This window comes from Aethalodelphis obliquidens, unplaced genomic scaffold (assembly GCF_003676395.1).
Source record: "Aethalodelphis obliquidens isolate GAN/ISIS:26980383/991018 unplaced genomic scaffold, ASM367639v1 scaffold6, whole genome shotgun sequence".
NCBI classification, from domain to species: Eukaryota; Metazoa; Chordata; class Mammalia; order Artiodactyla; family Delphinidae; genus Aethalodelphis; species Aethalodelphis obliquidens.
The window spans coordinates 72,739,838-72,869,065 of record NW_020837950.1 but is presented as its reverse complement, the minus strand read 5'-3'; the positions used below and the strand labels follow the sequence as shown (position 1 = coordinate 72,869,065).

General features: G+C 58.9%; 3 protein-coding genes across 29 annotated transcripts in view; 1 reads left to right on the top strand and 2 right to left on the bottom strand.

The window, feature by feature from the left end:
* Nucleotides 1-20,594, bottom strand: part of HTRA3 (HtrA serine peptidase 3) — a 29,930-nt gene extending 9,336 nt beyond the window's left edge. For both annotated transcript variants that reach the window (XM_027103807.1, XM_027103808.1), the window contains exons 1-6: nt 20,001-20,594; nt 9,277-9,376; nt 6,229-6,451; nt 3,023-3,217; nt 2,278-2,310; nt 426-540 (exon numbers count right to left, since the gene is read on the bottom strand). In XM_027103807.1, the coding sequence (XP_026959608.1) occupies nt 426-540; nt 2,278-2,310; nt 3,023-3,217; nt 6,229-6,451; nt 9,277-9,376; nt 20,001-20,385 (1,051 nt within the window). In that variant the 5' untranslated portion in view covers nt 20,386-20,594. The remainder of the gene's footprint in view (nt 1-425; nt 541-2,277; nt 2,311-3,022; nt 3,218-6,228; nt 6,452-9,276; nt 9,377-20,000) is intronic.
* A 34,034-nt stretch (nt 20,595-54,628) lies between these two features.
* On the bottom strand, nt 54,629-90,856 carry SH3TC1 (SH3 domain and tetratricopeptide repeats 1). Of its 2 annotated transcripts, XM_027103805.1 has the most exons (18): nt 90,723-90,856; nt 84,960-85,144; nt 81,341-81,412; nt 78,916-79,043; nt 77,534-77,639; nt 76,635-76,781; nt 75,844-76,024; nt 74,967-75,043; nt 73,979-74,174; nt 70,648-70,781; nt 68,954-68,992; nt 65,660-67,324; nt 62,920-63,100; nt 61,660-61,810; nt 60,326-60,448; nt 59,495-59,645; nt 58,429-58,625; nt 54,629-54,987 (listed from the first exon to the last, which is right to left on the bottom strand). In XM_027103805.1, the coding sequence occupies exons 2-18, from the start codon at nt 85,096-85,098 to the stop codon at nt 54,730-54,732; spliced, it is 3,945 nt and encodes a 1,314-aa protein (XP_026959606.1). In that variant the 5' UTR covers nt 85,099-85,144; nt 90,723-90,856; the 3' UTR covers nt 54,629-54,729. The 2 variants fall into 2 exon arrangements, with proteins under 2 accessions (XP_026959606.1, XP_026959607.1); XM_027103806.1 differs by lacking the exon at nt 84,960-85,144.
* Nucleotides 90,857-121,929: 31,073 nt separating this feature from the next.
* ABLIM2 (actin binding LIM protein family member 2) overlaps nt 121,930-129,228 on the top strand; it is a 150,719-nt gene continuing 143,420 nt past the window's right edge. For all 25 annotated transcript variants that reach the window (XR_003432307.1, XR_003432306.1, XM_027103800.1 and 22 more), the window contains exon 1: nt 121,930-122,052. Coding sequence is in view for 23 of the 25 variants with exons in the window: in XM_027103800.1 (XP_026959601.1) it covers nt 122,043-122,052 (10 nt within the window). In the remaining 2 variants the exon portion in view is untranslated. The remainder of the gene's footprint in view (nt 122,053-129,228) is intronic.

Here is a 129,228-nt window from a genome sequence, read left to right as displayed (position 1 = left end):
GGTGGGTGAAGGGATGGGTGTGTTGGTGGGTGAAGGGATGGGTGTGTTGGTGGGTGAAGGGATGGGTGGGTGGGTGGGCAGTTGTGTGGGTGGGTGGGTGAGTTGATGGAAGGAAGGAAGCACTGGGTTCTGACAACTACAGAGCAGCCCAGACAAGCGAAGCCCAGGGGCCAGACCCCTGGAGGGGGGAGGTGAGGTTGATGCTCCCCAGCCAGAGGGGCCAGTCTGGAGGGGTAGGGGTGAACGCGGCCATGAAGTGGAAGTCCTGAAAGAGGCTGAGGTATCCCGGGGCGGGGGTCTCGGGACATCAGGAGGGGGTCAGGAGTGAGCGTGGGCACACAGCACCACAGGATCTCCTGGCCCGGCGGGAGGCTGTGGGCTCAGCCCTGGGACAGCCTCCCTGCCTCCACGTGGGAGCTGCGTACCTTTGCCGTGCTTGTCCTGGAACTCCGTGAGGAAGCGCGTGATGCGGTCTGAGGGGATGGCGAAGGAGATGCCGGCCGCAACCTTGAGCGTGTTGATGCCAATGACCTCGCCGTCCTGGGCAGGTGATCAGAGAGGGTGGTCACTCGGGGAGCCCAGGCGACCTCTGCCCTCAGCGGCAGAGCAGCGTGTCCGCGGCTCGGCTCCCAGAGGGGATCCTGGCCATCAGCACCCTCCCTGAGAAGCTCCGAAAAGGTGCTCTGGGGTTCACACCTGGGTCAGGGACCCCCACCTCTCCTGCCATTTGCCTCCAGAGCTGACCCCGCCCCCATCGCTGGAGAGTGTCGGCCGGGGAGGCTTGCAGTCTGCCCCTGAGAAGCAGAGCCCACTGACCGAGGACGCCCCCAGGCAGCATTCCAAGGGGCTGAGGCCAAGAGGGACGTGGTGAGGACTGTGGGACCCCCCAACCCCGCCTTCTAGAAGCAGGGGGGGCAAGGGGGCCCAGGGCCGCCCCAGCATCCCCCCTCCTTTCTGTCCCTTTGGAGCTGGGCGCCCACCCTGCCCTGCCCTGCCCGTCACGAGGCTGGCGTAGCTTGGCCAGATCTGCAGCCTGAGGCCTCTCTCCTGGACCTAGCCCCTCCCTCAGCCCGGCAGGCACCCCTGCCCTGGCTCTCCTGTTCACCTCGGGGGTGACGTCTGCACATGACACCCAGGCCACGGCCTGGCCTGGTCACCAGGGGTCCCCTCTGGGGCCTGCCGCAGAGCTTTGGACAAAGGCATACTTCGCCTGCCTGGTCCCCCAAGTGCCCATCCCCACCTGTTCCCTAGGAGCCGTGAGGTGGGAGGACCAGGCCAGGAGAGGATCCAGGGACGGAGAGTCTCTCATGGGCCCTGTATGCCCATCCCCCTCCGCCTGGACCACAGGGCGTGGCCTCCTGAACTCTGGCCTAAGGTCCTCCCACATGAGCTTTCCTGAACACCAGCGCTATGGCCTCAGCACTGCTGGAAGAGCCTAGGGCTTGTCAGGGCGCGGGGAGACGCACCCTCCGCGTCAGGACGTGGCGCACCAGCCTCCTTGCACTGTTTCCCACCTGTTGGTCCAGCAGCGACACCTGCCTGTACGCCTCCACCCCGTGCCCGTGCTCTGCCCTCGCCCTGGAATATCTTTCTCCTGCACGTCCCCATCCACCCAAACCCTCCATCTCCACAGCCCAGACGAGATGCTCCCGCCTCCAGGAAGCCCTCCCGGATCCCATGTCAGCTGCCAGGTCCCCCGGCCCGGTGTCCCTCTGGAGCCCTCCCTACTCCTCACACCGTGCTTGGGTGTGTCCCTGCCTGACCCCGTCCTTGGATGGGTCCCCTCCCGAGTACTGCCTGAATGGCAAGGCTAAGGCGTTCCCCTGGGATCTGGCACTGGGGGAACAGGCATCTGTGTCTTAGAGAGGGCTGGACCTCAGCTGGTCTGGTCTATCCTTACACGGCCCAGACGCAGGGACCAAACCCAGGGAGCCTGGGTGCCGAGGTGCGTGGCACGCCCATCTCGTCTCCTGTCAACACAACAACAGGGGGACCCAGAGGGGGTGACTCGTCCCCAACCTGTGTCCCCTGCCCCAGGTCCACCACAGGCACACAGCCCCGGCCTGGGCTGCTGTTCTTGGGGTGTCCCTCACTCCTCTGACAGCACCAGCTCCCCTGGGGGTACGGGGCAGCACATGCTCGGGGTCACATCCTCCTCCTGGGCCTCCAGGCTGTTGGCCGTGTTCTGGGTCCCACGCCTGCCTCGAGGCTGTGCCCCACCCGCCATGTGAGCAGAGCCCCCGAGAACCCGAGGCCCCTGCTCTAGGGGACACTTACCAGGTTCACCAGCGGTCCCCCGGAGTTCCCGTACTGCAGGGGGAAGCAATTCGACATGAGCTGTGCCCTGAGCCCCCCGACCCCGAGGGCTCCTGAAGCTTTTTCTTCCAACTACCGTTCCAACCAGCACAGAAACATGTAATCGAATGTCATCCCCGGACAACGTCGAAAGGCCTCATCACTGTCTCCCATTTCATAGATAAGAAAACTGAGGCCCACACAGGCCAAGTGCACGGCCGTCTGATCATCAGGGTCTGACCTGCCCAGGGCTGTCTGCACAGACCTCATGGGCTCCCTGCAGCCTCACATCCACAGGGGGAGCAGCAGCTGGCGGACGCAGGATGGGGCACCATTTCTCACCCCGCCAGCCTCGAGGAGTCTCTCAAAGACTAACGCTTCCAGAAGAGGGTCTGAACCACGGCAAAGCCAGAGAGGCAGGCGCCGGGCGTCAAAGTGCTTTGTGAATGCAAAAGCTGCCATCCAACATGATAGTAATAATAACAATAATAGTAATAATCAATGTTGGCCGGGCTGTGTATTTGGGCAAAGGTATTCCAGGGGCCTTGGCTACGCCTCTATATCCCTGAAGGGCTGTCCCGGGCCAGGGCAGCAGCCTCTAACTCCCAGGGCCAGCCTGGCACCCATGGGTAGAAGTCACAGGGAGTCAGAGCTCCAGAGCCCGTGGGTGCGTCCGGGGATGGAGAGGGCTCTGGGACAGGGCCCCGTGGCTATGGTGGACGCTCACGTTGATGATGGCATCCGTCTGGATGTAGTCCATGTCTGAGTCCCGGAGGCCCAGCTCCCGGCCGTCCCGCTGGGCCGTGCTGACGATGCCCGTGGTCACGGTGTTCTGCAGGGCGAAGGGGCTACCAATGGCCACCACAAACTCGCCGGGCCGCAGGTCTGCCGAGTGGCCCAGCAACAGCGCCGGGAGCTTTTTCTGGGGGGAGGGGGGAAGGACACGGGGAGGGGGGGCTCAGCTGTCGGCCTTTGGTGGGACCAGAGCCAGATCATGTCCAGGCCCCCGGCAGGGTGGTCCCTGGAGCAGCTGGACAGAGCCATCAGTCAGGGCTGCAGACCAAGGAAAGTCTGGCTGCCCCGTGGTGGCCACGAGACCCAGGGCTGGCGTTCACAGAGCAGGGGCTCAGCCCCCCAGTAACCACAGGTCTCCCTAGGGCGGGCCTCAGGGGTCTGTCATAGGGAGACTGCACAGAGGGTCGAGTGGGGTACGGCCTCCAGGGTCACTGAGCCCAGTGGTTCAATGGTCCCAGATCCCTCTGAAAATCCGACAAAAGCCATGGACAGCAGCGCCTGGAAAATGCACACACTGACGTGTGGAATGGGGTCTGCGCGAGCCCTGGAGCCCAGTGGGGACCCGCGAAACTGGTTTTGGAATCTGATGCAGCTCAACCTGACCTCCCAATACAGACACACAGGGAAGCTGAGGCCAGACAGATAAAGCAACTTAACCACGCTCTGCAGCCCCGTCCCGCCTCTGCACGCCGAGGACACCTGCATTCTCCTCTCCTGTTTTCTCCTGGAGCCAGCGGGGCCTCTCTGTCTGTCTGTCTGTCTGACTCTGCAGCTGGACTGGGAGCTCTGAGAGGGGCCGTGCCTTATTTGTCTCCATGTTCTGGAAGCTGCAGGGGACAAGCTCAGAGGAGGAGATGCCCGTGAGCTTGGAGGGTTTCCTGGTTTTGATGCTGCACCCCTCATGTCAGACGTCACCCCGGGGGGAGGGGCGGCACGTGGGACCCCTCAGCACCACTTCTGCAGCTTCCTGTGGGTCTGTCCTTATTTCCAGATAAAAGTCTTCTCTACAAGGTGCTGGAGTTTCCCCACCAATGGTGCGTCAGTGACAAAGGCAACTGCAGGAAGCAAACTTCCAGGTAAACTAAATAACATGAAATCCATGTGCTGATTGTGCAGGGGAGTAAAGCTTCTAAACTACACAATGGAAAAAGGAAGAGAAGCCCCGGAGACGGCCGCGCTCAGATCCCAGGGCCCTCGGCTAACTCTGGAAGTCGGGGGGCAGGCTCCCGCACCGTGGACCCTCGGCACTGTGGGTTCCATCTGGCCTCTGCTCCCTGCTCCCATGTCAGGAGTCTCCCCTTTTTATGCAGTGCCACCACGTCAAGTAAGAATTTTCCCCTGTTTTTCATAGCAGCTCTTGACAAAGGTGGAAAGGTAAACGCCTGTAAACGGAGCGAGGGGACCTCCGGGCGGGTTAAGGTGACCCCAAGTGGCTGTGCCCACGTGGGAGACGTGGGGTCTCAACACGCCACCTTCTGTGCTGCTGGACGGCGAAGCCTCAGTGAGTGGCACGAAGGGTCCCAGGTGGAGGAACGGGGCGCTGCAGTCGGGGTGAGGACCCAGAGGGACAACGCGGGTCGGCAGCTTTCCCCAGAGCTTGGTGTGATGCCACGTGCAGGGCTCGGAGGCTAAGAGGCAGACCTGCCATCATGAGAACCGCTGCAGGCGCTGGGCATCTCTGGGCAGCGGGGCACCTGGGTCTTACTGACTCTGCTGGCATCTTTGGCCCCAGGTGGCCGCTGGGGTGCGCCCCTGCCCCCCCTGGGATTGCAGTGCCTGGAAGGGGAGAGACCCAGAGACAGCCAGACCTAGGGTCTCATCCAGCTCTACCTCTCCCCACAGGGGTCCTTGGGCAGGGGTCGCAAACTGTGGCCCTTGGGCGAATCCAGCCCAATCCAGCAGCCTCTTCTGTAAATAATCTTTTCTTGGACCACAGCCCAGCCAGCTGGCCTGTGGCTATTTTCCCAGTCCAGTGCAGAGCAGTTGCTACAGAGACCACAGGGCCCGTGAAGACTAGATCATTTACTACCTGGTGCTTCACAGAAGTGTGCCAGCCTCTGTCCTTGAGCACATCCCTCCTCCCCCAGCCCCAGTTTTCTCATCTTTGAAATGGACATGGTGTTCCCAGACTCAATAACTACTGGGAAAGGGCTCAAAAGTGGGCAAGGGTCTCCGTTAGGATAGCGGCGTGGAGCCGCTAAACCTCCTCTCCCGTGATCGGGTAAGAGGACACCTCCGTGCAAAAGACCGATCATCTCAAGTGCTGGCAGCTTTATTCAGAGAGAGCAGAAACCAGGTTCAGACTCAGGCAAGCTGGACTCGCCAGCCCAGACGGGCCGCCCCTCAGGGGCCTCACGGCGTAGGTAGGGCACAGGTCACCGTCGGTGAGCCCGCAGTGGCCCACAGAGTCGTGACCACAGCGCTGGACGACAAGAAACTCGCTGGAGGGAGTCTAGGACTTAGCTGAGTGGGCCCCTTGGTTAGACTGACCTCGGGCAATCACCTGACTCCCCAGGCCTCAGTTTCCCCTCTGAAATAGCCGGACACTGGCTCCCCTCCCGCCAAGGGCTATGGTGGGGATGGGGGGCTGTACACAGGCTGGCCTCCCAGAAATGGCCAGTGGGAGTCACGGAGGAGCACTGTGGCCCCGGGGTGGGTCTGCCTGCTCAGCTGGGGTGCCGATGTGCAAGTGGGGGGATGGAGGGGGACAAGTATCCCAAGTGCTCCCCACTGGCCTCTGTCACCCCCACGGGGACAGTGGCATCCCCAGGAATGGGCCCGGGAGGGACAACGGAAGTGTCCTGGGCCTCGGAGACCCTCCGTGTGGGAGTGGCTACGGGCGGCACAGAGCCAGCTCTGCCCTGCACGGGTGGCTCAGGGGAAGCGCAGGGCGATGTCCGGACGCCCGGGTTCTAGTCTGACTAGACCCAAGACTGGGGACACATCGCCGGTCCCCGGGGGTCTCAGTTCCTCCGAGCGTCCGACGGGAGGGCTGGGCCAGCGCGTCTCAGAGCCCTGGGGTCCAGGAAGGGCTCCCCTCCCCCGCCGCCCAGGAAGGGCCCCCCTCCCCCGCCGTCCAGGAAGGGCCCCCCTCCCCCGCCGCCCAGGAAGGGCCCCCCTCCCCCGCCGCCCACTCACCTTGGGGTGGATCTTGATGGTGGCGATGTCTGACTTCTTGTCGATGTCTTTGATGGTGGCCTCGTAGGTGTCACCGTTCTGCAGCTGCACCTTGAGCTGCTGCCGGCCCGAGACGGTGTTGGTGCTGGACACCACGTGGGCGTTGGTGACGATCAAACCAGCCTCTGACATGATGAAGCCTGAGCCGCTGGACAGGGGCACGTTGCGGCCGAACAGAGGGTGTCTGCAGGGAGGCGAGCGGCGGGCGCTCAGGACTGGGGCGGGGGTCGGCCGCAGCAGCGGGCATTCAGGACTGGGGCGGGGGTCGGCCGCAGCGGTGGGCCGGGGTCGAATCCCAGCTGTGCCACCTCCTGGCTGTGGCCTCGGCCAGGTCATAAAGTCTAGACCCGTTTCACGGCCACAAAGAGGGGCCCACGATCTGCGACTCGCCATCCGCGAGGATGAGTCGGGAGGCCCGTGAACGTCAGACCCGTGACGACACACCAGGCGCTTCCTGCCCTGGAGCCAGACAGACCATGATTCTAACCTCAAGTCCAGCCCCCACGCACATCTGCCTGACTGTGGGCAGGAGGCCGGCCCCTCTGAGCCTCAGTCTCCCCATCTAGGCAATGGGCTAACAACACCGGCTCCACTGAGCCGGGGGCCTGCAGGCAGTTGGTCAACAAGCAGGGCTGCTCCTGGCATAGGGAAGATGCAGGATGTGACCGGGCCTCCGTGGACTGTCACACAGCAGGTCCCCAGGGAATGTCAGTGTCCCAGATCTCTGGCTGCGCAGAGAGAGGGTCTAAACACTGAGGGGAGCGTGCTCCCACCTCCCTCGGGTGCCTCCCCACTGCTGCCTACCCTGAAGCCCCAGCTGGCGCGAGGAGCAGAGCTGGCGAGGCTCCGTTCCGTGAATTCCACGCCACGTGCCTACAGGGGGAGCCCTGGACGTGGCAGGGCAGGGACACCCGCCTTAGCATCTGCCTCCGTGAGATGGGATGGAACAGGTGATGCAGCTGGCATGGGGCCCGCGTCAGCATCCTCTGGTGGGGGACAGCACCCCGCCGCGGCTGGGGCCCTCAGAGTAGCAACCTCAGCTCCCAGGATGCCCGACACAGCCCGGGACGCCCCCCGGGAGGGGGGTCGGTCGCCTCTGGGACCCCAGTGCGGGGACTGCATGGAGCAGATCATCGGGGCCTGAGGCTGCTTGGCAGAGACAACGGGAGGGAAGGAGCAGGGATGGCAGGACGTCTCCGGGGAGTGGGTCTCTAGGAGGTGCAGAAACACCACCTCAGCATCAGCAGGACCAGGGACAGCTAATGTCACCAAGAGCTCCCTCTGAGCCAGGGACCAAGTCATTTCGCGCTCACAGCCGCCCTACAAGGTAGGCAGGTGGGGAAACAGGACCAGTGACATGAACCAGCTGCCCGGGGCAGGCAGGGAAAGGGCACAGCAGGGGTCTGAACCAGGCAGCCTGGTCCCTTGGCCCCTCTGCAGGGTGACCGGAGCATCTGTCCACTCACGCCAGCAACCAGCTTCTGCCCCCGCCTCGTTCCATGTGGGCCCCTGAGTGGCAGCCGCACCTGAGCCCCGCGGGGCTGCCATGTGTAGGATTTGTCGAGTGTCTGCAGAAGGGCCCCAGGCAGCCCAGGGCCTCCTCTCCGGCTCCAGGGTCACAGCCAGAGGTGCATCATTTTCTGGTGTCTGGGATCTCGGCCGCCTTGGCCTCACCATGTGGACATCAGCCTCCAAGGCTGACATGGAAATGGCATCACCGCCTGCCCTGCTGGTTTGGGGGTCTGATGCCTGGGGCTTTCTGGAAAGACGCTGCCCCCTCCAAGCCACCTGCAAGGCCAGGGACGTGCCACTCACATGTCCAGTTGTCATTTCCTTAATGACACGACTCAGGGTCTGGGGCCCGTGGAAAGGACAGTGAGGGGTCAGCGTATCGCAGGGGGATGGGCTCAGCTCTGAGGTCCAAGAGACTTGGGGCAGCTCTGCAGCGCTGAGCCTGGGGCAGTTCCCCGGGCCTCTGTTTCCACATCCAGAAAATGCGAACGCGGGAGCCCGCCTTACGGATTCATGGGAAGGTGCATAGGCTGTCAGCGCTAAGGGACAGGCTGCCTGGTCTCTGCCTCTCCTTTAGGAGGTGGGCACACGGCAGGGCTGTTTGGAGCAGCATAGGAACTGTAGGAAAGGCAGCCCGCGCGGCGATGGGCACACAGCAGGCGTCTGACGACATTGCTGAGCTCACACCATTAGTCTCCCCCGCCCCACCCTGCATGGAGCATTCAGCGGTGAGCACGGTCCCTGCCCTCCAGAGATGGGGGGCAGTCCTGCCCAGTGACGAGGGCTCCCACTACCCAAGCTCCACAGCCGGCGAGCAGGGGGCCCTGTGCTGGGGCCAGGAGTCAGGGCACGAGCAATTCTGCCCACTCCTGGGAACCCCCAGGGCCACCTGGTCCTCTGTGCCTCAGGTGGGCATAATGACACTGGCCGGCCTCCACCACTTGGGGAGAGTGCTGTGAAGACGAGCAAGGCCCTGGGGTCGTGGTCGAGGCCTCAGTGACCGTCCCCTCGGGCAGCGTGGCACACGCTGCCTCCGACCCCAACAGGATGGAGTGGGGTTCTGACCCTGTGTGTCTCATCTGGGCTGCTACTGGCCAAAAGGTTAGGAAACCCGATGGAAGAAACACTTTAAATTTGACAAAAGTCACGCTCTTCGTGTCTTCTCTTTGGGGGGTATAAGTCAATTTGGGACTAGACCCCAGGATTCCACAGGAGCCAGCGGTTTGCAGTACCCCTGTGACACCTGAGCAACCCCCGACCTCCCACCTGCTCGTTCCGCAGCCCGGTCACCTGAGAGGTGCTCTCTGTCTCCTCAGGTGAGGGGGTCAGGGAGGGGGCATCCCCCGCAAGGGCACCAGCAGCTCGGCAGTCTGAGCGAGGCCCGCCGGACCCCACGCCCGCTCTGGTTTCTGCTGCCCCCCAATGCTAGAACTGAGTCTACATTGGGCCCAGCAGATGTGGGGGAGACCTTGGAGGGGCGAGAGGGACTCCACGTACCTCAGGAAGAGTTCTATGTGGACCACGGCCGGCGCGATCTTCTCCACCACGTCAGCAATGAAGTTGAATTTGTACCGCGCGCTGGTCAGCTGGTGGAGACCTGCACTGGCAGGAAGAACCAGGTGCTTTAGTGAGGCCCAGATATCTGGGAAGCGGGACTCACTTGCCCCACGGATGGTTAATGCTGAGCTACCTCATCTCACATCGCCAGGCCGGCCAGGAGGCTCAGAGAGGTCAGAACACTTGCCCCGGGCCACACAGCACTGACGTGACACTCAGGCTGGATCTGGGCTAGTCCCCCTGGGCCGTTGCCCTTTCTCTCAGATACAGCAACGTCCTGGCGTGAGGAAATCGACCCTTCCCTTTGCCAGCTCTGGCCTGTCCCTCCAGGCCTTGGGCTACTGCAGTGGCTGGACAAGGTTACAGCAGAAGCCCCTGGGTGGTCCCTTCTGAGCTGCACGCTCCTGGCCATGGCGTGGCCCCCATCTGGGCCAGGTCAGCTGCCGCTGTCTGAGTCGCCAGGGCCCCGACCCTGATCTGTGTCTAACTTAGCCAGGCCCCAGGCTGGTTACCAGGCAGCTCACGACCTTCCCTGGAACATTCGCCGGCTCAGATTTCTGCTGCCGTCAGCAGTGGAGCTGCTGCTCGCCAGGACCACAGGCCCGAGACGTGTGGGTGGCACAAGGCCCACACCCCTCTGGTCACCCTGTTCGGGCACGTGCTGGGGTCTCCCAGGTACCCGCCAGAGACTGGCGCTGTCTGGAACCCACGCTGCCCAGCCCTGCTTGTAAGGGCTCCCAGGGCCTGAAATGAGTACTGGGCTGAGCACCACTGAGCTCCAGCTGTGTGGCTTTGGGCAAATCGCTTACCCTCTCTGGGCCTCGACACCTCACCTGAACTGTGAGACCAAAGGTGCCTCTCCGCCCCCATCCCCCAGGGAGCTGTGGGAACAGGCTGTGACTTGCCAACTGTAACGCTCCCTGCCTCGGCAGGGGTGGGAGGGGCTGGGGGGAGCCCACCACCCACCCTGCTCCCTGACGTTGGCGAACAAAGAGGGCTCGGCCCGTAAGGTCCAGCTTCGCAGCTGGTGTCTCTTGATGGTCTCTGGGAAGTGACTGAGCATCAGGATCTAGAGAAAATCTGGTTTTCCTGGTTCTCCAAAGGGACGGGAGGGAGCAGGCTGGGTGCAGCACAGGCGCAGGGTGCAAGGCCACAGTAGGTGCCGCATAAACATCGTGGACAAATGCGGTCCCCATCCGCAGCCCGACTCATCTCCCCAGCTGTCCAGGGGGGCAGCCCTGGCAGGGGTCATCAGCTCCATCCTAAAGGTGGGGAAACCTGAGGCTCAGCTCGAGAACCAGGCTCCTGACAGGGGCTGCAGGGCTCCCTTCCTTAGGGCCCTCCCCTCCCCACTGTGGACCCCCAAGGCCCTGACTGTGAATTAAGCCTGAGCTGGGACTCGGGGCCCAGAGGAGAGCTTGCCTTGGGCTCCTCAGTCCGGGGAGGCGAGCAGGGCCCACCCCACGGATCCTGTGATGTCTGCCTCTCAACCAGCCTGTGGGCACCGGTCACGGCGGGCCCAGCCCCCTGCGGTCAGCCTGAATCAAAGGCCGCCTATCCAGGGTGGCTGGAGACTGGCTGGGAGACGTGGCCCACTGCCGGCCACCTCGTGGCTCCCTGATGATCAAACTGCGGCCGCCAGGGACCACCGTGCCCAGAGCCCTCCTCCCAGAGGCAAAGCCCAGTGGAGGGATGGTGTCTAAGATTCAGAGGTTGTGTTTGTGGGCAAGGCCCATGCCGGGCCATGGCTCTGCCTCTCCCAGCACACGTGGGTGTCAGGCACGTTTATTTCCACGTGGATAGCCAACAGTCCCTGAAACTCTGGAGGAGAAGCTACCTGTCAGCTAGCCCGTGGGGCCCGAGCCTAGCTCTGCCGGCCCAATCCCAAGGGCACTGGGAACCTGCATTCATGCTCTATCTTAAAGGCACAGGGAAGGAAGCCAGCCACCAACCTTGTTGCCCCTTCCATCCCCGGCAGGGCCCTGGTGACTTCCAGGTTCTGCTCTCTGACAAGAAGCTCCCCTGCTAGGCAATCCCCACATCACCAAGGTCCCGGAGGACCCCAGGCAGTGGGGAGGACTCGGCACCAGGCCTGGATCTACTCTGGCCAAGGCTCGTGCCCACCATGCCGTGCTGGAACGGGCAAGCCCAGGTGGGTGAGGCCAGGTGTCGCCCCTCCCTGCTCTGTAAGCCGTGGGGGCCACTTACCCCCAGTCTCTGCTCCATCACCCACCATTCCCACGTGGACCACTCCCCAGTTTTCCCTACCACGATGCTCTGGCCTGTCCTGGATGCAGCTCAAATCTCACCTCCTCCAGGCAGCCCCCCTGGCAGTCTTCTTCCCGCCCTCCTTGGGGCTCCCAGCATAATGCCTCACCTACCACACTCAATCTCATAGGGATGCTGAGTGCCTTCCGTGTGTGCGCTCAGTGCTGGGGACAGGACAGTGACCAGCCAGGCACAGCACTGCGTCACCAGTGACGGGACAAGGGGAGGCCCAGGGTGAGATGGGGGAGTCCAGTGGCACCCCTAATCCAGGCCTGGAAGAGCACACCAGGAGGGGAACAGAGATGCAAAGACACAGCCTCACGCACGAGGGCAGCTACGGGTGGGTTCGGCTGACTCCAAGCTGGGCCCAGTGTGAATAAGACAGAGGAGGGGTGAACACATCAGATCAGAAGAGGCTGCGTTGCCACGCGACTCCATCCCAGATCTCAGGGACTCCAAAGCTCTAGGCGCGTCTGTCCAGCCCCTGGCTGACCCAGCGCAGGTCCCGCAGGCTGAGCGCCCCGAGCTGCCCAAGCGGCCGAGGAGCCGACCTGGCCCCCCGCAGATCTGGACGGCACGGCGGCCTCCCACCAGATGCTTTTCTTTCCAATGTGGCCTCTCCAGAGATCACTTAAAATAGGTGACCCTCAATTTCATGATTTAAAAACGAAAACCCTCTGGAAAGTATTCACAGGCCAAAGGCTGGCGGGAAACACATCAGAATATTTCACGGTGGGTATTCGGGGCCAGAGGTCAAGTCACGAGTGGTTTTGTTTTCTTTTGTGGATTCTCCAAATGTCCTCCCGTGAGCAAGTTAGCTATAGAAAGAAACAGAAGAGAGAGAGGAAGGCCTGGACGGGCTGTGAGCTGGGCTGGGGTGTGAGACAGCGAGAGGCCGGACTGTGTTTCCCAGCATCCCCGGCAGGGCCCTGGTGACTGGCGGGCTGTGGAAGCTCCGAGGGGAAGCCGGGCTGGGCTCACCTCCCACCCAGGCACCAGCTCCTCCGGGACACACACATGTCCGGATTCCCCGATAGCCCAGCTGTAAGCAGCATACGTGAGCCCCCGAGGCAGCCCTTGAGAGGGGGCACGGAAGGGAGGGCCTGACCCTAACCCAGGGACGAGGATGACCCCATCTGGCCCAGCACACAGTAGGTCTGCAAACACCACCACAGAGAACACTGTTTAGCCTGTTAACCAGGTTTTGCGGGGAGCAGCCTCACAAGAGCAGCGTCAGCGTGTCCCAGGAAACAGGCCAGAGACAAAGATGGTTTAGGGTGGAGACAGGCCTGGAGCTAGAGCCCCAGGTCCCATGGACTTCAGAGCGCGCGCCCGCCCTGACCCCCACGGCCTGGGGCTCCCCTGCGGAGCTCCTGGGTCAGCCGGCGGGTGACACAGGCCCTGCCAGGCCCTGTCTCTTTAAGCTGGCGAGGTGGGTGGTGGGGAGGAGGTGGGAGGCGGGCAGGGCCTGCTCCCTGGTCCTCTTCCCCACACACAGATGAATCATCCCATGAATCAGTGGGAAGGGAAGACGTGGTTCCCACTGCCTCTTTCCACATGAAAACCTTGGGCCCCACGGCTGGGAGGCAGACGCTGTTTATTTGGGGGTTTTGACAACCCCCATCCCCGCCCTCACACTGTCCTGGAGCCAAAGTTCTGAAGTCAACAGTCAGTCTTGACCAGACTCAGCTGTTAGCATTTCTTTTGTTTGTTTTCAAAAATGAGCTGTAATCCACAGGCTTTGGAAGTTCTAGTCAGGAAGGACTCGACACAGAGCAAAGCAAACAAGGCCAGGTGTCCAGCGGTGGCGCCCTCCCGCAAGAGGAAGGGGCACAGCCAGGGCGGAAAGGGACGGGGAGAAGGGGTGGCAGGGAGCCAGGCGGGGCCCGGGGCTCCACCTCCCACATCTCTGCGTGTCAGGGCTTCCGGCACAGCGGCAGACTCTTAAAGAGGACCCATGATGTGTCAGCTCTGGACAGTCACAACTGCCATGGCACGGATGGGGAAATCGAGGCCTAGGGTGGGACAGTGACTGGCCCAGACACCCCACAGGGCCACTGATCCTGCTGCACGGGTTGTGTACTGCACAACTCCAGGACCATTCTTAACAAACATCACAGCGTGACTACCTCCCTTGGAATTGTGCAGTGCGCAACCTGCACAACCGTGTGCATCACCCGTCCAGCACACGACGGGCAGAGCCAGGACCGAGACCCAGTTCTTTCCTCTAACTCTGAGGTCACTGCCCCTTCTTCTATTGCCTCCTGCAATCAGAAGACACCGCCCCCCCCCATCACCCAGTAGTTAGGTAAGAGCTGGGAAAGGAGGGGCCATCCGCAGGTGCCCACAAGGTCCCAGGCTGCGCCCATCTGTCCATAACACTGACTACAGCCTGTAGGCCAGATGGCAACCTCTCAGCAGGGCTGTGTCCAGGTCCCATTTACATCTGCAGCCTTGCTACTGCCACACGCCCCCGACCCGGTACCCTCGGCTCTGGTTCCCCAAGCATGTGTGCTCTGAGTGTCCCCCCAAACCTTTGTAATCAGTCCCTCCCTCAGCACCGCCAGGCCCAGGCCAACTCACCTCCCCTGGGGAGCCTGACCTGACTCAGTGGGCTCAGTGACCGAGCTCACTCGTCTGGGGCCCAAGGCACCTGGTGACCCCTCCCAGACCTGTCCTTCAAGACTGTCCCCATGGGCTGGGCGCCCCTGACCCACAGTGGTGAGCGGAGAGCAGCAGGGGAGCAGGGGAATTACCAGGGGCTCCCCCACAGCCTCTCGCCCTCACCCCAGGCCCCACCCATCACCCACAAGGGGCAGGCTTCAAAGCCCCAAGAGCCGTCTTCCGGGTCTGATTAGTTCCCAGGACGGCTCCCTGCCTGTGTTTTTCTTTTTCTTGAAAACATGCCTGTCCCCGAGTGAACTGTCTCCCCCCAGCCAAAGACAGCGGTTACAGCTCCCCGGGGGCGATGCTGCTGTCCGCGACCCCCAGGCTCCCGTCTCTGGAACCCAGGGCTGAGGGCTGCAGCCGGAACTCCCTCTCCGTGAGCCACGCCAGCCGGGGTTCTGGGCACTTATGATAGCGGGGAGTTCTCACAGCAGTTCTGCAGGGCAGGAATCTTCACCCATTTTACAGGTGAGGAAAAAGGCTCCGAGAGGTCAGGAGACCCGCCAAGGCCTGCAGCCAGGTCCCAGACCCCCGACCCCCGGCACGGCTCTCTCCCCGTGCTGGTCCTCAGCCAGGGGGACTGGCTGTCCCACCCCCAGAAGAGCCCAGCCCTGGCCGGTCCTCAGCTTAGGGGCCAGCCTGGCTTTTCTGGCTGTGAATCCCACTGGGGCTGCAGCCAACCCTGTGGAGGAGAGGGCTCGGCTATCAGCTCGTTTGGGCTTTGTCAAAGGCGCCCCACAGGCCAGGCAGGACTCCGGGATGCCCACAGGGCCGCCCAAGCCACGGAAGCCAAGGTGGGGTCAGCCCCTGGTTCTCCTCTTACAGGAAGCCCTCCCTGCCCTGACTGGTCCGTCAGCTGACTCCTCTGGGTTCAGGCTCCTCAGCTGTGACATGGGTACTGAACGAGGCCAGTGGAACCCCCGTGGGCAGGGCCTGGCACGTGGCAGCCGCTCCACAAACACTGCCCTCCAGATCCTTCCCGTCCTCCACTGCCCCACCTTCCTCTCACAAACTCCGCTTATGTCAGATACGTCCATTTGTCAACATCTAGGTTTATTCCCACTAACGCCTAATAATTAACGCTTACATCGTGCAAAGCACTTGAAATTCATTATCTCGTTGATTGTCAATGACCCAGTGAGGAGGATCTGTTGTCCCCATTTCACAGATGAAGAAACTGAGGAGCGGATAACTTAGACTTGCGGCGTCTCTCCACGGGAAGTGGTAGAGCTGGGACTCACCCCTGAGCAGCCGGGAACGGAACTGGGTCCCAGTTGTGGCTCTGTCCATTATTTGCTAGAGGGGCTAGAGAATACAGTTGGGCAGGCTGTGCACTGCTACCCTCTGCACCAGACCGGGCGTTCAGTTTGGGATGCGCACACACCCACACGTCCCGGCCACATCTTTGCTACACTGAGGACAAGGGGTCTGTGATTCTATTCTCTTTCCAACATGTTTATTCAACACCCTTATCAAAACCAAGCAGGGAGGCCACTTCCTCAGGTGCTGGAGGCCTGCCCGGGGTACAGGACACCAGATGCACAGGCAGGAGGACCCGGGTTCAGCACAGCTGTCCCTCCCCACCTGGTGACCTTGGGTAGCCCGCTATACCTTGATGAGTCTTTTCTTCTAAAGGGCCGTGACAAAAACACCCAGACACGATGCGTGTTTAGCCCAGAGCACAAGGTCTCGCCCTTGACCCTGGTAAAAGCTGGTGGCTTCTCACCCTCAGAGCAGGCCCAGGAGGAGGCCGCTTGCAGACCCTCTGGCAGGACACACCGGCTCACTTGGTCAGCCGCTGGCTACTCCGTCATCCAGTCTGCATGAACCCCAGGCTTCCAAGGAGGCCAAGTGAATCTCTGCTTGGCCTCATTCCCCCAGAGCTCCCGGCAGCTGAGAGGTACGTACGTGTGAGGCCAGGTGGACGCAGCCAGTGGGTTGAGTCTGCCACACCCTTGCTCCAGCTCACCCAGCACAGTGCTCGCAGTGTGACCAAGTCAGGGCAGTTCATCCCCAGAGCGGCTGGGCGTCTCTGCTGGGTCCCCTCGGACGTGGACTTGAAGGCAAGGACGGACCTGGATTTGGGCTGGGTGGGGGTGGAGCTCCACAGGCCCCACAGGTCATGGCGGGGCCCCCAAAGCCTGGACGGGTGATGAGCCTGCTACCCTGTCCCAAACCTAGGCCACCCCTTCTCAACGACACAAACGGAGCAATACTGCCGCCAACACACCGACAGGGCCACCCACCAGCCAGGCTCTTGTCACGGAACCCCGTGCCCCACTAGACACCCTCCATGCCAGAGTCCCCCGCCAGAACCTGACCACAGCTCTCCGAACCCGCTGCTCCAGGAGAGGCCCCGCCACCCACCCTGACCCCCTACCCCCCTCAGTCATGAGATACTAATGCTTCTGGAGCCTGTCCCCCTAGCTCAGGCCTCATCAGTTCTTCCTCCTCAGGGCACCAGACTCGCACTATCTGGGCCCCTGTACCCACTCTGTAAACCTGTTACCCATAAGCCTTCAGGGGTCCCTCACCTCCTAAAGATGGGTCACCCTCACAGCTCCTCCATCTGGCACCAGCTTACGCTCAGCATTTCCTGCTGTCCTCCTCAGCACAGGCTCTCTTTGCATCAACCTCTCCATGGCTGTTTAGATGTCACCTCCTCCAGGAAGCCTTCCCTGATCTATGTCTTTCCCCATCCCGGAGATGGGTTCTCCCTCCCCTGAGTTCCACACATTGTCATCTGTCCCTCACAACACAGATGATCAGGGATTTCACAAGGACTCAGCTGGTGGTGGTGATGGTGGGCAGTCTGCAGAGGCCAGGACGTACTGAGCCTGCAGGCTGCATCAGAAGTCCTGCTTGGTCCCAGAGCCAGTGGTCCCAGAGTCACAGCAGGGCTTTGGGCTGGGGAGACGTGCGTCTCATACCCGCTCCCTCGGGCCACCGTGTGGAGGTGCATGGGAAGGGGAGAGGCCTGGGAAGACAGACTGGACGGGGTGCTGTGGGATCCCAGTGCACCTCCAGACCAGCTCAGTGAGCGTGGAGGGCGAGGGTGCTTCCCAGGCCAAGCCCTGGAGGGAAAAGCACAGCTGCACAGCACCCCGGGCCTTAAGCTTCTCTTGGCTGGACGCCTCGCTCTTCACGAGTCCCCAGGAGCTACCAGATGCTGCAGTTCAGCCCTGCTGTCTGGGCAGGGGGAGTGAGAGGAGTGGGGATGCCTGATGAGTCCTGAATGCAGAATTCTGAGACCCACAAGGCCCCAGGAAGCTGCTAAGAGGATTAAAAATCGAAAGCCAACAAAGCGCTTAAGTAAATAGAGCTGAGAGCCTCTGTTGGCACCTGCACTGGGGCTGAACGATGAAAGCTGATGATTAAATGCCACGTTGTGAACCGCCCAGGGCTTGAGATTCTGATTTAACTGCACGCTTGAAGGCCTATTTGTCTGCAGCTGTAGGCAGAGAGGCTGTGAAAAGGGACACCTCTGCTCTCCGCAGACCCTCTGCACACAGTTCTCTGGGTTTTACTCTTCCATTGATAGATATTCACCCACACCGTGTGGTATCTGTGCCTAGCACAGACATGGGAGTACACAAGAGCTCCACGGATAGGTAGTGAACCCATCATCACTGGAGGTATGCAAGGAGGGACGCCCACCACGTGGGCCAGCCTTTCATTCCACAGCACCTACTGAGCCCAGGTGCTGGACAGACGTCTGTCTGTGGCCACTGAGCTACTGTCCTCTTCTCACCCTCCTGTTTCCCCCACTGTCAGTTTCTCCAGGACACAGATGGGGTCTGCCTCATTACAGGGGCCTTGTTACCAGCCCACGGCCAGCGGGACACACAGAGAAGGTGCTTCACAGACGTGGACTCCCTCAGTCAAGAATAAAGGTTTCAAAATGCCTAGAGCACCTCCAACCTCCCTGCTGATCCCCGGCACCCTGGAGCCTGATTCTAACAGCACCCACTACTTGGGAGAGCTGGCACTGGGAAGGGGACCACAGACACCACCGAGCTGCAGTGGGCAGGCGCCAGGCCCACCCTGAGCCCTCTGCCTCCCAGACCCACCAGGCGGCTGGTTCCGAGCCCCACGTCAGAAGGTGCGATGGGTGCTCAAGAAATGATAACGCCCATCTCCATGGCATCGAGTGGCACCATGCTCCCGGTCTCCTGGGCACGATCCAAACACAAGACTGACCTCATCACCCTCACTTCTCTTAAAACCTTTCCATGGCTCTCCCGTGTAATCATGGCTAAGCCCACATAACGCTTCCCAACCTGGGCTCCCCGGAACCCCGGTGTGCCAGGAGGTCACGCGTGTTCTGCCAGGAAAGAGCTCTGTTGAAGTTCTCTTGGGAAACCCTGGGTTTTATCGTTTGGTGGGTTTTTTTTTCCTTGCTGTAGGTTTTCTCAGAAGCTCTGATGGACTCAGGCGGAGTGCGAACCCCCACTGCAGGGCCGGCGTTTACTTTCCCAGACTTCTGGGGCCGCAGGACACTTATTTTCAGAATCCCAGACATGACTCGGGAAGCCTGGCCTACAGGATGAAGCCGAAAACACGACGTTTATGGGCCACTTGTGGTCCTGTCCCAGCCAAGCCGCCCAGCCCTGGGTGTCTCTCACAAGCCTACACGTGCACGCGCGCACACACGCCTCCCCTGCACAACATCTGCTCTGGGCTACGTGGCTCACCATAGGCACATGGCCCCACGTGGTGGTTCACGCTGTCTTCCCTTCCCCGAAAGCCTAACCCTCCCACTACCTGGAAGGCGTGTCCCCATCCTTGGGGATTCAGCTTAGAGGCCCCTCACCCCTGAAGGTTTCCCGGCACTCCAGGCAGCCGTGCTCCCCACGGCAGAGCCTGTTCTGGCGGTCAGCATCTCCTGGTGGGCAGCTGCGGGCTGGGGGCACACACCGCGGCCTGACAACTCCAGCGCCGTGAACTCCGGGCCCAGCGCAGGCTGCTGCACTCAGAGCACCTGCGGAACCGACGCCGGAGCCTGCGTTCCTAAGAGGTGCCCCAAACAAATAAGGGCACAGTAGGGTTTGCCAGCATTTTCTTCCACAGGGTCAATCTGTGTGGCAAGAAGCAACCCAGAGCCAAGTCCAGGTTAGGGGAGGCTGTTCTAAGGTGTGACGGGACTGAGAAATTTCCTACCCCGACGGCAGGTCCCCACGGAGCTCCAAGCAGTCCAGAGGCTCCACAAGCCCGCTCCCCATTCCTAAACAGCCCTCAGGTGACATGCGTTTTAAGCGCAGGGCAAGACAAGAAAGGAAACACCCCCTGTCACTCAATTGGTGTCTCTCGAATATCAAGACTGGATATTTAAGGCCAGGAAGGATCGCTTTGCATCCGACACCCAGGCAGGCAGGGACATGGGGACCAGGGGAAATGAGACACAACATGGGTAAGTTGTGATGAGGCCAGAGGCTGGAGAGATGTAGAGCTAGACCAGGCCCCTCGGGGTGGTTAGGAGAGCACCAGGTTTCACTGTTGACTACTTCTGTGACCTTGGGGACAGCACTTTACCTCTCCCAGCCTCAGTTTCCCCACCTGGAAGACCAGAAGGCTGGTTGGATGATTTCTCAAAGAAACCATCACTTGTGCCCGGGGAGTGTGGACAATGAGGCTCCGCCCCGGCTCTGAGCCTGTTTCCCCAGGAGACCGCTTCGTTCCACCCCCCACCCCCGCAGTGCCAGCGGAGCAGCCCGACCGAGAGCGCTTACCCGATGGGCAGGCGCCTTTCTGCAGCTGGCGCACGGGCGTCCCGGAGAGCTGCAGCGCGCGGCGGCTGGCCGCCTGCAGCGCGCACACGTTGGCGTAGGTGTGCCCGTCCGTGCCGCACACGGCGTGCGCCCAGCGACACCGACACACGCCGCGCACACACTCCAGGCTCTCCCCGCACGGAGAGTCTACGGCGCGGCCGCACGGCTCGCCCTCGACGGCGGCGCACACCAGGCAGCAGTTGCAGAGGTCGGGCACGTAGCCGCCGGGACAGCGGGGACTCGGGCACCGCGACACGTCGCAGCGCGCGGGGCACGACGTGGCCAGGGGCTCCCGGGCCAGCGCCAGCGCGACCAGAGCGGCCAGGACCAGCGCCCGCGCCTGCATGGCGGACGGGCCCGCGGCGGGCGGCAGCGCGGGGGACCGGCCAGGGGCGCACCGAGGCCGCTGCTCCGGGCGCCGACGGAGGGAACGCGGGCGGGAGCGCGGCCACACGCGCCGGCGGCTCAGGCGGGCGGGCGACGGGACCGCAGAGACATGCCCGGGGCGCGGAGAACGCGGGGCACTGGGGAGGCGCCCGCTCCCTCTGGGCAGACGGTGGCGGGTAGCCGGCCCCGCCGCGTTTAAAGGCGCCGGCCTCCCGCCCGCCCTCGCTGGAAGGGGGCGGCCCGGCCCCTCCGCCAGCTCCGCCCCGGCCCAACCGCCCCCGCCCGGCCTTCCGGGCCTGGACCCACCCGAGGCCGAAAGCGGGGCCTGCCTGGTCTGGGAAACCGGTGTGATGGATATTCTGCGACCCCGCCCCCCGGCTAGGGCCCTTGGGGAGGAGAAGCCACCAGTGTGCGGGCCTCCGGCACCCCTGGGGATCCCTGAGCTAGCCGAGTTCAAGGCTGAGTTCCAGTGACCTCAGCTACTCCCCCTCCCCCTCCCCGACCTGGACCGTCCCGGCCCCTTCCCCCCCCCCCCCCCCCCCCCCCCCCCCCCCCGGGCCTCCTCAGCCAGGAAGCCCTCAGGACAGGGCCCGACCAATCCACGTTGGCGGGAGGGATGGAGGTTACGGCTCCCCACCTCCACTGGGGACAGACCTTCCGGAAGTGCCGCCCCCACCGCCTGTCCTCAGGCTTTAGGGCTTGGAGGATGTGCTCCCCCAGGCTCTGGACAGGGCCTGTCTGGGGGCAGCCCCGCCCTCGGTGCTCTGTGGCCCTGGCAGTTGTCTTACAGCTCCGTGCCTCAGTTTCCTCTTCAGGAAAGGGGAAGGAATAGCACTTGCTGCCTCATAGGACGTAGGGAGAGTCCCACGCAGTGGATGGTGGAGGAATGTCCGCAAGCACTTTGTGGGTGGCGTGCAGTCGGCCCATGGGAGCGGGAGGCTGCTCCACCCTCCTGATTATTCCGCACATGGTCTCTGAAAAGCCACTTCAGACCCAGGCCCTGCCCGAGGGCCCAGAGCCGGGTGACCATGATGTCATCAGCGTGACGAGGGCTGTGGGGATCCGAGGAGAGGGCAGAACCCTCCTTTGGAGGTGAGCTTCAAGAGGGTGTAGGGTCTGGGACTGCCCTGGTGGTCCAGTGGTTAAGACTCCGCGTTCCCAATGCAGGGGGCCCGGGTTCGATCCCTGGTCAGGGAACCAGATCCCGTATGCCGCAACTAAAGGTCCTGCATGCCGCAACTAAAGATCCTGCATGCCGTAACTAAGACCCGGCGCAGCCAAATAAATAAATAAGAGGGTGCAGGGTCTGGATGCGGTCATGGGCCTGGGGGCTGGTGGAGTCCAGCCAGGAGCTCTGCCCTACCTGGGCCAAGGGTCCACAAGCAAAGGCAAGTCAGAGTGGCGACCCATTCGGCAGAGAAAGTCCTCGGGTGCAGACCCTGGAATTGGGGGTCTGTACCCTCTCTGACAGGCCCTTCAGCCGCCTGGTGAAGTCTGGAGAGCCCTACTCGGAATGATGTCTTTTAAATGCATAAAACAAGCTGCACGGCATTACTAGGGGAAGCAATGCTCTGATTAATCCAGGTAGTTAAACATATAGATCCACGGTGTGTACGTGGCTTCTCTGTGAAGCGCTTGAATAAGATCTGGCCCCAGTGGGACACCCGGCCAGATTTCAGAGCACAAGGGGGTCTAGAGGTGCCTGCAGCCGCTGCAGCATGGGGGGAATACCTGTGTTCCTCTCGGTGACAGGGTCACAGGGGCCCTGTGGCTTGGGCCTGCTTCACCATGGAAGGATATGCTGGGCTTCAGGGGAGGGGATGGTGAAAATAAAGATTTTTGTTTTCATCCGAGTTTTCAGACCCCCAGGTTAGGAATCTCTGGCTCAGAGGAGGGAGAGGGGTGGGGGGGAGGGACTGTGTCTGTTCCCTGAGGGCCTTGGCGTCCTTGAAGGACTGGGCACTGCTGAGAGGTTAGACGGGATGTGGCCCATCTGACAGGTACGCTGGAGGAAGTGGCTCAGGCTGGGGTACAGAAGGGGAGCTGGGGGCCCTGAGAGGCAGTGGCCGTGAGCGTAGGGTTGAAGGTCAGCTGGAGAACAGGCCGCAGGAGGCTGGGTCTTCCCTTTCTAAAAGGCCCTTTGACAAAGGGCAATGGGATATGCACTTCTGCCTCGAAAAACTGGAAATGCATTTTGCTTTGAAGATGTGGAGAATTTCAGGCCTTTCTTGGAATAACCCAGAATACCAGGGGTGGGGGACCACAGGGCTGGTCTGGGCCTCCCCCAACCCTGGCCAGGGCTCCTGGTTTGTCTCTCCTCTAAGGAGGGTGCAGGTCTGAGGGGCAGAGGGAGTGGCCCACGGGCCCAGGACATCCTGGGGGACCCAGAGTAGGCTCCTTGGGGGGCCTCGGCATGCCAGACACCCAACCCTGCCGGGATGCTGCAGTGCACAGAAAAGCAGAGACCTGGGTAGGACCGGGAGCTCATTTCTTCTAAAGCTTTTGTCTACAGGTGGGGAATCTGAGTCTCAGAGAGGTCCTAGGCTGGCCACAGCTGCAGACCAGAGCTCTCACAGCCCTCTACAGTTTACACGGGACAACGCCTGCTGTCCTTGGGCCCTGAGGCTGTTCGGGTGCTCTGCTCACATGATTTGATGCCATATTCACGGCTGCCCTGGGAGGTGGGTATCGCGATCCTTGAAGGAAGCTCTGGGATGCACGGCTCACAGTGTGTGGCAGCCTGGGACTCAGTCCATGCGCTTCCCTCAAGACCACACTGCCCCCAACGGTCACCTGATTTGACCTTTACAACCATCTTGCAAAGGGGATATTTATTCCCCTTGTACAGATGGGGAAACTGAGGCCCAAAGTGAAAGGGCCCATCCGTGGCTTCCCTTCTCCCCTCTGAAACTGGGGTGCAGTCCCTGGGTTTGCCTTTGTTTTTGCCTGAAATAGGCAGGCCCTTCTCACAGAGGCTGCAGTGAGCATGGCTGGCCCCGGGCCCAGAGTGCTCTGTCGGTGAAAAGGGAATCTGTTTCCAGATGTTCCTGCAGCTGCCGGGGAGACGGAGGGAGCAGCGCCCCCTGCTGCTCCGACTCCATCCTGCCTCTGGGTGCGAACCAGGGCACCTTCAGTGGCTTCCCCGCCTGCTGCGGGAGCCCCTCCCGCTGGATCTGAGTCTCCCTCTCCACCCCACCGTGGGTGAACGTCCTCGGAGGCCTGGGATGCTCCCAGGTGCTGCTTCAAGGAAGGTGGAGGCTCTTCCTATTACTCCCCCTTACCCCCCACCGTTGGTACTTAAGGCCTTTTACAAACAAGAACAAGATAAAAAGGAAGGAAGAGAAATCAATTAAAGCAAAAAAGAGTGAGAGAAAAATAATGGGAAGCCAGAGGTGGAGCTAATATCCAAATTCGTGTCACGAGATGCTAGTTCTTAGCGCATGCCCGTAAATTTGGCCCCCAGCTTCCTGGTAGCCAAGGCAAAGATGGAAACGTGATGTCCGTGTTGACGGAAGAAGCCATTCTCCAAAGCAGCCTGACTTCTCACTACTAAGGGGAGAGAGGTGTCCCCAGGGAGCCTCAGGAAGGATTCTGCAGGAGGGCCTGACACCTGCCACAGCTGGTTCCGTGAGGCTCCCCAGAAAATAGCTCTCAATGGGAATGAGGGGCAAGCCAGACTAGGGATCCTGCTAGCAGCTGCACTCCTTAGCAGGTGGGATTCAGGCTGGCCCAGGGGGAGCAGGGGAGCTCTGCAGTAAGTGCCCAAGCTTGGTGGAACGTCCTAGAACCTCATTCAGGACCTGGAGCAGGTGATACCGAACTTGATGAGAACAGGCGTCACTCACTCGTGAGAACGCCTTCCCCATGTAACACACTATACCGCAGGGAAAGAGCTCCACGAACCTTTCAGTGCACGGGTTGGGTCAGCCCATGTGACTCCTGGCACACAACACAGCAGGGCGAGAAGGTTCCAGAAAAGGGGAGCGGCCCATGAGGACTGAAGGCCATCAGACCCATGTCTGATGACACAGACATCAGACCCATGCCGCAGACACTCTGCCCTGGGACCCTCTAAGAAAACATAGCCCAGGGGACCGAGGCATTCTCCCCATAGCCTGGCGCCCAAGGGCCCAGGCGGGGAGACCGGTGGGGTTGCCTGGCGCATCCCTGAGCACCGGCAGAGCAGCGAGCGGTGGGCGGAGGGCAGTCGTGCTCCCTGCAGACTCTGCCTCACGGTCACCATCTGGGTCGTGCCTGACTCCGCTCCAGATATCAGCCCCTCGCAGAGAGGGGCAGTGTCTCATCTCCCCAGCGCTGGCCAGGCTGGGCGTTGGCCAAGGTTACTTACACTAATTGGAATGGAATTGAGTCTGTCCAGGCGGGAGCCCTGGGGGACCTCCAGCCCAGGCCTCCATCTCTGCACAGAGTTGGACAGCCGGCCGGACCTGGGTCCTCGGGTCGAGCTCTCCAAGCTCTGGGAAGCCTCTGCCCTTTGACCTGAGCTTTGTCTAAGGCTTCACGTTGGATGAGGTCATGACTTAAGTCACTTTGGGGACTTCGCATCCCGACCGCACCTCGGCCTGCAGTAAGACTCGTCAGCCGACGTTAGTGGGTGACTCAGAGGGTGGGCCCCCTGCACAGGGTTAGGGTGGGGAGGGGGACGGGGTGGGTGGGGAGGGGGACGGGGTGGGTGGGACCCACTCTGTCTTCAGCCCCCAGCCCCTTGGCCCTTGCCACACTTGGAGGAGGTGAGTCTCTCTGAGAGAGAGACTTCCCTCCTCACCCCTGTGTCCCCCCTGGCCCCCGGCCTCCAGGGACAGAGGGGGAGGGGCAGGCACCAGCTAGCACTCAGGACTGCTCTGGGGACCCTGGGGAATAGGTGCTACTATAATCCCCATTTTGCAGGTGGGGCAGCCAAGGCACAGACAGGTGGGGTAAGGTGGCCAAAGGCACGGAGCCTGCCCGACACGGCGCAAGATATGGACCCAGGGTGTATGGCTCCAGAGCGCATGCCCACGGCCAGTCCACTGCGTGGTCTCGGGGCAACCACACCATGACAGCACGCACGGAGGATGCTGGGACAGAGGGAAGCCTGGGGGCTGGACGGGGTCCACTCTGGGGCCCAGGGGAAAGGAGGGCCTTCCCTGAGTGGACTCTGAATGCTGGGGAGGGGCTTGCTGGACAGAGCAGGAAAACAGGGAACCCCAGGAGAGGGTGCAGGGTTGCAAAGGGGGCCAGCAGGGTTAGGGAAGGCAGGCCTTCTCTCTAGGGCAGTGGGGACCCCTGGAGGAGGAGAAGTAGCAGCACAACGTGGTCAGCTGTTCTGAGATAACTTGCTCTGGCTACATGAGGGCCTGGATTGGCCAGAACGGGGTGTGCAAAAAGTAAGCGACCTGGCGGGGAATTCTGCAGAGATCCAGGTGCAAGGTGATGCCTCGGCCCCAAGTTGTTGAAAGCCCCACTCCAACTGGCTTCAGCAAAAGAGGGCTTATCGGTGCACCTTCCTGGTAGGGGCAAGATGATCTAACGTCAGGTGTGGCCTGATCCCAGTCCCAGGTGGCAGGAAGGTAAGTCTCAGAGACTGAGCTGAAGGAAGCTGCACAGTGACCGAGACCAGCAGGTCTGGGTGTTCCCTTCACAGAGGTGGACACTCTGCTTGCACACCTCTAGTGACGGGGAGCTCACTACCCATCAAGGCAATCCTTCCCGTTGTTAGACTGTTCTTCCTTCAATTGAGCTAAATGCTGCTCCTGTAATTCCCATCTCTGGACTTTGCTGGACTCCGGGAGACTGTGGAGAGAACATCAGTTCCCTTATCTACAAAAGAAAGCTGCAGGGACTTCCCTGGTGGTCCAGGGGTAAAGTGTCCGCCTTCCAATGCAGGGGTTGTGGGTTTGATCCCTGGTGGGGGAACTGAGGTCCCACACGCCATGGGGTAACTAAGCCCATTCACCACAACTACTGAGCTCACGCGCTTCACTGAAGATCCTGTGTGCTGCGACTAAGACCCGACGCAGTCAAAAAACAAAAATAAGAGCAAAGAAAATGTAAAATAATAAAGAAAAAAAAGAAGGTGGCAAACATCAAAGGCTGGTCATCACGTTGCTTCTCTATTAGTTCCCTTGTGACCGTGGGCCTCAGTTTTCTATCTATCTAGAGAATGACAAGAAGGAAACTTCCTCCTGGGGTTCCTAAGGACCAACAGAGGCAGTACGTAGGGATGTAAGATGGCCCCCAAGGTTCCTGCCCCCGGTGTACACACCCTTCCTATGCCCCTTGAGTGTGGGTGGGCCTGACCTAATCAGGTAAGCCCTTAAAAGGGCCTGGGCCCTTCCTGAAGGCAGAGGCTCGAAGTGTAGAGAGATTGGAAGTGTGAGGGACCCATGGAGGGGGCCACAAGGCAAGGACCTGGGGGGACCTCTAGGAGCTGAGTGGTCCCCAACCGACAGCCCACAAGACAGTGGGGACCTCAGTCCTACAACCGCAAGGAAATGAATTCTGCCAACAGCCTGAAGGGCCTGAAGATGTCTTCCCCGCTGGGCCTCTAGTCAGGGGTTGCAGGCAGCCAACACTGTGTGAGACCCTGAGCGAGGACCAAACAAGTCGTGCCGGAGTCTTGCCCCACAGATACCATGAGACAATACATGTGCGTTGTTTCCAGCCACTAGGTTTGTGGTGATTCGTTTTGTGGCCACAGAAAATGAATACAGGAGGCGAAGGCTGAGTAAGTGTGTCGTTAACTCTGAGGGGACAGAGGGGTGGAGGGGTGGAGGCGTGGAGGACAGCAGCCTGGAGGAGGGGAGGCAGCCCTTGGGGCCAAGCCCCAGCCCCGGAGACAGCCCTCCTGGGCCCCGCCTACTGGCCCAGCTCTGCCCTGTCTCGGGGAGTTTCTTTAAGTACTACAAGGGGGGCGCTAGTTACACCCACCCCTTGGGAGCAGAAAACTAAGCTAGGAGAGGTTGAGTGGCTTTCCCAAGACCCCGAAGCCATTAGGCAATGGACCCAGGGTTAGAAAATAGTCGGGTCTGAACCCAAAGTTCATGCTCTTACCCCAGCACCACACTTCTGTTCCATGCCCATTTTATAGAAGGGAAAACTGAGGCCCAAGAAGGGGAGGTGGGTTGCAGAGATGCCGGGCTAATTGTTAACAAAAGGTCACATGATTGAGCCTCAAAGCATCTGTGTCTGGTCCTCACCACATCCTCCCACTGACATGCCCATTTCACAGATGAAAAGAGCGGGGCACAGAGGTTCAATAACTTGCCCAAGGTCACACAGTGAGCAAGGGAGCTACAGAATCGGGATTGGAACCCAGGCAACGTGCGTCTCCTACAAAAGCTGGTTTGGAACCAGCAGGGCTGCGTGAGGGCCAGGCAAGGAAATCTGAGAGGAAGGCGTGGGTAGACGTCATAAAGGGGTCCAGGCTGATTGAAATGATGAAATCAGAGCTGTCCGGCCAGCAGGCCTTGGTCCTTTTCCCTTCTTTCAAGACAACAATTCTCCGGTTTGACTGTCTGCAGCCCAAGCCCTTCTTGGAAATCACCCTGCCCCACCTCAACACTGACAGGAGTTGGATGTGAACCTCCCCCTGGACCAGAGCGGCCCACCCCACTCCTGGGAGGGTACATCCTGTCCGTCCTGTCCAGCACGGCGGCCCTCACTGGACAGCCGGCTCACCCCCCAGCCAACGGAGCAGCTGTCCTGGAGGCTGCTGGGCCTCTGTCCACCCTCTGAGGAGCCGCCAGCCTTTCTTTCAGCCCCGGAGGCCCTTCTCCATCCTCGCCGGAGCTGGGGGGCAAGTTGATGCCCAGAAACAGTCACTCTGGCCATCCAGGGTGTCACGATGGGCAGGCTTGTTGGGAGTAATGGGCAGGGATCTGGCGCCCCTCTCCCCTCTCCCCTGGGCCACACTGCTCTCCGGGACCCCTGAGCTGTGTCCACACGGTCCCAGTGGGCTGCTAGACTGAAGGTGAGCCAGAGAGGAAGCACTTCAGAACTGAGGGTGAGGGGACCGCCTGCTGGCCCTCTGGGGCTCCTCTCCAAGCTTTCATGCTGCTAATGGGACACAGGTGCTCCCGAGGCCCCCGCCCCATCAATGGTCCTAACGTGAAACCCGTTCCCACCATGCTCTGTGCCCAGGTGTGGTTTAACCCCTGGGCCAGGGGGTGCCTGTGCAGAAACTCTTACCATCCCCATGTTTCAGGCCTAGGGAGGTGAAGCGACTCACCCAGGGCTGCACAGCTGGGCCCTGGTTTGTGGGTGGCCAGCTGGAGACTGAGGTCACCCAGTCACAAAGATGAGCTGCTCCGGGCCAGAGGGAGTCCCACAAGAGTCTAGAGTCCCCACCGAGTGTCCTCCTCATGGGCTTGCACCCCCTCAGGGATGGGAGCCCCTCCCACACACCCTCCAGGGCAGCCCACCCCCCTTTGTTCCCTGACCTGGCAGAACCTCACACCCATGTGTCTCCTGCCAGGCCGGGGTCCCCGCGGCTACCTCAACCTCTCAGCCTGGACCCAGGGCAGACCTCCCGGCACCCACCCTGTGGCAGTATGAGCCCTGGAGGCAGATCCTGGTGCTTTCTGAGAACCACTTCCCATTTTCCCAATCAGCTTGGAGCCTGGTTTCCTGTCCTCCTTATGAAACTCAGGTGGGTCTGAACCCAGGGCCGTTCAAGGGTGAGCCCTGATCGGCTGAGCTCGTCAGTATATCCCATCCCCCTTCCATGGTGCTTGTTTCAGGGGTGGGTCCTTCACCCAACGAGAGCCTATCCATGTAAGGTACCGTCGGCTGACACTGTCAGGAAGAAACATTTCCTTCTGCACAGACACCTTCCCTCAGCGTGGGAACCAGGAAAAGTGCGACTGGCAGCCACCTGATGACCCTGAGGGGACAGTCTGCCTTGAAATGGAGCTAACTGAGGAGTGGAACTGAGGAAAGGAGAGAAGGCAAGCTGGTCTTGAGCCTGGATCATGCCATGCCTGAAGCTGTTTTTTCTAAGCCATCAGTCGATTGCGTGAGTAAATCCTCTGTAATGTTGAGGTCAGCTTCATCTGAGTTTCCTACGGTTCCCCACAGCTTAGATTGTCGTACAGGGGCTGTGCCCAGCCAGACCTTGACAATAAACATAGATTCAAGAGGGGAGCTCAGCCAACTGGTGGGGGTCGTGCACCTGTCACTTACAGAGTGCCTGCCACTGCTGGGCACTGTCTCGTTTATGCCCCCATGACAAGGTTCCCTTTGTGCAGGTGAGGACCTGAGGCCAAGAGATCGCCGAGTCTCACCCAAGGCTAGGATTTGAACTTGGGTCTGTCTGACTCCAGAGCCCATGCCCTCCTCTGCCCCTAGGCAGTCCCCAGGCACTGCATGTGTGCTGGAGCCCAGAGCCTGGCCACACTGGACATCCAGAACCAGGGAGGCCGTGGGACTCCCCACCCTGTGGACCCCACCACGCACAGCCAGCCCGGCAAGTCCACTGGCACTCTCTGGACCGCGCATGTCAGGGGAGCAGCGCCAGCTGGCTCTGAGTGTCCCTGCAGGAGGCATGGGCATGGCCTACGCCTGGCACTTTGGGAGACAGCGCATGGTATAGCCGTGAGCCAGCTCCAGGATGCAGGGGGCTCCAAGCTCAAGTTCTAGGCTCTGCCACGTCCTGCTGTGTGACTGTGTCAGTGCTCTTTCATCTCTCTGACCCTCAGTTTCCTCCTCCTTAGAATGGGCACACTGAGCTTCCCTAGTGGTGCAGTGGTTAAGAATCCGCCTGCCAATGCAGGGGACACGGGTTCAATCCCTGGTCCGGGAAGATCCCACATGCCATGGAGCAACGAAGCCCGTGCGCCACAATTACTGAGCCTGTGTGCCACGACTACTGAACCCACGCACCACAACTACTGAAGCCCACGTGCCTAGAGCCCGTGCTCCACGATAAGACAAGCCATCACAATGAGAAGCCCGCACACCGCAACGAAGAGTAGCCCCCGCTCGCCGCAACTAGAGAAAGCCCACGTGCAGCAACGAAGACCCAACGCAGCCAAAAATAAACAAAAATAAAAATAAGTAGATTTATTTAAAAAAAAAAAGGGCACACTTGGCTCTCACCCTCCTGTGCACTACATCGCTCTCAGTGGCCACCAGGTAACCAGCTGAACAGGCGGCAAAGAACCAGGGCCCCTGTCCCCACCTCTCAGCCTGGGTACCACCTCCGCTAAGTACCTCAGGACTAAACATACCCCACAACTCCCAGCCCTGTGGATGATGGTTTCCAGCCTAAACACACGCCCCTCACCCACCCATCATCTCTTTGACTCTCATCCACTCCCCTGGCCCGTGCCCACCCTTCCCCTCTCTCCCAAACCCCGGACGTCTGTCCCCATCCCCACCGAGTGACTGTGTGACAGCACATCCAGTGACCTGTTCCCAGGACTCCTCACCGCAGGGAATTCCTCCCCCAGCCCTCCTTGGTCCTGGCTCTTATATCGCCAGAAACTGCTCCACCTCCGAAATCTCAGTTTCTAACAATGGTTTTATTTTATTTATCTATTTATTCTGGCTGTGCCGTGTGGCTTGTGGGATCTTAGTTCCCCGACCAGGGACTGAACCTGGGCCACGGCAGTGAAAGCACTGAGTCCTAACCACTGGACTGCCATAGAATTCCCCCCCTTGGTTTTAAAACAAATATAACAACTTCATCGGGATATAATTCACATGCCGTACGATTCACCCTTTTATAGAGTACGATTCAGTGGTTTTCCAATATATTCACAAGTGTGTACAACCATCCCTACAATTAATTTTAGGACACTTCCATCACCCTAAAAAGAAACCCTGTACCCGTCGGCTGTCACTCTCCATTTCCCCTTCGCCCAGGCCCTGGTAACTGCTCATCTATTTTCTGTCTCTAGGGATTTGCCTGTTCTGGACATTTCATATAAATGGAATCATACAACACGTGGTCCTGCTGTGACTGTCTTCTTTCACTGACCATCACGTTTTCAAGGTTCAACCATGTTTCGGTACTTGATTCCTTTTCACGACTGAGTAATGTTCCATTGTGTGGATATACCACATACTTCATTTCCATTTGTAATCCATTGTTATCCATTAATGGATGTTTGGGTGGTTTCCGTTATGGAAAACACTGTGAACATTCATATGTAAATTTGTGTGGCCTTAAGTTTACAGTTCTCCTGGGTACATACCTAGGAGCGGAATTGCTGTGTCATATGGTAATTCTATGTTTAACTATTTGAGAAACTGTTTTCCAAAATGACTGCACCATTTCACGTTCCCATCGGCAGTGAGGCTCTGATTCCTCTACATCCTTGCCAATACCTTTTATTTTCTGTCTTTTAAAAAATTAACATAGTTATCGTACGAGGTATGAGGTGGTATCCCCTTGCAGTTTGGATTTGCATCTCCCTAATGGTGAGCATCTCTTCGTGTGCTTATTGGCCATTTGAATATTTTCTTTGGAGAAAGGTCTATTCAGATTATTTGCCCATCTTTAAACTGGGTTACATGCCTTTCTATTATTGAGTTATAAGAGTTCTTTATACATTCTGGATAAAATCCCTTTATGAAATATATAACTTGCAAATATTTTCTCCCATTCTGTGAGTGGTCTTTTCACTGGTATCCTTCGAAGCACAAGAATTTAATTTTAACGTGGAGTCCAATTTGTCTATTTTCTCTTTTGTTGCTTGTGCTTTTGGTGACATATCTAAGAAGCCTCTGTAACCCAAGGTCACGAAGGTTTATTCCTGCATTTCCTTCTAAGAGTTTTATAGCTTTGGCTCTTCCATTTAGGGCTATGATCCATCTTGAGTTAATTTCCGTATGTGGTGTGAGGTAGGGACCCAACTTCATTCATGTGCATGTGGGATGCCGTGGTCCCAGCACCATTTGATTAAAAGACTATACTCTCCCCACTGAGCGGTCTTGACACCCTCTCCCCTCCCCCACTCTGATATGTAGCACTTTGTCCATCACCTGTCCTGCTCACGTGCCCCTCTGCAACGGTTCTGAGTCCCAGACCCCCTGGAGACGACAAGGCCTGACCTTTCCCGTTTTCTGGAGTCAGTTACCGTCCTGGGGATTTTCCTCTCCCTTCCTTGGGCGGCTCTGATCTTAGTGTCCATTCCTCAAGAAGTCCTCGCGAAGCCTGTTCTCTCCTCTTCGCTCTCTGTCTCTGTCTCTCTTTGTCTCTCTACCTCTGTCTCTCTCTATCTCTCTGTCTCTGTCTCTCGCACAGGTTTTCTCCTGGAATATTTGAGGGCGAGTGGCAGACATGAAATCGCTTTACCTTCAGTTTCTCGGCACACGTGTCCTAAACACGGGGGCACCCCCTGCGTATCCACAACACAGTGAGCAAAGGCTCAGGTCTGCTTCTGGGGAACCCGACCAAAGGCGGGCTGAGGTGAGAGGGCAGGCCGTCTGAGTGTCCAGCCTGAGGTGAGGCTGGGAACCCAGCCCAGAAAGGGGCAGAGTTGACGTCTGAACCCAGGAAGAACCCACAGCATTTGGGCAGCGCCCTGGGGACGCTGGCTCATTAGCGACGCTGCCGTCGAGGCTTGCAGCTTACGGGCGTGGGACAGAGGTGCTGACCCCGGCACTGGGACCCAGGCAGCCTCTTCGCCCTCCCCGTGGCAGGCTCATGTCACTGTCTGCAGCGTGTCTCCCCACCGGCTGGGCAGACAGGCAGGGACACCGCCCTGCCCCACCGCACACACCTGCCTTCCCACCTGGCGATGCTCTGCCTATGAGTCGCCAGGTGGTTGTTGGCTGTAAGTGTGTCCGGTGAGGGAGTCGAGGTGCAGAGAGACGGAGGTGCCGCTTATAGCACGGGGGCGCCCGCTCCTTCCCAGGATCCAGACTCTGGGCAGAGTGCCCATGGCCAGGGCTGTGCTGCCTGGGACTGGACACAGTTCCTGCCTCCCAGGTCCAGCCAGAGGGCACTGATGGTGGCGCGGACGTTCCCACCAGGCAGCACTCAGCATAGCCGGAATGTCCCACCGCCTGGAGGAGCCTGAAGGAGGCTCTCTGTGGCCAGAGTGTGGGCAGGGATGGAGATGTGGGCTCTGGCCGAAGATTCCAATCAGGGCTCCTGGGGGGCAGGGGCTGGAGGGTGAGCTGAGGTGTGTCCTTGAAGGGTGGCGTTGGCCGCTGTGTGGCCAGGAGGGGCGAGGCAGGGCTGAGCGGGGATCGTGCCCATCCAGGCTGCATCCCAGTGGTGTCCAGCACTGAGCTCGGCACCTCTGTGGCACTTTGAGCTGCAGACACGATGCCCCTTCACCCTTAGCACCCTGTGTGGATACGGTCCGTGCAAAGCCTGCCAGGCTGTTCCCATCCTGCGCGCGGCCGGGGGCCCCTATAATTTCCCTGAAGGCTGGGCCGGGAGCTTCCCTGTCCCCTGTGAGGCCCCAGCGCTAGGCCCCAGCGCTAGGCCAGCTCCCGTCACCCCCCAGCCCTCCCTGACTTTGTGCAGACACAGCACTTGGGCTCCTACTCTGGCCCAGCTGTCCTGGGTGACCTCACCTCCGAGGCATGCCCCCTGCCCGCACCCCTTCCCCCTCCCCTGCTCCGGGCCTGGCGCCCCAGTGCGTGGACTGGGCTCCAGGGCCTCCACGGGGTGTAGCTCAGGCCCCTCCTCTCCCTCTCCTGGGGCCCTGCAGCCCCCAGTTCTCTGCCTCCCAGCTTGGCCAGGCTCCCTGCAGTGACACATCCGTCTGCAGATGGATGCATTGCTTAATGCTACGGACTGTACACCTAGAAATGATCTAAAAGGTGAGTTTTATGTTATAGCTATTTTACCAAGCCTCGTTTACTGGCAATAAAGGGCCTCACGCTGTGATGGAGTCAGCCCCCGCCATCCCACGTCTGTCACCTCTGCGCCACCTGGGGAGATTCCTGCTGGCAGTACTCACCCCCAGGCCGCTGCCCACACTGCTTTCCCTCCGAGCGGAGCGCCCGCTTCATCTGGGAGTGCCCTCTGTGTTCTGAACCCACGCAGTGTGCCTTTGGGGGACGGGGACACCTGGACAGACGGATGGACAGGGACGGATTCTTGTACAGGCGAAATGCTGCTCGCAGCAGGCTCCTAGGAATGTATCCCGAGGAGATGGACAGTTAAGGCTTTGCACAAACTCTGAGCTGTGATACGTCCCACGGCGCTATTTATGACACGGAAAACCAGGTGTGACTTAACGCCACGTGGCAGGGGGTCTGAGGGATGGTGTGTCATGGGGCACGGCACTGCCATGCAGGCTTCCACTCAGAGCAAGTGGAAAGTGTCACTTTACCTCCTAGGGTGACAAAAGGGGTCACACCCCAGAGGGGCCCTATGGTGCCATTTTGGTTAAACTTAGACAGGATGTATGCCTACACATCTTTCTAGCAAAATCTGGAAGGAAGTTCTCTGACACGTGCACCACGGTGGAGGGACCCTGGTGATTTTTTTTTTTTAAATTGGGGTATAGCTGTTTTACCATGCTGTGTTAGTTTCTACTGTACAGCGAAGAGAAGTGAGTTCCCTGTGCTCTACAGCGGGTTCTCATTAGTTACATACTTTATACACATTAGTTAGTGTATCCATGTCAATCCGAATCCCCCAATTCACCCCCCGATACCCCACAGCCCCGCTTTCCCCCCTTGGCGTCCATACGTTTGTTCTCTACATCTGTGTCTCTATTTCTGCCCTGCAAACCGGTTCATCTGTACCATTTTTCTAGATTCCACATATATGCGTGAACATACGATATTTATTTTTCTCTTTCTGACTTACTGCCTTTCTCTCCATTGACGCGTATGGAGGGTATAACTTTTAATAGTTGTTTCATAGAGATGCGTGTGCGCGCGCACGTGTGCACATGCATATGTGTGTGCAATGTGTGTGCGTGCACGTGTGTGTATGTGTTGATGCGGTGTGTGTATTGCTTTGGGTATGCAGGGGCCCACCTATGTGTGCTCACGCATGCATATGCGTGTACGTGTGTGTGCGTGTGCAGGGTGTGTGTGCTGGGTGTGGTGTGTGTGGGCATGCTCTGCCTGGGTGTGTGTCGGCGTCTGCACTCTAGCCACTGTCCCGCCCAGCAGACAGTCCTGGTCCCCGAGGTGCATTCCCAGGGCCAGGAAGAGAGTTCTTCCCAGACTTCCTGTCCTGGGACTCATTCCGGAGGGGGGAGGCCCATGGCCTCCAGCGGGGTCTGGGCAGGGGCCAGGGTGCTGAGAGCGCAGCACTGGTCAGTTTCCCGGGGACAGAAACTTGCTTTTCCCTTTGCTACCACAGACCAGAAGAGCAGAGATTGGCAGGGTCTCAGAAAGCACCCACCCGGAGTGTACAAGTGGGGAAACCGAGGCCCAGGGAGGGCACGAACTACGCCCAAATCAGAGCGCACGTGAGCGGCACAGTGGGGACGTGGACTCGCGGCTCAGAGCCCTGCAGCTCCTGCCCCTTCAGCCACCCCTCCAAGGGGTCCCTCCCCCGCAGGCTGGCCGCTGGCTGCGCAGGAACAAAATAGACATGAGCCCTGCCCTCGAGGAGGTAGGTCCAGGAACATTTATTGAGCACCGCCGCGTACACCGCCGGGACAGGCCAAGGGACAAGTTTCCAGTCTGCATTTGGCCAGACTCTGCATTGGAAATTGTCCTTGAGACCACGTGCCCTGTGCAAGTCGCAGCTCTGCCACTCCCCAGCTCTCAGCTGTGAGCAACGACCCAACTGTCTGAGATGCTGTGTCCTCACCTGTAAAGCGGGGGTGACCATGCTGACCTGCCCCAGTGGGGTCAAGCGTGACCTCCCCAAAGTGCTGCCCGGACAGCGCTCAGTAAACACGCTCACGGCCTCCCATCTGCTGCTCCCCGACAGCCTGCATCACCCCCGCCATGTCCCCATCCTCTCGGGCCACGGGCCCCCCACTCTGTGCCTGCACACCGGGGAAATGCCTGTGTGATGATGTCACCTGGGCACACCGACACAACCACTCACTCAGGCAGTGTCCAGCCCTCTGCCATGGGCGGGGAGGGCCGGGGGTGGTGGGGGACGGGCATGTCTGCGCACCCGGGAGGGTCTGGCCCTCTGTTATCCATCCTTCTCAACTGTCTCTCTGTTTCTGTCTCTCTCTCAAGTTGGGAAAAGTAACTGTTATTATTGTGCAACTCATTTCTTATAGTATTGTGATTCCTACTGGTGCTTCTAATAATAGAATATCCTCGTGGATCATTTAGAAAGTAGGAAAGAATAGGCAGACCGGTTTTTTAAGTGTTTTAAAAAATTTATTTATTGATATATGTACATATGTATGTTTGGCTGCGTTGAGTCTTCATTGCTGCGTGCAGGCTTTCTCTACTTGCGGCGAGAGGGGGCTACTCTTGGTTGAGGTGCACGGGCTTCTCATTGCAGTGGTTTCTCTTGTTGCCGAGCAGGGGCTCTAGGCGCAAGGGCTTCAGTAGTTGTGGCTCGTGGGCTCTAGAGTGCAGGCTCAGCAGTTGTGGTACACGGGCTTAGTAGCTGTGACACATGCGCTTAGTTGCTCCAAGGCACGTGGGATCCCGCCAGACCCGGGATGGAACCCGTGTCCCCTGCATGGACAGGCAGATTCTTAACCGCTGTGCCACCAGGGCAGACAGTTTTTAAGGCTACCCCATCACAGTAGGTTGGATGGTGGCCCTGAAAATGGTATAGCCAAGTCTTAACCCCCAGACCAGTAGGAATAAATTGAGTTTGGGATTGACATACACACACTACTATATATAAAGTAGATAACCAGCGAGGGCCTACTGTAGAGCACAGGGAGCTCTGCTCTATATTCTGTGATAACCTAAATGGGAGAAGCATTTGAAAAAGAGTGGATACGCGTGTATGTGTAACTGAATCGCTTTGCTGTACACCTGAAACTAACACAACATTGGTAATCAACTCTACTCCAATATAAAATAAAAATTAAAAAGAAAAAAAACAACAGACCCTGTGACTGTGAGCTTCCTTATTCGGAGATAGGCTCAGGACTTCCCTGGTGGTCCAGTGGTTAAGACTCTGCACTTCCAATGCAGGGGGCGCAGGTTTGACCCCTGGTCGGGGAACTAAGATCCCGCATGCCATTTGATACGGCCAAAATATAAGTCAAAAAAAAAAGGAAAAAAAAGGAAATAGTGTCTTCACAGATGTAATTGAGCTAAGGGTCTTGAGATGAGCTCACCCTGGGTTATCTGGGAGGGCCCAAAATCCAGTGACGAGTGTCTTTGTAAGAAACACACACACAGAGAAGGAGGAAGAGATGTCCACACAGAGGGAGGCAGAGATTGGAGTGATGGGGCCACAAGCCAGGAACACCTGGAACCCACAGAAGATGGAGGGAGCGGACTCCTTCCGAGAGCCTCTGGATGGAGCCCGGCCCTGTAGACTCCTTTATTTGGACTTCTGGCCTCTGGGGCAGTAAGAGAATCAATTTCTATCTTTTTAAGTCACCACATTTATGGTACTTTGTTATGAAAGGTCCGGGAAATGAATACTGACTCCAACCCCAGCAGTCAGGGTGGACCCTGGCTGACAGGTGGGGTGTTGTCCTCTGGCCTTGAGTCTTGGGGTGTGTATGTGTGTGTGAGTTTGTTATGTAGTTTAGATCTTACTGACAGACTTTGTAGTATCTTCATTTTAAAAAACAGGGTTTCATGAAAAATTTCTCAGTTTATCCAGTAATTTTCACAGAACGTACTTTTTTCTGATGACCAAATGTATATTACAAAAGACGTGTGTATTTCATAAAATTTGGAAGATACAGAAACATACACATAAGGAGTAAACATTATACTTGACGATGGCAACCAGAGATAGCAATCGTGTTTTTCTCCGAGGCGTGCACCTCGCTCAAAATCTTGTCGGGACGTGTAAAGTGGTGCGGCCACTCTGGAAAATAATCCGACAGTTTCTTAAAAAAAAAAAAGAAACCTAAACTAAACCTATACGTAGGACTCAGCTGTCGCATTCCTGGGTGTTCATCCCAGAGAAACGAAGACTCGCGTTCACACAAAACCTGCACCTAATCCTTCAGAGAGGCTTTCTGGGTAGTGGCCCAAAGCGATGACTTACATGAATGGTTAAGTCAACCGTGTGTGTCCGTCCATCCCATCCGCACCGTGGACGCCACTCCCAACGCAAAGGAGGAACCCACTGATAAACACAACAACTTGGGCGGCGGCCTCCAGGACATCATGTGGAGGGGAAAAGTCAGTGTCACACTTCACATACTGTGTGATCCATTTATGTAAACTTGGAAGGACAAAATCACAGAGACGAAGAACAGATTCGTGGATGCAGGGGTTTAGGGACGGTGGGGAGGGTGTGACGTAGGGAGATGGCCGTGGGGGAGGATTAGCTCTGTGTCTCGCCTGCAGGGTGGTTGCGTGAATCTATATATGTGATAAAGTGGCACAGACACACACATACGCACACCTTCTAACGTCAATTTCTGTGCCGTTGTTACATAAGATGCAATCAGCTGGTTGAAGGGTACATGGGACCTCTCTGTACTATCTCTGCAACTTCTTGCAAATCAATAATTATTTCAAAATAAAATGTTACAAAAATCCTCCTGGGAAAACAGACACCAGTCTCGGCATTTCAAACAGGTGATGAATAACAGGCACTGGGGCTTCCCTGGTGGCGCAGTGGTTGAGAGTCCGCCTGCCGATGCAGGGGACACAAGTTCGTGCCCCGGTCCGGGAAGATCCCATGTGCCGCGGAGCGGCTGGGCCTGTGAGCCATGGCCGCTGAGCCTGCGCGTCCGGAGCCTGTGCTCCGCAACGGGAGAGGCCACAACAGTGAGAGGCCCGCGTACCACACACACACAAAAAAACAAAAACAGGCACTGGTCACGGGACAGCAATGGAGGCACAGAAAAGCTGCAACAGTGCACGAAGGCACCTCCACCCCTGGGGGCAGAGGAAGGAGGGGGGTTCCCAAGCTCTGGGGTCCCCTGGCCGCAGCTGGGGGAGATCTGGGGATCCCTGTCCCTCCCCCACTCTCCCGGGAGCTGAGCCCAGCTGGAAGCCAGCTGGCAGCCCTGAAGGGCTCTTCTCCCCCAGACACAGGGTGGATACAGGGAAGACGAAGGGGCGCTGGGGAAGCCGGGTCAGTGAAGAGCGGGGTGTGCGTAGTGGACGCTCCCATCATGGCTGTGTGTCACGTTTATCGACTCACGTCACAGAGCAACCACGTCCCCCTTCGTTAAACCTTCTCAAAAGCATGCTTTAGGTGGCCACGTGTCACCTAGCCGGGTGGGTGCTGTCACCTGTTCAGTCAACCCCGCCTCCTTGCACGGTGCGCTGCCACTGATGACGCCAGGGTGAATGTCCCGGGCGTGAATGTTTGCGGGCATCGTGATGGTGTCTTTAGGGGGAAGTCCTGTAGGAGTAGTCACGGGGTCACGGATATAAACTCCTTTAAGACTTGGCACTGAGGGCCAACTTGCTTTCTAGAAAGGTTCTACTGGTTCATCCCTCCTCCAGCAGGAGGGCCCGTCTTGGTGCACCTTTGCCATCCTGGAGTCTTATCTCTGAAAGAATATTTGCTGCGCGCGGTACCCCTGCAGCCCAGCTCCTGCTGCCTGAGGAGTGTCCTCGGAAGGTGACCGGGAGGGTGTCCAGCACGGAAGGCCGGAGAGCCGCCTGTGCTCGGGGACGACGCCTGGGGTCTGGCCGACAGCTGCTCACCTCCAAACCCTCCCACCTGGCGGCTGCTTCCTGGGCCCTCCCTGCAGCCCTGCCCTCGGCCACACCCTGCAGCTGCTGGTCCCAGGGCCCGGCCCTGGCCCTGGCGTGGCTCTTCCTGGAATTGCCCTGGACGCCCCTCTACGTGCTGCTGCCTCCCGCGCACTCACCCATCCACACATGGCATCCTGGGGACGCGCAGACAACACTGAGAGCTGGAGACGTTGGCTGTCGCACAGAGTCAGGCCCCTGAATGCTTCCCCTTTGTGGAACCCTCCCCAGTCTCCAGGCGGGGTGTCCAGCCCCTTCTCTGCATGCACTTCCTGCTTTCTGTCTGCCTCATCTGATGGCAAGAGGAAGGAGCATCTGCCTCTACCCCCAGCGTGTGCTGCATCGTTCCTCCCAGCGGCCCCAAGGGGACCCCAGACCCAGCACCCACCCGGCAGGGGCTCCGTGAACCCCTCACCTCACTGATGGGACCCAGGTCTCTCAGGTACACTGTGTGGAGTCCGCCCGCTTCCTGTCGCTCTGAAACATGTTCACCCCTTCTCCCATCACCATGTTATAGATGAGAACCCGGGGCCCAAGAGGGGAGTGGCTGGTCCCCTGGCCCACAGCTGGCAGGCGTCTCTCCAACCTGAGGTTAGGCCAGAGCGCCCTCCCCAGGTCCCGCCAGCTGCAGGAGGTTGTGATTCTGTGCAGGGGACACCGGGCTGGATATCCCTGGACTGAAAGAGCCCCCACGGGAGTAGGGGATGCTGGGCTTTGAGTCAGAGGCTGTCGGAGCTTGGGGGCGCCCACGAGAGGCAGTCGACAAACACCCCCCCAAGTTCCAATCACCACTCGCTGAACTTGGAGTTCAGACTTCTGGTCTCCCACACCCCGGGGCGGGGGGCCGTTGTTTCTCTTCCCGTGTGGCTGGTGTTCAAACCGAGGCTCAGAAGAGGGAGGGGCCCGTGTGTGACAAGGAGGAACGTGTGGGTTGCAGGGAAGTGAGACGCGATTTTACGTCTTCTCACTGAAGTGCAGCATCGCGCAGCGGCCAAGGGCACAGGGCCTAGGTGAACAGCTGCACGGATTTCCACAGACAACACTCCCGTACCACCCCACCAGGTCAAGCAGCAGGTGGCGACCAGCCCTAGTTGTCCGCTACTGAAGCCAGGGCGGGGCTTACCAGCCCCGAGAGTCCAGGTAGACTGGACACAGCTCTCGCCCTCACTGTTTGCCGAGACAAACTCTCACGAACTGGGGGCTTAGAACTCGTTTGCTTTTGCAGTTCTGGAGGCCAGGAGTCTGAATCGAGGTCCTGGCAGGGTCGCTCCCTCCTCAGCCTCCAGGGGAGGATCCTTCCTGCCTCTTCCAGTTCCTGGGCTGTGGCCATGTACCCCAGCCTCCACATCTGTCACCACCTCTTCTCTCTCTTGTAAGGACTGGTCTTTGGATGTAGGGCCCATCTGCATCATGATCTCATCTCCAGGTCCTTAACTAATTACACCTGCAAAAACCCGCGCTGCAAACACGGTCACGTTCTGAGGTTCCGTGTGGACCTGAGTTTGGGGGATGCTATTCAACCCACTACTTGTCCTCAGGGCCTTCCCAGCCTCCTTGAGATTATAGCTACATTTGAAGCCTGACCAATAGGGAAATAATACTTGGCATGATTTTTTTACCCTGAATCGCGGTGCCATTTTATTGCCCCAGCTGTAGGCCAAGGGCCCTCATGCAACAGTTAAATAAATAAACCGTTACGGGGACAAGGAAAGCGTTGAAACTGACACAGGTGATGAGGGCAGATCTGTGACATTCACAGCCCCTACTGGACACCATCCAGGCTCCAGCTCCAGCCCACTTCCCACCCCCATGTGCTGACCACCCCAGGGTTACCAGGACACGCCACCCAGGGTGCAGGTTAGGGGGAGCTGGGAACCACAGGCTGGGTCTGGGTTCTGTCCTTCCCAACCCACGTCGCCTCCTTGGGCCTCAGCTTCCAGAAGGCGCTGGGGTCATACGGTCCCTGCAGGTGCTTCATCCTGAAAAAGCCACGGCTCCAACCATCCAGCCAGGACACGTGCATTTGTCGTGCAGGACACAGGACACGTGTAGTTCAGAACAGAAACTCCCACACGTGCATTTGTCAAACACGCAATTCACAGAAGTAGCCTGGCAAAGTCTCTGCAGCAGGAGATCCAACAACGATCTGCCTGGCCCGTCCTTCGGTGGAAAATATATACGACAATAACTCATGGTGAAAAACATGGCCTGGGAAAGAGGCGCTTAAGGGATTTCTGAGAAGAGAAAAGAACATTCTGTTCTGTGCAGAAATTCTCCGAGTCTCCCTCCACGTGGGTTCAAAGCCCTTTCTCAGCCACGCAAGGCAAACCTGCTGCCGTGTCCAGGGAGGCTGAGAGGCTCCCTCAAACCCCAACCCCTGGGGACACTTCTGTCCGCTTCCTGACCATCTTCACGGGAGGCTTACTCCTCCCGGACCCGCCTCCAGTCAGGAGGTCTCAGGCCCGTGCCTTCCTGTGCTAAGCCTCCTGGGAACCAGCCCAGTGCTGGGAGTGGCACAGACGGCGGATGGACCCACCCCAGGCCCCATGGTGAGCAGGACCCCAGTGGGCAAGCCGGCGGTGACAGTCTAGTGTGAAGACTGCTGCACAGTGAGGTGTAGAGAACAAAGTGGTGTCCTGGCGAGGAAGCCCTGCAGCTGGGAAAGGCTTTACGGAAGGGGCCATTCATAGTGGGTCCTGAAGGGCGAGTAGGAGCCCACTGGGTAGAGGAGGGAGCACGCATGTGCGAAGGAGGTGTGATGGGTGGATTATGGCCCAGGGCATGTGGGTCATCTTCTCCCAGAAAAAGATAAGAACAGGGCCATTTATTGAGAGTTTGTACTTTCCAAACACACCCTCACATGATCCTTGCAGTAACCCCTGAAATCGACATCATTACCCCCATTTTACAGATGCGGAAACCAAGACTCCAAGGGGGTTAAGCTGATCACAGGTGTAGGTAGCTCTGAGCTCTGGGCTATGCCTTGGACAGGTCCCACATGGTCCCTCATAGGCCCGGTGCGATTGTCGGGAGTGCCAGTGCCCCTGACAGCTCCGTTCTGAGGTCTGTCTGTCCACGTGGGCAGGCATTTCTGGGGGTTGCCGCTTCCTGAATTAGAGACAAGGTCAGTGCCCTCAAGCAAGGCGATGGAGCCGGGCAGACCTGGGTGGGAACACCGTTCGGCTGCACTCTCTCCCTCCCCCGATTCCTCTCCTTCCTCCTTCCCCCCCCCCCACTGTCTCTCTCTCTCTCTCTCTCTCTCTCTCTCTCTCTCACACACACACACACACACACACACACACACACAAACACATCTCTCAAAGGAAAAGAAACCCAGATCTCAGGATCCAGACCCCAGCCCCAGCACACAGCAGCCCTCAAGGGCACAAGGGACTCACACACAGCAGCCGGAGGGCTTCCACTTTCCTGGAGGAACGTGCCAGCCCCCGCCTGTGTTCCTGCAGAGCCAGTGGTGCCCAAACAGGATCTGCGTTCCCAGGCTCCAGGCCACCCCCTTTCCCTCCCTCTGGGGCACTCAGGCTGCCTGTCCCAGGCTGCTGGTGTGGAGGGGACCACCGCCCCTGCCCACTTCTCTCTGGCGCTTGGCAGGGGGCTGCACACAGACAAGGGTCTGTTGAAAACTGCGCCCGCATCCCCATCTCCCTCACCTGGCTCTGTAAGTCCACCTACAGGGTTTGAGTTGCCTTAGGTGGCTGTGGGCAGCAGGATGGCGCTCTCTAAAATGCTCACTCCCTAACCTTGGGCTCTGGGACCTTACATGGCACATGTGGTTACATTGAGGACCCTGAGATGGGGCGTTCTCTCGGCTTATCTGGGTGACCCTGCACGCACTCACAAGTGTCCTTATGGGAGGGAGGTAGACCGATGGTGATGTGAAGATGGAGCAGGGTCACATGAGGATGCTGCCCTTGAAGGGGCTGTGGCGTGACGCGGCCGCAGACAAGGAAGGCCGGCAAGCAGCGGTGCTGGAAAAGGCGAGGAGCCATCCTGCCCTGCAGCCTTTGGAGGGGGGCCCTGCGGACCCTGGATTTCAAACTTCTGGCCCCCAGAACTGAGAGCATACAATTCTGTTGTTCTAACCCAGCCAGTTTGTGGGCATTGGTTACAGCTGCCACAGGAAACGAATAGGTTCTTATACCTGAATAAACGAGTGAAAAGTTAAAAGGAAGGACTGGCTGCCAGCCCAGATCCCTGTGTGCACCTGGTGTGTTTCCCTTGAGCCCCTGCCCCGCCACCTGCATTTTTCCAGAAGGGCCCACCCTGCACTGGAAGCCTGCAGAGGAGAAGGGCTTACTTTGAACCAACACTTGGAGCACTCCCAAGTCACCTACGGGCCCTGGCAAAGCTGGCAGGTGTGGGTACGGGGAGGGCAGACCCCACCACGTGAGAGTCATGGCCCTGAGCGCTGAAAAGATCAAGGTTCTCTCTCAGGCTGCTCTCAGAGTCATCAGGGAGCTTTAACCAATTTTTTTTTTTTTTTTGGGCTGCACAGCATGTGACATGCGGGATCTTAGTTCCCCAACCAGGGATTGAACCTGGGCCCCCTGCAATGGAAGCGCAGAGTCTGAACCAGGATCGCCAGGGAAGTCCCAGCTTTAACCAATTCTGTTGCCAGGTCCCCACCTTGAACCAATGAACGAGAAACTCAGGGCAGTGACCATGCTCGCTCCATTCCCGTGACCGTGTTACTCTCGGCTTTAAACGTGGCAGCCTTAGGATCTGAACCTGGCCACCTGGAGAGGCATTGCCCCCTCCCCTCAGTTCTCGGGAGCTATTAGACGACTCTGCCGTCAGGGAGGACCCCAGCTGCCGAGGAGACCCACACCCCAGTCCTGGATGTCACACTGCTGGCGGCCACGGTCCTGCCCAGGTCACCTGACATGAGCCCCCCACTCCATTCACACCCCTCAGGGGGCCTCTTAGCTCTTCCTGGTCCCCGAACTGGGTTCCGGGTCCCTCTGACTGGCTGTCACCCCAGACACGGCCGCTGCACCGTGGGGAGCCACATTGGACCACCTTCCTCTCGCCCCCCTGCTCCAGTTCGCCTAAGAGAGTTTGATGGGTTTCAGTTTCCAGAGGGCAGGGCGTGGGGCGTTCATCGGAACCGTCACCCTCTTCTGGTTCACAGCACCTCCGCCGCACCGTCTGTCTTCAGTGGACCCTTGACCGATTTTTTTAAAAAAGACTTTATTTTTAAGGGCAGTTTTAGGTTCACGGAAAAATTGAGGGGAAGGCACAGAGAGTTCCCATATATCTCCTCCCCACAGAATGTTCAGCCTCTCCACCGTCAGCATCCCCGCCAGGGTGGTCCCTTTGTCACAGTCACTGAGCTACAGTGACACATCGTCATCGCCCAAAGGCCACAGTTTACGTCGGAGTTCACTCTTGGTGCTGTGCTCTCTATAGGTTTGGACAAATGTACAATGACATGTGTCCATCCTTACAGAATCACACAGAGTGGTTTCATTGCCCTAAAAACTTCCTATGCACCACCTCTTCATCCCTCCACCCACCACCCTGGACTTTTTCCTGTTTCTACAGTTTTTGCCTTTTCCAGATGTCCTATAGTTGGAATCACACAGTCCATAGCCTTTTCAGATGGGCTTCTGTCACTTAGACATATGCATTTAAGGTCCCCCCCACCACCACCATGTTTTTTAGTGGCTTTTTAGCCCTGGATGGTAGCTAGTTATCTATCCATCACCTACTGAAGGACATCTTGGTGGCTTCCAAGTGTTGCCAATTACGAATAAAGCTACTATAAACACGTGTCTGCAGGTTTTTGTGGGGATATAAGATTTCAGCTCCTTTGAGTAAATACTATTTGATTGCTGGAGCAAATAGTAAGAGTACGTTTCGTTTTTTTTTTTGCGGTACGCGGGCCTCTCACTGTCGTGGCCTCTCCCGTTGCGGAACACAGGCTCCAGATGCGCAGGCTCAGTGGCCATGGCTCACGGGCGCAGCCGCTCCGCAGCACGTGGGATCTTCCCGGACCGGGGCACGAACCCGCGTCCCCTGCATCGGCAGGCGGACTCCCAACCACTGCGCCACCAGGGAAGCCCTGTTCCGTTTTATTTTTTAAAACTGGGCTTGTGAATAGTCCAATCAAGTCTAACATTTACTTCTTTTTTTTTACATTTTAGTTATTATGAATTGTCACATGCATACATAAAAGTGTATACATTGTAAGCAAGGCAGTTTGATGAATTTTCACAAACACATTCGTATAAGCAGCCTTATCAAAACCCCTGACAATACCAGCACCCCAGAAGTTTCCTTGAGCCCCTTTCAGTCACTAAGGATAATCGCTATGAACCGATTATGCCTGTTTTTAAGAGTATGTTTAGTTTTGGAAGGGACTGCCGCGCTGCCTTCCGACGTGGCTGCACCGTCCTGCGTTCCCACCAGCGGCGAGCGAGAGCTCCTGCTGCTCCGCGCTCTCGCCAGCGTTTGCTGTTGTCAGTGTTCTGGCTTTCGGTCGCTCTGATCGGTCTGTGGGGCCCTAATCCAAAGTTAGTAGGGAACTGCTTTCTGTGGTACCTTTTCCCATCTGTTAATCTAGGCTCATAATTGTAAAACTGTTTTCATCCCTTTAGCCTTTGCTCCGAACCGTCCGAGCCAAGCCCTTCTGGGATTAAAAACAAAGCCCGCTCCATGTCAAGTGCTTCCGAGTCAAGATGGGGCAGAGAGAGGGGGCGAGAGGGGTGCCGTCGGGGCAGGGACAGGCTCTGGACTGCAGGACATAACCCCGGAGACTGGCCGGGACGGGAGGATCTGCGCCACCTGAACCAGCATTTCAAGATAACAAACGTCGTATCAGTGGTGTCAGACCGTGTGCAGCGTGTGTAATCTGTTCTTCTCGTTTAATCAGTATTTATGAGATTCATCTAATAATGGCCCTAATTCCTTCACTTTCACTGCTGGATGGCATCTCACTGCACAGATCAGGATGCACTCAATTCTCCCATTGGATGTTGATGAAGTCTTCAGTTTTTCATTGTATCTGTCAACTTTTGCTGACAGATGCAAGGCAACAAGCCATCTCAACACTTAGTGGGTCTATACAATGACACTTTTATGTAGCTCAGGCGTCCCTGGGCCACCGAGCAGCTCTGACTGGGCCGGCCTGGCTGGTGGCCGCTGAGCTCTCTCATGCCCCGGTGGCCAGCGGGCGGCTGCGTGATCGCATGATCTGGGACGGCCCTGCTCACGGGGATAGCGATCGATGAGGGTACCTGGGTCCTCCTCCTTGTGGCCTTTTGCTCTGCAGGAGGCTCAGCTCTCTCGCGTGAACGAGTCATTGCAGCCAAGCCCCCGTGCACAGTGTTTTTCGAGCCCCTGCTCGCATCCCACGTGCTAATGCCCACTGGCCGAAGCCACTCCCCTGACCAATCAGGATTCAGTGTGCGGGAAGGAGACTCCACCTCCTGAGGGGAGGGAAGAACTGTGTCCGTTACCTTCTGCCACGTTCACCATCACGAAGCCGCTTCTGTGCAATCCTACGTGTCCCTGGGGCCCGTGTGCGGTTTGCTGTATATGAAGGTGCCGTACTGCTCTTGGAAATGGCTGTGCCTGTCCTAATCTCAGCAGCAGCGTATAGACACTACCCTGTCCGCGAGCTCACCAGTGCTTCCGGTGCTCTGGGATGAGCGGGCATCTCACTGGCTGGAGCTCACGGACAGGACTGCTGGTTGAGGCTTTGCAAACGCTATTGGCCAATTTGCTTTCTGCTTCCATAATTTGTCTGCTTCTATGTTTGTCCCTTTATGCAAAATGACTGTGTGTGTGTGTGTGTGTGTGTGTGTGTGTGGGGTTATATATGATGTTTTGAGATTATGTATCTTTGTATACAGTTATATGTGTACAGTTATATTATTTATTATATACACGTGCGTATACATATGTGTGCATTACACATAGCACATGCGCGCACACACACACACACACACACACACACACAGATTGTTACCACTGCTCTGGATACATGCATTGCAAACATCTTCTCCAAGCTTGTGGCTTTTTTTTTTTTTCCTGAGATGTCTTTTCACGCACAGTGGTTCACAACTTTAATGGTAAACAGACATCAATGTTTTCCTCTTGTGCTCTTTGTGTCTTGCTGGAGACATTCTTCCTTAGCCTGCCTCATGGAAATATTCTTTTTTTTTTTTTTAAAAAAGTTCACATCATTTCTTCTTTCCATATTTTGGTTTTTAATCTGACAGGAATGGGTATTTGAGGAGGCTGTGAGGTAGGGATAGCATTTCATAGGTGGGCAACTCAGTGTCCTTAGGTGGTAACTCAAATATCTAACTTCTCCCTGAAGATCTGCACACTTTATACCGTGTCCACATGCTGGGTAGTTCAATTCTAGGCTTTTGGTTTTTTCCATAGTTATTTCTTTATCCCCGTCCCAATACTACCCTGTATCCATGAAGTAACTTTGTAATAAACCGTTGGATCTTATAGGGCAAGGATTCTGAACTGTATGATTTTCCAAATGGCATTTCCTAACTCATGTCTGTAAGAACGAAATTGACTTTCGTTCCCTCTTCTCCCAGGAAACTTGGCTTCGTAATAATCCTAAAAGCTGTCTGAGGCTCGCCTGGGGTTTTCTGTGTAAACAATTTCCGTTGGTGAATAATGGCCGTTTGTTTCTTCTTTAACAACCTTTAAGCCTATTTCTTTCTCCTTGGTTTGCTACGTTTTCTGGGACCTTCAAAGCGATATGGACTAGAAGTGGTGGCGGAGGCCACCTGGCCTCATCCTTGAACTTACGGGGAACACGTCTTAGGCTCCAGTAAATATGGTAGAAAACCGTTCTCAGGTCGAGGGGGTCTGCTTCTTATTTGCTGAGACGATTTATCGCGGGTCGGGTGAAAGAACACGCAGTGCGTTTCCTGCACCCGCTGCGGTGGCTCTGGGGGTCTTCCTTCGCTCTGTCGGCTGGGGACTGGGGTGAGACATCAGGGCCTGTGAAAGGCCATGAGGTGAGCAGCTGAGCTCACGGAGGCCCTGGCCTCCTTCCGGCCAGGACCCATCCGCACACAGAGGGCTGTCCCCAGGGGCCTCCCCATCTCGGCCACCCCGTCCCGGGCGGGGCCCTCTGGCCGTGTCCAGGAAAGCAGACGTCCAGGCCCGCCCATCCCCCCACTCGGCTCCCGGATCCAGGCCATGTCGGGAACAGGCGTGTCTGCTCGTGCTGGACAGCAAAGCCTGCGGTGTGCAGCCGTGACCACGCTCTGCGGGGTCCTGCCTGCTGGCCTCAAGGAGGCTGCCCGGCCGCCTGGGTAGCAGCCGGCTCACGGCGGGATGCGCGATGCAGGCAGGGGCTGCCCCATGGGGTGGAGGGGAGAAGGGGGCCTGATCCTGGGCCTGTCCCAGTCCTGGTGAGGGGACCTGCCACTCCCGCTGCCCTCCCCGAGGGGCGAGCCTGCCAGAGGAGCCTGAGATACCAGTGTTGCAAGAGCTGTTTCTCCCTCCCTCTGACTTCTCTGGAATCCCAGCCCCGCCCTCCCCTAGCCTCACGGCCTCCCCAGATTGAGAGGTCCCTGGAGAGGTCTCCTCACCCTGTGGATGGGGCACCCGGAGCCGTCAGAGACGTGGAGCCCACCCTGTCTGTGTGCTCCCGGAGGGACGGCCCCCGTTTCCTGGAGACGCCCCTACCCTGCATTCCCCTTCCTGGGACACAGGGCAAACCCAGCCCGAAGCCACAGGGATTGTGAAATTTTGGTTCTGGCCGGCGGAGACGGCTGGCCTGTTGAGCACAGTCCTGGGCAAGCAAGGGTCATGCTTGCACCACAAGCGCCTGCGCCTGGGGGAGAGGGATGCCCCTCAGAGCCCCTCATGCCCGTGGACCCAGGCCCACCCCAGAAGATTGCTCTCTGCTCCATGACGGAGGCCCTGAAGCCCAGGCTGCCCCGGGGGCTGCAGCTGTGCTGGAGGGTGGCTGAGAGCCTGGGGTCCTGATACCCGGGCCCCCCCGCCCCCACCTTTACTCCTGGTGCAGAAGCTGAACTTCAAGGCCTCACACATGGACGTGTAGAGGCTGGAGAGCATGGGCAGGTGGGTTGTGGGAGGGTGAGGATGGAGGTCTGCGGGGAGGCCAGAACATGGGTCCTTCAAGGTGGGGCTCCAGGCTGCAGGGACACCTGGGGCGTGGCCTTGGTATGCGTTATCTGTGCCTCATAATAAATAATTATAAACGTAGTGGCTAAAAGCACATCCGTTTACTATCTCACACTTTCTGTGGTCAGGAGTTGGCAGAGATCTCTGCGCAGGGTCTCAGCAGACTGTACTCAAGGTGTCAGCTGGGCTGTGACCCCATCTGAGAATCAGGGGCCCCTTCAAAGCCACGTGGTTGTTGGCAAAATTCGGTCCCCTGTGGTCGCAGGGCAGAGGTCCCCATACCCTTGAGGGCTACCAGCCGGGGACCACTCAGCTCCTTGCCATGTGGCCCCCTCTATAGGAATTTCACTCTATGGCTGTTTGCTTCTTCAAGCCTGTAGGAGAATTTCTGCAGCTTCAAATCTCTCCCCGCAGGGAAGGCTGGACCCTCTTCTAAAGGGCTCACCTGATGAGGTCAGGCTCACCCAGGGTAATTCCTGTTTGAGTGACTCAGAGTCAGCTGATTAGAGACCTTAGTTACATCTGCAACGTCTTCACCTTTGCACATACATTACCTAATTATGAGAGTGAAATCCCATCACATTCCCGGTTTCACTCAGATTATACTGGCCCTTTTAGAATTCTGCCTTGGGACTTCCCTGGCGGTCCAGTGGTTAAGACTCTGCGCTCCCAATGCAGGGGGCACGGGTTCCACCCCTGGTCAGGGAACTAAGATCCCACGTGCCGTGCGGCACAGCCCAAAAAAAAAAAAAAAATAGATGGAATTCTGCCTTCCCTCTGGGTGAAAACACATCATCATCTTCATTCACATCAACGCTGGTGACCTTAAACCTGGGAGAAAATGCTAGGTGTTTATGCTGTTGTTAATCTCGTTAACAGTCTGACGAGGAACGTACCCCCTTTACAGATGAGAAAAACGAGGCTCAAAGCACATTGGCATATGAAGGGCACATGAAGGGTGCCTTCTGCTGGGTGCTTCAGGTCACACCAGGTTGGAGGGAGGTAAAGCCTGGACTTGACCTTGCACAAACAGACCCCCACCTGGCTGCCGACAGGTCCCACCACCTACACAGCCTGTGACTGACAGCCCCTCCCCAGCCAGGCGCTGGGCACCCAAGGAAGCACAAGCTGACTGCTCTCAACTCCCCCAAAATGCGGTGGGATCACGGATGGTGCGGACCCTAGTCCGAGGGGCAGCTTCCATCCCCTGAAGACTCTCAGACTCGTTCAGGAGGAAGAGCTTCCGTGGCCTGCCTGAAGCCTCTGCTGATGGAGAGCTCCCTTCTCCCTGAGGTAAGCTTCCCCTTCTCTTGAGAACTCAGCCGGAGAATTCAGCTTCATGCCGAGACACACCCACCTCCTTGCAGCTCCCACCCGCCCGTTATTCGGAGGTGATGGGTTGCTGGGGCCCCACCACGATGATGAAGATGACAGATACGCACATACTTGAGATGTCACTCTCCCCCTCTGAGCTTCAGTTTCCTCATGCAAAGCTAGGGGCCAACCTAAACTTGGTTCTCCAAAGGTGGAGACAGCGTGCTGGCAGGGAGCTTCAGGGCCTCGTAGTCAGGAAGGGTGCTGTGTGACCCTGGGCAGGTTGCTTTCCTTCTCTGTTTGGGAAAGTGAGTGGGAGAGTCTTCAGGGACCCCCCACAAGGAGCGCGATTTTTATCCCCAGCCCCGGGGACTTCTCCAGGAGGGGCCCCTTCTCCCTGCTTCCATGGCTCCGCCCTGTGCCTGGCCCACGGTCGTTACTGAGCCTGTGCAAGTAAGTGCGCAGTGAACCTGAGTGAGAAGGTGACTGGATGGACCCAGTGGAGACACTGTTTCTAAAACTGGGGCAGCAGGGCTTCTGGGCTGTGTGCCTACTGTGCGCCAGACGCATGCCCATCTCACGCCTACTCTGCTGAAAGAGGAGATTGGGGCCTTGCTGCCCGGGGCCCCGGCCACCAAAGGAACAGAGAAGGACCGGAGCCCAGTCGGACTGGAGCCCAGCTGGCCTGGGGCCACGCCAGCCGCGCGCTGGCCTCCAGCCGCCTGCTTCTCGCCTTGGCCACAAGCGGGGGGCCGGCCACCCTGTTCCGCGTGCCTACTGTGTGCGGGCACAGTTTCTCTTCATGCTCAGAACCTTGAGGTAGGGTTTGCTTTTGGTCACAGATGCAGAGGAGACTGAGGGTCTGAGAGGCCGAGCGACTCGATCAGAGTGACTCAAGCTTTGGTCCGGGGCTCTGCAGCCTGCGGTTGCTGGAGCCCTTCCCGTAGCAATAAGCACCGTTAATAGGAAACAGGCCACTACTGGCCTGGCCCTGGCCCTGCGCTGAGCCCTCTGCCTCTCGAATGCTCACTCCAACCCAGATGCAGGGAGTATCACCAAACCGGGGCTCAGAGAAGTAAACTTTCTCACCCCAGAGCCCACAGCTTCTAAGTGGGGAGCTGGGATTTGAACCCAGATGCTGGACAACCGAGCCTCGCCTGGACCTCCAGGTCTGCTGCCCGAGGGCAAGGGGTCCCAGGAGGCCAGAGCCCCCAGGGGGGGCCTGGGGTGGGGGACCGGGACCCCGGGCGGGAGGGGCAGGGGCACGACAGCTTGTGGAAGGTCAGGGAAGGCACGGGTTCCGAGGCACGTGGTGGGCCAGGAGTGAGCCGGCCACCGTTCCCAGCCCATGCGGCGAGGCTGCGGGCCCATGACCTCAGAGAGCTGCGTCCTGGGGTTACTGTGATGGGGCTTCCGGCTGCATCCAGCGCAGGTCACCCCGCCTCTGTGTTTCCAATTACAGCTGGCCCCCTCCTACCTTCCACACCCGCCCAGCCCACAGAGAAGGCAGCCTGGGGTCAAGGTTAGATGGAAGGTTTGTTGGCAGTTCTGCTGGGACCAGCTCCTTCCCCCAGGAGGTGCCAGTTCTGGAAGCTCTCTGCTGCCCCCTGGTGGGGGAGGCCGGGGAGGGGCCTGCAGCGTGGCAGGGCCGCTCTGGGGCTCCCCGACCCACCCCAGGACCAGAGGAAGGATGGAGCCCCCCTGCCCTCCTTCCCCGGGCCTTCCAGGCGCTGCATCCCGGGCGCAAAACCAAACCAGGGCTCTCCTGCCTCGGGAGCCCCTCTCCAGGCTCCGTTTTTTTCTGTTAATGGGGAGGATGGGAAGTACAATGGCTGCTTCAGGGTCCAGCAGATTTCTTTGGGGACACGGAAATGTTTTGAGCTGGACAGAGTGGTGGCTGCACAGCATTGCGAAGCCCTAAGTGCCACTGAACTGCTCACTTTAATGGTTAATTTTATGTTACGTGTATTTCATCTCATGAAAAAGAGAAGCTTCCGGACGTCCCTGGTAGTCCAGTGGTTAGGAATCCAAGCTTCCACCGCAGGGGCATGAGTTCAATCCCTGGTCGGGGAACGAAGACCCCATAGGCCACACAGCCAAAAAAAAAGAGAGAGAGAGAAGCTTGGAATAGTGCTGTGGGGTGGGTGAGAGCCACGGGGGATGCCCACGGCCTCTGAACTTGGCACCCCGTCTGGAAGTCGGGGAGCTGAGTTCAACCCTGCCTAGACTCCTGGTGCTTGGCGGGTTGCTGGGAGGGAAGGGGAGAGAGAGGGCGGGGAGGGCTGGGGTAGACGGCCCAGGTAAGCCTTTAAATACACTCCGCAGTGGACGCCACGTCGGGCTGGAGGCCCTGACACCACGTGTCCTGAGGGCCGACTGGGGGCTGGAGGTGGGAGTGGCCAGGCTGGGCAGCAGGACAGCCAGGTGGGGGGCACTTGGACCCCCTTCTCCTGTCTCCATCACTTTCAGGACACAGAACTGGGGTAGAGAGGTACGGAACCATGTACCCGCCCTTGGGTCCTAATGGGACACATCGCATGGGGCAGGGTGGCAGAGTGGTGCAGTGGTTACTATGCTGGGCTCTGGAGCTCTGCCCCTACCTACCTGCTGTGTGACTTCAGGCAACAGACCTAACTTCTCTGTGCCTCTGTTTCTTCAACTATAAACAGATATAACAGTCCCGACTTCACAGGGTGGTTTGAGGATTAAAGGCAGACAGAGCACAGTGCTGGACATTCAGTGAGGGTCCAGGGAAGGGAGAAGAGGCCCAGGGAATCCCACCACCTGAAACTGGGGTTTGAGGGAAGGACTTGCCCAAGGCCACACCGTGAGTGACAGGCTGGGGGGACCTGGCCTGGGTCGGCTAGACTCACAGTCCTGCCCGCTCATACCCGAGGACGGGATGCAGCAGCAGGGTGGCCCCCGGGGACAGGGCCCAGTCCCCAGACACTCCCGAGGAGGCAGCCCAGGGAGGGGAGCCTGAGGACTCCAGGTTTCGGCAAAAAACATTTATTGCTATTTGACCCCTGCCCTCGTGCCCGCATTTCCCAGGAAGCGAGCCCCCTGAGACACTGGGACAGACGGAGGCCACGGCTCAGGACGGGGGCCCGGGGACCAGCCAGGCCGCCCGCCCGCAGCACCGCCCAGGGGCCAGGTGTCCCCGGCGGATGTTAAGCTCGGTGGCAAAGGTCCGAGCCTTCTGGTAGAAGAACAGGGACTTCTCCCGGTCCACGAGGAAGTTGTGGTAGATGGCGGCCAGGCGCGTGTAGATCTTCATCTGTGCCTTCTTGTTGCCCAGGTCCACGGCCGCTGCCAGTGCCAGCTGGTAGTACCCGGCCGCGTCGAGCGGGTCCTGCAGGGGAGACGGCATGTAATCAATAGGACAGCTCCGCACCGGGTGCTTTGGGGGAGCTGTCTCCCCCAAGGCTGTGCCCTGCCTGCCTCTCCAACCCCAGGGCTGGGCCCACGACAGAGCTCCAGGGGCACAGGACGCTTCATCGCCCCAGACGGGCCGCAGCTTCAGTGCCTCTGGGCTGCCCGTGCACGCTTCCCCCAAGGAGGCGCCCACCTGCTCCCGGGGCTGCCTGAGAGCAACTGGAGGTCTGCAGGGGCCTGGACTGGTGTCTCGGTGGCCCTGGTCCCTCCTGTGCTCTAGACCCACTGGTCCTCCCCCTTCCTGGAGCCAGGGTCTCGAACCTCGTAGCACCCAGCGTCCCCTCGTCCTGGAAGCCTCTTCCCTGCTCACCCCTGGGACCTGGGGGGACATCTGTGGCTTCCCCTTGAGCTGAGCTGGGGTCTGACCGGCTGCTCTGAGAGCCCCCAGCAGGGCTACCCCGGCCCAGGGTGGCCACGGCTTGACTCCCTCCAGCCCACGTCCACACTGATGCCAGCACGAACGGCCTTCCCCAGGCCAGGCCCAGCGCAAAGCCGCTCATGGGTGTCATCTCAGAATCCCCTGCAGCTCCAAGGGGGCGTGCCTCCCCCCAGGTCATGGGATCCCGTTTCAGACACATCTTTGCCTCAAACCCAGCGTTCCCAGGCTGGGATGTTCCCCACCCCGCCAACTCCTGTCTCCCACCCCAGCATCCCCAGGTCCTCCACCCGAGGTCACCCAAGGGACTGCTCTAAACCCAAACCCAGCCCGGCCACCCCCTGCTCACAACACCTGCCCAGGACAGAGGACAAAGTCCAAAGTCACCAGCCCTGGCCCCTCACTACCCCCCCGCCCCCCGCCGAGCAAGGACCCAGAAGACAATTAAAGCAGGTGTGTGTAGCAGTTCAGCGACACTGTCCCAGCCCCGGCCCCGGCCAGGCACAGGACCCTGTGTGGATGGCAGGGACGGGGAGGCCAACACGGCTGATTCTGGAACTACAGGACCACAAGGGTCGACCAGCATTGAAACAGAGGGAAGCTGTGGGAGCCTGGGAAGCACCTGACTCAGCCTGGGGTGGGATGGGAGGGCTTCCTGGAGGAGGAGGCATCTCAAATAATGGAAGGAATTGGCCAGAGTGGGCGGTTGGGGGTGGTGGTGTGCATTCCTGTGCATGTGTGCACATGTGTGTGTAGAGGCTAGCGGGTGGCAGACCCAGAATTCACACCCAAATCTTTCCTATCCAAGCCTCGCTCTTTCAGCTACGACCCACCACACACAGGCTAAAGATGGTCCTGCCTCTGTCCAGGTCCTCTTTCTCCTTCCCATCCCTGCCCCAAGCAGGTGAGCCCCTTGGTCACACACAGGGCACGAGGGGGCCGCTTTCCCTCCTGGGCACGTGGAGAAGGATGGGAGGTGAGGGAATTCTAAGGCCTCAGCGTGGTAAGGCAGGTGTGGCCTTGGCAGGGCGATCACGGTGAGGCTGTGGATGGTAGCACAGCCTGGGAAGCCCATTTGGAGGGAAGCGAAGGCGTTCTCTGCCCCTTGACCCCAGCTGCCCAGCCAAGGGAACCTGGCCTCAGCTGCAGCCCTGCCCTTTCCTTCCTGCCCGGAGTGACCGTGGAGGGATTAGCCCCCGTCCCCAGGGCTCCCTCCCAGCGTCAGGGGCCAGCGAGCGTTCCGCCTGGGCTTAGATCAGATACCTGGGGTCTGGAACTGACCCTGGCCTGGCTCACCCCCCCTTCCCCATCTTGGGTAAATCTGTTCACCTCCCCAGCCTCAGTTTCCCCTTCTTGTTTTGAGCTGAGGAACCTCACACGGCTCCCTGCTGAGGTACAGAAGTGATCATGCAGAACCTGGGGTGGTACGTGCTCGATGTGGCCCTATCCTCAGACCGTCCAGGGCCACAGGGCTCGGGGCGAACGGAGAGGTTGGCTCAGGAGAAGCTGGCCCCAGTCGCTCCACCACCAGGCCCCCCGCCCAGGAGGGGGGCCCTGATGTGGAGAGAACGAGCAGGGTCGCAGGGCCCCAGGGTGCCAGGGTGTGAGTCTCGGAGGCCCATGCCCGCAGGGCCACAGGGCTGCAGAGTCCCAGGCGCTGAAGGCGAAGTGCGCTATTCCTCATTCTACCGTAATTAGCTACCCACTCCTGGCCTCAGTCTCCGCCCTGTCCTGTGGACTCACCAGCTCCTCCTACAGCAAAGCATTTGAAGAGCCAACCACACAAATCCCGGACAGCACGGAGCCCGGACAGCATGGAGCCTGGACAGCATGGAGTCTGAACAGCAAGGAGCCTGGACAGCACGGAGCCCGGACAGCATGGAGCCCGGACAGCATGGAGCCCGGACAGCACGGAGCCCGGACAGAATATAGCCCGGACAGCATGGAGCCCGGACAGCATGGAGCCTGGAGAGCACGGAGCCCGGACAGCACGGAGCCTGGACCCCGGTGGGGCTCAGCCGCAGGGGTCATCACTGCCCTTGGGATCCCCCAGCACTGCCTGGCTCTGACAGAGCAGAGGCTGCAGTGACCACTTCTGACCACCATGTGTCACCAGTGCACAGGCTGGTCTGCCTATAGGCAGGGGACTGGGGGTTGCCTGCAGGGAGTGGGGAATCTTCCAGGGCCACGCCAGCTCCTAGATGCCATTAGTTGGGGAGGGGAAAGGGAAGTGCTCAGCCCCTGGGCTGGGGCACCCTCACCCCTCAACCAACACAGAGCAGGGACACTGTGCAGGTGCTGTGCTAGACGCAGAGTGGGGGTGATGGGGGGTGTCTGCCCGTACGGGGAGTGGCGGGGAACAGTAGAGGAGACATTTCCAGGCCCTCGTCTGCATCCACGGCGGGGCTCAGAGACAAATGGAAAAGCGGTCCCCTTCTCCTCCCAGTCCTGTGGCACCCCACCTCGAGCCCCAGGTTCCCTCTCTGTGAAGTGAGGTGATAACAGTGCCCCTACCCCCATCCAGGTGATGTGAGGATTCCAGGAAGGAAGCGCTCTGCACAGACTGGCGAGCTTCCTGGAGGAGACGCCAGGGCTTGGGTTGCACCTTGCAACGTGGGTCTCTGGGAATAAGGGCGACCCTTCCCCTGCCCCAGAAATGTCTTTATCTCCCTCCCCCATTATTCTGTGGCTAATTCCTGCTTGACTCCCGAGACTCAGCTTTGCTCAGCTCCTCCAGGAGCCCCCCGCCGCCACTACGCACCATTTTGTCCTTTACCCAATGGCTGCATCATCTGTTCACACGTCAGCCTCCTGCCTGACCCTGAGCTCTAGAAGGCAGGGCCTGACCCGCAGGGGGACTCGGAGAGTGTCCGCTGGCCTTGCCTCTCCTCACAGGAAGCCCACTGGGACCCAGGCCTCCCCGGTGTGCGTGCACGATGGCCGCCTCACCCCAGCGTCCCAGCCCTGCCTGCAACCGCCCACCTTGAGGTCGTAGAAGATGATGTCACCGAGCACCAGATACACCTTCACGTAGTACAGGGTCTCCTCGTCAAATTCCAGTGGCGAGGTGCAGAGCGAGAGTGCCTTGAGGTAGAAGTGCTCGGCCAGCTCCCCGTGGCCCAGCTGCTGGTGCAGGGCAGCCAGCCGATGGTAGGCCACCCGCTCGTTCAGCCGGTCCCCTGGGGACGCAGGGAGGGGTCACGGGTGAGGACATGGCTGCTCAGGGTGGCGGGGCACAGGTCAGCCAGGAGCACCCGGCCGTCACCGTCTCCGAGCTCCAGCCGGCCCCTTCCTGGCCCCAGACTCACTTTCCCATCTGTGAAGGGGACCTGATAAGGCCCGCTCCCCTTCTTCCTCGGGGATGCGGCAGAGTCATGGGTCACGCTGCCCTGGCTCTGGGCCTGCACGGACCCTCCTGGACGGGGGGCTTTGGTGACTGTTTTGACTGGAGAACCCAAAGTCCTGCGGTCTGTGCACCTGCAGGTGCCAGGGCTCTGGTCAACCTGCAAACACGACCTTTGGCCTCCCGCTGTACAGTCAGCGGCCCCTACCCCGCCCTCGGGGAGTCACCACACGAGGCTGTCTCCAAGATCTCCCCCTTCCAGGGCTCCCTGCTGAGCACCTACTGTGTGCCCAGCCCTCCTGGGCTCCCTGTCTCGGGGAAGACATTAGGCACCGAGGGATGCGGGCACTGAGGGACCGGCCTCTGGAAAGGGGACCGGGATTTGGCCAGCCAGCAGGGGCTGCTGGCGGCGAGTGGGGAAGGGACAGCGGGAGGGGACAGCAGGCAGAAAGGCACGGGGTGGGCCCGCCTGGCGCCTTGGCCAGCCTTGTGGTCAGCAAGGTGGGGGGCGGCGGGGGAGCCGCAGAGCTGGCGTTGCTCGTCCAGCCTGCGGCGCTTCCTGAGACCCCGGGCGGGCGGGCGGGGCGGGTGCGCTGCTGCCCGTCTCAGCAGCCTGGCCCGCAGGAGAGGCGCCTGCAGCCCGGGAGACGCGCAGCCGCGCTCAGACCTCAGAGGTGGAGGCCCTGGGCCCGGGGTGCGGCTTACCGAGGGTGACGCTGAGGGCCAGGGCCGTGTGGGCGAACTCCAGGCCCTCCTGCGGCGCCTCCGTCTCGGCCAGCAGCGCTGCCAGCTTGTTGCAGAGACGCAGCTCGGCCTCCTGGCTCCCCGTGTTCACGGCCAGCGGCAGCGCCCGGTCCTGCGAGCACAGGCGGGCGGGTCAGGCCTCCGCCCGCAGCAGCCAGCCAGGCCCGGTACCCTCCTCAGAGCCCCCACTAACCCACTGGAGCTTTACACAGCTCTGCCCCCCCAGGAAAGGCCAGCTCAGAGTGGTGTGACACCCCCAGCGTCACTGGGCCACGAGTAAGCTGGGTGTGAGCCTAGCCCATCGAGCTACACCACACACACTCAGACCAGCCCTGACCCTCCTGGGTGGTGGGCGCCTGACCAGGAAGGTCCAACACCCCTCTAGGCTCTAAATACGCCGCGTTTATCTGTCCCCTGGGGCTGAGCCACACGCACGAGCTGGGCAGACGGACGGGGAGAAGCTGCCCTCCCTGGCAGGCACGTGCAGACCTGGCCCTGCTCCGGGTCCTCCCCCTGATGTGCTGTGTGTCCTTAGGCACACCCCTGTGCCTCTCTGAGACTGTTTCTTCATCTGTAAAACGGGGACAGTCCTCGCCTCCCAGGGGTGTTTGGATCACGGAGATGCATGTCCTGCGATGGTCCTTCTTTGCTCTGTCCCTCCCAGGCTGGGGCTGGGGGCCAAGGTCATCCCTGACCAAACCACCGGGAAACTAAACATGTGCGTGGGGGACGCCGCCTCCAGGAGGGATGCCCCCTGAGGCCCACCCGCCTGGACCCACAGCCGCCGCTCACCCGGTAGAAGGACACGGCTTTCTCCCGCTCCCAGGTCCCATTGAAGAAGATGTCTCCAGCCGCCTCAAAGAGCTGCAGCCCCAGCTTGGGGTCCCCTGTGTACAGGGCCGCGTTCTGTGCCACCTGTGGGGATGCAGAAACTCTCATGGGTCCCCCAGTGACCCGGCAGGGGGAAGCTCACAGCCACCTGCCGGCCGCCCGGGACCCTCTATCACACCGACACGGAGCGAGGGTTCTTTCCTCTCATACACCTCAGTCCCTGTGCATGCGGGGCCCTTGTCCCCTGCTGGCATGAGGACAAATCATCTAAGCTCTGTGTCCCAGGAGGAGGCCTTTCCAGCTGAGGCCCCAGGAGCCGGCACGTGTGGGCTGGGGAGGCGCTCGGGACGGAGCTCAGAGCCAGCCTCTGAATCCTGCCGGCCGTGCCCAGACCACAGCACCCTCTGCGCGGCTTCACCTGGGGCTCCCAAATCCTGGCTCCTTGGGGCCCCCTATCTTCCCTCCCGAGCACTTAGAGACACCCGACCGCATGTCCACTTGTCTCTCCCTCCAGAGGACTGAGGCTGTCGCTCCTCTGCCGCGTCCAGGGCTTCGCACGTGCCTGGCGCGTAGTAGGTGCTCAGAAAAAAACGCCAAGTGACGGAGGGGACCAGCCCTGGTCCACAGTCCAGCCACACCCAGCAGCTCGCAGCCCAGACCTTGCTGCACTCCCGGGCACCGCTGGGCCTTTGCACCTATGAGTCCTGGTGCAGGAATACCCCATATGCCTACCACCGCCCTACAATTCAAACAGCCTCCGTGACCCCAGGCTGACCGAGCGCACCCCCCGCTCCTTTCTGTGCCGCAGCCCTGGCCCCAGGCAGCATTCCCTGTAGAGGAGGCTGTACCCTCCACCGGCCGCCAGCTACTGATCTGGTTCGTCAACCCCGGCCTGGCCCAGGGGAGGGACACAGCAGGTGCCCCAAAAGGAAAAAAACCCACAAGGCTCTTGGGTCTCTCAGTTTGTCACAAATCACGTCATGTTTGAGAAACTGTCAAAAAACGGAGCTTCTGTGATAAATGTGTTTTTTAAGGAGAAACGCCGCGCGCTGCTGAAGCGAGTTCTGCGTGTCAGCGGGGCGGGCGCGACATCTGCACACTTATCGAGCGCTTGCTGTGTACCAACACAGTCGGGGGCGCTGTCCCCAGAGCCCCTGTCCCCAGAGCTCAGCTGGCTATGGAAGGTGCTGGAGGTCTGGGGCGGCGGGAGATGGCGCGCGCACCTGGCACGCGGTGGCTTAGGGGTGAGTGGGCGGGTGCGTGAGTGACCGCGCACACGCCCGGAGCCCTCGCACCTGGATGTAGACATCCACCAGCTCGTTCTGCTGGAGGATGTAGTAGATCTTCCCCGCCTGCAGCCAGGCGTGCGCCTCCTTGTCCTTCTTCTGCAGGTCGATGAATATCCCCAGACTGCGCTTGGTGTAGTCCAGCGCGGATTTGTAGGCCCTGGAATTAGAGGTGGGCGGTCAGAACAGGCCTCCCGGGCCAGCCGCCCATGTGGATTGGACGGGGCTCTCCCCGGGGCCGTCTGGTGACCATGGACCTGAAATGTCAGGAGCAGGAAAAGAGCCTGCCCTTCCCAGGCTGTTGGGAGATCCGGGATGAACGTACAGCAACTCGTCCAGCAAAGATGAAGGAGGCCCTTGGGACGGAAGCAGGCACCACAAGGCAGGAGGAGCGTACTGTTCGTCTGCCTCGCTTCCCCAAACACAGGCCCGTGTCACTTCCAGATGCAGCAGGGATTGTGGCCACTGGGCAGAAATTTAGAGATCGTCCAGGCTACTGGCTATCACACCAAGGGAAGATCGGAACCACCCAGGGGGGCTGTTCAGACACAGATCGCCGGGCTCTGCTCCCAGAGCTGCTGACTCAGGAAGTCTGCAGTGGGGCCTGGGAATGTGCATTTCCAGCCAGCGCCCCGGCAAGGTGGAGGCTGCTGATCCGGGGTCCCCGCTTTGTGGAGCATCGACCTAGGTCGCTGGCCCATTGGCCCTGCTGTGAAACTGAGGCCCGAGGATGAGAGGCGGAGGCCAGGACGGGCACACCTGAGTCCCGGGGAACCTGGCTCCTTCCCCGCCCTCGGGGAGCCCCCACGCTGCCGGGGGTGTTGGGAGACTCTGCAGGCTGTATGGTCCAGCCATGTGTCACCCACCCCCGGTCAGGATGCTCTGGGTGGGCTTCTTCATATGTGGTTCTGAAATCCTGTCCCAGGGAAGCAGGTGGGACAGTCGGCTGTCTCCAGTGGATGAGAATCCTCTGGGCACACGTGGCTGCTGTCCTCACATCTGAGGGGACAGACGAGGACCAGACTACCTCGCCCAGAGCTGGGCCAGCGAGAAAAGACTCAGGGCAGAGCGGGGTCAGCTTCCAGAAGCCACCACGGCAGGAAGAAAGGTCCAGAAACACATGCTCTGCCTCCCTTGGGGATGAGACCAGTCCTGCTGGCCCAGAGCCCGTCTGACCCTAAGGGATGAAATGAACCTTGAGGAGGGGCTGTCCTAGGATGGTGGTCCAGCATCCTCACCACCCTTCCCGCCCCTAGGGCCAGCCCTCACCTCTCGGTGCCCAGGGACAGGTAGAGCTGGCTGATGGCCTCCAGGAGCTGCCCCTCCAGCACCTTGTCGGCCACCCTGCGGGCCAGCGAAAGCTGGAACTCGTGGTAGACGACACATTGGGCCTCACTGGGCATGACTGTGCTGTAGAAGTGGCACAGCCGCTGGACGGCGTGCAGCTGGCCTGGGTGGGAGACAAAAGGAAAAGGCCCCCATCATGCATCACAGCAACGTTTGCAGGGTCAAAGTCCCCTGCTGGGTGCCCGCCTCTGTGCGCTGGGGTCATTGCACATGCAGACAGGCTGAGTGTCCTGCTCAAGGTCACACAGCCGGCGAGCATCTCGAGACAGGGCCAGGCCAGGCACGTCACAGGGGCTTGAGGGACAGCACCGACCACTTTTATAACCCTCAGGCTGGGCCGTCCTGGCCGGGCTCTCCCACCGCGCCAGGGTGCTGTTTCTGCTTCACAGAGCTCCTCCCAGCCCAACAGGGGCTGCCCTCACACTGAGCGGACAAGGCAGGGATCACCGGCACTACCTGCGGCAGAGGGGAAAGCTGAGCTCAAAGCTGGGGCACACGGCATGCGGGGGAGAAGGGATTCAAATCCAGCTCCGCTATTCCAGAGCCGATGCTCCTTCGTGAAGCCAGGCTCCAAGCCCTCAGCCGTACTTGCCTCTCCTAAAACCAGAGGGTTGGGAACCATTGGGAGCTTCCACTCTTAAAAATAACCCGGGGATGAACAAGGCAAGAGAAGACTTGGACGACACGGCGAACCAACCAGACCTAACAGACCACAGAACATGCCCCCAGCAACAGCAGAACACGTGTTGTTCACGTGCCCACGAACATTCTCCAGGACGGACCAGAGGCTGGATCACAGAACTATTCTCTGTAAACGTAAAAGGATTGAAATCATGCGAAGCGTGTTCTCCAGGTGCAACGGAATGAAATCAGGAATCAGTAACAGAAGGAAGTTTGGGAAATTCACAGACCTGTACACATGGGCAGCATATTCCTCAATCACCAGTGGGTCAAGGAAGGAAACTAAAAGATATTGGAGATGAGTGAGCATAAAAGCACAACGTACCACAATTAAGGGGATGCGGAGAAAGCAGTGCTTAGAGGAACTTTATTACTGTAAATGCCTGTGTCAAACAAAGAATAAAAAATTCAAATCAAAACCCTAAACTCCCCCCTTAAGAAACTAGAAAAAGAAAAGTTAATTAGACCCAAAGCAAGCAAAAGGAAGGAAAAATAAAAGTTCAAGCGGAAATGATAAAATGATAGAGAATAGAAAGATAGAGAAAATCAATGAAACCCAGGGATGGTTCTTTGAAAAGATTAACAAAATTGACAAATCTTTAGCTGGACTGACCGAGAAAAAAAAGAAAGAAGATGAAAATCACTAAAACCAGGAGTGAAAAAGGGGACATTACTTCCGATCTCACGGAAATAAAGGGCATGCTATGAACAGCTGTATGCCAACAAATTAGGTAACCAGGATGGAACGGACAAATCCTAGGAAGACACAAACTACTGAAAGGGGCTAAAAAAGGAACCAGACCGCGCACGGAGTGACCCTGGGGTGTCACCCTAGCCCTTAGTCTCCTCACTGTTCAATACGGGGGAGGAGCAAACAACATGACCCTCTGGGTCCCCCAGCTCTGCATTCCCAAGTCTGAATCCCCAGGGCCCGGGTTTGGGGAGGTGGGTCAAAGGAGGTTTCTGATAGGCACACGGGGGGGCCGCGTTCCACTGCCGAGCACCACCAGGACCTGCCTGAGGGCACGGGGAGGGTCAGGGACCCAGCTCTTGGTTCCTTCTGGAGGTCCAGAGGGACCCCTTCCAGCCTCAGTGAGTGGTCTACATCCCTCAGTAGCTCCCCAGCGCTCTCAGGAAAAACACCAAACCACAGCCTGGGCTCCTGGGCCCCTGCCTAGCTTCCCACCTGAGGTTCTCACCACGCCCCCACCTGACCCTCTCACCCCAAACTCTGCACCTCCCTGCGCGGCCCAGCTCACTCACCCCAGGGCCTTTGCACTGGCTGCTCCTTCTGCCAGACCCCCCTCCCGTGCTTGGCTAAAGCCTCCTCCTCCCTCAAGTCCCAGATGGATCAGACCTTCCCGACCTACGAGCTGAGGCCTGGGCCCCATGTTTAAGCTGAGCTCCTGCTTTTGTCCTCTTGTGACCCAGGCATCTGTTTCCCACGCTTGGCCGCCAGCCCCCAGTGAGGACCGCTCGGGTCCCTTTGCAGGTAGAGCCCCGCACAGAGCCTGGAGTATTCACACAAGTCGCTGTTGGATGAAGCAACTGTCCTGCACCCTCTGTGCAGGGGAGACGCCAGGGCTGCTGGGAGACGCCAGCACCAGCTAAAGCACCCAGCATTCAAGGCCCAGGTGGCTCCTCCGCACGGCTGCCCCCCCCACCCCGGCCTGGGCTACGTCCAGGGTCACCACCGCCCATTTGCCGGAGATGGCCAGGATTCCCGGCCTCGGGACTTTCAATGTACAAAGCAGGACGGTCCCAGGCAAACCGGGACGAGGCGTTTGCCCTGGTGACATCTAACCCGGCGTGGGACACCCTCAAGGCGTCTGCAAACGTCTGCTGGTTTCCAGCACTCGGCACTGTCAGTGCAAAAACAACCGCTCGCCTCTGAATCGCAAACCCCAGGTGTGTTCTGAACAGAGGTGGAAAGGAAACGTGTTTTCTTTCTTTCCAGGAAGCCAGTGTGGCCCACACTTACTCTCCAAATGGTCCGTCTCCACGGCGATCAGAAAGGCCCACTCGTAGTAGCACTTGCCCTGCCGGGTGAGGGCCCTGCGGGTGCACAGGTGACCCAGCCGCAGGAGCACCTGGGTGAAGTCTGGGCCGCACTCTCCGCTGGGCAGCCGCGAGAAGAGCTTCACGGCCTCCAGGAAGTAGTGCTGGGCCAGCCTGCTGGCGCCGGTCTGCAGGCACAGGGTCCCGAAGTTGGCCAGGACCACCGCCTTGTTCCGCTGGCGACCCAGGCGCCTGGCGACCCGCAGGGCGCGGTAGTAGCCCTCGGCCGCCTGCTGGGTCCTGCCCATCCTCTTCAGGGCGATAGCTGCCATGTTGGCGATCACGCCCTCCTGGTCCAGGGCGGCCACCGCTGCCTCCAGGACGGACTCCAAGATGTCCAGGGCTGCCGGGATCTGCCTGTGAAGCACGTGCAACCAGGCGAGGGCCACCAGGCGGTCCACGACTGTGCGGCCGCCAATCTGGGCGTCCGTCTCCGCGGCCCGCGTCATGAAGGCGATGGCCCTGCCCTGTCGCCCGTGCTGGCTGTGCAGCCGGGCCAGGCTGGCGTAGATGGGGCCGCGCAGCGCCCGCCCCGCGCCCGAGGCCGGGGAGGCCAGGGCCTGCAGGAGGTAGGGGGCGAGCTGGGCGGGGAGGCGGGGGAGCTGGGGGCTGCCCCGCAGGACCAGGGCCGCGCTCCGGAGCGCGCTGTCCAGCGAGCCCCGCGCCCGCCGTGAGGCCACCTTGACGCAGCTCAGTGCCAGGTGCGGGAGGCACTTGCGGCTGTAGACGTCCGCCAGCAGCAGGTAGCAGTCGACGGGCCACGAGGCGCCCGGAGCCCCCGAGGCCCCGTACAGCTGCAGCAGCCTCTCCAGGAAGGGCAGGGCCTCCTCGGGCCGCTTGCCGCGGGCGTGGTGCTCGGCCAGCAGGAAGCAGGCCCGGGCCTCGGCCTGCGGGCTGCGGGCACCGATAGCCCTCCGCAGGCCCAGCTGCAGGAGCCCCGACTCGGCCTCGGAGCCGCCGACGTGGCCGGGCGTCCCCAGGAGCAGGGCCAAGGCCTTGGGCACCACCTGCACGCACTTCTCCCTGTTCTTCTGCCGCAGGTGGACGGCGGCCAGGCTTGTGTACACGGCCGCCACCAGGACGAGGTCCCCGAAGCGGCCCCCCAGCGCCCCCAGGGCTTCCTCGAAGTACACGCGGGCCTGGGACAGCTTCAGCCGCCGGACGCACAGCCGCCCCAGCAGGAAGCAGAGCCTGGCCAGGGCCATGGGCAGCCCGGCCTTCTTGGCCACCCCCCGGGCCTCAGCCAGAAGCCGGGCCAGCTCCTCATCGTCGGTGAAGCCACCAAACACGCCGCTCAGCCCGGGCGGGGAGAGGTCGTACAGGCCCTGGAAGCTGGCCTCAAAGCCGGGCTTGTCCAGGAACTGCAGCAGGCAGCCCAGGGCCTCCGGGTCAGCCCGGGCATCCCCGGCGTCCAGGCGGAAGGAGGGTTCCTTGGTGTCCGGCGAGCTCGTGCCACCGGATGCCCCGTGGACGCCCGGGGACGTTGGCTCCTTGGGGCAGCCCTGGCAGGACTTGCATCGTTCTAGGACATTCTTCACCTTCTGCAGGGTCTCACGTGGCTCTGGGTGCAGGCAAGGCGGGGGCATCTCTGCAAGTGACCAGAATGCCCACGTGGGTTAGAGTGTGACCTGAGTCCAGGCTGGGCCAGGGCGCGTCCCTCCCCGAGCCGCAGGGTCCCTGTCACCTCTCCCACGGGGCTGCCCTGAGCGTCTGAGATTTCTGCGGATTGTGGAGCGCAGAGCTGGGCGCAGTGCGGGGCTGCAGTAGGAGCGACTGCTGGGGGGACACAGAGCAGGTTGGCCAAGCTTTTATCGAGGAATGCTCCTTGCCTTTGCCCTTCCCTCTCAGCCAGCTGAGGAGCCCCCGTGAAACCAATCAGTAGCCAATCAGCCCTGCTGGCCAGCGTGAGCTCAAAAGCACCCACAGAACCGACAGTGGCCCGTGTGTCCATCTGCCCAGCTCTAGCGTGGGGGTCATTATGACGGGAAACACCGGGAATGGCTCCCAGAGCCCGGGGCTCCCCCTTCATCTTGGCTGGTTTGGGAATCTGAGGTTCACGGTCACTAAAGGGTTAAAGAGGAGGGCCAGAGAGCCTGGGGACAAGGGGGTGCCCACAGCTGCCCGCCAAGGGACTGTTGGCCTTGCATGGACTCAGCGCCCGGAGGCATGTCCAGCCTCGAGGAGCAAACACGCTACATTTCCTGTTGCAAAAACATGGGCTTTGAAGGGGAATTTGTTTGGAAGGAAAGAACCAGGATCTAAAGACTCTTCTGTTTCGAGTTCACTTGTAGAAAAATATGTTCAGAACTGTCTATTAGTCTGTAAAGCCTAAGAATTTAAAACATTAAGTACGGTTGAGCGGCAAACGTGCGACGTGACCGTGTACTCGATTAGCTAAGAAACGCCTGCATCCAGTGGCGGCAAGTGGGCTCCCCAGGGCATCTTCCCACGTTATCCCAGTTATCCTGTCCCTGACAGCTGAGATCCTCCCCGAAGAGAAGCCTGCAGAGGGTCTGGGGAGGAGGGAGGGCCCTGGCATCGCCCTGGGGCCCCGGGGGCTGGCTTCCGGGCCTCTTCAACCACATCCCACAGTGGTCCGTCCGTGTTTGTGCTTAGATGGTGCCCATCCCCAGGGAATCTCAGAGGGTCCTTGGCACCTGTGTCCCCAGGCTCTCCCTGCCTCCGACCCCCTACTGTGGGGAGGGGGAGTGTGGAGGGAGAAGGAAGGGGTCTCCCCGAACCAGCCCCCCACAGGAAAGAGCAGATCCTCAAGGGACTTTTCCAACGTAAGCCTCCTAATTCAGCAAGCTCCACACCCCCTTCACCCCTCCAAGCAGGGCGCGGGGCAAACTTCAGCTGCTCTAGGTTACCTGAAAGGAGCCCAGAACGAGGCATGAGCTCAGACAATGGCGGGGACGGTCCGTCTTTGCTGGGGACAGTGCAGGGGGACCCGGCATGGGCTTGGCCATGGAGAGGTCACCCTCCCTACACAGGCACAGTGCAGGGGGGCTGGCACGTTTGTTGGGGACCTGCTGCGGCAGTGGAGGGGAGCCTCGCCTCCACCTCACCCGACGTCCCCTCTCCAGCCCTCCCCCACGGAGGAGTAAGGTCCATGGCCAGCACCCATCCAAGCCCAGCTCTGCCCCCTCTGTCTGGCATCACCCCACGGCCCAGCCCCGTGACCGGAGGGACCCCAGGCCGTGTGGGAAGAACGTACCATGTTCTTCCTGTTGCTGCATCTCAGCTTCTTCTGTGTCTGAAAAGGGAGAGAAGGAAAGCATCACCGTCCGGCCAGCACCCTGTGTGTCCAGGGCCAAGTCGGGGCGGGGCGGGGGGGCGCACCAGAATCGTAACGTCCCTGACACCAGCTCCCTGAGGGGAAACGGACTGGGCCGGGGGTGGGGTGGGGCACTGGCCGAGGAGCCATATCTTCCAGGACGTGTCCCCGCCCTAGGCCTCCCCTGCAGGACTCCATCCTCCCTGAGAGGCCGCTGACTTCTGTAGCTCCCGCTCTGGGAACAGGGGACGCGCTCCCCACTGATCCCGTCAGCCCTCCCAGGGGCAGGGCGGCAGATCTGGGATTGAACCCCCTCCTCTCCCACTGCCAGCGCTCCCCTGCGCCTCAGTTCCCACCTCCTGAAAATGGGCTGGCACTAATTGCCCACGGCGTTGCCATAGAAACCAAAGGAGAAAAAGAGCTGTAAAGACACATGGGAAGTGTGACGTGCTGCCAACTACAGAGCACCCGGCAGAGAGGATCCCACAACACCCCGCAAACGAGGGTCCCAGTGCGGCCTCCGCAGAAAGAGAAGAAATCGTGTGCCAGGCTGGCTTAAGCCTGATATGCCAAGGTCAAATTTAAGTTTGCCTGTTTAGGAAGAAAAACCGACTTGTGGGATCTCGAAAGTTTAAATCTAATATTGGCAGGAAAAGCCTTATAACACGTGTCAGCAAGCAGGCAGAAAAGATGTGTGTGTGCATGTGCACATATGTGTGGGTGTGTGCACATAGGTACACGTATGTGTACATATGTGTGTGTGTTCACATGAGTGTGTGCATATGTATATGTACATGGTGGATATGTGGGTGTACGTGTATGGCCCTGAGTGTGTCTGTATGTATTCATCTGAGTGTGTGTGCATGTGTGTACATATATCTGTGTGGGTGTGTACACACGCGAGCATTTATCTCTATCCAGAGGGGTGAAGGGATGAGCTGTAACGTTACGTCCCCATGACCCGTGGGAGCTGGGGGTAAGATTGCTCCAGCACCGTCCCCTCTGCTGCATTTCCTTTCGCTGTGGCTGCTGACACGCTTCCTTCATCTACGATTTGCACTGCAGCCCGGGGCCCGCACGCTGGCCCTGCCCCAGTGCAGCAGGGGGCCTTAGGCGGGCACCTGGAGTTAGCGGAGGAAAGGCTTCGCTGAGGCCCATCCTCGGGCAGCTGGGAGGCTCGGGCCCGCTTTCCTGCATCTCCCGGCCCCTCACCCTGGCTCCTCTGTGTCTGGCCCGGCATGTCCCCACCTACCAGGAAGGCAGTGACAGCAACTGGCTGGTCACCTTTAAGAGCCCAGGGGCTGGCATTCATTACTGTGGCGTGACGGAGGAAGCAGAACATTCCCGAAGGGAAGCGGGGTGGGTGCCGCTGTGAACAGTGGGTTAAGCAGGTCCATCCAAAGCTCTGCTGCATGGACAGTCCAAACTCAGAGCCCGGTGCCGACCGAATAGGGCTGATGGGGTCTCAGCCACGGGACAGCTCTGCACCCTTCGTGGTCTTTCCAGAAGTCTGCCCCGAGAAAACTGTCCTAAATCATGGGCTGTAGGGTGTAACCAGCGGCGGGTCCTGAGAGGGGCCCGCAGTCATCCCGAGGGGGGTGGGAAGAGCGCCCCCCAACACCCCACACACCTACCCAAGCTGTATACAGTGCAGACGTCCGTGCTGGACGTCCTCCTGAGTAGCTGCCTGGCATCCTCCTCAGAAAAGCGTCCTTCGCTGCTGAAGAAAGACCTTTCCTCTTCATTGAGAAAAATCACATTTTCCAAGCTGGAAAAAATAAAGTGCATTTAGATCACACGTTGCCAAGATTTCACACAAAGACCCTTTTCCACTCCCTCACTTGACAGATGGTCCCTGCATACCTATCCTGTGCCCAGCGGTGAAGACACCAAGATAAAAACAAAATAGATCCTGCCCTTAAGGTTGCTTTGTCTGGCCAGAGGCAGACGCCCAGGAGTGGGAAATGCCATGACAGATGCAGCTGGTCACAGCATCCTGGGAAGGTGAGCTCCTGCGCAGCCTTCAAAGCCCCACCTTAAATGCCCCTTCCCCTGCAAGGCCGGCCGTGACAGCTGCAGGCAGACTCAATTCCTCCACACTGTAAGCTCCACACAGAGCCTCACACAACACGAGCTCAGGGCACGTGTGTGCTCCGAAAACTCAGGGAGAGGAAAACAGGAAGGAGACAGGGAGGGGGAGGCAACTTCTGCTTACAGGGCTAAATTACCAGCAAAATATGAAACTTTCACACGTACTTTGGAACTTAGAGGGAGCTCTTTTGAGAAGTTAAAGAAAACCTTAGGGTAGATTGCAGGACATTCGATAAAATAGGCCTGTATTCCTCAAAAGTGTCGGTGTCCTAAAGGACAAAGAGAACAGGGAACTGTCTCAGATCAAGGAAATGAGACTAAAGAGACAGACAGGTGCTCACATGGGGTCTGGAATTTTCTTTGGCTATAAAGGGAATTACCGGAAAATTTGGTAAAATCTAAGGTCTGCAGATAACAGGATTCTATCAACGTTAACTTCCTGATTTTGACAGTTGTGCTGTGGTCATGCAAATGATGTCCTGATTTCTGGAAACACATATCGCATTATTTAGGGGTAAAGGGACATTGTGTTTGCAACTGACTCCCAAAGAATTTAGAAAAAAAAAAAAGAGGAGAAAGTAAACGTCATAACATGTCCACATCTGGGCAACCTGGGTGAGGACATCCAGGAATTTTATGCCCTTTTTGTATCTTTTCCCTAAGTCTGAAATTATGCCAAAATAAAGTTAAAAAAAATGAATAGCTACCAGAATGCTCATTAAAGAGAAGATTAAAGACTCAGATCTGGAATAGGAAAGATGTTCCGTAAACATCTGTTGAGTGAATGAGGGAAGCTGTTAGGGCTTCTCCAGCTGTAACAGGACCAATGGCACTGGGCCCTGTCACCCTTCTGGGTTAAGGGAGGGCAAAACAGACTGGCTCATTCCCACAGCAATGGCAGCTCAGCCCGTCAGCAAGCTCAGGACAGGTTTAAGTCTCATGGAGCCCAGACATCTGTTGAGCCGTTGTGGTCTCCCCAGAGATGATGACCAAGGGTGCCCAAGGAGTGTTCCACAGAACAACAGCTGATAGTGTTGTCTGGGGCTTCCCTGGTGGCGCAGTGGTTGAGAGTCCGCCTGCCGATGCAGGGGACACGGGTTCGTGCCCTGGTCCGGGAAGATCCCACAGGCCGCGGAGCCTGCGCGTCCAGAGCCTGTGCTCCGCAACGGGAGAGGCCACAACAGTGAGAGGCCCGCGTACCGCAAAAAAAAAAAAAAAAAAAAAGTAGTGTTGTCTGGAGGTCAAGTGTGAAGAACGCATTTCAACAGGAGAAAGAAAAGTTTCAGACTCTGGGTGCCTTCCTTGTGCTGGGAATCCCCGTGGACCACCAGCCAGGGCGTGTGGGAAGCACACCGTCACTGATGAAGTTTGAGATGGAGCCCTGGGGGGAACACACTTTGGGAAACTTGGGTCTAGCTGCTGCTCTGGGCATCCGAGCCCAGCCCAGCTTCAAACAGTTTCTGATGAACAGGAGGCCATGGAGCAAACAGACACTTGAATTAGGAAACAGAGTGACTGGTGGGACATGTCATGAAGCCAGAGTGGCCTCTGAGACTTGGTTTGGGAGGCGTTGGTCTGTCCGAGGTGTCAGACAAGAATGAGACGGCGTGTACGTCAGGGCTAGCGGGGCGCCGAGGACGAGCATCTCACGATGCGTCCGAGGGGCAGACGCTGACCCAGTGAAGGGTCCTTTCTCTACACTGACTCCTGGGCCGAGGTCTTAACAACAAAAGGTCAAGAGCACAGCTGTGCCGGCTGACCACTCTCTCAAGACCCCCCTGCTGCTGCCCAGGGCCAGGCGGTGGGGACTTGGAGGTGACCAGACAGTCCTGGCTCAGAATCCCCTGGATGGGGGTGGGGAGGTCACACGGGGAGTAGAGCACAGCCAGGAAGGGTGCGCCCAGGGATGAGCCATTGGAGGTGAGACTGGGGGCCGTTGAGAGCCCCCAGGAAAACAGGATGGTCGGGGTGGAGGGGGCATCTCACGTAGAGGGAGGCGCATAACCCAGAATCGTTCCAGAAGGGGTGAGCCAACCCGCACGCTGGCCTCAGGGTTACGCAATGGTGAGTGGTGGCCTTGAAACTGGGGGTGACCAGGGCCTGGGTTGCAAGAGGCCTTGAAAGACAGGCCCAAAGCTTCGAAGGGCTTTATGAAGGGGAATGGCAGGTGTACTGGCTTGAATAACGTCCCCCCCAAACCCACGTTCCCCTGGACCCTCAGAAGGCAACTTTATTTGGAAATAATAGGGTCTTTTCAAGCGTGACCCAGCCAAGGCTCCTGGCATGAGGAGATGGTCCTGGTTATCCGGATGGTCCGTAACTCCAAGGACTGGTGCCCTTACAAGAGACAGACGGGAGGACACACAGGGAGGAAGCCCCGCGGACAGAGGCAGGGGTCGGGGTGACGCGGCCACAGGGACCGCCTGAAGCCGCAGGAGCTGGAAGAGGCGGGAAGTCCCCTCCCGTGGAGCCCCCAGAGGGAGCTCGGCCCTGGCCACGCCGTGATTTGGACGTCCGGCCTCCAGTCTGTTGTTTTAAGCCCCCAGTCTGTGGTGCTGTCCCCGCAGCCCCAGGACACCCGTGCACGTGGACACCTTTGTATTTCAGGGACCAACCCTGGCAGCACTTGGAGGAAGGGCAGGAGGGGTCCAGACAGGAAGCTGAAGCCATGCCCTGGGGACAGCGGGGTGGCCCTGGGCTAGGCCCAGCCCTGGGGACGGAGGTGGGAGTGACGACCAGGAAGAGGGGCTGGGGAGGGGCAGGAGGTGCCATCCAGGACACTGCAGGTCTGTCACCTGGGAAGCAGGTGGACGGGGTAGGCTTCCCACGGGGGCAGGGGTGGAGTCAGAAGGGGGCGAGGCCTCAGCCACTCACTCAGACGCTTGGCCCTGCGCTCTGATGAGGCTCGTCTGCACAAAGGCGACCTGGCCAGAGGCCGCGTGCCGGCCCAGGCACCAGGGCAGGCCGGGCACCTGGGCGCCCAGGATCTCGATATGGTCACCGCTTCGGAAGGTCATCTCTTCGGGCCCTGAGCCCTGGCAGTCCGCCACGGCCGAGGCCAGGCCCACAGCTGCAGGAAGGAGGCCACACAGTCAGTGCTGGGGGGGATAGGGACGGGCGGCCCTCGGCCACAGGGGTGGTGTCCCGGCCAGGGAACATGCCGTCCTGCTGAGGAGCTGATTCAGTACCTGGCCAGGGTGCGGGGCTGCCGCACACGAGGGGCTGGACATCCACGCGGTACCTGAAGCGGGGGCCTCTTTATCCCCACGCTGAGGATAAGAAACTGAGGCCTGGGGCTGTCGGCCTCCAAGGCCAGGGCCCACCCAGGGCAAATCCAGCTGTAAGTGTCCTCCCATGGGGCCTTATGTCCACTTAACAGGTCCACAGGCCACCCAGACACCAAGCAGCCTGGGGCAGAGCCAGTGCACTGGACCAGGGACCCAGGCCGTCTTTTCTAAACAAGACCCCTGCCTCTCGCTCCTCCATTTGCACATGTGGCGAATTCAGCCGGGGCCCTGCCCACCCCACCTCCACCGTCTGAGGGCCCTCCGAGGTGTCTGACCCAGTGCCAGAAAGAGAGCAGAAGTTGCAGAAGTGCTGGTCAAATAGGGTGTGGAAGTTACTCTCTAGAGGCGGGGTGCCCAGGGACCCCGGCCTGGCCTCCCCGCGTGCTGTGTGAGTTTGGACCAGCCAGTGGACCTCTCTGAGCCTCTGTTATTGCCTCAGGAACTGGAGGGGATTCTAGCTACCTCTTCTGCCTTGGGGAGGATTCAGGGTGGGCACAGAAGCTTCGGGAATTCTGGCGCCTGCCCTTCCTCACCCACCTCTTCCCCAGGGGAGGAGGGCCAGTGGAAATACTTACCCATCGGCTGGATGTCCGGCGTCACAGGTCCACCCATGGAGTCGTTGATGGGGTCCCAGGGGACCCTAAGAGCCCACCTGGAGTGGGATGAGAGAGGATTTTAGGTTTAGGGCAGATTGAAACTGTGTGTAGGCTGGACAGGTCAACGGCCCCCAGGGACCCGAGCGAAATCCACCACCTGCCCCCACTGCACGTGTGCGCGCACACACACACATACGCCCAGGTGTGCGGCCTTCAGCTCCAGCCATGCCCCACGGCCCCCAGCCCAGGTGTCTCCTGCCGTCCCTCACGCTGGCATCCTCGGGGACCTCCCTCCATCACCCCGGGAGAGAAACTCAGCCACAGACTGTCATTTCATAGACACTGAACATGAGGAGATGCAGTTTCTCTCTTTGCTTTGGCCGCCAGGAAGCTCAAGCCAAGTTTACGCCCCACGTTCAGCACACGAGCATGAACTTGCGTGTTACCTGTCCCTGCCTTCCCCAGGCCGTCCCTGCCTTGGTTCTTATCTGCACACATACCTGCGTGCTCCCTTGCTATGAGCACAGGCTATGTAGCTCCCGCAAAAGCTTTCCAAAACAAGCTAGAACCGGAAGCCAGAGCCCCATGTTGTACACTCCCAGGCCATCCCATCCCAGGACAGCGCTGCCGGGAGGTGTCGCTGTCCTGTTGTGCAGGTGGCAGCCCCGAGGCCCAGAGAGCCGAAGCCACACACTGAAAATAGCAGAAGGGGTCGTGGCCAGGCCTGCCTCGGGCTCACACCGGTCCCCGTCTACCCGCCTTGGCCTACGGTTGGACCCGGGCCTGGGGGAGTCTCCGGGAGGCCGGACAACATGCTGGACCCACAGGAAGCAGAGAAACAAAGGTCGGTACCTACTGATGGAATGGAATCAAGGGCTCCGCGGCTGTCCGCTCCTCTGAGGATGTGTTGTGGCTGGGGGCCAAAGAGTCCACTGGCAGGGCCGCCTCTGCCCGGGGAAACCCCGAAGCCTGCCCGAGGGGCTGGAGGCCGTTCATCACTTTCACATGGTGGTCAGGACACAGCACAAAGAAAGGCCCTTCAAAGCGGCAGAGGGTGGTCATTCAGGCAGCTGGACACAGGTGCAGCTGTAGTTTGCAGGCGGGACTACCTGTTCTCCACCAGGGATACCTGCAGGGGTTCCCCCACCCCAGTTTCTGCATTCACAGAAAGACAGTGGAGGCCCCAGGGGCCCAGACCTGGAGGCTGGACCTGGGCTGGAGTCCCCACTCCGCCGGGACTTGCCCGGGAGCCTGGCTCAGCCTCAGGCTCTCTGGGCCTCAGTTTCCCTGTCTGGGCTCTGAGGGGCTCGACATGTGATCCCAAGGGCCCTTCCTGCTTGGACCGCAGCGGCCTCCTCTTGTCCGCTCTGTGGCTGGGGAAGGGCAGGCAGCCAATGGCCAGTTTGCTGCGGCCTCGGGGCCCAACTGTGAGGCCACCAAGGTACTGGGAGCAATAGCTCGGTCAGGAACTCGGGCTTGGGGGGCGCTGGCCAAACTCCTTTTCTGTTATTTCTTGGGGGGCTTTTCCTTGCCCCAAGCGCCCTCAGTCTCCGGCACCTCCAGAGCCCTTAGGCTGCCCGTGGCCCCGGGGCATCCCCAGCCCGGCGAGGAGCTGCCCAAGGTCACCATCGCCTGCACAGCACTCACCTTCCTGGAAAAGGAGGCTCTCGTGCGTCAGCTTCAAGGCCTCGTCATCCACGTGGACTTGGATGGCCGTCTCCTGGTCCTCATCAGGCTCGAGCAGCCAGAAGGTCTGGTCCACAAGCAGGTTTTCCAGGCAGTGATGAGTGAAGCCTGGAGCAGACAGCCCTGGTTACCAGTGGGCTCCAGGCCGGCGGCAGGGAAGCCCTGATGGCTGGGTGTTGGCCGAGCCCTGCGCAGACCAAGCCCAGGGAGATGGACCACCCAGTCCTTGGGGACTCGTGGTACCGTCCACTACCTGGGCAGGCCACAGGTCAGACCATCTGGGCTGCGAGAGGAACAGCCGTGATGGTGGACAGCTCATCTGCCTCCCTGTGCCCTGGGAAGTTCGGGCAGGGTCTAGTTACTTCTTCTAGGACCCTCGGTCTCCTCTTCTATGAGATGGGACGGGAGATCAAGGAGATCACGTGCGCTGCAGGCGTGGGCACAGCCCTGCTCCAGGGGCACAAGAAACGGTCACTGTGAGTCTAATTCCTCACTTCCTCAGCCCTCAGGTTCCTGAGGGAGTGCGGGAGTGGGGCAGCAAGTTTCCCCAGGAGAGGCACTTAGACAGCCAAAGTCTCCCTTAGAACAGGGAATGTTTCAGAAAGAAAGCACTTGGGTTGAGGTTGAAACAGGGTTTCCTGGTCTGTGATCGGCCAGTGAGAGCTCAGCTGCCCTGGGGGCGAGTCGCCCTCAGACCCATGTGCATCTGCGACTCCGCCCATCACAACCTCACTGAGAACAGATGACGTCCGCAGAGGCCATCATGAACTAACTTAGTTTAAAGTCCCGACTGGTAACATAAAATGCTTGGTGTGTGACACGCGTCCCCATGATGGGGTCTGCGAGGGTCACCGCCTTACCGAGAGCGTGGTAGGTGGAAAACTTCCAGATTTCTTCAAAAGTCTTAAACGTCACCACAATCCGATCCTGGTCACTGTGGATGGACAGCAGCCTGGCCGATAGCTCCTTACGGGGAAGAAACAGAAATGAGAAACAGTCCCAGTGGCTTTGGGGCATCTGCCCATCAGGAGGACGGAGCCACGCAGTAGAAACGTTTTGCAGAAGTGACCCTGGTGGGACTTCCCTGGTGGGGGCCGGTGGGTAAGACTCCACGTTCCCAATGCAGGGGGCACGGGTTCGATCCCTGGTCAGGGAACTAGATCCCACATGCCGCAGCTAAGAGTGCATGCTGCAATGAAGATCTCGCTCGCCGCAACTAAGACCCGGCACAGATTAATTAGTTAATTTTTTTTTAAGTGACCCTGATATGGACAGCAAGCACAGAGCTGATCCCTTTACAACCAAGCTGCTCCTCTCCCGCTTCTCAAGCCAGCTGTGGCTCCCCAGGGCTGTACCAAGCCCCACTCCTTCCCTGAGCTCACAGCCTCCATGCCCTGGACCTGCACCCTCTGTGGCAGGTCCAGCATCCTCTCTCCTGACACCCATCCCATGAACACTCCTGGTGGTGCTGGGGCATTAGAAGTGACACCAGCTGACTCTGACCAAGGGGGAGAGGGTACTATTATCATCTCCATCTGGATTAAGAAATAAGGTCCCGGTTCCTTTCCGAGGTCTGACCCTGGGACAGCCGGGATTCAGCCCAGAGCCAGCGCGCACCCAGGACAGGCATCACAGGGGCAGCCCCCCTGCAGAGCACCGTGCTGGGTGCACCGTGCCTGCTGCTCGCAGGTCCTCACGGCAGCTCCGTGGTGTGATAAAGCTAAGCGTCTCCCATATGTGGCTGAGGAAGCTGCGTTCACAGAGGCTGAGGGACCTCGGCCAAGGTCAGGCCAGGCTGAGCGCAAGGCCAGGTTGTGGCCTCTCAGCTCTAAGCCATGGGGAGGTCGCCCAGCTCAGCCTCCTTCCCCCCAACCACCTGACAGACCGTCCATCACCAACAAACCAAGCAGAGAATTAAATCAACTCACAGCCGTCCTTTTTGCTCCCTATGAAGAGACTCAAACTCCTAGCAGGGTGGGGCGTCCATGGAGAAAGGGACTGGGGCATTCAGGAAGTGGTGGCCCACGTGTGCCTGGGGCTGTGTGACCCTCGTTCCCGGAGCCAGACAGCCAGGAGAGCAGACGGGGGAAAAGTCACCCCGGTGGTGGTACCATCAGGTAAGGTCTGGACACCATGGACAGACCTCCTCCTACGTCCACTGCCCTCTCCTCCTCGACCCCATTCACAAGCGTGGATCCCCTGCACCTCTGCCCGCCCAGGCCCCCCGAGGAGCCAGACTCACCCCGAGAGCACGGGCCACCTCCCAGCTGTCATTCTCCAGAAGACGGAGCCGGCCCCGCAGGACCTGCTGCAGGCTGGGGTCGGGCAATCCGCTTTTCCTCTGCACAGCCAGCAGCTGCAAAGTCAGGTCTGGAAGGGGAAGATGAAGGTGGGCAGTTTCCCTGGCCCAGGCCAGTTCTGTGGGGTGCTCTCCCCTCCCTGAGGGCCCTCGCCCACAATCACGGGGACCCGGATTCACAGCCCACGTGCACTGCCTGTGAGAACTCTGCACAAGTGCTTTTCTCCCCTGAGGCCCAGTTTCTTTGGTGGTAAATGAGTTACGTGCTACCCACATTTTACAGAGATGGGAGGAAGTGGACTGTGTCACAGCCCCAGGACAGGCCAGCACAGGGCAGGCATTCAGCAAATGGTCCCAAGTCACCGTGACCTCCAGCCCCGACTGCTTCCACGCCTGGGCTCCAATGGGACCTCCAAGCTCCAGCAGACACCCCACGGGCATCCTAGAACTCTTCATCGCCCCCCGCACCCAAAACTGGCTTGTTCTCCTTTCTTTACCATCTCCAGAAGGACCGCCTCCCCCACCCTGCTCAGACCAACGACACCTCCTTCCCTCACACACCACTGGCTGGTCCACAAGCAAAGCCCACTGACCCACCTGCAAGACCAGGCCGAATGCACCATGCTCACCCCTCACCGTGGCCCCGCCCCACAGGTCCTCCTGAGCAGTGTCTGAGCCCTGGCCCTCCCTCCAGATGGTTCTCTGGTCCACAGAGGGCCAGAGGGTCCCCTCCCAGCCAGCTCTGGCTTATGGAACGCCTTGGCTCTCAGCCCTCCGGGCATTGCTGTTCCCCAGAAATTTCTGCAGCAATGGACATGTTTGCTCTCTGCACTGTCCTGCACAGAGGCCACCAGCCACATAGGGCCCTGAGCTCTTGAAATGTGGACAGTGTAATTGAGGAACTGGATTTTTAATTTTATTTAAGTTCAATTTAAACATAAACAGCCACATGTAGCTACTGTATTAGACAGCACAGCCCCGGTGGTTTTGCCTCTCGGGAAGAATAAAATGCGGATCCTTTCCACCTTTCCACGCACAGCCTGGAGCAGCCTGCGCGTCACCCCGCCCCCGCAGAGCCCCACCTCTCCTCCCCCTCCCTTCCAGCCTGTGGCCGCCTCTCTGATGCCCTGAGACATGGAGGCATTCCCCCCCCTCAACCCACCCCAGGGCCTTTGCACTCACCCTGTCCTCCACCTGAAGCACCCTCTCCCAGACCAATTCCTGGCCTGGCTGGTGCCCTATGATTGGATCCCAGCTCAAATGTCCCCTGCCCACCCACACCCTGTCCCCCTGAGAGGCCTCCTGGCCGCAGGGATCCTCAGATCATGGGCTGTTCCAAAACTGGAGAGGGGAGATGAAGGGGAGAGGATGGGAAGGGGGAGGGGAGAAGAGAGAGGGAGAGAGGAAGAGGGCCAGGACGCGGAGAGGGGGAGGGAGATTCCTCACACCCTCTGAATAAGCCTTGCACCTGCCTTGGAATTTTCCAGCTAGGGGACCCTCGAGCAGACATCCCCATCCCCTCCTGGGGGGCAGGGCAGGAGCAAAGGAGCACATCTGGGATCTGGAATCAGGCCCCTCCCCCAGCAGGAAGCCAGCCCAGCATTTCCCAACCGGTTCTAACAATTGACCCCTCCTACTCCCGTAAGAGGGTGGGGTTGAATTGTCAATCTCATAATAATCTCCCTCGTTGCTCAACAGTCCTGGTCATCCCGAGTGACCACAGGCAGCGCTGCCCACCCGAAGGAAAAGCCGGAGGACGGGCGGCTGTCACGGCCAAGGTGGGCGGCCGACAACGCTGGGGTCTCCATGCCCCCCACAGCTGGGGCTCGGGAGTCGGGTCTCCGGCGTTAGGGGCTTCTTGCTGCCCCCCTCCGCCCATCAGCGCCCTGCGGAAGTCCCGCCGTTCCGTCCTCGGAGCCCCTCCCCGGAAGCAGTTCCCCGATGCCTCTCCTGAGGGCCCTTGCCATCCCCCTGCCCCCCCAGGGTGTCCCTCCTGGGGTTTCACTTCCCCTGCATGCAGCCTCCAGGGCGTGCCCCCCTCTTGTGTGGGCAGATGCAAACACAGAGTCGAGGGAAGCCCTTTGCACGTGCAGGCGAACCCTGTCCCCAAGTGAAAAATGCAGAGTCCTGGGTCCTACCCCAGACCCCGGCAGGATCCAGGCATCTGTGTTTAACAAGCTTCTCCTCCACATTCAGGGTGACCTTAAAGCAGGGCGTCCACATTAGGAAGCCTGGGTTAGACGCTCCTGAACCAGAAGCCCACGGGATGGGTGAGGCCGGAGGGAAGGGGGGACGCCCAGGGATCCCACATTCACGTCCCCAGCCCAGACTTAACACTGACGCGTGGCGTAGCGCCCAGGACGTCTACCTGTGGGGTAGGAGCCCATCTGGCCAGGAGAGGGCCCAGCAGCCGGTGGAGAAACGCCAGGGGTGGCAGCGTCTGTAACAGAGCAGGATCCTGTGATTAAGGTGAGAACAGGCAACTCTCAGCTACAGGCGCCAGCCCCCAGGTATTTCCAGAAGAAAGGTATGTCCACACCCTTATAAACCACCGTTCACACCCTTCCTCCAGGGTCATAAAGCCCAACAAGGTCGGAGGCTATGAGTCTCCTGCTGTGCCGTTACTAATTACCCTACCCTAGAGGCTTCTGGAAACAACAGTGTTATCTTGCTGTTCTGGGGTTTGAGACGGGTCTTGCTGGGACAAAACAAGATGCGGGCAGGGCTGGTTCCTTTCTTCTGGAGGCTCCAGGAGAGAATCTGTGTCCTTGCTTCTCCAGCTTCCAGAGGGGCCCGCATTCCTTGGCTCGAGGCCCCTCCTCCATCCCCAAAGCACAGCATCTCCAACCTGTCTGTGACTCTGACCCCAGGATAATCTTCCCGTCTCACGATCCTTAATCCCCTTTGCAAAGTCTCTTTGGCCGCGGAGGTAACGTGTGTGTGTGTGTGTGTGTGTGTGCGCGCACAGGTTCTGGGGACTAGAATGTGGACTTCTTTGGGGGCCTTTACTCTGTTGACCACAGAGGACAGGTGACAGCCCAGGGGGAACTCGGGGTCTGTGGCAGATGGGGCTGCATTCTGATTTTGACTGGCCTGTGAGGCCGGTCCTCTGCTGGTTGTCTCTGCCCCCAGCCCCCAGCCGGGAAGCCAGCTCCCAGTCTGCATCTTGGCCAGGCCCCTCCACGCACACACCCGTCTCTGCCCTGCTCGGTTCTCATCTGTACAATGGGATGAGCAATCAGGGCCTTCAGATCAAAGGGGATCTGATCTGGAAGCACCTGTGGTTCCGAGAGACGGTGCTGAACCTCACTGCAGCCTCTTCACCCCGGGGAAGTACCGCTCAGCCGTGGGCACGGTGCTGCCACGTTGGCCTTGGACCGTGCAAAACGATAGGCTCATTTCTGCTCTCTCCCCACCTACATTATACCAGCCCTAAGCCTGTGTGGTCAGAGCCCATTTCCAGCCCTTCCTTGCTCTGCATCCCCAGAGCGGGGGCTCAGAAATGCCTGTCAAATCCGAACAAGGGCACGGCACCCAGATCTCGGCTTTAAGCTCCGTCCTCCCCCTGAGAAGCCAGGGTTCCTTGAGGAACGGCTGATTCCAGGGCTACGACAGGGAGAGCAGAGATGAGATGTGAGCCTCTTTTTGTCCCAGAAAGTAGGATGTGCTCACAGGATGCTGGAGGTGCATCACAAGACCAAATCGGGGGCAATATGAACAACAAAATAAATAATGACAGCAACTGATAGAGTCCAGAGAATGAAATAAAGACCTCTGAGCCCACCCACGCTAAGATAAATCAATGAATACCTGGGGAGAGGGGACAGCTCTTCTTTTCAGTGGTAGGTCCATTAACAAATGTCAAAATAACGCAGCATTAGAAAGTCACCACTTAGCAACCATCGTAATGTCATGATTTCAGTCAAGAACCTTGCACGGATGATAAAACTAGTCCTTGATTAGGACCAGAGGAACCGGCTAGTCACAAAGTCCCCAAGTATCTTCCCACGGGCTCCTTACTCATGACAAAGGGAAGAAGGGTGACGTTGACAGTGACATGTACGCTGTCAAACATCTCCTTAATCAAGTGATGGACGTGAGCCGTGAACGTCACCAGGGACCAGACAAATGGACATCGAGGTCTCCTGGTCGGCCGCACGGAGAGGAACCGAAGACTTCTGCGGTATTTCTGCCCAGAGTGCCTGCCTGCAATCCTGAAAAAACAGCCACGCTTGAACTGAGCTGTACCCAAACGTTCTACAGAATATACCTGGCCCAGAAGCTTCAAAGTATCAACCTCCAGGTTAGAAAGCTCCACAGGCACGTGGCCACAGCACGCAGAGCCTGACCAGGGTTTTCTTTGGTGGAAAGGACGTTACGGGACAGATGGCAGGATGGGAGTGAGGTCCGTCTGCAGATTAGATAATGGTGTTGTTTAAACCAGGAGAGTTGGAAGTTTGAAAAAATTGCACAATGGTTCTGTACGAGCAGGTCCTGGTTTGAGGAAACACACACGCCAAAGCACTGGGGGATAAAGGGGCATCGTGTCTGCAGTTTACTCTTAAACTGTCCTGAAATATAAATAGATCTGTAAATGCAGAAAGAGAGAAGGCAAGCGTAGTAAAATGTCAACATTTGAGGAACCTGGGTGGGGTACATGGGAATTATTTATATTATCTCTTGTGACTTTTGTTGTCAATTTGCAAAAGAAGCTGAAACGGGAAGGGGCTCTGGGTGGATGGGGTGAGAGTCCACTGGCCACTTGGCTACTCGGGGCCAGAGAGCCCAGGAAGACAGGAGGGGCTCCCAGACCCCGCTGCCTGGGCTCACAGGTCCACCCCAATGCCAGCCAATGCCAGCTGCGCTGTGGGGCAGCTAGGGCAGGAAACACTTGGCAACACGGTCAGAATGCTTCTGGCTTGGCCGCGGCAGCGACGGCAGGAATCCCCGTGCTCCAGGACTCACGGCCCCTCCGGGGCTGGGCTGCCGTGCGGGAGGCTGGTCTGGCCCCCAGGCATCCGGCGGAACCCAGCTCCTCTGTGGCGTGCTGGCGAGCACTGGAAGGCGCCCGGCCCAGTGGGATCCCCAGGCCAGGCAGGTGTCTGACTACAGGAGTCAGCACCCACGAGGCCACCCCGACCTTTCCCATCTCCGCTAATCGCCAAGGTGTAAAAATTCCGCTAATCGCCAAGGTGTAAAAATACCTCTAATCGCCAAGCATGCGCGGCGTCAGGCTCTGGGCCAGGCACCGAGTATGAGGTTTTGTTTCCATCCTCCCAAAGCATCGATCCTTCGTCATTCCAATATGTGCTCAGCTGCTATGTGCTGAGCCCTGGAGGCAACTAAGCAGGTGACCAGGCTGAAGGTGACGATGTGACGAAGGGAAGCCCAGGGAGGGACAGGAGGACAGGCTGTCCTGGGCTCGGGGAGGGGCCTGGGCCCACCTCAGCCTTCCCCCCGCCCTTCCCTCCTCGCCTCCAGGACCCAAGAAGTTAGGGAGAGGGGTCCTGGAGATCTCCTAGGCCACCCCTCGGGTTTCCACGTCACGTGGCCCAGCCCTGCTCCTGGCACAGCCCCTCTCGCGCGCACATGGGCAGGTCGGGTGGGAGACGGCTCTGCCCTGGTCACACCCCTCATCCTCCGCTGTTCAGGAAGTAATCCTGCCCGGGGCCTGGCCCAGGCCCTGCTTCCTTCCCCTCCCTGGGCCTTGGTTTGCGCTCCTGGAAGAATGAGGGACGCCCCGTCCTGAGGAATCCCCGGGACTCACCTCCAAGGACAAAGCAGAACTGTGGGCACCCAAAGCTGCATTTCTAGAGGTTCCAACCCCTGCCCCTCCCGCCGCGCCCTGGAGAAGCACCAGGTGGGCCCCCATCTGTCGTAAATGCTCACTGGGCATCTCCTCCTTCAACACAAGCACTGACAGTGCAGGCGTCCAGCGGCATCCTGGGTGCAATGGACGGCAGGGTGGACGCACACGCCGCACTCACCGCTTCCCAAGGTAGCCTTGGCCTCCTCAGGCCCTGCTCGCCCCCAGACGGCTGACGCACTCGCTCCCGCTCTCTGGACCTCGCGGCCACCGCTGCCTCCCGGGGGCCCCACGGGCCCCCTCCCCGTCAGGCCCTCCATGACGCAGTGGACTCAGCGTCAAGGGCCCGGCATGCCGGGCTGGCCTCTGTGGAGAGAAGAGAGTGCAGGGGTCAGCAGTGGGGACCTCTCTAAGAAGACAGGCGGCCGGCACCAGCACAGATCTGCCGCCAGAGTTGGGGGAAGAGGAGAGAACGCCTCCTCTTTGCCTGGTGGACCCTTGAGCATCCTTCCAGAGCTCTGCTCACCGGCCACTTCCCCTCCAGACAGCACAGTCTGGGCGGGTAGGGGCCATTCTCACTCATCAACAGACCCTGAGGAGGTAGCTCAGATCCTGGCACCTGGAGGCTGCTCAAAACCTTCCCACCGGGGCTCCCCTAGTGGCGCAGTGGTTAAGAAGTCGCCTGCCAATGCAGGGGACACGGGTTCGAACCCTGGTCCGGGAAGACCCCACATGCCGCGGAGCAACTAAGCCCGTGCGCCACAACTACTGAGCCTGCGCTCTAGAGCCCGCGAGCCACAGCTACTGAGCCTGTGCACTGCAACTACTGAAGCCCGTGTGCCACAACTACTGAAGCCCATGTGCCACAACTACTGAAGCCCGTGTGCCACAACTACTGAAGCCTGTGTGCCACAACTACTGAGCCCACATGCCACAACTAGTGTAAGCCTGTGCGCCTAGAGCCCGGGCTCCGCAACAAGAGAAGCCACAGCAACGAGAAGCCCACGCACCGCAACGAGCGCGACACGGAAGCAACAAAGGCTGTGTGGGAACAGGGAACAGAGCAGGTGTCCTCTTGGGACATTCCGGGACCGTGGTTTAGAGATAAGCCCACTGCACCTCCCACCCACCGAGGGCTGGGAGGGACAGACTCCCCCAAAGACAGCGCATCTCCTGAGAGAAGAGTACGCAGCTCCATTGCATACGGGGCTCAGCTGGGCTGTGACTCCAGCCTCGGATTCCCAGGGGGTCCTGCTGCTCCTTACAACTAAGTCCGCGTCCTGGGGGCCTCAGTGGGCCCCGTTTCTCTCACCGGAAGAGGACTTCACCCTGTCCAGTTTTGCAGGAAATGGGCCAGGTCCCATGCTGCCCGTGAGGGGAAGAAGCAGGTGGCAGAGGGAGGGAAAGGAGGAAGTGGCCGGGGAGGAACCAGAGACCGCTCCCCACTCCCGGGGTGCCCTTGGGCCTCCCCCCGAGAGCCGGTCAGTATGCACCACTCTTTCCTGGGGCCAGAGAGGAGTGAGGCCCTTTCCGACCCGACAGACGGTGCTGCCAGGGTCTGGGGTTTGGTCACCAATTAGAGGACACAGCAGGACACAGAGCCCCTTCCAGGCACAGGTGACAGGGAGGGCGGGTGTGCAGCCTGGGCTGGGGGCTGAGGCACAGAGGCAGAGCCCCTGCCCCCATCCACAAGGACGGGAGTCAACTACGCCCCCCTCAGTTTCCACCTCGGGGACAGAGGGGACAGGAATGGCCCCGCTCACTCACACAGAGGTGGGCAACAGCAAGGCCGGGAAGCAAGTGCAAGAGAAGGTCCTCTTGTCAGGTCTCTGTTCTCTGATGAAGAGCTGGGAGGGTTCAACCCCAAACCCCGACCAGGCCGGCAAGAATTCCCTCTGCACAGAGCGGGACGCACAGGGAGACAGGAGAGCGCACCTCTGAGCCCCTTTCCTGGGGACAAAACTGCAAACTGGAGAGCAGGTGTGGCCTCCTCCAGACCCACACCCCGTCCTGCAGTGGGTGCTGGGGAACAGGGGGCCCAGCAGAGACCAGAGGACGCTATGAGGAGCATGGGGCTCAGAACCCACTGGGCCTGCACAACCCCGAGAGCCCCTGGCCGGCCTCCCGGCTCCACCTGCTTCCTGCAGCAGAGAATGGGCAGCAGATGCGGGGGCGGATGGCGGCAGCTGTCGCGTCACCTCGGGGCTGGGGGCTGGGGGCTGGGGCAGAGGACACGGGGCACGCAGGGTTGCGGGGGGCACAGCACTGAGCGCCCCGTGAACGCACAGAGGAGCCACCAGAGCGTCTTAAACCCTGAGAAGGGCTGCGTTCTATCCCTTGGAAGTTTCGTTCCTGTATTTGTGCAGAAAGGACAGAGGAGAGAGTGGAGGTGGGACCGGCGAGGGGTGGAGCCTTGGGTTCACTTCCCTGCCTCGAATTTTCACCAGGGTCAGGGAAGCTGGACCTCCGTCAGACCCAGCAAGGAGTATTTTCTTCAGAACTACGGACCCAAGGCTGTCCCAGGGCGGTGGCGAGTCTCCACAGGCCCCCAGAGGGCCTCAGACGCAAGTATTTGTCAACACCTGCATGCGCCAGGTGCCTCAGCCAGGTGCACTGCAGCCGGCGGGGAAAGGACATCACCCCGTTCTACAGATGGAGAAACCGGGCTGGGCTCCGAGGCGGGGGGCAACTCAACCCCCTACACACACACACACACACACACACATATATATACTCTCACATTAACACTCTCTCACACACTCACATCCCCCCCCACACAGACACCCCTGTCCATGCCCACCCTGCTACCCTTCTAGGCAGCCCCTCGCCCCCAGGGAGGAGGGAGGAGGCCAGAGGGTGCTCCCTTGCCAGAGGAAGAAGCAGCGTGGACCGGCAGGTTCCAGGAACGCAGCACTGCTGCAGAATTCTCCAGCAACCTTTGTTAAATGTCCAATGTCATTTCAAGCCCTGGTGCCTTGCACTCCCTGTGCCCTGGTCCCCGGGGGCCATCCCCGCCCTTGTCACGCACGAAGACCTCCTGGCATCTTTCAGGGTGCCGCTCCATCTGCCTGGCCCTCCTCAGCCCCCAGCCAAGCCATCGTCTGTTTCCTTCCTCTCTTTACTCTGAAAACGGCGAGCCCCACACCTGTCATCGAGGGCACCGTGGCCTGGTCACAGGTGGGTGTCGGGACCGGGAAGCACGCAGCTACGCGGCTTGGAGGCCAGGCTGCTATCCCCGCTGTTCTGCTCTTCTGAAGCATCTCAGTAGGGCACTTGGACCCGTTGTCCTGCACAGGTCCTGTTTGTGGGGTCTCTATAACCCCCAGCCGGGGTCCTCGTCCCCCCCTCTCTACAGCCAGGCATCTTGCACAACCCACACCCAAGGCGTCTGACTCTTGTCCCCGCCTCCGCCCAGGAGTCAGGACCAGCCCATCAGCGCCTGTGTCCCTGCCCCACAGGCCTGCCCCCAGCAGCTCAGGGCTGGTTTCCTGAGAAAACAGAAGGCTTCGGGGCTCAGGGGACTTCCCACTCTTGATGAGGGGCCTGCCCATCAGGCAGGGCTGCCGGGGACAGTCGTAAGCGTGGGGTTCCTGGTCACAGCCCGCGTGAGGAAGTGGGCTCTGTCTCCCTGGGAGGGTCCCTCCCTGCTGGGTCCTAAAATAGCCTTGCTCAGCCCAACAGGCTGCCGGCTCCCGACTGCAGGAGGGGCCGCCCAGCCCGCAGCCTGGCGGGTGTCCAGAGCCCCCACGGGCGGCCCTGCGGAGACTCAGGGACTGTCCTTCCCTGTGGCCTCTGGCCCCTTTGCTCTGTTCACTGTTGGGCCACCCGATGCGTCAGCAACAGGCCCCAGGTCCCAGCCAGCACCCAAACCCAGGGGACGGGAGTTTGGCACCAGAACACCGCCCCATGCCTCAGTTTACCCACCAGAGAATGAGAATGAAAACACCACCTACAAGGAGGTCAATGGATTAAAGGCTGGTGCTCCTGGGTTACAGCTGCGTTTAATAAATGCGGGCTGGACAAAGGGAAGAGATGGTTTGGGGAGGTCTGGCCAGAGCTTTCTCTGGACCCGTACTGAGCAAATGCCTCGAGGGCCATGCAGACCTCGTCCACCTCACCAAGAAGCACCTCTTGAGGGTTGTCTGGTCACCCCCTGTACTGGGGTGACCAGTGCACCCCCAAAGTCGTGTCCACCGCTAACCTCAGAAGGTGACCTTATTTGCGGTACGCGGACCTCTCACTGTTGCGGCCTCTCCCATTGCGGAGCACAGGCTCTGTACGCGCGGGCTCAGTGGCCATGGCTCACGGGCCCAGCCGCTCCGCGGCAGGTGGGATCTTCCCGGACCGGGGCACAAACCCGTGTCCCCTGCATCGGCAGGCGGACTCTCAACCACTGCGCCACCAGGGAAGCCCAGGTGACCTTATTTGGAAACGGGGTCTTTGCAGGTGAGGTTAGGATGAGGTCACACAGGACCGAGGTGTCCCTGCATGCCTGGGGTCCTTATAAGAAGAGGAGGGACACAGGCACACCTGGGATGCTGTGTGACGATGGAGCCGGAGGCCAGGGCGATGCGCCCCACAAGCCCAGGGTCGCCTGCAGCGGCCAAGAGCTGAAGGACCCTCCCTCAGAGCCCACCCCCCCGGGAGGGGGGCACCCTCCCCACACCTGGGCTTCAGACTTCCAGCCTCCAGAACTGGCGGAGAATTAACTTCTGTGGTCAGAAGCCCCCAGTTTGTGGCCCTCTGTTACGGCAGCCCCAGGACAGTAGTCGCCCTGGGTGCCCCGCGCCTTGAATTTCTCTGCCGTAAAGTTGGCGTTTTGGGAGGAGGATTAAGTGACCTCAGGCCTCAGACGCCGGCTCAACACCGGATACAGGAAGCCTTGTCATGGTCGGGAGCCGCCGCCCCGCAGCGCTGAGTGTCCCCGCTTAGTCCTCATGACGGCCTGCGGGAGCAAGCGCTGCGCCCATTGCACAGAGGAGCCATGACGGCTCCGTGAGCAGCTGTGCTGACTCCGTCCGGCCGGGGCGGCTCTGGTGGGATCTAAACCCAGGAGGGTCTGAGTCCAGCCCTCCACACCCACTCTGAACCTGAGCGCACCCTCTACGGCTACGCCTCTATCCACAAGCTCAGCCACAGCAGGGCCCCCCGTACCCAGCCCCCCGCCCCGTGGGAGGCTACGCCCCAAGGGACCCGCAACACTAACTCCCGCCAGTGTGGCTTTGCCATCTGTCATCTCTAGGAAACTCCCACAGACAGGGCTTGGGGCTCCCGGCGGAGGGGGCCGGGGGTCACTGCAGGCCGGGGGAGGGTCTCAGTGATGTGCTGGGACCACACACCCAGGGCAGGACCTGGTGCTCTGAAGCCTTGGGTCTGGATTTCCCTAGAACCTTCCGGTTGGGGCCCCTGGTCAAGTCACTCGTCCCATTTGTTGATGGAGAAGAGGCCCAGGGGCGGTGACCTCAGAGTGGCCAGGTCACAGCTACAGCGCCACCCGGGCCGGGACACGTGGTGTCTACCAGAGGTGGCGTCAACCCAGGGTGGAGGCCCACTTGAGGCCCCCTAGACCCGGAACCCTGCTTGCTGGCGATGTTCCTGCGTCCTGGCCAGACCTTCGGGACGCGCTGGCTGGCTGCCTGCGTGAAGTGGGGGACAAGCGAGATCACGGGAGCGACTGTGCTTTGTCAAACCCGACATCATTACTGAGGCCATGGCTGCCGGCCAGCACGGGGTGCTCCCAGAGCTCTGCCCGGGAGTCCGCTAACCAGTGCCCACAGCCTTCGGGCCTTCCCAGACTCCACTCCTTCTCCCTCCCGATCCTAAAAGGTCAGAAAAGTCTCCAAGAAAGTGAAAGGCAAGACGGCTCAGATCCGACCGTGGCAAGACCCAGCTTTGTGGACGACGCCTGCTCGGCCGTCCTCGCCCGCCCGTCAGCGCCCCGTACCTGCGCCCCGCTCTGCAGGACCGCGGCACCAGGCGGCCGCTCCCAGCTCCTCACTGGCTCGCCCTGCAGGCCGTCTCCGCCGCCCGAAGCCCAGCTGACTGCACAGTGGCCGCCACCGGCCCCTCTTCCTGCCCTACTTCCTCCCTGCACCCGTGCCTCCGGAGAGAGGCAGGCCCCACGCTGCTGCACCGCCCCCAAGGGCTGGTTGATCATTAGCTCCGTCCTGGACCAGCTCCAGGCCCTGCCCCGCCTGCCCAGGGCCCGGCACCCAGCCTCAGATGTGGAGGCCACACCGCCTCAGCTGCCAGGATTGGGGAAGTCTGACAGCTGCCCCGCCAACCTCAGCTCTGCTCTCTCTTCCTCTTCCACTTACCGCACACACGTGCACACACACGTGTGCACACACAAGACATACATGCGCACACGTGTGTGCGTGCATGCGCATACGCGCAGCTCCTTCCTCTGCCCCGGTGCTGCCCCGGCCCGTTGGCCCAGTCAATGGGAACGCACACAGGGCACAGTTGGGCGTCTGCTGTCCTTCCCTCTTTGTCTTTCCGCTGGGCTCCAGGCCCGACCTGGGTTTGACAGCAGGGGATTTCAGCCCTGCCTGGGAAGCCAGAACTGGGTCTCCTGGGTCTCAGACAAGAAGCAGGAACTGAACACGGGTCGGCCCCTGGCCCTAGCCTCCCATGTGCTCTCAGGCCCTCACGGAGGCAGGGGTGTGGCTCTGGTTGCTGGCCCCAGCCCAGACCCAGGAATCAAGAACAGAGGGCCACCTTCTCCGTCCTGTGCTTGAGAAAGGCTGGACTTTCACTCATGGCCTGGCTTCATGACCAGGAACGTCTCTGAGTTCAGTGGTAATGTGCCCATTTTACAGACAGGGAAACTGAGGCCTGGGACATGATGTGGCATGCCCAAGGCCGGTGGTAACTAGAAGGTGAGCCCAGAACCAGGTCTGACCGACACCGAAGCCCCCGGGCTTGGCTTCTAACTGCAGCACTGCTGGGGCGATTGCTCTCTGTCACGGGGAGGGGGTTGCCATGTACGCTGGGATTTTAGCAGCATCCCTGGCCTCTACCAGCTGAAGCCGACCCCAGCTGTGACAACCATTCACATCTCTAGACACTTGTCTCCTGGGGGCAATGTCACCCAGAGTGAGAACCACTCAGGGCCGAGATATTTCTGGATGACCCCCTCCCCGCCCCGTCCGTCCTTCCTCAGATCAACTCCCAGCATTAATGCAGTCACCCCAATGTCACAAACTTCCTCCCCTCCCCAGTGGGCCAGAGCCCAGGCGTGAGGGGGCAGCTGGAGGCGTGTGGGCGCGTGGCCAGCTCACACCAGCGAAGCCCCCACTGAGGGCCAGCATGAGGCTCGAGCCCCTCTCGGAGCAGCTCTGGCCGCTGAGGTCCAGGGCAGGCAAGCCACTCCCTCCGGGGGCCCCAGAAAGGCCAGGCCCGGAGCTCGGGCTGCCCACACCCCCAGCCCAGCCGGGCCACACCCCACACGCCACCAACATGCTCGGGGACCACAAGGCAGGAGCCAGAGGTTCTAGGTGGCCATTTTCACAGTCCCCTAAGACCACAGGCCAAGTAATGGGGGAGGATTTCACGCCACCCCCTGGGTCCCAGGGGGTCAGGCAGCCGCTCCCACCAGCAGCTCTCCCTCTCCGCCCCAGGGAGGTGCGGCCTCCCCAAGCCTGGCCTCTGTCTGTGGATTGGGGCCCCCTAGTTCTCCAGCCGCCTCTCCAGAGCCCCACATTGTGCGGAACATGAGCTGCTCGCTTCTGCTCCCTTTGTTTTTCTGGAAACTGTGTTGAAAGAGGCCCCAGATGGGCTCCACAACCATAAAAGGGTCTGGACGCGTTTCCTCTCCTGGCCATTGTGCCCCGCTGCGGCCCGAGCCCCCGTATCCTGTTTGTCTCTGTAGCTGCATTCTTGGCCCAAGGCCGAGGGGGTTTCCAAGAGCCTCCCCCACTGTGCCCAGCATCCTTCAGCTCTGCATACCGTACCCCAACTTCACAGCGTGTACCCCAACTCTACAAGTGCACCCTAATAGCCTTCCAGAGGAAGAATGTGAGCCTTTCCAAATAAGGGGTCCCTCCTGGAAGTTGCACCACAGGGCAGCCCCGTACAGCCCTGTGTGCAAGAGGCTGGTTTCAACCCCAGCCCAGCCCAGGTTTCGGGTGCCCCTGAGAGAGCCTGTCACCCCCTGGGCCTCACTTCCTCCCTTTTAAATGGTCAACTTGGGCTTAGAGATCTCTAAGTGCCCTCCCAGGTCAGCAGCTCTGATCCCTGCAGGGTTGTAATAAATTCCAATTATCACTTGCCAAAAAGATGCTGGATGCATGGATTGTAGCCATTCCAGTGTATTACCACCATCCCACTGGACTGAGTAGCAAACGGGCTTAGGAGAGGCAGGACCTGCCCCGGATCAGGTCACACAGTCCCCAGGCTGACACCAGGGCTGTCCAGGGCCAAAGCGGACCCCTGACACTCTAAGGCATGAGACACACGGCCAGAGGAAGAGCTCTCAGGAACTTCCTGTGGGAAATCCTGTGGCCACCCGCCAGCAACCCAGCTGCAGCTTCTCTTTAACCATCCCTGTGGGTCCGAGGTTGCCCCCTCCCACCTTCAGCCCGCCTGGACCCTGCTCTGCCATTGTGGACGGAGGTTCCCAATGAGCTCCCAGGACGGCTCCCGCCTGATTCCTAGACCATAGACGCTGGCCCTGGGCTGCCATCCAGAGCTGGGGGACAGGGGCTGTGGGGTGCCCTGCCTTCCATCCTCTGCTTATGTTTTAACTCATGGAGCAAATAGCAACAACTGTGGTCCTACAAAGACAAAAAGCAATTTCTAATTTTATCATGTCATCTTAGAGCATTTTCAGTCCTCTGGGGCTGTATCAGCACAGTCTTGGGCCAGGAAAGGTGACCTAGCCCAACCCCCAGGCCCAGCTGTGATCCTCTGGACAGCCTCCCTGGCACGTGGTCCAGCCTCTTGGGGGGTCCCACACTCTGCCTTGTGACTGCTCTGCACTTTGGGGTTCAGAGCTACCCCTGCCACCACCCATCTTGGCTCCATCATCCCAGTTCTGACTTCAAGTCCCCACCCACAAGGGGGCTCCGACAAGTTGGGGTTACAGACTTGGAAACAGACTGGGATGATGTAGCACGATCTGTGCAGTGCCAAAGGAAGGGGAAGAAGAGGGAGGCGAAATCTAGGAAGGCTTCCTGGAGGTGGAAGCGCCTCAGCTGACTCTTGGAGGAAGAGGGACTAGGCAGAGAGAAGGTGTAAAGGTCTGCCTGGGGACAGGGCCAGCCAGAAGAGCACATGAGCCTGGCCTGCTCCAGGTACGCAGCTTGCTGAAGCATCCCACAGCCACTTCTGGCGGCTGCAGATTCTGGGGGCAGGTCACCCTCTCGCCCTGAGGGTTAAACTACAACAGGCCATAAACATAAATGGTGAATCCCAGGAATGCAGAGGCCCTGGGGAGGGGGTGGGTTAGGGCTGGGGGACAGGACGACTCCCTGCTGGGTCTCTGCAACAGCCCAGACAGTGAAAGCAAGATGTACAGGTGATTCTAGAACAGGGGCAGCAGATGCTTTCCACAAAGGGACAGAGAACAAATAGGTTTGGCTTTTCAGGTCATAATGTGGGATCCACCAGAACCCTGCAGTTACAGCCTGAAATCAGGCTTAGGTGATAGGAAATGACTGGGCCTGGTCCAGTGCCAAGAAAACCTTATTTGCAAAACAGGGGTGGGATTTGGCCCTGGGTATAGGCCCTGCTCTAGAGAATGGGGCGGGATGGGGAATTCATGGAAAAGCCCCTCAGGATCACCCTGCCACTGACGCAGGAAGGAGTCACCACAAAACATCCCTTGCCACCCCGGAATTGGGACGTGGAAAGGTTCACCATTAGGGAAACAGGGAAGAACGGAATCTGACTCCATGTTGGATCTGTTTCTTTTACTTTAATCTTTGCTTTTTGTTGCTTTTGTTACTATAATCGCTAAAAGGATGCTGCCTATAGCTGCAAGCGTAGGTAATGGCCTGCCTCGGGGAACCCTGCCCCTCTGCCTGAATGTTAAACGAAAGTGCCTTTGTTCACCTCACAGGAAGACATTCTGACCCTGCCCACCTGTGAATGGCTGCAGAAAAGAAATTAACACATCCCCTCCCGGAGGCTGGCCAGGCCAGGAGATATTTTGCAAGACAGGCAAAAAAAAAGCCTTTTTGCTTTACTTCCTCCCTGTCTCTGTTCTATAAAAAAAACTGGCATAAGACCCAGATAAGATGGTACTCTAGGGGACTTCCCTGGTACTCTAGGGGACTTCCCTGCTGGTGCAGTGGTTAAGAATCCACCTGCCAATGCAGGGGACGTGGGTTCAAGCCCTCCAGGAAGTTCCCACATGCCGCGGAGCAACTAATCCTGTGCGCCCCAATTACTGAGGCTGCGCTCTAGAGCCTGCAAGTCACATCTACTGAGCCCGTGCACCACAGCTACTGAAGCCCGCGTGCCTAGAGCCCGTGCTCCGCAACAAGAGAAGCCACCGCAATAAGAAGCCCGCGCACCTCAACAAAGAGCAGCCCCTGCTCGCCGCAACTAGAGAAAGCCCACGCGCAGCAACGAAGACCCAACGCAGCCAAAAATTAAATAAATTTATTTAAAAAGAAAGATGGTACTCTAGGACATTAGTCCGCCATCTTCTCAGACGCCCGGCTTTCCAAATGAAGACGCTATTCCTTGCCTCAACATCTCGTCCCGATTCATGGGCCTGTAGTGCAGCGAGCAGACCGAGCTTGGATTCGGTAACATTAGGAGAGCATCTCAGTAGAGAACGGTGGAGCCTGGAAGACCAGTAATGGCCAGAGCTGAAGACCGTCCTGTGCTTGATGCCGGCTCAGGACACGATACGGGAAGCTGCACCCTTCCTCCCGCCTCCCGCTGGTTAGGACTACAGCTGCTAAATTATCGACGGTTACCGAGAACCGGCACTTGAGGATGTTCCCCGTAAACACAGGCGATTGGCTGCGAGGTGGCAAAGTCCGTCCTTCAGGCTTCGGGGGAACTGAGACTCGGGCAGAGAAAGCCCCTCACCCAAGGTCACAGGAGGGGGTGAATCCAGTACTCCCACTGGTCCACGCCAGGCAACGCCCCGTCACCTTTCCTGGTCTCTGGCTCCACATCTGTCAGATGCAGATGGGACCCGACTAAAGCAATCTCGCAGAAAGACACTCCTGCCAAGGCCAGCGCATTCCTGAGCCCCACCCGGGTCTAAGGAGCAACCTGCCTGAGACGTCCTTCCTTTGCACAACCAGGTCTGAGGTCGGAGCCCCGGACGGAGAGAGAAGCTGCTCGTCTGGAACCAGGCACCCGGCTGCCGCTGGACCTGCCGCAAGGGCTAGAACCATGCGTGTGCTCAGCAGAGCTCGGTCCGTGTTTGTTGTTTCTGGCCTTAGCAGCTGAAACCAGGCCCAATCAAAGATGAGCAGAGCTCTAGGCCCCGTGATTTCAGGAACTGCTCTTTGCAAAACAAGGATATCGGGACTAAACAGCCTTTCCAGATGACTGATGGCCACCCGGGCCGGGTCGAAGGCCGGCAGGAAGCGGTCAGCAGTTCCTGTGGACCGGAGACGCCACCCGCAATGGCCGTGGCCCCAGCCCGTCCGGCTCTGTCCGGGCAGGCGTCACCCTCTGTCCAGGAATCGCTGACTCTGCTGCCCTGTCTCCCCTCCTCGGCCCACGAGCTGGCCAGGTGCCTGTGTGTATTTGTGCCTGGGAATCTTCCACATTCAGAAGAGGGGTGCTCCCTCGTCAACACCCCAAATAATGTGACAGGGCACTCGGAGCAAGTTGGTGAGAAAGGACAAAGGTTGTTTTCACAGCCTATAAGGGAGCAAGGTCCGGACTGGCATGTCCTCCTTGTCACATCCTTAGGGGGGCCCTGTGGTACCCACCAGTTCAAAGTAGCCCCCTCCTTTAAAAACTAAGGGACGGGGTGGAAACTCCCCTGGTGGTACAGTGGTTAAGATTCCACACTCCCAATGCAGAGGGCCCAGGTTCAATCCCTGGTTGGGGAACTAGATCCCACATGCCACAACTAAGAGTTCACATGCCACAACTAAGGAGCCAGTGAGCCGCAACTAAGGAGCCCTCGAGCTGCAACTAAGACCTGATGCAACCAACCAACCAACCAAATAAATAAATAAATAAAATAAATATATAAAAAAGAATTAAGGGATGGGGTTCTAAGCGGCCACACAGCTGGCAGTGGCCGTGTCTTAGAGGTTCCTCCCATCATAGGACAGGCTCGCCCCACTGCCCTGGACCATCCATCCCCTGAGTCATGCGTGACCAGGAGGCGGCTGCCTGGAGGAGATGGGAGTAGGGGGCTCCAGACTGGGATGCACGATGTGGCCTTCATGGCTGCCGTTTTCCCTGGGAGCCTGGGGAAGTCACCCAGCTTATAAATGAGACCCCAGGGACACCCCGATCCCGTGGGCCCTCACCCTCCAGGGTACCAGCATTCCCGAAGCGGGGTGTGGCATCCACTGGGATTCTGGGCGTTATCCCAGCCCAGGCACCAGGGGATGGATCTCGAACTTGGCTGTGCAAACATTAACCCAGGCCCCAGCACACACTTCCCAGAGACGTCCCAGACAAGACCCACCACTGCAGGTGGGACAGGGCAGGAGGGCTCGGGGGGAATTTCTGCAGGCCCCCCCGATGCCGCTCCCTGCTGTGCCAGGACTACACATGGGTGATGCTGGCTGGGGGCGTAGCCCCCGTTTCAGCCCCCGTGTCATTCATTTGGCGACTTCTCATCTCTGCTCCCTCTGGCGAAACCTCTAGAGCCTTCTCCCCCAGCCAGCTCTGTACCCCTCCTGAGCCTCTCCTCACCCACTCCCCAAAACTGCCCTTGCCCAGGCCGCCAGCACCTTCCGCGTTGCTAAATCCAATGGTTTCGCCCCGTCCTCATCTCGCTGGCCCCTCAGCGGCCACCCTCTGCCTACCTGCCACACTGCTCTGTCTACACTCGTTCTTAGGTGTGAGCGTGAAGGTCGGGGACTTCAGAGCCCTCTGCCCACACTGACAGCCCAGGTGCCACCTCACACCTGAGGGCGATGCCAGGCCTTCCTCTCGGTGGGACTGGACCACTGCCCCCATTGCCCACCACCCACCCCTCCATCCCCCGAATCTCAGAAAACAGCACCACCGGCCACTCAGCACCTGGTCCTTCACTTTCCACTGACCTGTCACACTCAGGCCACCCCGTTCCCCCGATGGTTGGGGTCCTTGGGCTCCCTGATCCCCTGTGCCCCCCACCACTTCCTCTGCATTTGCACATCCTTTTCCTGGTCACCTTCTCCTCCAGGCTGTGACCTCAACTCCTGTCTGTCTCCTTCCTGAATTGCCTCCTTCTGAGGCCTCGCTGACGTGGAAGCCACCCCTTCCCCAGCCCTGAGGGTCCTGGGCACATCTGTGCTGTAACTGGGGTTTCTTTCTAGGCTGCCGCTCGGCTAACACTTGAGGACCCTCAAGGGCACTGCCGGGGAAGTCTGCGAGCGTTTGTTGAATGACTAACAAACAGGCACCTGAACAGGAGCCCCTGTGCGAAGGACCTGCCTGCCCCAGACTCGCAGAAAGGGTAGCTCCCTGAGTTACCGCCTCAGATAGGGCAAAGCCGTACAGGACGCTCACCCGTCTCCTCCTGGCCGATTTGTAGTTCCCCCCTTTCTTCCTGGCTCTCCAGGGTGGCAGCTGGGTGGGATGGACTCAGGTCTCATCCACGGGCCACCGCAGGCTCCGAGCAGCAGCCCCGCTGCAGGTGGACATCCGCACCTGAGCCCTTCACACGCCCAGCCACCCAGCGGCAGGTTTCACAGGCCGTGGCGTGGGGGGCCTGGCTGGAGCACCCACCGATCTGGTGCCACGCCCTGTTTCCGCAACATCATCTCACGTCGTTATGGTACGTTTGTCACAACTGATGAAGCGATATTGATTGATACCTCACCATTAACTGAAGTTCATACTTCATTCGGTTTCCTTAGCTTTTCCCTAGTGTCCTTTTCTGTCCCCAGAGCCCACTGGGGACACCACCTCACACTTCAGTATCGTGTGTCTTTAGGCTCCTCTGAGCTGTGCTGGTTTCTCAGACTTTCCATGTTTTTCATGACTTTTGACAGTTTTGAGGCCTGACCAGGTACTTTTGCAGATTGGACCTCAGCTGGGATTTGTCTGCTGTTTTTCTCAGTCCCTTTACTGTTCATTTTCAACAAACAAAATCTGCTGCGGGTTTTGGTTCCTAGTCAGGCTGGACCCGGCCCTCTCCCAGCAGGTGTTTCTAATTAAACTGCACCTGAGATGCTGACCCCCATATTCCATGCTGGAGGAAGAGGCCAGTGACTCTACAGAAAACCTTGGGGACTGGACACGGGTCCGTGTCCTCGAAATGCATGAAATGATGCTTGGAAGTGCAAAGTGGTCCCAAGAGACCCTTTGTCACCTCCCAGCTCCACAGCCACCGGCATCTGTCAGGACACCCTCAGCGGGGCTGCGGCGAGCCCGGGGTCAGGCCCACCTGAGGCTGGGTTACCAGCCAACTCCTGTAAAGCCGCAGTGTTCACCCTTTGCCTGGCAGCCTCTGGCATCACTCCGCAGATGACTGCCTGCTTCTGAGACGGCAGGGCTCCGAGGGGGCGGGGGCTCTATAACAGTGACTTCTCGGAAATGACCCAGGTGTCAAATCAATCAGCGGCCGCAGAGGGTTGAGTAGGGAAGCCTGGGAGATTTTTTTCAGGTTGCGAAACTCTGTGTGATCCTGTGACAGTGGATACCTGACACCGTGCATTTGTCAAAAGACTTTAAACTTTCTAGCACAAAGTGAACCTGAACGTATGCAAATAAAACAAATTTAGGAGGACAGGGGAATGCCAGGTTGGAGGCAGAGTGCCACAAAACAGTGAACAGTATCACAAATGTACGAAACAGCGTCACCGAAGAGAGGGGAGAGGTACCTGCACATCAGGTTGGCAACGAGTGGAGGCTGAAGGTTGAAGGCAAAAGACCTCACACATGGGCCCTGGGCTCAAGCTGGTCGTGTTGTTCCCCACGGGGGCCTGGGTTACAAAATCTTACGCTTCTATACGTGTGTCCAGTAATCAGAATGTGAATAATTAAGTAAATGGGTGGTGGGTGGTGACAGCCGGGTTTCTCACTGTTGGAGTGGGAGCTACAGAAAACCAAGGAGAGGAGGCTGGAGTGATCCATGGGTGACGGCTTAGAGGTGGAGACATCGCTGTGAATTCGTGTTTCACTTGATAGAGATACACAGGTTACATATAGATACACTTATTAGGTATGTGTGTATACGCGAGTTAGTATACATATATATACATGCTAACTTACAGATCTGTGTATATAGATGGGTTAGTATACACATGCGTACACACTAACTTATAGATATGTGTATATATACGGATACATGTACACACGAGTAGATACTTACAGATACGTGCGTCTGCACGGGCTGGTGCACACATATATACAGGCTAACTTATAGATGTGTATATTTACATGGATACGTGTACACATACATGTGTGTTTATACATGGGTTCGTATACACATACACATCTGCTGAGAGGTCCTGAAAGACACCCAGGGAGCAACAAGCACACACAGAGTGCAGGTAAATCTTGGTTCCTAAGACTTTTCTCCCACAAAAGGAATCAGGACTCTTGGAGAAATGGCTGATTCTAGGACTGGGCCAGGATAGAGGCACGATGAGCCTGGCTTGTAGTGGCAGAAAAGTAAGGAAGGACATGAATGAAGCAACAAATGCATGAAATCCCACCATGATGAGATGTGTCAGAGGGAGGCAGGGCCAGCTGAAAGAGCCCTCAGTGGCCAAAGCTAGAAAGACTTGAGTAAAAAAAAAACTAATTAGCGTTAGATTATAACCCATAATCCCTGTCTAATCAGAAAATTCCTAATTGAGGGGAATTTTACAAAGCACCAAACCAAAACTCCTCAAAAACAAAAGAATTCAAATAAGAAAGGCTATACAGATGGCCAACAGGCACATGAAAAGATGCTCAACATCACTAATTATTAGAGAAATGTAAATCAAAACCGCAATGAGGTATCACCTCACACCAGTCAGACATCATCAAAATGTCTACAAACAGTAAATGCTGGAGAGGGTGTGGAGAAAAGGGAACCCTCTACACTGCCGGTTGGGAATGTAAACTGGTGCAGCCACTATGGAAAACAGAATGGAGGTTCCTCAAAAAACTAAAAATAGAGTTGCCGTATGACCCAGCAATCCCACTCCTGGGCATGTATCCAGACAAAACTATAATTCGAAAAGATACACGCACCCCTATGTTCACAGCAGCACTATTCACAACAGCCAAGACATGGAAACAACCTAAATGTCCATTGACAGATGAATGGGTAAAGAAGATGTGGTACATATATACAGTGGAATACTACTCAGCCATGAAAAAGAAAGAAAGAATGCCATTTTCAGCAACATGGATGCAGCTAGAGATTATCATACTAAGTGAAGTAAGTCAGACAGAGAAAGAAAATACCATATGATATCACTGATACGTGGAATCTAAAATATGACACAAATGAACTTATCTACGAGACAGAAACAGACTCACAGACATAGAGAACAGACTTGTGGTTGCCGAGGGGGAGGGGGGTGGGGGAGGGATGGAGTGAGAGTTTGGGATGAGCAGGTGCAAACTATTGTATAGAGAATGGGTCAACAACAACGTCCTACTGTAGAGCCCAGGGAGCTATATTCAATATCCTGTGATAAACCAGACTGGAAGAGAATATGAAAAAGAAGATTTATATGTATAACGGAGGCACTTTGCTGTACAGCAGAAATTAACACAGCATTGGAAATCAACTCTACTTCAAAAAATAAAAGAAAAAAAAAGAAGAAGAAGGAAAGTCTGGGAAATTGTCACAGTCCAGAAGCCCTGGGAGATGTGACTAGTAAATGTCACATGGGGTCCTTGATGGGGTCCTGGGGTCCTGGGACAGAAAAGGGACATTAGGTAGAAACAAAGGAAACCTGAATGACGTATGGGCTTCACTTAGTAATAATGAGTCTATTGGTTCACTAACTGTGACAGATGTATGGAACCGATGTAAGATGTTAGTAATAGGGGAGACTGGGTAGGGCTTACAAAAGCTCTCTGTGCTATATTTGCAATTGTTTTGTAAATCTAAAACTGTTCTTGGACTTCCCTGGTGGCGCAGTGGTTGAGAATCTGCCTGCCAAGGCAGGGGACACTGGTTCGAGCCCTGGTCCGGGAAGATCCCACATGCCGCGGAGCAACTAGGTCCATGAGCCACAGCTACTGAGCCTGTGCGTCTGGAGCCTGTGCTCTGCAACAAGAGAGCCCGCGATTGTGAGAGGCCCGTGCACCGCGATGAAGAGTGGCCCCCGCTTGCCGCAACTAGAGAAAGCCCTCACACAGAAACGAGGCCCCAACACAGCCAAAAGTAAATAAATTAAAAAATACGGGAGTCCATGTATTTAAAAAAAAAAAAAATCACATCTTTTTTTTTTTAAAGAGGCCCAGTAAGGTGGAACAACCTGCAAGTGTGGAGAGAGAAGGATGGAGGGCATGTCTCAGGCCTACTTGCCGTGTGGCCTCGGGCCAGCCTTGGAGCCGCCCAGCCTGCACGAGGAGGCCGAGAGGGGCCGAGCCTGGCTCTCCTTGTGCTCTCCTTGCGGTCCGAGGCACTGGGAGAGCCAAGGCAGGCCTTCAGCGGAGGCCCCGGTTCCAGCCACGACCTGGTGGTGATCTCCGGCAAGTTACGCCCCCTCGAGCCTCGGGGGCCGGGCCCCTCCACAGGTCACCTGAGAATTGTAGGCTCTGTTTTGTGTAAACAAAACTCAGCCTGGGGCCTGACCCGCAGCCCCCGAGGTGGGGAGGGAGAGAGGGAGAGTCACCAGGCTCTCAGTGCCTCGCCTGGGCCGCAGGGCTGCCCCGCACCCCGCCCGTCCCCGCCATCAGTCTACGTGAGGTCTGCAGTGCACCCCAGGGCCGCGGGGCAGGGACGTTCCCCACCCCTTCCACCTCCGCCCCGTCCCCATTCAAAACCCACTCTCGGGCCCACTGCCCAGTGTTGCAGGGACTTTGGCCCCTGGGGGGTGGGGTGGGGGCTGGGGGAAAGAGGAAGAGCAGAGACCCCCGGTGCTGATGCCCAGGGCGGGCGGGGCAGTCTTAGAGGCAAGGGGAAGCCAGGACCTGGCCCCCAGCCCAGGGCTTCTGTTCCTCTCCAGGGCTGTGGGCGCCATACCCCCTGGGCACACCGTCCTGAGCCCCAGCACGGACACTCGCCTCTCGCAGATGGCAAACTGAGGCTCAGAGGGGGAGGCGCTTACTCGCAGGCCAGGGGCTCAGCCAAGATCGGAATCCCTGGGGCTGCTGCCTCCTGGGCCCTCGAGAGCCCTCCCCGCTCCCCGCTATGAGCCCCACCCCGGGGAGGCACCTCCTGCCTCACAGCTGCCACCCTGACAACGTCCAGCTTCACCACCAGCCCTTGGCCCCTTTCTCAGGCGCAGGACCAGCTGAGCACTGCCCTGCCGCTCCCCGGCCAGGACTGTTTTGGGGACACACGCCCACCCTCCCCTGGCCTCACCTGCCCCAACAGGTGACCCTCAGCGTGGGGCTGGGGGCTGCAGCGTAGGGGCGGCTCCTCCTAGAGCAGTCCTGCCCGGTGGTCTGGAACTCACCCTTCCAAGGAAGGGAGGGAGGGAGGCTCCCGGGGCCCCTCGGGACGGTCGCTGGCTGTGCGATGCCTGTCGCGGGCAGGAAGGCGCACATCTGCAGCAAGCTGGCCCTCCAGGCTCCGATCAGGCGGCCCAAGCTGTCAGCCCGGGTCATTGGCTGTGCCCGCGGTCAGCCCGCCCCGCCAGGAAGGGGCCGAGTCTCCTCCACGACCTTCCTCCTCCTCACCGGCCCGTGGAAGTCAGCAATCCCGGGTCAGCATTCCTGAGCTGGGCGGGCAGGGGAGGCACCCCCCTGGTCCCTGTACCGCAGAGAGGCAGGAGGATGGGCCCTTGAGCACGGCTGGGCTGTCCAAGAAGAGTTCGCCCCTCTTGCTGGGGCCGGTTTCGGTAGCTGGGAGCTCAGCAAACATCCACTGAGCAACTGCTGTGTGCTGGGCCCTGTGCGAGGCAACAGCAGATCTCAGGGCGTCCAGAGAGACCATTTCCCAAAGTAGTTCCTCCTGGGTCACCGGCGGTGTCCTTAAAGTTACAGATCCTCGACTCCAGACCCACCGCGTCAGCACCTTCCAGGGCAGGGCCCAGAAATCTAGATTTTTAACAAGTTCCCAAGGGGCCCCTGTCATCAGGCAAGTCTGAGCACCCCATCCCAAAGACACGTCTATGCTCAGACATTCAAATAGGTGGGCAGAGTCACCTGTGACAGGCAAGCCTCCCGTGCCCCTCCACAGATCCCTGAACCACGAGGGGCGGGGCCCCTGCTCCCAGGACTGGCCATGTGACTTGAGGCAAGTTTCTTAACCTCTCTGTGCCTCCCTTTTTTTTTTCTTCTGGCCAAGCCATGAGGCATGCAGGATCTTAGTTCCCCAACCAGGGATCTGGGGATCGAACCCGGGCCCCCTGCAGTGGAAATGTGGAGCCCTAACCACTGGGCAGCCAGGGAAGTCCTGTGCTTCTCTCTCCCTGTCTTTGAAATGGAAGAATGCTAGATACTCGGCCCCCCCATCAGTATTCGTGAGAAATAAAAGAGTTAGTAATGGTTAAGGGCTCAAAGCAATGCCCTACATACACATGCATACACACACACACACACACACACACACACACACGCACACCCCAGCTGGGCATTTTTATCAGGCATCCTGCTGGCTCTGACTCAGCCACACGAGATGATCTGTGCTGTCTTGGGGGAACAGCTGGCTTGGGCAGGAGGCAGGAGGTGCTGGGCCTGCGCTGGCCTTGGGGCTGGACAAGAGCTGGCCGCTCAGTGCCCGTCACCCATGTGGATGGATGAATGAATGAGTGAGTGAATGAATGAGGTACAAAGTGTCTGACATTTTCTTTGCTTTCACTTACAAGAGCACAGAGTTGGTTCCCACAGCGCCCCGCTGGCTGACACCTGATAATACTGGTCACCGTGGTCCCTGACACTCTCCCTTCAGTCCAGAAACCTGGGCTCGCTTCCTGTGACCCCTAGGGCTCACCTGGGCTCACCCTGTCTGGCCTGTCCCGGGACCGGGGCTCTGGCCTCAGGGCTCACATTCCTGCGGGTGTCAGCAACCGTCAGGCCACAGGCGAAGGGCACGGAAAGTAGAGATTTCACACTAAGATATCTGGCTGCTCTGGAAAGTCGGGAAGCCTGGACACACGGGGCAGCCTTCCCCCGCCGCTCACCAAGGGCCTGCTGCCCCTGCATGGAGGGTGAGCTCTCCCATGGCCACGGCCACCAGGGGCTCCCCTGGCTCCCGCGTTGGCGCCCTGCGGGCACTGAGCTGTGACCCCGCTTCCCTGGGCCAAACCCTGGCGGCTTGGTTCCCAGGAACCTGCGCGGGGCCCTGAAATTCCTAGTCACCCCCACCAAGCTCTCTAATGCTGCAGGCCTAGGCTGACCTGCAGGACCCCACCCGGGGGCCAGGGGAGGGTGCTGGTCCCAACCCCGAGGGAGGCCAGGCCGGGGGCTTAGAGGTAGTTAGGTCCTGACCACCCTCCTCGGGGGGCCCTCCCCCAGGTCGAGGGCTGGCAGGGTGCCACGCACCTGCTCAGGCTTAGATCCCGAGGGCTCCCATCCCCCAGCCACTGCCCATTTCCAGGGTTGGAGACCAAGGCCCCGAGGGGCCCAGCAGCTTGGACAGACTCTCCCCCTGGAAGTCCCCTAGCCAGGGTCCCACTGCAGGATTTGTCCTGCTCAGGTCTCGAGTCTGGAAGCCCTCTTGTGCTAGAGACCCTTCCCCTGCCCTTCCGTAGCCCCGTGGGTCCTCTCACAGGGCTGAGCTGTGTCAGGAGTCCTGTATTTTCTTTTCCTTTAAATTTTTTTTTTGCACTGCGCTGCATGGCTTGTGGGATCTTAGCTCCCCAACCAGGGATCGAACCTGCGCCCCCTGCAGTGGAAGCGTGGAGTCCTAACCACTGGACCGCCAGGGAGTTCTCAGGGAGCCCTGTATTTTCAATCCCGGGGTCACTTCGGACAATACACAGCTCTCTCTGGGCCTCAGTTTCCCCATTTGCAAGTGGGAAGTGGATGGCCTGGGGACCTTCTGGGGACCACGGCTCTGCAGCAGACACCTTCTTCCCAACCACCAGACCGCAGGCATCGCTGCTCCTCTCAGCGGTGCTGGCTGAGGGGCCCGAGGCCATTGTGAGCCTGCGTGGGATGCCCTGACGCCTCTCCTCAACCACACAGCATCCTCACATCCGCCTCCTTGAACCTCATTTTGATGGGCTCGGGATTGGTACAAGGAACATGAGGGCTTCCCTGATGTGCATGAGGTGTACAAACCATCTCGCCTTGGGGATTGGCGCTGTGGAGCCCAGAATTCACTTATAAACAAACAAATCGCCTACATCCTAAATTTCTTGTCTTAACCTTTTAAAGACCATTTTGGAAATCTTGCTTTAAAATAATGAAAGCCAAGTGCACCAGCCGTGATCCCCAAGGGGGAGCACAGTGGACTGGGGCTGTCTTCCGGGTGAGTCTCCCCAATGTGGAGGGGCCGGGGTGAGCCATGCAGCGAAGGGCAGAAGGTGGCCTGAGGGGCAGGCGTGACCACTCCACGAGCAGCTAGAAGACCCTAGAACGTGTGTTGACAGGGCGAGATACCCACAGCCGGGAAGCAAAAGCTATGAATTAAATGGACAGTACTTGGTCTGATCCCTTCTGGGATAAGCAGAGCTCCCTGCGGCCAGAGTGACATAGAAACAGGGGCAAAGACAAAGCTGAGACCTGCATGCCCGGTGGGGACAGGCATGACCCCATGGGCACAAAGCAGCTTAATATGTGAATAGGAGGTTGGGGCAACACCCCAAGGCCACGTGGACTTGGACTTGGTTCTTGGGACAGGGTCATGGGGGCTATCTCAGCGCACTCCCATGCAGTCGCTTGGGGCTCCCTCCAGGACTAGGGTCCATCCCAGCCCACAGACAGCGGGAAGTTGCCAATTACTGTAGATGTTATGGCAGGATAAACACTGACTACATGAAGATATTCTCAACGTATCCTGCGAGGCCAGGCTGAAGGAGGGGATTTCAGAACATCCTGGATGATCAGAGCCCATCTGTGGTTTTGAAAATGCTCTTTAGAGGAAGAAAACTGGACAGAAGAATATGAAAATGTTCTCTGTAGTCATCAGGGTGATGAGGTCGGGGCCATTCAATGTTCATTACACGCTTTCTGTATTTTCAGGGTGTCTCACTTTAAAATCAGAAGATAAGGGCTTCCCTGGTGGCGCAGTGGTTGAGAGTCCGCCTGCCGATGCAGGGGACACGGGTTCGTGCCCCGGTCCGGGAAGATCCCACTTGCCGCGGAGCCGCTGAGCCTGCGCGTCCGGAGCCTGCGCTCCACAGCGGGAGAGGCCACAACAGTGAGAGGTCCGCGTACCGCAAAAAAAAAAAAAAAAAATCAGAAGATGATTACTTTGTACTCAGAAACAATGCAACTGGTGGGTAATGAAACCATGTTTTGGATGCACGTTTATACACGCAGGCGCTCCTGAGCAAGTTTCTGAGCCCAGGAGGAGCACGCGGGCAGCGGCCCCCAGAGCTTGGGCTCCCGGAGGCACGTTCCTCGGGAGGCCCGGGGCTCGGGACCTCCGGCCCCCCTGCCCCCCGTTTTTCATCCTTTAAGGTGTTGTCACTTGCTCATGGTGTGTCTCCCTCCAGACCCCCACTGTGAACAGGCACGTGGATGAGCCCCAGGGAGCCCAGGGGAGGGGGTGTAATTCTCTCCCTGAGTGGCTTTGGGCAAGTCCCACCTTCACGCTCAGGCCAAACCCGGGGGTTGGGGGCACAGGGGAGTGGTGGTGGCCCCTGCCCACCACTGCCCTCTAGTGGAAGACTGAGCGCAAAAAACGCCGCGCGGGTCACCCCTCTGGGGCCCGCAGGGCTAAGATCCCTGTGGCGCCCTCAGGAGGTGCACCCCAAGGCTGTGTTCCTATAATCACCACCCGCTCCCCAACAGGTGAGAGGGGCGGGGCTTGCCCAGGAAGTGCTGAGCTGTCTTCACCTGGTTCTCTCTACTTGTTAAAGCCCTGGGTTTTCATCATACAATAGTATGGAGAATTTAGTGACAGATAACGCATATTAAGAGCTTGCAGTGACGATACTGTCCCCAGCCACATGGTCACTTGGGTCCTCACCTGATCACCAAAGCTGTCCTAGGAAGTGGGTGTTCTGGCCTCGCCTCCTTAGAAAGGAGCTCAGAGGAGACAGAGTGAGCCTGAGGTCAACAGCTGGTGACAGGACTGAGCATCAATACGGCCAGGGGCTCTGACCCCACTGGCAGGACTTGTGGCCAGCCACGAAGTGGCTGGTGCCTGGGGTGTCGTGTTCTGGGTGATGGGGTCATCGGCTGATGGAGTCAAGGTGAGGGCCCTGCACGAGCTCTCAGCCATCTCTGTTGCTCCAGACAGGGAGCTGACTGAGGGCAAACAAGGAAGACCTAGTCTGAGTCCCACTTCCACCAGCCACCCAGCAAGACACCTGGGCAGATGCCTCCCCCCCAGCCTAAGTAACATCTGTGACGGCACGGCAGGGATGCAGAAAGAGCTGGCCAAGCCAGGACTCAGTGCGGCAATATCATGGGGCATGTGTGAGCCCCCAGCGGTGGGAACTGCCAACAAGGACAGAGCAGGTGCCCTTCCCTTGGAAACTGCAAGCGCCATTCCCTCCTGGCTGCCCCTCGTGGCACCCACCTTTCAGAGGAGGCAGGGTGGGGTGGAAAGAGAGAAACTCACCTGGTTCTGACACTTCCGGCCGTATTTCCTTGAGTCAGACACTTAATGTCTCCAAGCTTCACGTTACTCATCTTCAAAATGAGCTCAGAAGCGATCCTCCCCACCCAGCAAAGCGTTGGATGAGACCACAGCCCAGCCGACGGTCTGGCTGCAACCTCCCAAGAGCCCTTGAGCCACAGAAACTGTGTGATGAGAAACGTCAGTGTCTGTGAGCCGCTAAAAATCACAGCGCTCACCCACAGGACAGGAACACGGACAGCGGCATCAATCACCCCTGGGGTCTGTGCACTTCTCCGCTCTGCCATTTGCTAGCTTCGGGAGGACCTCAGTTTCCTCATCTGTGAAATGGAGCCAGCAGTATAAGGGGCTGCCAGGAGGACAGGTAGGGTAACTCGGGTGAAGCAAAAGCAATGCCTTCGCTCACAGGACCGCCCGTTGCTCTGGGGTCGAGTCTTTGGCAGGCGGTCATTGCTTCATCAGTGTCTACTCCCTTCCCCCATCGCCCTGGAATGTCGTTTCCTTGTTTGGAGAAGGAAACACAGGTCTGTTTTGACTGCACCTTGGGAGAGCAAATGACAAACGGGACCTGATTTTCTGGAAGGACGAGGATGAGAGTGATTTGACAAAATGCTCTGGCAGACCCCCTTGGTCGCCACAGTTCACGAAGAAAGCACCTGGGATTAGAAAGCACTTGGTCTTGGGGGTGTTCCTGGCTCTGCTGATGGCTGGCTGTGTGACTGCGGGCAGGGTGCTCACCCTCTCTGAGCCTCGGTGTGGCCAGCTGTGAGGCGGGTCACGCGTGGACCAGATGACACACGGACGTATTGTAGCTCTGCCTGTTCTCCCCCCAGCCTGCCTGCCCCAGGAGTCTGTCTGGGAGTCCCTGGGTCCCCTAGTCTGCCTCCTCATCTGAGTCCAGATTTTATTGAATCAATCAATCTAAACTCTCCAGGTCCTGCTCTTACGGGCAGACCCGGTCTCACTGTACAACCGCCTGCAGATGGTCCTTCTTCAACCGCATCCACGCCTCGACCTCCCTGTGAGGTCAACATTATCATCCACATTTATGGATGAGGAAACTGAGGCCCTGCGAGATCAGGAAACTCGCCCGGGTCCCACGGCTCAGCAGTGGCCCAGAGGGGCTGGAGCCTGGGTCTCTGGCTCTCCCGGGAGCCACCTCTTCTAGGGACCCGGGAAACCCAGCAGGAGCAAGGCCACAGGTGAGGCGGGGGCCAGGAGACCCGAGAGAGGTGGGGAGAGAGGACGCTCCCGGGGTGTTGGCTGGTCTCCCTCGTTCTGGCCCGGCCTCCTTGGGGCCACCTCGGCACTGGGCAGCCGTGGGCAGCTCCAGTTACGGTCAGGGAAGCGCTGCTGTAGGGGACCCTGGTTAGCCAGCCACAGGGAAGGAATGAGCCCAAGCCGGCAAGCGTGTTCTGCTCACGCAGCGGACGGGCCGGATGGCTGGATGGGCTTCGGCTGCCATTCCAGACCTCAGCCCAGCCCTGTACGCCTACTGTGCACCAGACCCTACAGAACACAGGGCGGACCTGGGTCTCCGGTCCCGGTGCCCTGGCCCCCAGTGACGTGACCTGGGGAGACCCCTCCCTTCGTCAGCCTGTTTCCTCACCTGTGTGTGGTGATCGTGACACAGAGCTGGTGAAGGACTGGAGGTAACGTATAGGAATGCTGTGCGCCCAGCACAGGGAGAGCACTTACATCTTGCTGTTTTCATTATTTTTACAAATTTTACATACAGTAAAATTACTTTTGCTCCGGTGTCCAGTTTTAACACATATAATCGCCCCACGACAGTACAAAATGATTCCGTCCCCTCTCCAAACACTCTCTGAACTACGCATGCAGTGCTTTTAGCTGGAGGCCGTCAACTGGCGGGCTGGGGCCCGCGTCCCCGTCCGGTCTGCGTGGACGGCAGTTCCAAGGCCAGGTCAGCTTCTGAAGCCGTTGCAGGGCTACGTGGATCTGACTCTCGTGTGCATGACTAAGACCCTGACCCAAACTTAGTCGGGCCCCCCCGAGCCCTTTTGCTTTTTTCTTTCTAAAAACATTTTTATTGGAGTATAGTTGATTCACAATGTTGCATTAGTTTCTGCTGTCCAGCAAAGTGAAGCAGTTGTACATACACATACATTCCTCTTGTTTGGCTTCTTTTCCCATATAGGCCGTTACAGAGTACTGAGTAGAGCTCCCTGTGCTAGACAGCAGGTCCTTATTAGTGACCTATTTTATATATAGTAGTGTGGATACGTCAATCCCAATCTCCCAATTTATCACCCCCCCCCCCCATGCCCTGGTAACGATAAGTTTGTTTTCTACATCTGTGACTCTATTTCTGTTTTGTAGATAAGTTCATTTGTACCCTTTTTTTAGGTTCCGTAGATTCAGTGTTCGTTCTAACTTTGTCCTAAAGAGACAGAACCCAGCTAAGCCGGTCCAACGCCTCGACCCCAGCGCCCCCTAGTGGATGTCCGATTCCCAGCCTTCAGCAAGGATGCTGTCCGGGGGTTTAGCCGGAACCTCTTTCACCCCGATGTTCCCTCTTAGCAATCTTCCATCCAGCGGCCCCACCTGCTCCTGGGCCATAAACCCCACCTGTCCACCCTGTATTCAGGACTGAGCCCAGTTCCACCTATTGCAATAGTCCAGAATAAAATCCCTTTTCACTGCTCTAACTGACATCCAGCTCTGGGTTTTCTCCGACGTGCAACCCCCAGGATTCTCTTTATGGGCAGCATGGGGGAGGGCAGCCTCCTTGACCCTCGCCCCCCAGGCCCAGGGAGGGCGCTTCACCGAGTGGTGGTGGGTGCTCTGCTCACAGTCGGGACTTCTGTGGCAGGAGGTCCACGGAGGCCAGAAGGACTGAAGCTGCTAGAGCCAGGGGCACTGAGGGGCTCTCACGCCCCCCGTTCGCCTGTGGCAGGGGGGACGGGTCGCTGAGCACCGGCTCACATCACCTCATTATTCTGTCCGTGCCAGCCTGCGAGGGCCCTAGGATTGTTCCCATTTCAAAGATGAGAAGAGTGAGGCCCGGAGAAGGATGACAGTATGACAACCGCACATCCTTCCTCTGTGGCTGGTGGTTCAGGTTGTTGGCATAGTTGCTCAGAAAACCCACGTGCGGGCTTTTCCTTCGTTAGAAGTTGGAGGCTGCAGGGCCGCTACCGTCTTTTCTCGGCCTCTGTCTCTCTCTCTCTCCCTCTAGCCGAGTGTAAGAAGACAGATAGTTTGCCGTTCAGAGAATAGGTCAGATTACCTGTTATCAGCAAGTATCCTCCTAACTCCTCCCCCTCCTCCCTCACAGCGGCCCGGGACGTGCTTAGAGAAACGAGGACAGCATCCAGGGTGCAGGATTCTAACGCCAATGAAACATCTCTTGCCCTTTGCTTCCTTTCAACTGTTCTCATCAAGGATTCCTTGAGAAAATGGAGCTCTAATACCCTCAGGCATCCATCGTTCTAACGAATTAACCCCCTGCCACCCCCATGCAGCTAGAACGTCCACGGCTAAGCATCCCTGAGAGAAAACAGGCCCGCGAATCACTGAGTCCTGGGTTCAGAACTTGGCCGGAGAAAGGCGGCTGTTTCCCTTTCCCATCACTCCCAGCTCCCGTTTCCCTTCCCCTACCCTCGACTCCTTCTCCATTTTTTCTCTGTCTCTGTGTCTCTCTCCCTCTCTGCCCACCCCTCCTCCCCACGTGCCTGACATCTCTAGTCTCTGCCGTCTCACAGTCACTCAGATAGCTCAGACCCGAGACTCGGCCGCTTTGACTCTAAATCTCCCAGGAGCCCCGGCGCCTGGGATCTGCGCCTGGGATCCAAGGCTCCTTCGGTCATCGCTTCCACCCCCAGCCTCGGCAGCCTCCTCTCCTGCTGGCTCCCAGCCCTGCCTGTCTAAGCCTGGTCTTCCTTCCCTAACCCCACTCCAGAAAGGGAGACAGGGCTTTGAAGAGGAAGTTGACTGTGGAAGTGATCCCGGGGACAGGAGTGAGGCCCGAGGAGAGGGCCGCAAGGCGGGGTGGGGGCCAGTGATGAATGGATGCTGTCGAGCTACTCACCCTGGACCTTGATCCCTCTGAGATCTTCTAAGGAGCCGAGAGGAATGTGCCGGGGAATTGTCCACTCGAGCCTTGAAGAGGGGCCGTGGGTGCCCAGACTCCAGCCCCCCTTGGTCAAGGGTGGCCGTGACTGATGGTGGCCTCGCACCACTGGGTTGGCAGACGGGCCGGTCACGCAGGCATCCACACCATGCATTAGCGAAGCCCAGGGCAGAATCGAAGAGCCTTGCAGGCCCGCCCTTGCGTGGCTCAGCTCTGCTCACGTCCCCGTCAAGGCCCGGCCACCACGCGGCCTCTACAGAGACTCACTCAGGAGGTTTAGCAAAACAAGGTTTGGCCCTGCGGCCTCAGGAGAGGCTCCCACGGACGCTCACCCTCTCTCTCACCTCCTTGCCCTTGACCGGCACCTCCATCAAGGTCACTTGAGGGGCGGGCGGCCCAGACCCTCAGCAGCCCTTACTGCCGGCCCCTTTCACACAGCGGTCCTTGCCCTGCCTGTTTACTGCCACCGCAGGTGGAAGAGCCCAGGGATGCCGCCGTGGTCCTCCAGGTTCCGGGCTTACGCCCCCTGCCCTCACTGTAGGGGCACCCCTAGTTCCTCAGGATGATCAGGGGCCGTCACCGTCCCCCGCCACTCCCACCCCTGGGAGAGTAACTCTGCCTTTCTGGTCCGTTGGTCTGAGGTCCCCATCGCAGGCAGTTTCAACTTCAATGGAATCTTTACTCCGTCCCCTGGTGGAAGCATCCCCATCCGCTCCGCCCGTGCTGAACCAGGACCACTAATCCAGCAGAGCCCAAGGTCGCAGAGATGAGCAGCACACACCCCACTAGTGGGTCCCTGCGGATGACGGTGACAGGGGCCAGGCGCACTTCTGCTCTTGGTTCGGTCCTGTGCACCGCCTGCTGGTTCCGGGCGTGTACTGCATCCTGGAAGACAGGGCTCCATCTGCAGGGGACGGTCCCTGTGCTGAGCCTTGGAGGGGGCATTCTATCAGCTGGCAGCTTCCGGGGCAGGACAAGTAGATCCCTTGGTGTGGGACTCAATGTCATGTCTTCTTTGCTGCAAAATGGTACTCCTGTTCTGAGGCCTCTTCCTAAGGAGCCAACATAGACAATATTGCTGCTTATCATTCACAAATTGAACACTGACTTCCTATCCGCCCCCACTGGGTGAAGAATTGGAAACCCAGGGAGTATTCCATGGTGAGTGTACTTCCCCTTCCAGGTCTTGGCAGGTTGACCTCTAAGAATTTCCCTGACACACAGCAGATATTCTTTTCTTGCTGAGTCTTGCCTGCAACAGAGTTGGGAGGTGCCCCCTTTCTTTCCATCTCTGATGAGGGTCAGGCAAGCCAGAGGCTCTCAGGAATTCCCCCATCTCTCCTACCAGGCCAGGGAGCAGGTGAAGGGGAGGGCTTCCTGCACTGTCCTGCCACTTAAGTCAAGTGCAATCCAAGCATCATTCCATCTGGAGGGAGATCCTGCCCAGGACACTTTCAATGACATCACAAACAGTGATGCCTTAGGGGACTTGAGGGTGGTGTTATAAATAACGAAAGACTCAAGCCCACGTGGCTCAAAGGTCTTTCTTGGCTCATGGACTTGGAAGTCCAGAGATAGGTGGGTCTCAGTACTGGCTTGATCCAGGGGCTCTGGCCCCACTTCTCCATGATTTCCTCCTGATGTTGGCTTCATTCTCAGGCTGTCCGTATGGGGACAAAATTGCAATACATTCCCCATCACAACATCCAGACCAGGAGAGAGGAGGGTGTCCTGGAGCTCTCTCCTAAGGAAGACAAATATTTTTTCCAGCGTTTCTCCCCACTCGCATCCCATTGGCCTGAACTGGGTCCTATGCCATTCCTGGAGAAAGTCCTGTGTCCAGGGAAAGCTGGGTGCTAAGTGGTGTAGCTGATCCCTGTCTCCAGAGGAATGTAGTCGCCCTTAGACCCCTCAGAACCTTCTGAACTGGGCCAGCTTACTGGGAAGCCCATGGGGACTTCTTACTGGGGTTGCATGGTGAGAAAGAATGGAAATTTGGGTGCTGTGAGAAAGCAAGGAGCAAGAGAAACGGGCATCAGGTAAACACCAGTCGGGAGACAGAGGGTAAGGAATTCCCGAGAGCTGCCCCACCTCTCCACGCTTATATGCTTCATTAGGTCATCATTACAAACTACATACAGCCTCTGCAGCCAACACCTCAAATATCAGGAAAGGGTGAGAGGATGGCTGAAGACCTTGCATGAAATTGCGCCTTCCTTCCTCTCCCCTTGTGTTGGCTGAAGGCAGGTGCATGGGTGCTCTTTACCAAGAGCAATGTCTGCACACCTATCCTAGGCTGGATCTAAAGTCTTGCAACGCAGGAGAATTAGCACTCTGCAATAGCATGCCTGCAATTAGAGTACTCCACCACGTGGGGGCAGTGAAGCAAAGCGATTGATTGGCCTTGTTGAAACAATACATCTTCCTGTGAGAACAGTATCCTGAGAAGTGTGGATGATAGCATATTTTTCTCCATGAAGTCATGTTACCTTTCTGTTAAAAATATGCCTCTTCACGAATACGACTGAGCTCCTTTTAGGAAACTTTTGCTCCTCACCTGCAAAGTGCCAGGCTTTCTGTGCCCTGGACCCACAGTCAGTGCTCAGGCCTCTGTGTCCAGCCACACAAAGGACAGACACAAAGGGGTGGTTCGGGGAAGTGGCCCTGGGGATGGATGCTGCATGAGCTCCGGTTCGTGGGTGAAGCCAGGCTCGCCTCACCCCAGGGACGGGGAGCAGAATCCTAGAGTGTTGGGGGTGGAGAACAGCACAGTTCCCAGCAATTGTTTTTAGTGCTGTGGACACAGGGCACATGGGGCTGGGTCCCCTCTCTGCTGGGGCAGTGTTCCCACCCACGGCGGGATTGGGAGCCAGACCTCAGCCCTCACTTCAGTAGATTCAGCCGTTATGGGGAATCAATGCCCCTTTCTCCTTCCATCCGGCCTGGAGAATTCAGCACTGTAGGGTGTGATGCTGAGCTTGGACCTGAATTCGCTGAATAATCCAGGTGTGTGGACCTGTGTTTGAGGGAGTGAGGTTCCAAGATGTGAGTCACATGTTATTTTTACTCCTGGTTTCATGTGGCCGGGTTTTAAATTATTGAGTGGCTGGAAAGATCCCACAATGAAATCATATTTCATTTGTTTCTCCATTTGGCTGTTAAGTGAATCAATTTCTGGGCTGTATATGGAGGTGAAGGAAAGTACAGAGAAACAGCTTGGGCGAGAAAAGGCCTGGATGTGCCCTGGGTTATTCAGGGCCTCTAACTGTGGCTTTTCCATGGGCCGAGGGCCTCCCACTTGCAGGATGTCTGCACAGCTGGGTTTCCAGGGTGACACCTTTCTAGACCAGGCCCCAGGTGAGCCCAGCCACACTGTACTCTCTCTGTGGAGAAGCAATTTGTGGGAAGCCTCAGCAGATCCAGGGCAAGGTCAGGAATGTTGGGAAGGGGCTCAGGGAGTCTTACATCTTTCCTTTTGTTGTGCTGAGAGGCAGAAAAGGGAATGTCAGCAGGGTGCACGCTGACCCTGGAGTTCAGTGGCTACTCTCCTGCACGCTGGAGACCCCGGGATGCACTGGAGACCCTGAGGTGCTCTGAAGACCCCTTGATGAGCCCGACATAGCCCTGCTTGGGTGGTCTGATGTCTGGTGAGGGAGTCAGGAAATAAATGGCAAGAGCATAGAGTGACCTGGCAGGGACAGTCAAGGCCTCGGGGAGCAGAGGTGGCCCCTGGTTTAGCTGGGGGTTCAGGCGGTCTTCTCCAAGGAGGGAATCTCCAGTAGAGTCCAGTGGGAGAGGCTGAGCTGTCAGGTGAGGGTGGGGCATCCTCCAGCGCAGGGGGCAGAGGGCCTCTCATGGTTTGGATCCAGTGGGGCAGGTCCCTACGGGCCAAGCACCTCACCCTCGGCTCGGGCCCCTCAGCCTTGTCAGTTGGCCTCCACAACGCCCCCTGGAGGCCCGACGGATCCAGGAGGGGCGTGTGCCGAAGCCCACAGGCTCGCTCTTCAGAAGGGCCTGGGCGTGCATCCCAGCTCTTCCACTGGGGAATATTTGCATTTGGGCAAGCTAAAGCCCGATTTCTCCATCTGTTAAATGGGTGTGAGGATGAGGATGGAGGGTTCTCTGACACAGAGTGGTCCCCGGGCATCGCAGCCCTAGTCCTGACTTCTTGCCTCACCTGGCTTGGCCCTGGGCAACCTCCTCAGCGGCAGGTTTTTGTTTTTTGTTTTTCCTTCTTTCTTTCTTTTTGGGCCGCACTGCACAGATTGTAGGATCTTAGTTCCCCAACCAGAGATCAAACCCGGGCCCTCAGCAGTGAAGGCCTGGAATCCTAACCACTGGGCCTCCAGGGAACTCCCTCAGCTGCAGTTTTATACTTATCCTTGGTTCCCTCTACCTGAGCACGAGGCTGGCCCCACTGGGGTTAGACAAAACCGCTCCACCCAGGCTCTTCTGCCCCATTTAAGCAGCCCTCTGGCCCCTCTCCCTCCCAGCCCCTCCTGGGCCGGCCTCAAGAAACCCAACATAAATCCCCACTCCCCCCCAGACTGTGCTGGTCAGCAATGGGGTCTGCCCCAGCCTGCTCTGGTCCCATCCCACCACTCAGGATCCTTCACTTCCCAAGAGTCTCAGGCTCCACAAAAGGGCAGTAAACATTTGCAGGACAAATACCCGAATTTTGAAATGACTTGCAGGCCCTCAGAGCAGTGGTGGGTAGGGGGTGGGCATTTGTCACAGAAAGAAAAGGTCTTTACCCACAGGTCACTGGACTCATTTCTTGAAAACCGTCACCCGGCACAGCCCATGCAGGAAAAATGTTCCCCAGAGGTACACCAGGAACGCTGTGGTTTTTTAGCTGAGCAGGGTGTTTTACGTAGTTAACAGATGCTGGGAAAGGAACACATTTGCATTTATCATTTTTGTGTTTTATGATCACCTCTGGGTTACCAGGAATGGAACCTCCAAATTATAGCCTGGTGCCCACAAGAGAGCAGCGTTTGGTGTAGGAGGCTTGACCTTGGAACCAGCTGGGGCCAGGGGTCTGAGGCTGCCCCCACCATATTCCGCAGCCTCCATCACCAGAACAGTCCACATCCCATACGAAGTGGTAGGAAATTGAGAGGAGGTGGTGGTGGGGTAGAGCTCCCCGTGTTTTCTCCAGGGTCCTACCTGGGCTCTTCCCATCTGCTCCTGGCCCCCTGTGCTGCCTGCTGGCACTGGGCACGCCCCCCCCCCTTTATGACCCAGGGCTCCCACATCCCAGCTCCAATTATACCACTGTCCTCCAGGTTCAGACAAGGAGGGCGCCAGGCCACAGAGCAGGGGAGAAGTGGAAGTACCCGCTTCCAAGGGCATCCTCATTGCGAAGGTGACCATGAGAGCCCTAGAGGCAGTAGGCTGAGTGCCCTGAGATCCATCCCAGGAGGAACGTGGGCCAGTGCTACTGGAGGCTCTGGCCAGGGCGCCTAGTCTGCAGATGTCCTGGAAAGCTCAGCTCTTTCTGTGCTCCCCGTGAGTGACACCTGGCCTGGTCATATCCGCTCTCCAAGCCTGTAGGGTAGAAGACCATGGCCCTCCTTCAAAGGTCGTGGGGAGGATGAAAGCAAATGAAACCTGTGAGTCCTTAGGCAGGAATGATGGGGCAAAGGCGGCAGGAGCGGGTAGAGGGCCAGGGGGCCACTGCCTGGGGCACCCACCTGCGAGGGGCCGGAAGGGGCCCCTGTGACATGAGCTGGCAACTCCCCCAGGGGGAACGTTTGATAAGCGCTTGAAGGGGGAGTGGCCCCAAGGAGCAGGCATAGCCCCTACTCTGTGTCCCTTCTGTCTGCAGGAGGTGTGAGCCCGGCAGGGCTGTGGCAGGGGGCAGACCAAGGAAGCTCCCGCTGCCTCATGGTTCCTCCCTCTGCATCTGTACTCAGCAAGGCCCAGCTGTTCCTCTAATATCTGAACGCACTGGACAAACGTTGAAAGGGTCTTGGTTTGACCGATAGCCTGTCTAGGACCTCCTTGTGTCAAGGAGCCCCTCTGACACCCCTTCCCTCAGGGCCTGCTTGAAAGCAGGTGGTGGGATTTCCCTGGTGGTGCAGTAGTTAAGAATCCACCTGCCGATGCAGGGGACACGGGTTCGATCCCTGGTCTGGGAAGATCCCACATGCCGCGGAGCAACTAAGCCCGTGCGCCACAATTACTGAAGCCCTCGGGCCCTAGAGCCCGTGCTCCGCAACAAGAGAAGCCACCGCAATGAGAAGCCCGTGCACTGCAATGAAGAGTAGCCCCCACTCGCCGCAACTAGAGAGGAAGCCCACGTGCAGCGACGAAGACCCAACGCAGCCAAAAAAAAAAAAAAATCAGGTAGTGGCATTTTCTCCAATGAATCATGTGACTCGTCATATAAATTCTTGCCCGTTTTCTTCTTTAGAACGGTGCCCAGTTCACTAAAGGTATTGAATACATGGTGGGTGGATGGATGGATGGATGGAAGACGGGCTGGTGATGGCGCGTACTGCTCGCTGGTCTGCTTCAGTGACGATAAATATCATGATAACTACCACGCATTGAGCCCTGACTTTCTGAGCTTTGAAGGGTTTTAGTCACATGACTCATGTGATCCTCCCAACAACCCGATCAGGCAGGCACTGTAGCTTGAAGGCTTAGGAAGCTGAGGCACAGAGAGGGCAAGGAAGTTGCCCGAGGTCACAGCTGGTTCACAGCACCGCGGATGACAACCGAAACCTGGTTCCGTCTACCCAAACCAACCAGTCTCTGCGGGCCCCGTGCAGCAGGCCTGGCCCACTTGGAGTTCCCTTGTGGGAGAACCAGCTGGGCCAGGGCAGAGGCTCGGCTACAGGACACCTAGGTCAAGTCCCTGCATGTCAACTTGCTGGGCGCCTCTGGCAGGACTTCCTTGGGCTTCAGTTTCTGCCCCTGTGAAGAATGGAATCATGGGACCCCGAGGTCCTTCCTCAAGGAGTTGAGAACTGCTGTGACTCCCCAGTCCCTGCCCCATTTGGAGGTATCTGCGCAGAGAGGTGGGGCCGGCTCCATGGGGAGGTCTGGGTGGCCGCCTGGCAGGCTGAGCTCTGGGACCAGCTGAGAGCCGGGCCACCCAGACCCACACTCTGACTGACGGGGACTGGGGAGCAAGTGCCCGACCACACCTTTCTGTGGGGAACTTGACGGAGAGCTTCCTGAAGAGGGCGAGTGGAGGCAGGGGTGCTCCCATGTTGGATGGACTGCTGCCCGGGGTGATGGCCCAGAGGTGCCAGGTGCTGGGGGTCAGCACCCTCTCTCCTTCCCTCCATTCTCCTCTTTAGACAACTGGTACCCGTGGAGTGCCCACTCCGTGCCAGGCCCTATGAAAGGCACTGAGAAGAATAATAACAGGCTGATAACATCAAAGACATTTACTGGTCTCAACTCCTGCTGGGGCACAGCATGCATTAGCTCGTGGCATCCTCAGGAGTATCCTGAGAGGCAGGGACTGCTAACGCTCTAGCGATGCACACGGAGGAGAAGCCAGGCTCCCCACCAGGCAGTCAGATGCCCGGGCCCCCACCCCTAGTGGCCTGCCTCTGCTCTAGCCAGGACTAAGCACCTGAATTTGTTTGTTTTTTTATTTATTTTTTTATACAACAGGTTCTTATTAGTTATCCATTTTATACATATTAGTGTATATATGTCAATCCCAATCTCCCAATTCATCACACCGTCATCTCCGCCCCCCCCGCCATTTCCCCCCTTGGTGTCCATACCTTTGTTCTCTACATCTGTGTCTCCATTTCTGCCCTGCAAACCGGTTCATCTGTACCATTTTTCTAGGTTCCACATATATGCGTTAATATACGATATTTGTTCTTCTTTCTGACTTATTTCACTCTGTATGACAGTCTCTAGATTCATCCACGTCTCTACAAATGACCCAATTTCGTTTCTTTCTATGGCTGAGTAATATTCCATTGTATATATGTACCACATCTTTATCCACTCATCTGTCGATGGGCATTTAGGTTGCTTCCATGACCTGGCTATTGTAAATAGTGCTGCAGTGAACATTGGAGTGCATGTGTCTGTTTGAATTATGGTTTTCTCTGGGTATATGCCCAGTAGTGGGCTTGCTGGGTCATATGGTAATTCTATTTTTAGTTTTCTAAGGAACTCCCATACTGTTCTCCATAGTGGCTGCATCAATTTACATTCCCACCAACAGTAAGCACCTGAATTTAATGCTCTCAGCCGTGGTGGATCCTTCACTCAGCCACTTCATGGATGAGGCCCTGATGCCCACAGAGGGGAAGGGACTCGCTCAGGGCTGCACTGCTGAGAGCAGAGCTGGGTAGAGAACAGGGCACCTGCTCCTCCTAGTCTCCTTCCGTCATCACATCCACTTGTGTTCTGGGCAAAAGGCTCCAGGGGACAGGCATTGGAGCTGGAAAGCTGCAGGACAGCCATCCAGCCAGGCCTTCTGGGTTTCTAGGGTACGTGGGGATTTGTCCGACCGGCCTTGCCCATGGCTGGCTCTGCAGGACTTCGGGTCTCCCCCGGAGCCGCTGTCCTCTGGCCTCTCTGCTCCTGGCCCCTCTGCTCGGCCCCTCCTGGCCGAGCCCTAGACCTAGAGTTGGGAGCGCAAGCCTCGCCGGGACGGGTGGGCGAGTCCCGCCTCAGTCTCCCTCTGCGGACTGGGGAAAGAGGAAGTTGACCCTTTGCAGATGCACGACTCAACAAGAGCTGCACCAAGCTTGCTTCTCACTCGGCCGCCCGTCTCGCCACTCGCGGGCCGTCGCCAGCCAGGCCGCCAGCCGGGCCCGGTAGACAACTCCGCAGAGACCCACGAGTGACTGCGGGAGGCCGCAGCGGCGTCGCCCGCCTGCGCATGCGCAGGCCGCGCAGCCTGCCGGGACTGTAGTCCGTCCCTGCGGGGGTCGGGGCGTGAAGGTGGAGCGGCGGGGGAGCGGCGCCTACACTTCCCAGGGTGCGCCCCGCCCGCAAAGCGGCGGGGGGCGGGCGAAGGGCGGGGCCGCGGGGCGGGGCGGGGTCTGCGGGGCGGGGCGGGGAGGGGCGGACGCGCCGCGGGGCTGCGGCGGCGCTGCGGGCAGGCGGGCGCAGACAGCCGGGCAGGCGGGCGGGCGGCCCTTCGCGCCGGTAGGCGCGGCACCTGCGGGCAGAAGCATCGGCTGCGCAGAGCCCAGACGACCCGACTCCGAGCTGCCGCTGAGATGAGCGCAGGTGAGTGTGGGGACCGAGGGACCCGCGCGTCCCCGAGCTGGGTCGCGGCGCCGCGAGGGCTGGGGTGGCTGCACCTGCAGACTGGGGGTCTGCTCCAGCCAACTTCTGCTTCAGGGTCTTGCAGTCCCGAGGGTCCAGCGCGCAGCCCCCTGTCCCTGCGCCCCAGGCGGTGAGCTTGGCAGCGCGCACTGGGGACCCTTTCCCCGCGCGGCGCCGGGGTGACTGCGCCGGGCTGTCTGGAAGGCGCCACTCCTTTGCTTCTCCCTGGCGTCCGGGGTCGCCACAGGCTGCAGGAGGCGGCCAGGGTCCAGCGAGGGGGCACGGGACCAATGTAGACCCTGCCACGGAGAGGTGTGGTGACATGGGGCCTTTGCGTCAGGGGCCGCCGCCCTTGTGCGGCTCCAGCAGCGCCTGGGTGGGGGGCCGTCAGGCCGACGCCCGACGCCCTGGGCTGGCCCGGGTCAAACTTGGGGTCGCGGAGCCCGCAGGTGTGTGCGACCCGCCCGGACGTGCGCGCGTCCTCTCTGCGGCCCCTCACCCCTGCGTATATCCACAGCTGGCGCTGGCGACGCACTCGCTGGGTCTGACAGCCTCTGTGTGGCGCTGAAAAATCCCACGTCGCCACAAGCCAGCCGCGCCTAGTGCGCTTGGGGAAACTGAGGCCTAGAGCCGGGGGCCTTGGCTCCTGGAGAGAGTCTGGAGTGACCAGAGCCCCTTTTCGAGAGCCTTCTGGGGCTCGCCACTGGGCTGAGGGCTTCTCCCTACATTCCCTGGCAGGGAGGGGCCGTCACCCCATTTTTCAGGGTGCGACCAAGGCTCACCAGACTTGAGTCACTTGCTCAGCTCACGCAGCTGGGCCAGGTTTCGGACTCCTGTGCTCTCCCCTGAGCCTGTCTGGCCGCAGACTGCAGTATGGCCTCTGGCCATGGTGCAGAAAACAGTGGGGACAGCTGTTTTTCCGGGAGGGCTGGGGAGGACTGGGGAGGGAGTGTGCCTTTAGTGAGCACTTACTGTGTGCTCTCTGCTTGGGGGGTGTGCTTCCAGGGACCAACCCCTCCCAGGGGGAAACAGTTCCCTCCCCCTCCTAGGTGAGGAAGGAGGGACCACATGGGCGGTGGGAATTGGGAAAGCGGCGGGGAGCAAGTGGCAGGCCCTAGGAGGCAGAATTCTCTAGAAGAGGATTTCTGAAATGGCCAACCTGTTCTCTGGAGGTGGCTGGGGAGCGGGGCACCCCAAGACTTCACAGAACCTCCAGACGCATTTATTTAATGGCAGGTGGGGGTAATGGCAGGGTGCACACAGGGGAATTTTAGGCTTTCCTTGACCATAATTGATACCTCCGGTCTCTCCTGTAATCAGGGGGAACCCCGGAAGGAGCACTGGCCTTTCCCCCTCCTCATGTGTGGTTGTCCTGGGAGAAGGCGTACGTGGGCACCAGGGCCCTGGGGGATCATGGGCAGAAAGAACAAGGAGACTGGGGTTTGAATCACAGCGCCCACCTGCTAGTCTCGGACAGATCGTGGCCCCTTCTGGAGCTTGGCTTCCTGATGTGTAAAAGCAGTATTGCTGCTTCCCTGGAGGGGATAAGGTAGGAGTGGGAAGCCCCCCATGCAGTAGGTCCTCCCTCGGTAGCTTGTAAGGGTCAGTAGACCTCAGCCTTGCTGAGTTAACCGAGCCCTTCGGAACTGGCAGTGGGCATGCTCTCCCCTCGACCTGTCGCTCACAGCCCAGCTGATGATTTGCAAGGCAGTAGTTTTCACCCACAGCCGTGGTGGGGGAGAGCAGATGGTGGTCCCTTGTGCAGGGCTCTTGGGCTCTAACGTCTGGCCACTGTGCACATCTGGCAGGTCAGGGGCTTCCATCATCAACAAGGTCAGGTCCCCTGACGGCCCTGCCCAGGGAAGGCTGGCATCACCGCCAGAGCTTGGCGCCAGTAGGTGTGGCTGGGATCACGTGGTCCAGTCTCCGGCTGCCCAGGCGAGCCGATGGTCAGACTCTGAGGCGACCTGTACAAGCACCCCTGGTGGGAGGCTCCCCTTTCCTTTATGCCATCGGGGCCGCAGGCGTATCTTGCTTTAGTCCGATAACCCAGGGCGCCTTTGAGATGGCTCTGGGGTTGGCATCAAGGGCGCATGCAGTTGCCTCCATGTGTTGTTGCACAGTCATTTCGAGTGGCCAGGGAAATTGTTCAAGTGGCAGCATGGTGAGGTGGAAGGAGCTGGCGTTCTGCATCAGATAAGTTCACTAGCTGCTTGATTCACTGTTACCCCCGCCTCGGTTTCCCCACTGTGTGCAGGGAACGCCTTTGGCTCTGTGTACAATGCTGGCCCACACTTGGCGGGACCCAGGAGATGATGGTGAGTCTCGTGGTGGCTTCCTAACATCACAGCCCAGGTGGTCACGGCAGGGCAAGGCGGGGCAGAGGAAAGAACCTGAGCTGGGAGGGGCTCCGGCGCCAGCTCTGCCCCCGTCGGGTCCGTGCTCTCCTGGAGCCTGCATGTCCTCCCCGGGGCAGCTGCAGGCCTGGTGGGTAGGATTTCCCCAGGTGGTCAGAGGTTCGTGGGGGACTGTGTTAGTCTTCCAGGACCGCCGTAACAAAGTAACCACAGACCGTGCAGCTTAAACAGCAGAAATTTATCTTCTCACACTTCTGGAGGCTGGAAGTCTGACATCAAGGTGTGGGCAGGATTGGTTTCTTCTGAGGCCTCTCTCCTGGCCGTGTAGACGGCCGCCTCCTCCCTGTGTCCTCACATGGTCTTCCCTCTGTGTGTATCTGTGTCCTTATTTCTTTTTTATAAGGACACCAGTCATCTTGGATTATGGATTTGGTGGGGGGGATGCAGGCCCAGAACAGGAGTGCAGGGCCAGGTGGAGAGCTGGGTGGCCGGCTCAGCCCTCTTCTGTACCTGTGGCTGCTGTGTTAGGGTCACGGAGCTGGAAGGGGCCTGGGGGATGCTCCAGTCCAAAGCCACCTACCCATACAGAGGGGAAACCGAGGGCTGGGGAAGGAAAGGCAGCCCTCCGGGGGCCAGGAGGGTGTGTGCCAGACAGCCTGAGACCCGGTCCCCTGCTCTGGCTGGCTCAGCCCCGGCATTTGGAGCAGAGAGACACATTTCTAATCCAAGTGTGGGCTCTGCTGTCACTACAGACGTTCACCACGGCGTTCCTGACAGCAGCAGAAAGTTAGAAACCAGCTACATGTGGGGGGGAGCGATGGGATACTAGCCATGCGATTGTTCATCCAGTCGACAGAGGTTTACCAAACGCCTGCTACGTGCCCAGCACTGCTCCGGGCCCGGGGCTCAGCCGTGGATGAGAACAAACGGCATCTATATCCTCCTGAAACCTGTCCTCTGGGGGTGGCGGGAACATTCTAGTTAACTGTATGACAGGGGTTTTTCATGCTAGGAGAACGTGCTTAAGAAGAGCTTAATTTAGACAGCAGCTGAGGACAAGATTGTATATCTTATATGACTGCAACTTTACAAGACAGTGGAGGAGAGCAGACTAAGGGAAGTAGGTCAAGCCGTGCACGGCGTCCTCCTGGTGGAGGTGACAAACGAGCCACTGCTCCCCCCTCTGCGTCTCTATACTGCCCGTCACTTTCCCCAGTTTTCTTCACTGTGTGCGCCTGTCTTCTGCAATGAGAAATCAACTGAGACAAGAGGGCGTTGCTTCCAGGTCTAAGGTGGCCGCGTGCTGCTTCCGGAGTCTGTGACTTGGTGAGAGGTCGGACGGTTCCATCCGCGGGGGCCACTGTCCTTAGCTCGGGTGGGGGTCTCCCAGATGGCAGCACATGGCTCTTAGCACAGGTAACGACACGGGTGCCCGTTTTCCGTGTGTGGCTCCATCTGGATTAGGTGTGGCCAAAGAGAAATCATCCTGACCCAGAAATTCATCCGAAATGGCATCTGCAAAGGGTGGCCATTGCCCAGGAACCAACGGGACGCTTTCACTCAGCCTGGGCATTCTGGTCTCCGAACTGTGGGTCCCTCACGTCTAGGGTCACTTCCTAACCCGCCACCCGAGACCCTTCGATTCTTTATGGTTTCCGGCCATGAGGTAGTTTGGGGGTAGATGGCATATTCTCTAGACCCAAGCCCTGACTTTGGTGAACTCTTGGACCGTCCAGTCTTACTGTCCCAGAAAAGGGAGTGGGACCCTCCCTCTGGAGAAGTCGCCTGTCAGACCCCCGGACCGTCCAGAGCATCGTCTGCATTGTGGGAGAGCTGTGAGCTGGTGAGAGGGAATCAGCAAGTCTGGTGGTGAAGGGAGCGGGCGGGGAGGTGTCTGGCCTCTGGACGGGCCTCTCCTGCTGCCGGGCCTCAAGGCCAGGCCAGCTGCCAGGACGCTGAGCTGCTCGCCGGATGCCTGACCCCAGAGCCCCGGCTCCGCACAGACACGGGCGCTTCCTTGGCCTCAGATCCCAGCTCTGCCACCTGCCAGCACAGGATCGTCAAACCTCCCTGAGCCTCTGTTGCTGCCTCTTCTGGGATCTGCGTGGCGCCCGAGGGTGCTGAGTGCGTGGCACGCGGAGGAGCTTGGAAATCAGTTAAAATAGTCGCAGCAGGAAAACTTGGGTGGTGTTCAGACGGCAGTTGTATTTCTTGAAGGTGATTGCGTGGTCTTGCGAGCTGCCGTGGGGACCGGTCAGATGTGCGCCCAGCCCGCCGGCTGCCCGAGCAGCGGGCCTCGGGCCGCTAGGACGCGAGGCACAGCAACCTGAGTGCTGCGTCTTTGTTTACTCAGGGATGTTTCCATTGCCAAGGTCTCTTGGGTGTCGGGCAGCACCCTACTTCAGTGTCACGCAGCCTCGGCTTGTGGGGTGCTCCCTTGGGGCCCATGCCGGGACCAGATGCTCCTGGGACCTTTCTCAGGGCCGCTGGAGTGTCCCCACCTACAGATGGGGAAACAGATGCCTGGGCGGGCCCGTCAGGTGCCTGGCTTCACTTCATGACGTTTGCAAATGCCAGAGCTGCATTTGAACCCTTTTCTGCCCCTGCGTGTATTAGCTGTTACAATGGTAACTTTGTAACGTGTGGCCAAGGATGGGTAAGGCTTGACCCACTGGGGGCATCACGATGACGCTTTCTAGTGTGAGTGGTGGTTACAACCCATCTCCTCCCCTGAGCCGAGAAGCGTGTTCCCATTTCCAGGCGTGGCGCCTGCCCGCATAGCCAGGAAGGCAGAGCCAGCCCCAGCCCTGCTCTGTCTGCCCCCAAGCGTGTGCTCTTGGCCTCCAGCGGGGGCTCCTGTCTGGGGTCATGGCGTGGCCCCAGGGATCCACTCGGGCATGGACAGCTCGGACCGTAAGAGAGTTTCACCAGGTCAAGTCCCCATGCCCCCCGTAACCTTGACCCCTGGCCCCAGTTCTTCCCTCTGCTGGGTCCTTGTGGCCTTCCGGAGCTGGAAGGCAGCGTTCATGGCCGTCCCAGGCCCCTCCAGCCCCATCTCAGCCCTCCAGCGTCAACCAGCCCCGTCAGTGCCTGAGCTCCTTGGACCCTCAGCCCCACCTGCCGGACCTCTGTGTGACCTCGGGTGAGCCGGCTTCCCTCTCTGGGCCTCCGGGTACCTGTCTGTAAAAACAGGGACTGCTGCCATCCTCAGGGGTGGGACTGGCTTCCTTCTGACCACCCTGTTCCCCCACTGCCCCAGAGAGAACGTCTGGCTTTGAGGCTCTGCCACCGTTTCAGGGAAACACGCCACGTGAGCCCGGAGGTCTCCGAGCACCTTCTGTGCCACGTAGGCCCCATCTGACAATATCGCAGCAGGGAGCACTTTGCCCTTTACGCGAGGGTCCCAGTGTACGGGGGTTTCTCCGCAGCCTGTCAGGAAAGCGGCATCTGTGGACGTCTGACGGATACCCAAGCCAGGAGAACATCTGAGTGCGTGTCCGCAGGAAGGGCTGGGGTGGGTGGAAGGTGTGCTTTGAGTTCTGTGATGCTCGCTTTGCCTTGGACTCAGCCAACAGCGAGCCCTGCGGGTGCCTCCTGCCCTCGGGGAGGCTGCCGGGCTGGGGGGGGAGCCAGGCCCACGTTAAACGGGTCCTGGTGCAAAATGACGGACTGGGGGGTTCACGCACCGTGTTGCCTTGGCTGAAGATTCCTAAGCAACCAGGCAGGTGGTATCGATGCCTGGGTGGCTTTCAGAACACCTAGGCTCCGGTGTGGTCCAGCCTCAGTCTGGTCGGGGCCACCTCTGTTCCCAGCCACCAGGTTGCGTAACTCACTGCTCTTTGCCTCGGTTTCCCCACCTGTCAGGTGGAGATCATAGCGCCCGCTTTACAGGACTGTTCATGGGCTGTGGTGTCAAGGGCCTGGGGTGGTTTTTATCATAGCTGCACACACTGTCCAGGGCTCGGGGCAAAGCCTGCAGGGTCCACCGTGGCATCAGCTGACATCGTCAGCTGGCTCACAGCTCTTCCTCCATTGCTGGTTCTCCTCCCTCCCCCGCCTAGCCCGCCGGTCCTGTTCACACCCCCTGACCCGCCCCCGAGGGCCGGGAGAAGCCCAGTCCCCGGACAGCTGCCCGCTCCCAAGTTCTTAGCGGTGCTTGGGTTGCCTCGGAGCCCCACCACCCGCACGGCGACTCCGCCGGGCCCCCTGCACGTAGCGGGCGCGCTGGCTGTCCTGCTTGAGTTTCCTCACGTGCAGAGCAAGGGGTTGGAGAGGCGAGCCGGCAACCCGATTCCAGCCAGCACGCCAAGAAGCCACCGCCCAGTGTCACTGCAGGGCACGCGCGCGGGGCTGTCCTCGCTGGCTGTCCCCGCTGGGCGCGTCTGTCCTCGAGGCTGGGCCGGGCTGAGCTGTGTGGATCCCACCCCGCCCCGTGTCCGCACAGGCTGCCTTGTGACAGGTGCTGCACGAACACCCGGAGCTCGGGTCCCGCTTCGCGCTCAGCCTTCTCGTCTGTTTGCCCTCATCCCGGGTCGAGGGCCCACAGTCAGGCCTCTCTCCGACCTTCTGCTCTGACCTTCTGCTTCTGCTCGGACATCCGTGGCCCCAGGATCTTGCTGGAAAATGACATCTCCAAGGGCCCAGTCGGCGCTGCAGTTGGGCATGAAGTTCCAAGAAGGAAGGATTGCGGGGACCACCCCGCGGACCCCGTATCAGCTCGGCAGCCCTGCAGTTGTCTCCATGACCACCCCGCGGACCCCGTATCAGTTCGGCAGCCCCG

What these genes read in the sequence shown, in the direction of transcription:
- SH3TC1 (XM_027103805.1), bottom strand. Translation starts at nt 85,098, where the DNA reads ATGGAGGGCCTGACGGGGAGGGGGCCCGTGGGGCCCCCGGGAGGCAGC. An exon ending in CTGCACTGTATACAGCTTGG is followed by an intron (nt 68,993 to 70,647) that starts GTAGGTGTGTGG and finishes CTCCCTTTTCAG; the next exon opens with ACACAGAAGAAGCTGAGATG. An exon ending in GGCCCTCAGCGTCACCCTCG is followed by an intron (nt 58,626 to 59,494) that starts GTAAGCCGCACC and finishes CTGCGTCCCCAG; the next exon opens with GGGACCGGCTGAACGAGCGG.